Here is a 126,994-nt window from a genome sequence, read left to right as displayed (position 1 = left end):
AGCCGCTTAACTCATATTTTATCTTCTCCAGCTGCAGGAAGTCGAACAGGTCAGCCAACCATGCTGCTACCCCTGGTGGCGATGCCGACCGTCACTCGAGCAAAATTTGTCGCCGTGCAATCAGAGAGGCGAAGGCCACGACATCGGCCTTCCTCCTCTCCATGAACTCCGGCTTCTCTGAAACCCCAAATATCGCCACCAAAGGGGCTGGGTGCAGATTCTCCACTATCCTATTTGTGTGCTCATTGACCACAGATGAGATCCCAGAGGATTTGAGGATTGCCGATGTTGTACTGTTATTTAAGAAAGGTTGCAAGGATAAATTCTTCACAGCTCCAGGGTCCCAGGTTCGATTCCCGGCTGGGTCACTGTCTGTGTGGAGTCTGCACGTCCTCCCCCTGTGTGCGTGGGTTTCCTCCGGGTGCTCCGGTTTCCTCCCACAGTCCAAAGATGTGCGGGTTAGGTGGATTGGCCATGCTAAATTGCCCGTAGTGTCCTAATAAAAGTAAGGTTAAGGGGGGGGTTGATGGGTTACGGGTATAGGGTGGATACGTGGGTTTGAGTAGGGTGATCATGGCTCGGCACAACATTGAGGGCCGAAGGGCCTGTTCTGTGCTGTACTGTTCTATGTTCTATGTTCTATGTTCTAAACATAGGGTAATTATAGGCCAGTGAGCCTGACGTCAGTGATAGTGAAATTGTTGGAAAAGATTCTCAGAGATGGGGGTGGGATTCTCCGAGCCGAAATCGTGCTCGGTGTGGGGGTGGAGAATGGGGTCTCAGATCCGTGGTGCCAGGAAGCGATCGCCGCCAGCCGTGCGCGTGCCGTCGACGCAGCGCCGGTCGGAGACCGTTGAAATCATCCCCCGAGGCGATTCTCCACGATCGACTGGCCGAGTTCCCTTCGAGTTCCGCCAGCATGGTTCCAACCTGGTTCCACCTGGTGGGAGCGCGGTTCCCCGGCTGCGCTGGCCATCCTGGTGGGGGAGGCGGGGGGGATCAGTCTCCGGGGGGCCTCCACGACTGTCAGGCCCGTGATTGGGGGCTACCGATCGGTGGGTGCGCGCAATCCGCGGGGGGGGGAGCTATCTTCTTCCGCTCTGGCCCGCTGTGTGGCTTCACCATGTTGCGCGGGGGCTGGCATGAAAACGGCCGGCGTGCGCATGTGCAGACCAGCGGCCGGTCGATGCACGCATGCGTGGGTCCGCGGCCGGAAGTGCAGGTCCCCGTATTGGCAGCTAGAGCTGCGCTGCGCACGCCAGGGCCCTGCTATCCTTCTTAACACCGGAGAATTACTCCGGACTTTTTGAAAAATGTCTGGAGTGATTTACGCCCGCTTTCCGGCGTGCGTGGGGACACAGCCCCATTTTTGGAGAATCCGAGCCAGGAGCTATGCACATTTGGAAGTGAATGGTCTTTGTGGTGATATGAATCACTGTAAATACACAAGGGGTTAATGTAAATACACGTGGACTAGATAGACACTAGAGGGAGCACCAGAGACATGACACACAGACATTCAACCAATAGGTCAGTAAGATAGGACATGACCAATGGGCATTCACGACACACACAGAGGTGACACTACCACAGGGGGACATTACACCAACCCATATAAAAGGACACAACACACATGATCGTCTTCTTTCCAGTGGAGACACTCAGTGTGTACACAGGGTTGATTTGAAACACATCACACCCACCACGTGGATTGTAGCAGACTGGTTCGTCAGTCTAGGTAGCTATAGCAGGATTAACGGGAGAGTCGAATCCAAGTCGGAGAATCGTTAACAGTTCAATAAATGTGTTAAAACTATCTCCAAGTCTGAACCTTCCTTTGTCAGAGTGCACATCAAGGAAGCAGCTTATGCTACGTCAAGAGCATAACAAAACAGTCTCATTCATGACAGACAGCATGGTTTTGTACGAGGGAGGTCATGTCTCACTAATTTGATTTAATTTTTTGAGGAGGTGACAAAAATTATTGACAAGGGAAGAGCTGTGGATGTTGTCTACATGGACTTTAGTAAAGCATTTGATAAGGTCCCTCATGGCAAGCTGGTGAAAAAGATTAGATCATATGGGGTCAGGATGGATGGTTCCAGAACTGCTTGGCCAGAGAAGACAGAGGGTAACAGTGGAAGGGGATTTTTCCGATTGGAGGTCTGTAACTAGTGGTGTTCCGCAGGGATTCGTTTTGGGACCTCTGCTCTTTGTAATATATATAAATGACTTGGAAGAAAACGTAGCAGGTCTAATTAGCAAGCTTGCGGATGATATTAAGATTGCAGGAGTTGCGGCTAGTGATGAAGATTGTCAGAAAATACAGCAGGATATAGATAGGCTGCAAAATTGGGCAGAGAAAAGGCAGATAGAATTTTTAAAAAATAAATTTAGAGTACCCAATCAATTTTTTCCAATTAAGGGGCAATTTAGCATGGCCAATCCACCTACCCTGCACATCTTTGGGCTGTGGGGGCGAAACCCACGCAAACACGGGGAGAATGTGCAAACTCCACAGGAACAGTGATCCAGAGCCGGGATCGAACCTGGGACCTCGGTGCTGTGAGGCAACAGGGTTAATCCACTGCACCACCGTGCTGCCCTGGCAGATGGAATTTAACCCGGACAAATGCGAGGTGATGCATTTTGGTAGATCCAATTCAGGTGGGAGCTATAAAATAAATGGCAGAACCATTAGGTGCATAGAGACACAGAGAGATCTGAGTGTGCAGATCCACAGACCCTTAAAAGTGGCAGCACAGGTGGAAATGGTGGTAAAGAAAGCATATTGCATGCTTGCCTTCGTAGGGTGGGGTATCGAGTATAAAAGCTTGAAAGTTATGTTCCAGTTACATAGAACGCTGGTAAGGCCACATTTGGAATACTGTGTCCAATTCTGGTCACCGCACTACCAGAAGGACGTGGAGGCTTTGGAGAGAGTACAGAAAAGGTTTACCAGGATGTTGCCTAGTATGGAGGGTGTTAGCGATGAGGAGAGATTAAATAAACTGGGATTGTTCTCCCTGGAGAGACGGAGGCTGAGGGCAACCTGATAGAAGTTTATAAAATGATTAGGGGTATAGATAGGGTGAACAGTTGGAGGCTTTATCCCAGGGCAGAAATGACAATTACAAGAGGGCACAAGTTCAAGGTGAGGGGGGAAAGGTTCAGTGGAGATGTGCGGGGGAAGTTTTTTACACAGAGGGTGGTGGTGGCCTGGAATGCACTGCTAACTGAGGTGGTTGAGGCAGATACGTTAGCGACCTTTAAGACTTATCTGGATAAGCACATGAACAGACGGGGTATAGAAGGATACAGGCGGTTGGTCTAGTTAGGATATGTGATTGGGGCAGGCTTGAAGGGCCTGTTCCTGTGCTGTATTGTTCTTTGTTGTTCTTTGAGATGCCACAATCTGGATCTTTCCCTCAATGGGCAGGATCCAGATTCACATATTTAAGTGTGCCGTTAAGTTCATTTAAATATGTTTGCGCCAGAGTGTTCCAAGCCCCGGATTGACGGTCGCGCCTTGGAAACCTCACCGTGGTGCCGTTTAGCGCTGGTCCTCACAAACATGGACCAGGTGCAATGGCACCTGGAAGGTCTCCCAAGAGATCGGAGGCCCCTGTGTGGTCGGGTTCTGGGCAGGGTGGTACCCTGGCACTCCCAATGCAACCCGGGCACCTTGGCATGGCTTCCAGACAACCTGGCTGTGCCACATGGGCACCCTCAAAGTGCCACCCTGACTGCAGAGTTCCGTTTAATAGTGGGGTGGTTCTCGGTGCTGCAGGCGCTGAGAAACACCCCGCTCGGCTAAACGCACCCAAAATAGGACTTTGTTTTTTCACATTAAATCGCACCCTAGGTCACAGCTTAGCCTTCGACTAAAACCTTATATAAATACACACTGTTGTTGATGTGGTTCTTGCCCTCAAAGCCAAGGAAAACCAAGTGAGAGAACACTATCATAGAGTCATAGAGTTTTGCAGCACAGAAAGAGGCCCTTCGGCCCATCGTATCAATCGTGATCACTCCTATAGAAGAAACGCAAATGAAGTGAATTCATATACTCCAATAACTAGAGTAGGAAAAGAGGGGTTCCCCTGTTTATGACTTCACCTTTTCCTGCATTTCAGATGTGACTCTGTCATATTTTGTTTGATAGCCGGCAGTATGAATTGACGTGCGATGTTTTACGTTGTTGCTACCTTGACATTATGGAGTTGGGTTTTGCTGCTCTTACTGCTAGAAGTGAAGTGAAGTAGGCCGGGAGACTATATCGACATCTCTCTCCCAGTTTTATCTCAACTGCAGGTCCGATGTCCAAAATCCCACACCCTTGGGGCTGAGTCCGTGTAGGATTTTGGATTTCCCATCGGACCAGACTAGAGCAAGCAGCTGATAAAGAGAGGCATTTTTTACTTTCACTTTTCTCAACTGACCTGAGGTCATTCCAATTTCTTCATTCCCAAGGGATTTAATCCCCACAATCTGCAGGGTGCCAAAAGACTACTGTTAATGGTTACACTGATTTATGGATAACCACATACTGTATTTGTCAAAGAGTTTGCAATTATTCACTCTGTCTCTCCAAGCACAATGTTCTGTGGGCTGAGATGAAAATGTCTGGATTTTGGACAATTCTGGATTTCAGAGAGCTGGATTTGGGGTACTGTATCTGCAATTCCATTAACTGATGCTCCGTATTTCCAAGGTAGAGGGATTGCTTTGCGACAATGCATAACTAGAAGATTACCTCTTTTTTCCCTCATCCCTCCACTGTTTTACTGAACATTCCCTCCAGAGCCTATTTAGCTCATTCCACATATTTTAAACCACAATCCCTTCTGGAACAGAATCTTTTGGATGACTCTATTACATCTCACGGGAAGCTGGCAAATGAACACCTAAGCTGTATGCTTTTAGTAGACCAGCAGTTAGGAATGAAAGGATTTTGTTCCATGTTGTTTAAAGAAGAATTTTGCACTGAACGGGGATCAGCATCTGCTAAACGAGGTTCTTGGTCAATTTGGCATGAGGTAGTTTGGCACAGCAATCTGAATATAATTCTACTAATTAGACTAACTGGGTATCTATTGCTCTGCAGGGCATCTCTGACATATCTTAAAATGTAATTGGCTGCTCGAGTTCTTTAGCAGTTTACATGTTTTGACACCCCAGTGAGCACTGGTTATGCAGCACAGCCGTATAATCAGTCCTAAAACCCTAATTGCCTGCTTCATGTAACCGCAGTTACTTTACGGATAACCCCAAGAGGCCAATCTCTGCCAAACATGTTATCAGCCAGTGAGGCTAACTTAACTACAAGGACATCAACAGTGTGCTGCCTGCAAAACTCGATGGGAGGATGTTTTCCCGGGGACTCTGATGTAGAAGTGAGAGATTCGTTAATTAACTCACCAGAGTATTAGTGAGTGATGTGGGGCCTACACTCTGCTAGCTTGGCAAATGCATTTTGCTGTCTATTTTCAGACCCATTATATCGAACCGATTAGAGCAAGTGACTGTTCATTTCATTATCTATGTCTCCAGTCTTTTAATGGTTAACTGGAATGACACGCTGAATTCATTTCACCTCAAATACATTGGGCAATAATGTAAAACAGTTAGAAATGCAAATGGTGATAGTCAGAAAGGATTGGGGGGTGAGGTGTTACGTCTGCAAGCATTGCCGGTGTTGAAGCCAATATTTAATGTCACAGAGTGAAATATCTGTCTTACTCACTCTGAAAACTGGATCTAAAACTGACACCTAATTAAATGAACTTGCATCTCCACTTTCTTTTGGCAGGTTAGCTCAGTGGGCAGCTCTCTTTCCTCCTGAGTCAGAGGGTTCTGGGCCCAAGACCCACACTGGAGGCTCGAGCACCAAGATTCCAGTGCAGCACCCAGGGAATGTTGCGTTGTCAGAAGTGCCGCCTTTCAGATGAGACATTAAAATCGAGGCCTTTAATTGTCTTCTCAAATGGTCCAAAATAAAACCCATGGCACTATCTTGGAGAAGAGCAGGGAAGTTATTCCCTGTGTTCTGGATAAACTTTATCCCACGATTAACATGGCTAAACAGATCATCTGGGCATTATCATGTTGCAACTTGAGTGAACTTGCTGTGCGCAGATTGGCTGCCACATTTCCTACATTACAACAGTGACTCCTCTTTAAAGTTTTGGGATCTCTGAGGTGAAGTTGCCATATAAATGCTGCCTGTATCAGAGATGGTGGAGTGGTTACATGTGTTTGGGAAGGGTCAAAATGTCCATTCCCTTGGATGTGAGGAACAGGACAAAGCATCAATATAAGATGATTGTGGTTTAAAATATGTGGAATGAGCTAAATAGGCTCTGGAGGGAATGTTCAGTAAAACAGTGGGGGATAGAAATAAAAAGAGGTAATCTTCTCGTTATGCATTGTCGCAAAAGAATCCCTGTATCTTGGAAATATGGGAGCATCAAGTAATGGAGGTGAACAACAGACTGTCCTATGGAAATACTTTATCTCTCTCTCTATCATCTTTGTTTCCCTTATTGTCTTGAAAACATTGATCAAATCACCAATCTTCTAAATTCCAGGGACAAGAACCCCGAGTAACTTAACCCTTGGAGTCCAGGTTTTATTCTAATAAATTTAGGTTGTACACCCTCCCTAAGGCTCACAGTCCAGAAATGCTCACAGTAAATTCAGGTGTAGTTTAACCAGGGCTTTGTATTTCTGAAGCACGACTTCAACCTCTTTTTGTATCCCAGTTTTCTGGATGTCAAGGCCAGCATTCCATTAGGCATTTTGATTATTTTCTGCACCTGTTTGTGGCATTTTAACGATCTGTTTACATTGACGCCTCAGTCACTTTGGGCTTCCAGTGTTCCTCTCTGTCAATGACATTTTAATGAGCTATGACCCTAGCCCATCTCCTTTTCTAGCTTTTTAACACTTAGAAAGTATTCCATGCTAGCCTTTTTAGATCCAGAGTGGATAACCTCACATTACTTTAATGGCGATTTACTGAGTTTGGCCTCTTTGTTACCCCAGACTAAAGTTGCCAACTGTGATTCAATGTATTCCTGGAGGAGGTTTCATCATTTGACTTGCCCCCACTCTCCAGCACACCCATCCTTGCGACATGCAGCCTTTCTCCGCCAATCGGAAGGCAAAGAAACTCATTACCCAATTGGATTGACTGTCAGCAAAACAACATTTTCGCTCCCTGCCCACCCCGCCCACCCTCTCCCCAACCATTTTCAATCTTTTGTACATTTGGTAACGAGGTAATCTGTACAAAGAAAATATTCAAAATACTATTTGTTTTAATGTCCTGGTGGTTTTTCCCCAGGGTCCCACACAGCAGTGTCCTGGAGATTGATCTTCAATTACTGGAGACTCCAGGCCATCCTGGAGGGTTGACAACTCTACTCCAGACTCACAGCACTGGGGTTAACTGAACTGCTCTTTGAAATGGCCTGGCAAGTCACTGAGTAGCATTCAAGAAGGCAGCTACCTTCCCAAGTGCAAACTAGGGATGGGCAATAAATGCTGGCTCGTATATACTAACTGTTAACTGCGGCTTGGGGAAAAACAATAGAGAAGCTGTGTAGACAGTCTCAGAACCAATTAAAAATAGAGTAAAAGACATACAGAAATGGTACTGGATTTACTGGGATTTACACAGGGTAAATGGAAGGAGGCAAAGATGCCAGTTCAGAAGGTAGTAAAGTGAGGCGCATGAAACGGTCAGAGTGTAGGAAAACAAAGATCCAACAAAAAGTAATAAGTGCAAAGTAAAAATGACAAACCAGCTCATAAATCAAATGTCAGCAGCGCAATGCAAAGGAAAAGTAATGAAGGATGCTCAGGGAATTGAAGAGAATCTGAAAGGTAAATTGGAAGATTAAACTCACAAATGTCTTTTATCGAATGTTAAACAGCAGGTTAGTGTCAAAAGGAATGAGCAGGACCTGAGAGGACTTGCACTGGGCATTTTAATTGCTTGTTCCACTGGCAGTGGGGACGGGTGTCGATGCAGGGGAGGGAGAGGGGGGGGGGAAAGGAAGCTAAAACTGCAACCCCAACCCACCCCCCACCCCTCCCACCGAAACCTCCGAGTTCCTGAAGAGAAAAGCACTTTATTCCGAAGCCTGGCACAAACATTTTTTTCTGTGCTGTAACATTTCTAGATTATCTTTCACCTTGAGGAACATTAAAAAAAATACAAGCTTGCATATCATCTAATATATTGAATAACAAAAACACATACATGCGGCAAAACATGATGGGATTCGCACTCAGGAGGCCTCTGTGGCACCTGATTTGTTGGAACGAGCATGTTTGTCTGGCAGGTTGGCACTTGATGGCACATGTACTGTGAGTGAAGGTGCAGGGTGAGCCAGAATCTAGTGTGGCACTTTTCCAGGACTGGGTACAAAAGGAGCTGCACACACCAACTCCAGAATTTTGCAGTCCGGTTTGTCTTTTTCGAAAAGTTACATTTTGTCAGCCAGTCAGAAAACAGACGTTTGCCTAAAAGAACAGAGGTGTGGCAATGCTCCTACTAACTCACCTTGCCTTTGGTTCCAATGTGTGTTTTGTGGTAGTATTACTAGAGGTACTACGGTACCTGGGAGTGTGAGCTCTTTGGTGGAGAAGGCTGGCTGCCCATTGGCCCAAGTGTTGCTTTCTCATTGGTCAAGATTAAGGTAGCTCCGCCCACGAGGCGGAGTATAAGAACCCGTGTTTCCCAGCAGCCATTGTTCTTTCTGTACTCAAGCTGCTGGGCACACTTCTTGTAGATTAAAGCCTTTGATTCGGACTACTCCTTCGTTTCTGTGATTATTGATCGCGCATCAAGTTTGTAGAATGATACAGCACAAAAGGAGGCCATTCAAACCCTTGTTTAGAGCTATCCAATTAGTCCCATTCCATTCCCCTTTCTACATAACTACCTTGCCCTTCGAATATTTCTCTCCAATTCTGAAAGTTATGATTGAACCTGCTTCCAGCACACTTTCAATCAGTACATTCCAGATCACAACAACTCACTGTGTAAAAACATGGGGTTGGTTTCTCCGTTCTGGAGATTAAGTGTTGACGCTGTCGTAAAAACGGTGGACTTTCATGCCAGAAAAACCGGCGTGAAAGGGCCACATATTCCTAGCCCTGCAGGGGGCTAGCAGTGAACCATTGTAAAGGCATGGACAAGTTGGGCTGAAGGGCCTGTTTCCATGCTGTAAGCCTCTATGTCTCTATATGGGCCCCCGCACTTCCGGGTCACAGGCCGCGCATGTGCACGGCAGCGTCCTCCAGCGGCCGCGCCATGCACCATGGCGGACTCAGACCGCGGGGCTGGACCTTAAACATAGTGCCCCCGATCAGCCGCACGCCCAACCAGGACCGCCCACCCAAAATTATCCTGGTCCCGTATAAGGCCTCCCCTGCCATCTGATCAGCCCACCCCTGACCAGGTCAGCCGCGGACTGAGTTCGCAGCCGCCACGCTAGTATCCTGACCATGTTAGATCCACACCGTCGGGACTTTGGCCGGTCGGGTGGTGGAGAATGGTAGAGCAGGCCTCCAGCAATGGACTCGGCAAGGGGTTATGCAGCGCGGCGTGCACGTTTCGGTGCTCGGAGAATCGGGGAACCGGCGCCAGTCCTGATTCCATTCGGGGAAATGGATTCTCTGCCCCGGCACGGCACCAGCCGCGATTTCGGCGTCAGGGTGTGGAAAATCCAGCCCATGTTACATCATCTTGCCTCTGGTCTTTCCCCAATCACTTTCAACCTGTTTCCTCTGGTGACCGACCCTGCTGCCACTGGGAAGCGGTTTCTCCTTATTTATCCGATCAAAATCTTTCACAAATTAGAATCTAGCAAATTTGCTCTTAATAGTCTCTCCTACAGACAGAGCAACCCTAGATTCTTCAGTCTGTCTGAGTAACTATTTTGTTTTTAGTATAGAGCACAATTATGGCCAGGGTTTTACAGCCCCTCCCTCTCGCCCGCTGGGATATTACGGTCCCACTGAACTGAATGAAGATTTAAATGGGTCGTCACATCCACTGGGGGAGAGACACATCGTGGCCAGGCCGTAATCTCCTGGCCTGTGTCCTTTAATTCACTTGTTTCAAGCTACATTGTTCTAAGTTCTATGTTCGATCTTTCAAATCATGCGGATTCTGTCACTTTAAGAGTTTTGTTAACATTTACTGTAGTCTGGTAACCTTATCAGCAAAGTGCTGGATTCTGAACTAAGAATTTTAATCATACTCATAATTGATGATATTCATATAATTACTGACATTCACATTAATATCTCCCTTAAAGGGCAAAAAGCTTAATCCGACTTGCTCTAGATGAAAGAGTTTATTTTTTACTGTCTTCTATATAAACAACTGCATCCATATGTTTAAACTAACATTGATCTAAATAGGTTTGCCTCAGTAATAATGAAGGAACAATGATATAGTTTCAAGTCAGGATGGTGAGTGACCTGGATGGTAGTGGTCCCATGCATTTGCTGTCTAAAGGTGTCCTCTCGCAGTAACGTAGCAAAAGTGTGTGCCATCTACAAGATGCACTGCAGCAATTCATTTAGGCTCCTTCAACAGCACCTCCCGAACACATGACCTCTCCCACCTGGAAGGTCAAGGCCAGCAAACTCATGGGAACACCATCACACAGGTCACTCACTATCCTGACCTGGAAATGTATTGACGTTCCTTCACTGCCGCTGGGTCAAAATTAGGGAGCTCTCTCCCTCTAAAAGCACTGTGGGTGCACCAACACCACGTGGACAGCAACGCTTCAAAGTAGTGACTCACCATTACCTGTTCAATTCCAACCTTGTGTGACTGTGTTGAGTTTGCGTGTTCTCCCAGTGTCTGCGTGGGTTTCCTTCCGGTGTCCAGTTTTCTGCCAAAGATGTGCGGGTTAGGAGGATTGACCACGCTAAATTGCCCCTCAGTCTCCAAAAATGTGCAGGTTAAGTAGGGTTGTGGGGATAGGGTGGGGGAGTGGGCCTAGGTAGGATGCTCTTTTAAAGGGTTGGTGCAGACTCAATGGCTTCCTTCTGCACTGTAGGGTGAAACGCTGGCCTAGTTAGCTTCACTCACATCCCATGAATGACTATATAAACCATGATGTGGAGATGCCGGCGTTGGACTGGGCTGAGCACAGTAAGAAGTCTTACAACGCCAGGTTAAAGTCCAACAGGTTTGTTTCAAACACTAGCTTTCGGGGCACTGCTCCTTCCTCAGGTGAATGAAGAGGTATATTCCAGAAACATAAATATAGACAAAGTCAAAGATGCAAGATGATACTTAGAATGCGAGCATTTGCAGATAGTTAAGTCTTTACAGATCCAGAGAGAGGGATAATCACAGGTTAAAGAGGTGTGAATTGTCTCAAGCCAGGACAGTTGATAGGATTTTGCAAGCCCAGGTCAGATGGTGGGGGGTGAATGTAATGTGACATGAATCCAAGGTCCCGGTTGAGGCCGTACTCATGTGTGTGGAACTTGGCTATAAGTTTCTGCTCGGCGATTCTGCGTTGTCGCGCGTCCTGAAGGCTGCCTGGGAGAATGCTTACCCGAAGATCAGAGGCTGAATGCCCTTGACTGCTGAAGTGTTCCCTGACTGGAAGGGAACATTCCTGCCTGGCGATTGTTGTGCGATGTCCGTTCATCCGTTGTCGCAGCGTCTGCATGGTCTCGCCAATGGACCACGCTTCGGGACATCCTTTTCTGAAGCGTATGAGGTAGACAACATTGGCCGAGTCGCACGAGTATGTACCACGTACCTGGTGGTGGTGTTTGTAATGATATGCAGACATGTAATCAATGGGTCATCAGAACAAGACACAACCAATGGGTAATCAGAACACCCAGCGGTGGCATCACCACAAGAGGGTACCACACGACCACTATAAAAGGACAAGGCACGCAGGCCTTGGGCCCCTTCCACTGGCAGAAACCTAGAGAGCAAGACGTGTGCAGTTAGCAGCACCGCCACACCATTGCATGTGGTCTAGAGCAAGTTCATATAGTTAGTAGCGTGAACTGTGTTACTAGAGTCAGATTAGTAGAGTGTAGAACTCATTTAGGAGCTTTGTTAATCGCTCAATAAATACGTTCAACTTACCTCGAGGTCTGGAGTATTCTTCAACAACATCTACACCAAGTAGCGGCTTATATACTCAAAGTAACGTAACAACGCAGTGTTCTCTCATGTAATGGTGGTATCCATGTCGATGGTCTGGCCCATCTTTCAGAGATTGCCATGGCAGGGCTGTGTGGTGTCGTGGTCGCTGTTCTGAAGGCTGGGTAGTTTGCTGCAAACAATGGTTTGTTTGAGGTTGCGCAGTTGTTTGAATGCAAATAGTGGGGGTGTGGGGATGACCTTGGCAAGATGTTCATCTTCATCGATGACGTGTTGAAGACTGCGAAGAAGATGTTGTAGTTTCTCCGCTCCGGGGAAGTACTGAACAATGAAGGTTGTGTCCCGTGTTTGTCTTCTGAGGAAGTCGGTGCAGTTTTTTGCTGTGGCGCATTCGAACTGTTGATTGCTGAGTCGAGCACCATATCCCATTCGTACGAGGGCATCTTTCAGCGTCTTCAGATGTCTGTTACGCTCCTCCTCATCTGAGCAGATCCGGTGTCTCTGGAGGGCTTGCCCATAGGGGATGGCTTCTTTAATGTGTTTCGGGTAGAAGCTGGAGAAGTGGAGCATAGTGAGGTTAACTGTGGGCTTACGGTAAAGCAAAGTGCTGAGGTGAAATGAAAATGAAATGAAAATGAAAATGAAAACCGTCCTTGATGGAGATGAGTGTGTCCAAGAATGCAACCGATTTTGGAGAGTAGTCCATGGTGAGTCTGATGGTGGGATGGAACTTACTAATGTCATCGTGCAGTTGTTTCAGTGATTCTTCGCCATGGGTCCAAAGGAAAAAATGTCATCAATGTATCTGGTGTATAACGTCGGTTGAAGATCCTGTGCGGTGAGGAGGTCTTGTTCAAACTTGTACATGAAGATGTTGGCATATTGAGGTGCGAATTTGGTCCCCATGGCTGTTCTGTGTGTCTGGATAAAGAACTTGTTGTCGAAGGTGAAGACGTTGTGATCCAGAATGAAGCGGATGAGTTGCAGAATTGCGTCTGGAGGTTGGCAGTTGTCGGTGTTTGAGTACTGAGGCTGTTGCAGCAATGCCGTCGTCATGGGGATGCTGGTGTAGAGTGCTGAGGCGTCCATTGTGACGAGGAATGTTCCTTGTTCAACTGGTCCAGTGGTGCTGAGTTTCTGTTAGACGTCCGTCGTATCGCGACAGAAGCTGGGCGTTCCTTGTATGATGGGTTTCAAGATGCCCTCGATATAGCCAGAGAGGTTCCCACACAGGATCCTATTGCCTGATACAATAGGATGGCCTGGTGTGTTGGCCTTGTGTATTTTCGGGAGGCAGCAGAGACCTCCAACGCGGGGAGTACATGGGATGAGAGCAAGTAGGGTGCTCTGAAGGGCTGGATCCAAGGTCTTGATCAGTCTGTTCAGTTGGCGGGTGTGTTCCTTGATCGGATCTGCGGGTAACTGTCTGTAGTGTTCCTGGTTGTTGAGTTGTCGGTATACTTCTTTGCAGTAGTCTGTTCTGTTCAGTATGACAGTGGCCCCTCCTTTGTCTGCTGGTTTGATGACGATGTTGCGGTTGGTCCTGAGAGCGCGGATGGAGTTGCGTTGTGCTTGGGTGACGTTTGGCGCTGTCTTGTGAATGCGACTGATGCATCTGGCATTGACACGCCTCCTGACGGCTTGAGCATACATGTCGAGTCTAGGGCAGCGGGCTTCCGGAGGGATCCAATTTGACTCTTTCCTCTTTGGTTGCTGTTCTGGTTCATTGGTTGTCTCATTGGGTTCGCTGTCGGCCTCTTGGGGTCTGTGGAAGAATTCCCAGAGCCTCATCCGCCTGATGAAATCCTTCATGTCTGCCGCGAGACTCTTCATTCACCTGAGGAAGGAGCAGTGCTCCGAAAGCTAGTGATTTGAAACAAACCTGCGGGACTTTAACCTGGTGTTGTACTATATAAAAACAGACAACAGAAACATCAAGGCTGGAAGTGAGGACACCCAGTGTTGGGATTGTGTGATAAACAGGATTTTGCTCTTGTTTGTTAATGAACTGCAAACTACTGCAAATGCCGCTATTGTGGTCAAACCTCAAGTGACCTACCTTGAAACCCAGTATTGGTTTCAGTAACTACAAAGAAGGAGTGTCAACATTGGGGTCGATTCTTCCAAACAGTTTCTAAATGTGGTAATGAGTGGGAACCGCCGCGAGCTTCCTGGCGCTCAGCCCAGTGAGGCCGTCACGAAAATACAGCGTTAATTGGTCCACTTAAGGAGGCCCCACGGGTTTCACGCTGCAAATGAAGGCTTGCCAGCTGATTCGCCGGGACCACGCTCGCCAGCCCCCGCTAAGGGAGAGCAGCACCTAAATTGTTCCTGCGCAGCCAATCCCACTCAGTTCACAGCCATAGTGCCGAGAGGAGCGGCCCCACAATTTGGGGATGCAGACCTGGGGAGGCTTCTAGAGGTGGCTGAGGCCAGGAGGCATGTCCTGTTCCTCTGAGGGTCCCGGAAGGTGAGCCACAAGGCAGCCACTACTACCTGGAAGGAAGTGTCAGTGGCTGTAAGCTCGGGCAGTGTGACCAGGAGGACTGACACGCTGTGTTGCAAGAAGGTCAACGTGTTACACCTGGCCGCACAGATGCATTGGCACAGGAACCCCACCCCCCCATGAACCTGCACCTGGCACTGCCCAGCACCATGCCCTGCCCTAGCTTGCCCATAGAACATAGAACATAGAACAGTACAGCAGAGAACAGGCCCTTCGGCCCTCGATGTTGTGCCGAGCAATGATCACCCCACTCAAACCCACGTATCCACCCTATACCCGTAACCCAACAACCCCCCCCCCCTTAACCTTACTTTTTAGGACACTATGGGCAATTTAGCATGGCCAATCCACCTAACCCGCACATCTTTGGACTGTGGGAGGAAACCGGAGCACCCGGAGGAAACCCACGCACACACGGGGAGGACGTGCAGACTCCACACAGACAGTGACCCAGCCGGGAATCAAACCTGGGACCCTGGAGCTGTGAAGCATTTATGCTAACCACCATGGTACCATGCTGCCCCTTCCCCCAAGCCTTCCCCGAAACCTCCCGCAGGACCTTCAGCCAACTGCGCCAGCCCACCTGGGGTCACCCCCCCCCCCCCCCCACCCCGCCTCCCAGGAGAACACCTCAGAGGAGAGCTCCGAGGATGCCACCATAGATGCATCACAGCTGTCACCCTCCACCAGCGCAGAGACCCGCGCCTCGGTGGCAATGTTAGTGGACAGACTTCTGGGGCACATTCTGATGAGCGCGACACAGTTGCTGATGTACATCAGGTGGCGGCAGGAACCACCAGATGTGGCAGCAGTCGGAGGTCTGCTGGATCCCACGAACCAGCTGGGTCCCAGCCTGATGCTGAGCCTCTGGTGCAGGGTTACCCGGAGCTGAGGCAGACATTAGGGAGAGGCCGTGACCTTCAGAGGGGGATGTCAGTGACCCTCCAGCAGGTCCATACCCGATTGGAGGAATTACAGAGACCAAGGGCGCAGGAGATGTCGCCTGCAATGTGTGGCACCGAGGCCAACACTCTTAGGGTGGCGACGGCAGCGGAAAGCCTGGTGCATAACGTTGGCAGCATGAGTGGAGGTGTCCAAGGCGTGGTGCAGTTAGTGACGGCCATGGCTGAGGGCCTTGGTAGCTTCTGCGACTGGCTGGAGGATGTGACTCATACTAGGCTGACCTTGATGAGGTTCTGCAGGACATGTCCCAGCCTCAGATGGGAATAGCCGAGCTACTGCAGAGCACGTCCCAGTCACTGAGGAGCATCGGTGAGGGCTTCAACATCATTGTGCAGACACTGGGGAGCCGCCAGGGCTGGCAGAGCAGATCCAGCTTCCCCACCAACCTGAAGTGAACCCAGAGTGCCAACCTGGACCCAGCCCATAGAGAGGTAATGGTGGCCACCAGCTCCACCGGGTTCCACCCCTCTGATGAAGCTGCATCTCGGAGGCAGCACCCAGGTCAGAGCAGCACGCCTGTGCATGTGCCGTCGCAGGCCCCAGAGCTCCCAGAGGACCCCCGCCAGGGACATTAACGGCCAAGGGATGTGGTAAGCAGCAGGCTGTCTCCACCTCTGATGTGCATCCTGGGAAACACCTAGATGCAGCAGTATAGTAAGGAAGGCTAAGTATGTCCAGGATCACTGAGGGCACTGGGGGAAGGGGGAGAGTGGGGGTAGGAAGGGGGGGAGTGTGCATTGGAGGGGTTAGGGGCTGGGGGGGGGGGGGGGTGAGGGATTGGTGGGGAGAGTGGGGCAGTGTTGGACACTTGTGTGAAACATTAAAAATGCTTCACCACAACCAGTATGACGCCTCTGTACCTTTCTTCTGCCGTGTGGGCTGACCTCTGACCCTTTGCCCCACCCCCCCAGGCATTGGAGTCCCACTGCACCCCCAACCCCTTCCCCGGGTCACATCACGTACAGGTGATGGGTGTGAGTGACCACTCAGCAGACAGGCAGGTGTCAGACTATGGCATAGATTGAGGAGCACCAGCGATCAGCTCTCTGCGGGTTATCATCACCCACCTGCCCTCGACCGTGACCTGCTGACAGTGCCGACGCTGTCCCAGCACCCTGAGGTGATGTGACACATACCCTGGGTTGGTGAGAAATGAGGGGATGTGGGGAAGCTAGCGATGATGGACTAGGCCTTGCCCTAAGTGAATCGGATGAGTATGAGGGCCTTGCTGCCCCTCCGAGCTTGCCGGACCCTCACAGCTGCAGCCTGCCCTGCAGCCTCCGCTGGTCCTCCAGTTGCACCACAGGATCGTCCTCCAGCCCCTGCTGGTGTGGCACCTCCAGGTCATCCTCCTGCTCCTCGGTGGCTACATGTTGCTCATCCTCTACCTCCAGCATGCCGTCCCGCTGCTGTGTCAGGTTGTGGCGGACACAGCAGACCATCACAAATCAGGTGACCCTCCCGGGGGTATACTGCGGGGCACCACCGGAGTGGTTGAGGCATTGGACAGCATTTACAGCAGGCCGATGGACCGCTCAATGTCAGTGCAGGTGGCCACATGCACCTTCTTGTATCAAGTCTCCGCATTGGTCTCCGGCCTCCATATTGGCATCATTAGCCAAGTCCTATGTGGATAATCATTATCCCCCAAGAGCCAACAAGCCATCCTGGGGTGGTCCTTGAAGAGGCCAGGGATGATTTTTTAAAAAATGTAGGGTACCCCTTCCTGTTGATGTGGGGCACTCCCAGATGGCCAGGTGTGCACAAGGCAACATGTGTGCAGTCTATCAGCCACGGGCCTGGGGCATCCTGGCAATGGCAGAGAATCTGCTGCACGGGCATCTTGTTGGGCTTGGTCCGTGTCAAAGTTCACATAATTTTCTGCTCAGTCAAACAGGGCATCAGTGACCTGCCGGGTGCACCCCTGGGCTGTGAGATACTGCATGGGACCCCCCTCTGACCCTGGAATGATCCCGAGGCATAAAGGTTCAGCGCTGCAGTGACCTTGACCTTGGAGGGTGTCATCCTCCACGTGGTGTCAAGTCCGTGAGGACATGCACAGGTGCTGCACTGTCTCCTTGTTGAGGTGGAGCTTCCTGCGGCACGTGCTGTCCACCATCTGCTTCAAAGATCAGCGACACGTATACACCCTGGACCTTCGCGAGACTCCCCCTTTGGGTTACTCCCTGGCCTGATGGGCGGTCGGGCCCTCAGGGTGTGGGGCAGGGCCCTGCACATGAGCTGCCCCCTCGAGCCTCTGTTGATGCTGCTGCCGCCGCTGTCTCCGTGTCTGGCCGTCCAGCCTGTCAGCAGCACCAGGAGGGCAAGTTCCGCGGGGTCCAAAGTATCGTTCATATCGTTCAATATTTGTAAGGAATTGGGAAGAATGTAAGACTGACAGCCATCTGTATCTTCCACCCGGGGACCCACCATTTCCCTATTGCCCCCCCCCGCCCTCCCCAACACATGACACGCCCTGCTCACCCAGCCGAATGGGTGCTCCCGCTCACAGGACCCCAGACCCTGTACCCCTGACACCCGCACATAACGTTACCTGGATAGGCCGTGGACATGTCCCCGGGGCTGGAGCTCATCCCCCGGCTGTTCGGATGTTAGCTGCTGCATCCATGGTGGTGTCGCCTCCCGCAGTGTTCAGGCACAGTTTCCAGGCATCACGGTCTGATTGGGATGCGAGGCATTCCCACATACTACATGGCCCACCCACCCACGGGAATCCACTTGGATTGTGTGAAGTGTTCATTGAACAAGTTTCCAATTCCCAATTCGCAATAACCTTCGGCCACCACCAGAGGCCTCCGCGATCATTGGGGATTATGGGATGGTCGTCGGGGCACGTAGGCAGAGACCAGGGCTGCCCCTGGAATGGGTACAAACGATCCAGGGTTGGCACAGCGGAGCTGCACACGGTTGCCTCTCCCAGCAGAGCACCCCCCTCCCCAGCTCCGAGAGTGGACACCTACGCCACCTCCCCCCCCCCCCCACCCCCGGCCCCACGCCCCACAATTGCCCCGGAGCAGCAAGCCCAGTGCCCCTGGGCTCATTGGCTGTGAGCGAAGATGGCTACTCACCTCCTCAGCTCCCCGCAGCAGCTCTTCCTCCAGGTTCACGTTTTTAAAAAGGAGCACTAATTGGTGCCAACGTGAGCACTTGCTGGGGTGGCAGCTGGCCCACGTGTGGCCATTGGACATGGGATGGCTCCTGTTAATTGTATGGAAATAGGGTTTAAGTGGTAATGATTGGTTTCTCGCCAGGCTACGGAGGATCCCGATTTCACCTACAGGAGCGGGCCGTGGATCACGGCAGTTTGGCGCCCAGCATGGTTCTTGTTTTTGGCCTCTCCCGCTATTCATACGCCCTCGTCTCGCTTTTGCTCGAGCGCAACGAGGCCACTGAATCGTGCCCACTGACAATTCCACTTTAAGGGAATAAACTACTGATCCATGTGAAGCAGCTAGCTGCTGGATGGGTGGCACGGTGGCACAGTGGTTAGCACTGCTGCTTCACAGCACCAGGAACCCAGGCTCGATTTCGATCTTGGGTGACTATCTGTGTGGAGTTTTCACGTTCTCCCCATGTCTGCGTGGGTTTCCTCCGGGTACTCCGGTTTTCTCCCAGAGTCCAAAGATGTGCAGGTTAGGTGGATTGGTCATGTGTCCAAAGGTTAGATGGGGATAGGGCAGGGGAGTGGTCCTCAGTGGGGTTCTCTTTCAGAGGGTCGGTGCAGACTCGATGGCTCGAATTGGCTTCCTTCTGCACTATGGAAATTCTATGGATATATCTGGAGTGTTGCAAGAAGCCCACTGAAAAAGACTGTTAATTCTTCCGCAAATAAGCCTGCCTTTAAGACAAATGTCAACCTATTGATCTGATCAGGATCTATACATACCAGTATTTGAAGAAACGACCATGAACCTGTTAAATATTAAACACTTTACAATTGGAGAGGGGACAGGTATCGGCACCTGACATTTAGTTTAATAGCAGGTTAGAGCTGGAGAGCAGGTGATTACTGCTGGCAGGTGGAAATGCTCAGTTGTGAAAGCAAGATGTGAGTCAGAGTTCTTTAGCCTGTTCCATGATTAGATTTTAAAGGCTCCTTGCATGGGGAGCTCACATTGTGACTCAATGGGGATTGGTGTCTAACATCAGAAATTGAATAAGTGAATCCTGCTGGCTGCTATAGCTTGACCAGGGCATCAATCACGTTTAAATGACAAAGGGAGTTCTGGGCTGAAAGAAAACACGACAAAGACCCTCTCCGTCACATCGAATCCTGAGCATTATTCACCAACAATCGGATCGTATTTCCATTTCTCGACACGTGCCATTTCATTTTCTTTCAATACTTCTGCCTCGGTTATTTTTGGGGTAGGTTGATGTTAATCTGTGTTTACTGATGTTGGTGCTCGGGAGCGAATATTTTCCTGTCTTTGTGAACCCGGTGACAATTGTTCCCAGGTTAAGTTCAGAATAGGAAGATCTCAAGTGGAAATTCCTCCTCGCTGCCCTGACACAGAAGCACCCGACACCACTCTGTTAAGATTCTCTGTTTCGAACAACCTGAATTTGGGGCAAACGTATTTATTCTGCGTTATCTGAATTGGCCTGAGGTTGATGGTGGGGACGGGTGTGCGTGCGGGGTCGGGGTAAGTATTTGCTCCTATCTCATGGTCGTACCAAGAACCAATCCAATGGGCAGGATTCTCCGGTCCCCCAGCTGCGTGTTCCTCGGAGGTACGCCGTTCGCTGGCGGCGGGATTGGCCCTTCCTGCCGATTGTCAATGCGATTTCCCATTGAAGCCACCTCCCGCCGCTGGGAAACACACGGGTGAGGGTGCGCCGCTAGCGGGAAAAGAGAATCCCAAGGGGGGGCAGCAGGGTAGCATGGTGGTTAGCATAAATGCTTCACAGCTCCACGGTCCCAGGTTCAATTCCCAGCTGGGTCACTGTCTGTGTGGAGTCTGCACGTCCTCCCCCTGTGTGCGTGGGTTTCCTCCGGGTGCTCCGGTTTCCTCCCACAGTCCAAAGATGTGCGGGTTAGGTGGATTGGCCATGCTAAATTGCCCGTAGTGTCCTAATAAAAGTAAGGTTAAGGGGGGGGTTGTTGGGTTACGGGTATAGGGTGGATACGTGGGTTTGAGTAGGGTGATCATGGCTCGGCACAACATTGAGGGCCGAAGGGCCTGTTCTGTGCTGTACTGTTCTATGTTCTATGTTCTAAGGACCGGAGAATTCCGGCCCAAATATCCTGTCCCCCAGTTCTCGCTGTCAGTGGTTCTCACCTTGCGTTGCATGGTAAGACTGGACAATGCCTCGACATTACCTCGTGACCACTGAATGAAAGACTCTAATTAAATGGTGCTGGGAAGTTTCATAGTTAATGAAGACCTTTCTGAAGCACAGCCGCTGTTGTAGTGCAGGAGACACCTGCAAGAAAGCTATGCCCTTTTCATTTTGAAAACATGATTTTCACTTTCGACTGATAGAAAACTTTGCAGTTTGAAATGAGGCAGAACAAACTTGTTACAAATACAAGGCCACCTTCCAAGGTGAAGTGAAAAACAAACCAACCACCTTCAGGGGAATGCGAAGAGAGAGGCATTTCCTATAATTCAGAAATCCATCGAAACCCGTTACTGTCTAAGGAAGAGAAAGATTAAAATGCAAAGTGCTGCATATTGAAACAATGGGGTTGCTGCGGACAGACCCTCCTAAAATCTTTCAGAACTACACAATGGGTGAAGTATAACAAACTAGGCTACAGCCACAGGCGGGAGCCAGTTCATCCCTTCTCACCTGGTTATTACACACTGTAGCCAATTGCTTCATTAATTCATAGGATAGTACAGCAAAGAAAGAGGCCATTTGGCCCATTGAATCTGTGCTAGTACTTTTGAAAAGTAATCCAATTTCTCCAATTCCCCACCAATCTTTCCCCATATTACTGCAACTATTTCATAGAATTTACAGTGCAGAAGGAGGCCATTCGGCCCATCGAGTCTGCACAGGCTCTTGGAAAGAGCACCCTACCCAAGCCCATACCTCCACCCTATCCCCATAACCCAGTAACCCCACCTAACACTAAGGGCAATTTGGACCCTAAGGGCAATTTATCACAGCCAATCCACCTAACCTGCACATCTTTGGACTGTGGGAGGAAACCGGAGCACCCAGAGGAAACCCACGCACACACGGGGAGAACGTGCAGACTCCACACAGACAGTGACCCAAGCCGGGTTTCGAACCTGGGACCCTGGAGCTGTGAAGCATTTGTGCTATCCACAATGCTACCTTGCTGCCCCTTCAATTTCTTCAAGAATTAATCTAATTTCCTTTACACCAATAGGGTGGTGTAAACAGATTCAATAATTACTATTGAATCTGTATACACTATCCTATTGGTGTAAGCACACATTGCATTAGAAAAAATGGGTTTTCCTCATGTTGCCCCCTTTTTTTGGTCAATCATGTTAAATCTGAGCCCTCTCATTATTGGCCCTTCAGTCTCTGGAAACAGTTTCTCTTTATTTCCATCATTTGGAATACCTCTTTTAAAATCTTCTCTTTGCCTTTCTCTGCTCTGAGGTGAACAACAGTGACTGACCTTCAGCAAGTGCTTCCTTGACTGTAAGGTGCGTTGGAACATGCCTGAGGTTGTGAAAGGCGCTACAGAAATGAAGGTTTTGCATTTTGTTTCTTTCATATTACAGAGCTGTTTTGTTCGAATTTTTCTGCTATTTTATGCAAATGAAAAGTGCCCAATCAAGTGCTCAACAAATTTGCAAATATACAGTCGCAAGGTATTATGAATGACATTCATTGTACAGTGAAACATAGGATCATAGGAATTGCAGACATAGAATAGAACATAGAATTCCTACAGTGCAGAAGGAGGTCATTCAGCCCATCGAGTCTACACCGACAGTCTGAAAGCACCCTACCTAGGCCCACTCCCCCACTCTATCCCTATAACCTCACCTAACCTTAACATCTTTGGAGACTAAGGGGCAATTTAGCATGGCCAGTCCACCTGCACACCTTTGGACTGTGGGAGGTGCAGCCTCGATGGGCCAAATTGTCTCCTTCTGCACTGTAAGAATTCTATTCTAAGATGCTGTTCATGACCGACCTCCTTAACCACGCTTTCAGCCAGACGCTATAATACCATTTTGCTTTATTAAATTACTCTGAGGCACCCTGGGACATTTTACTATGCTGAAAGGCGTCAAATAAATGCAAGTTGCTGTACCTTTGGTGTGAAAAAACGGACGTCACCCCTGAATAGTCAAGCTCGTACATTAAGGTTACGTTCCTCTAGTTCCACATTCTTGAGCAAAGAAAATAGTTTCATACCATCTCTACTCTATCAATCTCTTTAATCATTTTAAACACAAGGACAAAATGCATAAAAGATGGAACGCTTTATGTTAATAGTTATCCTGTAATGAATCTAAGAACATGGATTTCAGACAGCGTAATGCAGGATGTCTTACTCGGAGAGCCAGCGACACACAGTGACTGAATCTGTTCAACTGGATTTTTATTCCATGGTGCCCGTGAACTAGACAAACAAATATTAGTTGCTTCAAAGGTTACCATCATCTTCTTTCTCTTTGCCCGTCTTGCTCCATCACTGCTTCTCAGGTCAAAAAATTAAAGCATTTGAAAATAGCTAAGAAAGGTTAAGGAAAGGTTCCACACTCCATATTCCAGTTAATTCTGAGATCATTCGGAAATTCAGCGAAATAACTAGTTTTTAATTCAAGCAACCGGCGGCTGGAGTTCTCGTGGCCTTGGGATACTCTATTCCCATTGGCAGCGCACCCCCGCTCATGGGTTTCCCGGAAGCGTGGGATGGATTCCATAGAAAATCCCACTGACAAGTGGCGGGAGTGTAGAATCCCATCGCCAGCGAATGGCACCCTGCCGAGAAATATAGGGGATCCCAGCCCACAGTCTTGTGTTGTTTCACTGACCGAGTCATACTGAGCCTAGAACAATATCGCTTGGGAAGGAGGCTCTTCAGAGTATCAAATCTCTGCTAGCTCTTTGCAGGAGCTGTTAAATTAGCCGCGCTCTGCCATTTCTTTCCTCATAGCTGTGTAAACCTTTACCCCTTCAAATATTTCCCAAGGTCTCTTCCACCACCCTTGCAGGCAGCACATTCCAGATTACAACAACCTAAGGCATACTGGAACTAGCTGTGGAAACAGAAAAAAGCCTACCTTAGTCCACCACTCAGTGAGGGAAGAGAACTGGAATAGTGTGCGTGCTCTGATTTCTCCACAGAACATTTACTAATCCTTAGAATTGGAGTTATGGGTTAGGGTTTTTTTTATTTTACTCACCCGACATTGTAAACTAAGCGCATATTCCCCAGAATTCAGAATGAGATGTCATCTCATTGACATGTATAAATTCTTAATTGTATGATTCTAGGAGGATATTTCCCTTGGGTGGAGACAGAATGATAGAGGTTCAGTTTCAGAGTAAAGGGGTGGCCATTGAGGACTGGACTGAGGCGATTTTGTGAGGGTCACCAAGAATCCAGCACGATTCTGTTTGTAGAATCAAACAGAAAGTAACTTTATTGACAAGAATATATACACAGGACCAGCAGTTCACTCCTGGGGCAGGATTCTCCGACCCCCCCGCCACTGACGCTCCGGTGCATGCGCGGACTTCCGCCGGCCGGCGAAGTCCCTTCAGCCCCGGCTGGCGCCAAAGGCCTTTCCCGCCGGCCGGTGGGGCGCCAACCACTCCAGCGTGGGCCTAGCACCTCAAGGTTAGGGCTTGGCCCCTGAAGGTGCGGAGAAATCCGCATCTTTGGAGCGGCCCGATGTCAGAGAGGTTCACGCCACTCCATCCCGCCGGGAACCCCCGCCCCGCCGGGTAGGGGAGAATCCCGGCCCTGGTTCCCTCTCTAGCTGGTACCACATTGGCCAGCTCTATTTTTACAGCTGCAAAGCTTACGATTGCCCCTCCTCCCCCCTCCCTCATTGGGAAAGCTCATATTCCCCAAGTGTCATGGGGTGACCGATTTTCCCAGCCAATAGGATCCGGGTAGTGTCATAATATACACCAGTATATCATGGTGCAGACACACACTGATGGATACACACAGGGACCAATCAACATGTACACACACCGCAGCCAATCACCAGTTAGAATACACACACTATAAAGGCAGAGGGCACCACGGTTCCCGCTCATTCTGGGTGCTGCCTCTCAGTGTAACAAGAACTCATCCAGCCCAGCACAGACTTACACCACGTGCTGAGAGAATCAACTGGTTCGGACATGGCTTAGGTCTCTAGTTTAAGTTAGCATCATTTAGACCCACAGTCATCGTGTGTTAGTTAGTTAGAAATTAGTTAATAAAATTGAGTTGAACCTTCATCAGTGTTGGAAGTGTCTGTTCATCTCTCAAGTCTACACTAGCCAACACTTCAGGTAGTTTATAACTGGAGACTTTTCTTCACTCCGAGGGTCGTGAATCTTTGGTTTTCTCTTTTCTCTGCCCCAGTGACCTGTCAATGCTTGGTTGGTGGGCATATTCAAGATTAAAGTAGATTAATTTTTGGATATAAGGGATAAGTGTGGTAAAGTGTGAGGCTGAGGCAAAAGATCAGCTATGATATTACTGAATGGCGATGCAGACTGGATGGATCAAGTGCGGGTAGTCCTGGATGCCGCTGGCACTGCCGTGGAAGAATTTGGAGATTTTTGCAGTACTCGGGGGGCCTTGAGTTTAGCAGAATGACAGGAAAATTATTGAGGATTCTAGTAGCATTGATTTGATGGTATGGCATTTGACTCCCCAAAGGCCATGCAAGTGGCAACATTGAGAGAGTAGGTAGCTCCGACGGGCTGGTGCTAGGTTTAGACAGCCTTGGAAAGGGGGCTCTTGGATCTTCCTCTGAGGTCCTTAACTTTGGTAGGTATGTGGAGGAGAAATTGGGGTTTGCCAGAGTTGGCCTCTGGGACTGGAGAGAATTTGGAAAAGAGTCGCTGGAGACAGTGAATTAAATCTTTCCTGATTAATTCCTAGTAATGAGCTAATGTTCTAAGACAGCAAATAAACCCATGACAGCATTAATAAACATAATTTACACTCCAAGGTTTATGGGCTGAACATCTTGTCAACTCTGATCCAGTGTGAGCTCTCCCTCACCAAGAACTCACACGACTCTTTCACTAAACTGTCCAACATCCAGTACTGGGTAAGAAGAAATTTCCTCCAATTAAATATTAAGAAGACTCAAGTCTTGAGGGGCGATTTTTAGGCTGCGTTGCATCCGGGGCAAATCCGCTATGTTGGGAAAATTCCGGGAGATGCCTGAAACAGATTTGTGCTACGTGCCAAACAGGTGTCAATGTTCCTGGGTCCTGATTACCACACCTTTAAATGGATTTTAATATTCAAAATCAGCTTAACGTCGAATCTTCTGGGAACTGCTCTCTCGTCACTGATTCCACCCCTCTTCCTGCCAACTGATTGAGGTGAACAACACTATTTACTATTTTAGTACTATAGGGCAGCACAGTAGCATAGTGGTTAGCACTATGGCTTCACAGCTCCAGGGTCCCAGGTTCGATTCCCGGCTTGGGTCACTGTCTGCATGGAGTCTGCACGTTCTCGCTGTGTCTGCGTGGGTTTCCTCCGGGTGCTCCGGTTTCCTCCCACAAGTCCCGAAAGGTGTGCTGTTAGGTAATTTGGGCATTCTGAATTCTCCCTTGTATACCTGAACAGGCTCCGGAATGTGGCGACTATGACATTTCACAGTAACTTCATTGCAGTGTTAACGTAAGTCTACTTGTGACAAAAGAGATTATAAAAAATGTGTTGACCCTGAGAGAGTTTCCGACCATGTAGCTGCCCTGTCCCTAAATTGGACTATTTCCACCTCTGTAATATCACCTGACTGTCTTTCCATAATCTCATCTGCTGCTAAAGCCCTCATTCATGTCTTTATGCCTCGATAATTGACTGTTCCAACACACTCCTGGTTGGCCTACTAAATTTGAGCTTATCCCAAAATCTGCTGCCTGTGTGTTAACTTGCACCAAGCCCTGTTCACCCATCACATTTCTGACCAAGATTGGCTTCCAGTTATGGAATGGCTTAATTTTAAACTCTGATCCCTATTTTCAAATCCCTCCAAAGCCTCATCTCTCCCCATCTCTGTCATCACCTCCAGCCCACCACTGGTGACCTTGCTTTCAGCTGTCTAGGCCCTAAGTAGTGGAATTCCCTCGCTAAACCGCTCCAACTCTCTCTGTCTATGAGATGCTCCTTAAAAGCAACCACTTGCAACAATCACCTGCAGCAATATCGCTTAGTATCACTTGGTGTCAAAGTTTTTTCAATAACCCTCCTGTGAAGCACCTTGACATGTTTCACTGTGTTAATGGTGCCATTGTTACAAATATATGCAGGGGGACAGGTAGCATTGAGGAAGCCGGGGGTTGCAGAAGGCCTTGGACAGGCTAGAAGAGTGGGCAAAGAGGCAGATGGAATACAATCTGGAAAAATGTGAGGTTTTGCACTTTGGCAGGAACAATTGAGGCATAGATTATTTTCTGAATGGCTTAGGAAATCATAAGCACAAAGGGATTTAGGATTACTAGTTTGAGATTCTCTTCAGGTTAACTTGCAGGTTCAGTTGGCAGTTAATGCAATGGGCAGCATGGTGGTGCAGTGGTTAGCACTGCTGCCTCAAGGCGCTAAGGACCCGGGTTCGATCCCAGCCCCAGGTCACTGTCTGTGTGGAGTTTGCACATTCTCCCCGTGTCTGCGTGGGTTTCACCCCCACAACCTAAAGATGTGCAGGATAGGTGGATTGGCCACGCTAAATTGCCCCTTAATAGGAATTTATTTATTTATTTATTTATAAAATCATTTTTATTAAGACTTTTACAAAATATAAACATCACAACAATATTAACAGAACAACCACGGTAAAAACCCAAGAACAACACCCACCCAACTTCAAAAGCAACTGCAAACAAAAGAAAAACCAAAAGAACATCCAAACAACAAAAGGTAAAGACATAACACCCGCCACATCCCACAAACCCATGAACACAGTTCTCCCTCCCACCGAACCAAACCCCCCCCCCCCCCCCCCCCCCCCCCCCCCCCCCGGGTTGATGCTGCTGCTGGCCTATTTCCCTACTGTTCCGCCAGGAAGTCCAGGAAAGGCTGCCACCCCCTAAAGAACCCTTGTACTGATCCCCTCAGGGCAAATTTCATCTTCTCCAATTAAAAAAAAAAAATTTAGATTACCCAATTATTTTTTCCAATTAAGGGGCAATTTAGCGTGGCCAATCCACCTACTCTGCACATTTTTGGGTTGTGGGGGTGAAACCCACACAGACACGGGGAGAATATGCAAACTCCACACGGACAGTGACCCAGAGCTGGGATCGAACCTGGGACCTCAGGGCCGTGAGGCGGTTGTGCTAACCACTAGGCCACCGTGCTGCCCTTATCTTCTCCAATTTAATGAACCCCGCCATCTCATTGATCCAGGCCTCCACATCCTTCCATTTGAGCAAGATCCTCCGCCGGGCTACTAGGGACGTAAAGGCCAGAACACCGGCCTCTATCGCCTCCTGCACTCCCGGCTCCACTGCAACCCCAAAAATTGCGAGTCCCCAGCCTGGCTTGACCCTGGATCTCACCACCCTCGACACCGTCCTTGCTACCCCCTTCCAAAACTCCCCCAGCGCTGGGCACGCCCAAAACATATGGGCGTGGTTCGCTGGGCTCCCCGAGCACATAGCACACCTGTCTTCGCCCCCGAAAAACCTACTCAACCTCGTCCCAGTCATGTGGGCCCAATGCAGCACCTTGAACTGTATGAGGCTAATCCTCGCACAGGAAGAGGGGGATTTCACTCTCTCCAGGGCATCCGCCCACGTCCCCTCCTCAATCTCCTCACCCAGCTCCTCTTCCCATTTCCCCTTCAGTTCCTCCACCGAGGCCTCGTCTACCTCCTGCAGTACCCGCTATGTGTCCGAAATCCTCCCTCCTCCAACCCACACCCCCGAGAGCACCCTGTCCCGCACCCCACGTGGGGGCAGCAAGGGAAACCCCTCCACCTGGCAAACACCCTAACCTGCATGTACCTAAACATGTTCCCTCGGGGGAGCCCAAACTTCCCCTCTAACTCCCCCAAGCTCGCGAACCTCCCCTCCACAAACAGGTCCCTCAACCTCCTAACCCCTACCCTGTGCCAGCCCAGAAATCCGCCATCAATGCTCCCTGGGACCAACCGATGGTTCCCCCGTATCGGGGCCTCCATCGAGCCCCCCAGGAATTTATTTTTTAATGATTAAATTCTCTGCTTGCAGCCTGTACAGGTCTTCTCTGTAGATTCATTCATTCAGGTTCTCTGTAGTTTCAAGAATGCAGTACTCACAACATTTCTGGAGAGTGATAGGAAGTGATTGCACAGCCTGTAATGTTTTTCCTGTAAGTTCAGGAATACAGCATTTACAGCAGCATTTGTGGGAGAGGGATTGAGCACTCTGCCTTTGTGCTGCCAGAATTAAAACAAACTCTTTCGGACTCTGAAAAGCATTCTATTGGGATGGGAGCCAATCACCACCTATTGCTGGACAAAGTACAGCCTTTTGGGCCAATTCATTGGCCACCAGCCAATCAATCAAAGCAAGTCCCAACTCCATCTCTCTCTCACTGGTGCCAACTAGTCTGCAGCTTCTGTTTAAACCAGCATAGACAAGCAAAGTAATCTTTCCTGTAACTTCTGGAGTCTTCTGCTTGCCTTAAATACACATGTCCATTAATCATCAAAAATGTGACTGCAAAAATAAAAGAAAGGGGAAATAAGGGAATAAACAGAAAGGACCCTTGCACTATATAAATACTAGTTATTGTTGGGCAGTGCATTGCATCTGACCCCAATGAGGCAAACCACAATGATTTTTTAAAGTTAAATTCCTCAAGCACACTCCACAACACAGCTCGCCCACCTTCCCCTGTGAGTGGCCATGTGTACGGGAGTGAACTGAAGGATCCCAAGGTAATTGCAACACTGAGTGATGGCAACTTGGAGATCTTCTGACTGTTGCTTAAAATCTGAATGTCCTTGCTGGTCCTAAGGGCAAACTATTCACCTGTTTTGGAAGTGGGTGGTGATCGCTGGCAACCCTGGTAACCCTTAGGGGGGCAGGAATCAACAACTAATGTTCACGACAACTGTTGTGCAACAGTAAAATCACTGGACGAGTTGGTCTGAGCTCCTATTTGGGATTTGTAGGGTGTGGGGTGGTGGTGGTCCCAGGGCGGGAGTGGCTGATCCCAGGGGTTGGTGCAGGGGGGGTAGAGGGGGGTGGGGGGGGGGGGGGGGTTGCAGTGCTTCAAGAGTGGAGGCCTTAGGGGTCAGAAGATGGCGGAGCCGACTCAATAGTTCCTGTGTTCTTGAGCTCAAACACTGGTTACCCACTTTCTGCCACCACTTACAAGATTTTCTGTTGGAACAGAAAACTCCTTGGCACAGCTCCCACTCATGCCAGGCCCGATATAGTCAGTAAATATTCAAGACTTAATTCCTAATGCTACCAGCTGTAGTCTGGAGGTACTTTACAAGAATTCTGTATGTGCCCCCTGCTTTACCCCTCCCAGCCTTCTGAACTGATGTTCCCTATACAAACCACTTTCTGCCATGCAAGTGACATTTATCAAGATTTTATTGTTGCCATTAATCACTGTTTGCTCCACAGTGTGTAGATAAATAAAAGGTTCATAATGGGAATTATGCATTTTTCACATGGAGCTGGTGTCAGCCTTGGGTCAGTGCGCAATAAACTTGCTGAGTCATAAGGCTATGAGTACAACCCCACTCCAAAGACTTGAGCAGATAACTAGGCAGAAACGTCAGTGCAGTGCCAAGGGAGGTACCATCTTTTGCAATGAACATTACACTGACATTCTGTCTGCTTAGGAGTAAATGTGAAACACTCCATGGCCATCACTCGAAGTAAAGCAAGGTAGCTCTTCCAATAAGCTGGCTACCATTTACTCTCAACCAACACCTCTTAAATAAGGATCATATTATTTGATCGTCCATCTCATCATTGTTTATGGGATCTTGCTGTGTAATACACCCCTCCCCCAACGCCATTAGCTCCAACAGCTATGCCATATCCAATTGGTGTTGCTGTGATTTTCTCACAAGACTGGAAACGACAATAAGAGACAGATCATTACAATGATCCAGGGAGAATTTAAATATTGTTTTTTTTATAAATTTCAAGGGCCCATTTCATTTTTTGTTCCAATTAAGGGGCAATTTAGCGTTGCTAATCCACCTGCCCTACACATCTTTGGGTTGTGGGGGCGAAATCCACGCAACACGGGGCGAATGTGCAAACTCTGCACGGACAGTGACCCAGAGCCGGGATCGAACCTGGGACCCCGGTGCCGTGAGGCAGCAGTGCTGACCAGTGCGCCACCGTGCTGCCCTAGAATTTGAATATTATCGAAATCTCTGAAGTTGCTTTGGATAATGTTGCTGGATCTGAAAGAAAGAGAGAGACTTGCATTTATAAAGCACTTTTCACAACTCCGGAAGCCTCAAAACGCTTTGCAGCCAATGAAGTACTTTTTGAAATGCAGCCACTGTTGTCTTGCAAGAACTGCAGCAACAAATTTGCACACAGCTAGGTCCCATGAAACAGCAACAGGATAATGCCAGGTAAATCTGTTTTTTTTAATGTTGATTGAGGGATAAATACTGTGCAGGACACGGAGGGATAACTCCCCTCCCCTTCATTAAATTAGTGCTGTGGGATCTTTTACACCTGGTTGGGCAGGCAGACAGGGGCCTCGGTTGAACATCTCAGCTGAAAACCCCACCTCCAACAGTACAGTACACCCTCAGTACTGCACTGGAGGGTCAGCCTAGATTGCGGTGCTCTAACCCCAGAACCTTGTGACTCAGAGGCCAACTTGCTATCACCGAGCTACCAAAAACAAAAAATAAAATCACCTGAGATAGGTGAGATAGGGATGGCATGGTAACATAGTAGTTAGCACTGTTGCTTCACAGCTCCAGGGTCTCAAGTTCGATTCTCGGCTTGGGTCACTGTCTGTGTGGAGTTTGCACGTTCTCCCCGTGTCTGCGTGGGTTTCCTCCAGGTGCTCCGGTTTCCTCCCAGTCCAAACATGTGCAGGTTAGGTGGATTGGCACGATAAATTGCCCTCTGTGTCCAAAAAGATTAGGTTGGGCTATGGGGATAGGGTGGAGGTGTGGACTTAAGTGGTGTGTTCTTTCAAAGGACTGGTGCAGACTCGATGGGCCGAATGGCCTCCTTCTGCACTGTAAATTTTATGATTCTATGAGGTTCTGATAGGACTGGATGAGCCAAGAAGGAGGTAGTGTAGTTTTGTTTGTAAAAGATAAGATAATCAAAGTAGAGGAGAGCAAAATTGATCAATAACAGGAAGCTGAATTTATTATTTTTTTTAATGGAATGTGGGCTTCGCTGGCTAGGCCAGCATTTATTGCACATCCCTTTAAAAAAAAAGTTATAGTACCCATTTCTTTTTTTTTCAATAAGGGGCAATTTAACATAGCCAATTCCCCTACCCTGCACATCTTTTTGGGTTGTGGGGGTGAGACTCAGGCAGAGAATGTGGAAACTCCATACGGAATGTGACCCGGGGCCAGGATCGAACCCGGGTCCTTGGTGCTGCGAGGCAGCAGTGCTAACCACAGCGTCACTGTGCTGCCCCTTATTGCACATCCCTAAATGCCCTTGAGAAGGTGGTGGCGGTTAGCCATTAAATCGCTACAGTCCATGTGGTGTTGATACACTAAAGCGCTGCTTGGAAAATTTCGTTGCAATTCTATTATGGAATTGGAACAAGACTGATTCTTGGAAACAGTTAGGAGCCCCTGAGGCAAATTGACAAAGACTAGAAATTTCATGATCAATTTCTACGGGTAACAAAACAGATATTGTCATCATGGGTCTTTTAACTATCCAATCACCCTTGGTCTCTTAGTAGGCAGTCAGCTCCGTAAGGGGAAGAAATCTGGTTTGTTAATCAGTGATTGCTACAATGAGAATACCAGCGAAGACTATTTAACATAGTTACCAATTAGTTGTGGCCCTTGGACAATATCTGATCTTAATTTGGGGAACAGTTTGGGCGAGGACGATATTTGTAGTTTTGATTTCATTCAGTGAGGTAAATTAACCCTGTTGATAATTTAATGTTAATATTCTGTTTCAGAAGGACTAATTTTCCACAAATGAAGAAAGATTTGGCAGTAGTACATTGGGATAAGCTGTTATATAAAATATCTACAAGCAGCAGAATCAAATAGAGTTCATTTAGTGCGATGTTGATAGATATGAAAATCTTGTATGTCATTAGGATAAAGAGGAAGGTTCATGTAGCCCAGGGGGTTTCATACGCTGATCTGTAGGGAAATTAGAATTTAAAATTTCATCAGCTGATAATTTCATTAGCAGCATCACGAGGACTTAAAAACAGCTGATGATAATGAAAAATTCTAAAAAGGCAGCAGAGAAAAAGATCATCACTGTTTCTAGTAGAGATTGGAAGACTTATCATTGATGTTGAGAAATCAGAAAACACCATTGGTCCTTGGAGGGGGGTTAACAGAGCAGGTTAGGTCTGAAGGTCAGATAAGGATGATGAGCTAAATACATGTTTTGCATGGGGCTTCACATCGGAAGATGACATTGAGGTTCCAGCAGTACCTGAAACGGACAGCTAGAGTTGCTTTAACGACAAGTGACTGCAGAAATGGGTCTCAACTAAGACGCAGGTGTTTAATGGTGAATACGAGAGAACCTCATTCTACTTCCCCTGAAGTGCTTAATGAAATGAGGGATATGTAAGATTTCAGCTCACTTCAATCGATTGGATGGAGGTTTATGCAATCCTATTAGGCTCCTCAATTTGACATGTACTGTGGGAAAGCAATACTGTATAATCTTGAACCTATTTGCCTTCTACACAGTCATCTTGCACAGTTAACAATTATTACTCCCCATTCCCAACTTCTCTTGTTCTGCTACCCTTACCTCTGCATGGTATTGATGTCCCTGGAGTTTTGCAAAGCCCACCTTATAGGATCTGTCACACACTGACCCATTCACTTATCTAAATAATTCCGAAAACATGCTGATTTGATGTGAATCATTCGCACTTGGTGAACTTTTTGTGTCTTCTCTGGATGCTGTTATCCAAATTGTTACATTAGTGAAGCTGATGGAATTCAGCTCAAGACCTGCCACTTACATCCACTCCCATCGATGAGAGCCATCTGCTTCCATTTTATTATTCATTGGATGTGGACATCGCTGGCTGGGCCAGCATTTATTGCCCATCCTTTCGCTTGGCCATTTCAGAGGGCAACCCTAACCTTAATGAGGGCCAAACCAGGTAAGGATGGCAGATTTCCTTCCCTAAAGGGAGGACATTAGTGAATGTGGCGACGAGGGGCTTTTCACAGTAACTTCATTGACGCCTACTTGTGACAATAAGCGATTGTTAATATTAGTTGGGTTTTTACCAAAATTGTTAAGAAACTTATAATTCCAAATTTGTATTGAATTTAAATTCAAACCGGGGACTCCAGAACATTACCCTGGGTGTTTGGATTGCCAGTCCAGCAATATCATTGCGCCACCTGCATTTCAGTCAATTACAGAGCCGCCATCTAATCAGTCTTATAATCCAACAATCGTCTTCAATAGCTTTCTATATGGCACTTCATTGAAGGTATTTTGGAACTCAAGGAATAGACAGCCAACAAGACTATGCTCGCCCATCATTTGCAATGCTTGCTTGAAGAATTGGGAAACGTGAGGCTAGTTCTATGTTTCTTGAAACATGTGCATTCCAGACAACTACAAATGATTAGAAATCACGAAGAAAGCAACCTGGGGCTAAGAGTTGATTCTCATTAAACATGACTATAGACAAATGGGCTGAGTAGACAGAGTTTTCGGGCTAAGACTTGCCTCCTCATTAAACTTTCTAGAGTTGACAGCAACTGAAGAACACCCATCTCACTCGTCGCCAATTAATTTCTCAATGGGGTCCTTCAGTGGGCGTCAGGAGCCTAAATGACATATTTTAAGGGCTGCAATGCCCGTTTTAAGCAATTGCCCAGAAGCCACCCAACTGCCAGCCTATTTTGGTTTGTAATTAATAATAAAACAAAAAATAATACGCAGTAAAAATAAAATCACTTCTTAAAAGTCTTTGCTCGGCACCAAAGAACCAGCTTTATTTTTCTGTCAAGTTTTAATATACCATACACATTCATTTGTCAAACATCATTCAAATTGCTTTGTTAAAGCACAATGACGTCAAGCTTGAGGTACTTGATCTTCTTCACAAAAACTGCAGTCACCAAGCACAATTTATGAAACTAAATAATCAGTGCCAGATACGAACTTTAGGAAACAGTATTGATTATAGATATGTATCGATTCCAAAACATACAGTGCCAGACTGATGTACAACTAAAGTCTGTTACTTCACCATTTCCACAGGAGTAAGTTACAACGTAGTAACTGTGTTTTTCAATTTTTTTTAATCTCTGAAATTAAGCGAATTACTACAATAACATTCCATTTTAATCAACTTGTCTTTAAATTAAAAAAAATATCTTTCCACTTCAGCTGTTAGGTCTGCAGATACTTCAATCTGGCGCAAACAGCATAGGTCTAGCCAGCTGCTTGTTCAAGTAAACTTTGTTCCAGTTTGCAAATCAAGCTAAAATGCAGAGCTGCAATAATCAGCAAATCTGAGAGAAAGACACTCCCACACGCAACTTGTATAATTTACTGCGAAGCTTCAAAGCAACTATTACAAGGAGCTGTTGTGCAAAGTTGGCAGTTTAACTGTGTAATTGGAAAAGTCCATTTCAGATTTGGTCTTTTGAACTGAAACTTCCTGGAACATGGAGTGATTCAGATAAGATATTAAATTTAAAAATAAATCTGGGAAAAATGACAAAGCCAGGTTCAGAAACTATGATGGCATGTAATTATTACTCCCGGAATTGCCAATGTTCCTATTTAAAATATAACACCTAGATTCGTGCCAGGATGATGGTTATGTAATTTCCCTGCCATTCACACCTGGAGACTAGATTGTTGTTAAATTACCAGGATTATTTGTATTGTGTAACTATACTCCACGATGCATTTTGCTGGAGAAATCACCCTGCTATGATTGAGAAATGTTGCTGTAGTTTTGGTCATGGGCTCTACTTGCTGCAATTCGTAGATACCCATTTTAAATAGATTTGCTGGAAGCTCAACGGTGCTCCAGCTCATTAGCTAAGGCAGTGGTGCTAGTACACACTGCAGTTAAACTGGTCATTCAGTCCCATTGCTCTCATGGTATAATGAAGGGCACGATTCAACCAAAATATTTCTAAATGTCATTTTGGGCGTGTTGCCAGCATTTTGGGTGACTTAGTCATTTCTTTGAGCCTTGGACAGTTTCTCCCTGGTCAAGCCCACACTTAAGAAATGTTTTCAACGTTGGGGAACTGAGCTCGCCGGCTCCTCAGAGATCGGGTCGCCGTTTTGAAAGGGTGCCCCAATCTCTAAGTGAGGTTGAGAGTCCCCACACACCCCACCTATGGGCGATGTCACCCCCCCACACACATGGGCATTAACCCACATACCCACCACATCCCCACAAATGAGGACACCCCGCTATGGAGTCACTGAGTGCCTCCCCCTCCTTTTCAGGCATTCCCAGCCCCTTTTTGCCCCCCCCCCCTTTTCAGGACCCCGCACCCATCACCCCCTAACCTTTGAGGCCCCCTTAATACCCTCTCCTCATATCCCCTTTCTTGAGCTTGGCCCTCCCTCAGGCCCAAACCCTTGGCAGTGCCACCTTGGCACCCTGGTACTGCTACCCAAACACCCTGACAGTGCCCCCATCAGCCTGGCAGTGCCACCTAGCCAGCGCCAGGGTAGCCAAGCCATGGTGTCAGGCTGGCATTCCCAAGGTGCCAGAGGGAGAGCTGGGGGCCACCCTGCTGTGTCCACTCATGGGTCTCCAAAGACCTGGGGAACCCCCCAGGTGCTATTACACCAGGCTCACATTTGTGTGGACCAGTACTAGAAGGCTTGGTCCATATTTGCTGGCGAGGCTGTTATTTCCCGGGCCCCGGGAGAATCCGGTGCAGACATATTTAAATGAGCCTCATGGTTCGTATGAATCTTGTGAGAGGCCCCCGTGAGACTCAATGGCCTCATTGCAGCACCAAGTCGGGTGTGGAGAGGCCAGTGAATTGCACCCGAAGGCTGCATTTAAATCAAATGGTTCATTCGCCATTGTGATTGTAGAAGTTCAAAGTCTTTTTTTAATCACTGTTCCACCCTATTTTTAGCTAGGTTCTGACTCCAAAGTAAGACATTTTTCAGCAGCTGCACCAATAAAAAGTACCCAGTATTTCAGTTCACAAACCAATAAACCAGCTGCCAGGAATACCCCACTCTCTGCTGTTTCTCTGTCCAGGAGAGATTGGAATTTGTTGCTTTATAATGCACAAGTATGATAAGTGCTTTGTTCAAGAGGGATTTGATAATGGATACTAAACATTAGGTTATGGGAGTGGAGTCTCTTATTGACCTCATCCATTCCAATCTTTCATACAATGAGTTGTCATGATCCGGAACGCAATGCCCACCAGAGGGTATTGAACAGGCTCGATAGTAACTGTTGAAAGAGAATTGGATAAATATGACTTGAAGTAGAAAACATTTGCAAGGCAGTGGGGAAAGACAGGGGCGCGGGATTGATTGGGAAGCTCTTTTCAAAGAACCGGCACTGCCACAATAGGCCAAAAAGCCTCCTTCTGTGCTGTTTCATTCCAATGTTGATTCCACCATCTTTAGCGTAAGAAGATTACATCCATACATTTGTGTTTTAATCATGAGTGGATGGTCAACATTTTCTGGATGAAACAGGTTGCTCCAAAAGGTACAGTTTAAGTTTTAAGATGGGTTCACAATGACCCTTATGAATACCCTCAGGAACGTCCATCGCAATCTCTCAGAATCCGACAGCTTATCACATCATGTCCATTAGACTGCCAAATGGATATTTTTATCTGGTCGTCACTCAGTCTTCATTAATGGCGGCAAACATTTCAAATTTAAACTTCCTGGGTCAAAAAACAGACATCAGTACTGGAAATGTGTCTGATACCCTGTTGAAATTCTCCCCACAAGCTGACATTGAAGTGAGAGAAACGTAAAAAGCAAAAGGGGATGTATAATAGACTGGAGAGAAGGTTGAGAGGAGATTCGATTGAGGCTTTCAAATTATGAACGTTCTGGGCCGAGTAGATTGGGAGAAACTGTTCCCATTGGTGGAAGGATGGGGAACTAGAGGGCATAGATTTAAGGTAAGCGGCGAATAAAACAATGGAGACACGCGGAGAAACGTTTTCACGCAGCAAGTGCTTCGGCTCTGGAGTGTGGTGGAGGCTGGTTCAATTGAGGTGTTCAAGAGGAATTGGATCATTATTTGACAATGTGCAGGGTTACGGGGAAAAGGCAGGACAATGGCTCTAGGTGCATTACTCACTCGGACAGCCAATGCAGACATGATGGGCCGAATGGCCTCCTTCTGTGCTGTATAAAATCTGTGATTCAGCCCATAATCCTGTGCTGACTTTTCAAAAGAACAGTCATGCTTAGTCCCACTTTTATTCATAACGAAACCATCAAGACCTTGGGCGGGATTCTCCCGTACCCAGCGTGGCGGGGGGTCCCGGCGGGACGGAGTGGTGTGAACCACTCCGGCGTCGGCCTGCCCGAAAAGTGCGGAATCCTCCGCACCTTCAGGGGCTAGGCTGGTGCTGGAGTGGTTTGCGCCCCGCCGGCTGGCGTGGAAGCCCTTTGGCGCCACGCCAGCCGGGGCCGAAGGGTCTCCGCCGGCCAGCGCGGGTCCGCGCATGCGCGGGACGGTCAGCGGCTGCTGACGTCATCCCCGCGCATGCGCGGGGGGGGGGGTCACTTACGCGTTTGCCATCGCGGAGGTCTGATCCACGCCAACGGGACTGGCAAAAAACCAGTGGGACTTCGGCCCATCGCGGGCTGGAGAATTCGGTCAGCCCCAGGGACTGTATTGGATTTGTTTATTGTCACGTGTACCGAGGTACAGTGAAAAGTATTTTCCTGCGAGCAACTCAACAGATCATAAAGTACATGGGAAGAAAAGGGAATAAAAGAAAATACATAATAGGGCAACACAAGATATACAATGTAACTACATAAGCACTGGCATTGGGTGAAGCATACAGGGTGTAGTGTTAATGAGGTCAGTTCATAAGAGGGTCATTTAGGAGTCTGGTGACAGCCCTTTGAGTCGCGCCAGTCCCCGCCATTCTCCAAGGCGGGCGGCGCGGCCCACGCCTCGCTGACTTTTGGAGGGCCGGAGAATTCGGAGGACAGCGGGGACGGGATTCACGCCGACCCCCGGCGGTTCTCCGACCCGGCAGGGGGCCGGAAAATCCCGCATCTTGTCTCACTCCCTGTTTAAAATTCTCCATGGAATCAACATCCACCATAGTTACAGGCGTAATGTTCCACATCCCTACAACTCAGAGTGAAAAACATTCTCCTCATTGCTGTCCTGGATGGCTCATCAATGATTTCCAATCTATGATCTCGGGTCAATGATCCACTCACCAGCAGGAATAGGTTTTTTTCTCGATCTTCTAAATTAAAACCTCTCGTCTTCCTGTAAAGCTCTCTGAGGTCATCTAACCTTCTCTGTCCCAAGGAGAATAGCCCGAACTTTCCCAACCTCTCCATGTAACAGAAGTCTCTCATTCCTGGTAACATCCTGGTAAACCTCCTCTTCACCCTTTCTAAGGCCTTTAACCTCTCCGCAAGTGTCATACCGAGTTGATAAGTTCCAAATATTCTCCTTCATTTTAGCGTATTTTTCTAGAAAAGTATGAACACATTTTGAGTAACTGGATGTGAAATTAATTTCCAGGCAATTGGGATGAAGCAGCTTACTGTTGACAACAAGGAAAAGGAAGAGGCCATTCAGCCCCTTGAACCTATTCTGTCATTGTTAGGTCATGGCTGATCTGCATCTCAACTCCATCAACTTGCCTTAGTACTGTAATACTTAATATCCTTGCCTAAAAAAAAACTATCAATCTCAGTTTTTAAATTGCCAGTTGACTTTCAGCCTCAACATTTTTGGGGGAGAGAGTTCCAGATTTCCACTCATGTGTGAAGAGGTACTTCCTGACTATCATTCCTGAATGCTCTCACTCTAATGAAAATGTTATAATAATAATGACCACTTGTTCTGGACATTCCCTCCCAAGCAGGGAGAACATTATTTATCTACCGTATTTATCTACATTATTAATCTATTTTCAGATTATTTGTCTTAAACATTCTTTCAGCCATCTTAAGTGGGTAGCAGGATGATCTGAATGACCCCAAGGAGTGGCCTCCCCTCCCCTTTTGTGACCCTCAGATACAGCTGGCCCGGATGGCAGTACCCGGGCTCTGGGTGGAGCGATGATCAATGGTGGATCCTATGGAGGTGAAGGTGGAGGAGTCACAACCTCAGGATATAATGGTTGGCTGGTGCCAGGCGGGAGGATCCTCTGGGATGAAGAGGGTTTGCGTTTCCTTTAAACACATGAGAGAGGCAACTAGAAATCACCCGAGTCAAATATGGTCGGTACCAACAATTCTCATCAAGGCAACTGTGTGAATGGGGTTGGCACACCTTGTTCAGTATGGGCATCATGGGTTAAAGAGTGGCTCAACCAGAACTCCAGCAATGAGATCGAGCTCCAGCAATGAGGTCATCTGCTGTTGCTATGACTGGAAAGTTTGGATATCTATGACTGCCGGTGCCACTATGGCACTCAGAGGAGAACAAATAATCTTAAACACTTCAATTAGATCACCCCTCAACCTAGCAGTATTCCTCTACTATTCAGGATGGTACCACATGCCAAGACAATGCCCAAGTTGGGCAGGTTTTTACCGCTAAAAGGGAGCCACTCACATACAGGTGGAACTGGCATGAGTTAACTTGCTTGCATTGGACTTGCCTTCTCTCTTTGAGAACCAATTGAACTGATGGGCCTCTTCCTATCTCTTCCCTTTGTGCGGCTATATGTTGCCATGCGAACAGAGATGTCTTGCAAGTGGGTAGAAAATAACAAGAAAAGAAAATCAGGAACCTTGAGAACTCTTAATTATCAGACTGTAAAGGCGGCAGTCAAACCAGCTCCTATTTACAAGGTTCATTTGATTTGTGAGCAGAACTCTTTTGGGCAGATGATTACAGCCTTCTGCAGTTCATCAGCCCTCTACTCGTTACTGCTGTCTTTTTACCCTCCCACACAATTTCATAACCTACGACGAGCAAATTCTGATTAGCTGAGCTTCTGGAGAGAAAATGCATTTACTGTCACCCAAAACATGCTCCATGAAAATTGATTTCAGTTTGTTCTTAACAGCACTTGGAAAAAAAATAATATGCCAAGGGGTCAACTACATTCAGACAAAAGTTACCCGCCAACCCAGAGGTAGATTGTGTGGTATTGTTTCCTTGTTTTTGTTTTACTTTGGCAGGTGTAAAGGTGGACAAAAACAACAGCGAGAAAGACGACATGCTGTGCTCCCTCACAGCTACAACAAAATACATAGTGCCTCGGCTCAAGATCACAGGGAGAACAGAGAGGCTTCTGCCAGGATTTTGGTACTCCTGGCTTCAGGGAACTGTGCTAAAACACAGCAAGTCGGATATGGCTGCTCCTGATGCCCGACAGGAGAGAATCCGAATGTTTTTAGGAGGGGAATAAAAGATGTGTATTTCTATCGCTCCTTTCGCAGCCTTTGAATCCTCCGTGCATTGAAACAGGAGGAGGCCATTCAGCCCCTCAAGTCTGTTCTGCCATTCAATGGTTGATCTGTGCCATTGAATCATAGAATCCTTACAGCTCAGAAGGCTGCCATTCTGCCCATTGGGTCTGCACCAACCCTCTGAAAGAGCACTCTTCCTAGGCCCACTGCCCCATCCTATCCCCATAACCCCAACCAAACTCTACATCCCTATACACTAAGAGGTGACTTAACATGGCCCAACCACCTACCCACACATCTCTGACTGTGGGAGGAAACCGGAGCACCCGGTGGAAACCCACACAGACACAGGGGAGAAACTTCAAACTCCACGCAGACAATAAGGCCAGGCTCGAGCCTGGGTCCCTGGTGCTGTGAGGCAGCAGTGCTAATCACTGTGCCACCCCGCAGCTCACCTTTGCACTTTATCCCTTAATAACTTTAGTGAACAAAAATCTATCTCAGATTTAAAATTAACATTTGACCTTGCAGCAATTGCTGTTAGCAGAGACATCTATTACCCATTGTGCGAAGAAATGTTCTTCATTTCACTCCTGAAAGGTCTGGTTCTAATTTCTAGACAATATTCCCGAGTCCTACACTGCCTTACCAGTAGAAATCATTTCTCCCTGTTGTATTATTTCCCCTTACTTTGTGCAAATCCCCTCTCAACCGTCTAAATTTCAGGGAATAAAAACCCTAGTTTGTATAACCTCGCCGCGTAATTTAACCATTTAGGTCCAGATATCATTCCAGTAAACCTACATTGCACTCCATCCAAGATCAGTATATCCTTCCCGAGGTAAAATCATAGACTTCCTACAGTGGAGAAGGAGGTCATTTGGACCATCTGAAAGAGCACCCCACCTAGGCCCATTCGCCCGCCCCATCCCACAACCTCACACTAAGGGAAAATGTAGAATGGCCAATCCACCTAACCTGCACATCTTTGGACTGTTGGGAGGAAACCGGAGCACCCGGAGGAAACCCACGCAGACACGGGGACAAAGTATAAACTCCACATAGACAGTCACCCAAGGCTGGAATTGAACCCGGGTCCCTGGTGATGTGAGGCAGCAGTGCTCAACACTGTGCTGCCCAGATGTGGAGCCCAGAACTGCTCACAGTATACTCCCGGTGTGGTGTAGTCAAATAAGAATTTGTACACATTTAGTCCCAACGTAGTTTGCAATCAACAAAGTACTTACAAATTGCAGCCACTGTGGTAATGTAAGAAACGCGGCAGCCCCATTTTGTGCACAGGAACCTTCCACAACCAACAATGTCAAAATGACCCAGAGAAAGAGCTTCTTTAGTGATGTTGAGCAAAGGGTGAACGTTTGGCCAGGACATCAGGGATAACTCCCCTGCTCTTCTTTGAAATGGAGAACAAAGATTTTTTAAAAACATTTCTACAGGAGAGGGCAGGTGACGTCTCATGTGAAAGATGTCACCTCTGACAGAGCAGTGCTCCTCAATGCGCCAGAGATTCAGCTGAGATTTTGTGCATCAAATCTCTGAATCCACACCTTTGGACACAGAGGCAGGAGTGTGACCGACTGGGCCATGACTGGGCAGCAAGAAAGAGTGCAATTATGCCCCCTCTCGTTAGAGGTACTAGCTTTTGTACCCGTTCACTCACACAGTCAGTGATCATCCTTCCTGGTGTATGCACACATTTATGCATATTTTTAAAAGCTGGTTTGAGTTTCATCTATCTGTGTTACAATACACCACCCGTGACTGAGCTGAAATTGTTTCCCAAGATATTTCTGCTGGTGAACACGTCTGAAGCAAGGCCGTGTTCGATTCAGCTTAACCTGGCAAATACAAACAGGGGGTTGCGGAGAAACCTATGGCTGTACCGTCTGCAATAGTTCACAGGTGCTGACGGGTGGGAAAGCTAGATCAGAAAGTGAGGGGGAGAGAATTAACACAGTGATTCTGATTGAACTACCCTGACAGCTTGGCAATTCATGACCTATTAAGTCCCTTATTAAGGGGGCTTAATTTCCTTTGGTGGGGAATTAATTAATGTGTTGAGATTAGTAACTTTATTAACAAGCCTGCAACTGAATTTTACATAGCAGAGGATATTAAACCTCTGTTTGGTAAAAAGAGCTGGCAGTCAGCATGGGAACTGCATTTGGCTGTAGATCCGTGAGAATGAAACTGTGGATGATGAGACGAGTTAATTTATAATGAAGGGCTTCGTTTTGCTGTTTTTTGAAATGTGCCGTAGTCAAACCAGACAGAATGTAGGACAGACTGTGGATGGGGGGATTTCCAAAACGTTACTGTTATTCAGGCATAGAATATTAGCTCTGGAAGTTGCCCTCCTTGTACCCCTGTGCCATTGGTACTGTCTGAGGAACACTGGAACTGAAAGGTGACTTTCCCGCACTGTACTTCAGTCATCCCCTCCTGCCCAAAATAGCTCAGCTCGTTTCCATCCAGCACCACACTGGCAGTGTAGAAGGTATCCGGTTCAATCTGCACAGGGTGTTCGAACCACACGGGGAAAGTGTGGCTGGAGCCATCCGAGAAAAACTTGCTGAAGTTCTGGCCCAGGAGGACGCCTTGCCGCTTCAGCTCGAGCGTGGCGCTATACTCAGCTGAGCCGCAGCTGGAGCCGTACAGGCCGAAGCCAGCAATGAAGACCCGCTTGTCCACGGCGAACTGGATGCTGTCGCACCGGCCTCGGTAGCGCCACTGGTTGCTACGGTAGGCGCAAGACTGGAAGCGGTGACAGCGCTGCGGGGCCAGACCTTTCCGGGGCTTGCACACAAACTCCAAGTCTGGCTTCTTGGCCGCTGTGTACCAGAGGAAGATGTCGTTGGTCTCGTTGAGAGTCAGAACACCAGACTGCGCGGCGCCATTGGCAAAATCGTCCAGTGTCATGGCTGGGATACGGATCAGGTAGAGCGCCTTGCCCAGAACCTTGCGCTTATTCTCAATGTTGATGGACAGATCTCGCCTCTGGCATTCCACCTCTGCCCAGTTTAGCACAGCCTCAAACAGAATGATTTCCTTGGCATTGAGGGTCTCCCTATTCAGGATGCTCTGCAGTGTCTGGTAATCGATGTCGCAGAAGCCCTCAGACTTCAAAGCCAGCTCAGCTTGGGCGTCAATCACTTCCCAGCACCGTTGGGTCAGGTCCGGTTCCTCAAAGAGGCAGCTCTGGGACAGCAACACGCAGGCATTCTTTGCACTCAAGCTGGTCTCCAGGAAGTTAACACAAGCTCGGGCTAGGTGAGGAACGATATACTTCTTTGCAGCGTAGAGGGTGGCTAAGACTGTATCTGCAGCCAAATCTATCTCGTCACAGTAGATGTACCTGCAAAGAGAACCAGGACGTTAGCAATCAGGAGATGAAGCAAAATGACCAAATATAATGGACCTGATTCTGGGATTAAACTTGCCCATAAAAAGGAACCAATTCCAACCTGTCCAAGTGAGGCTTAAGAAATCTCTCCCAACTAGAGGGGTTTATATTTGCCGTGTTATTCCTAATGATAATGTAATGCTAAATAGCTTGATATCATTTTCTTAGTTGCTATAACAATTTAAATAAATCAATATCTTTGAGAGGAGCAGTGATGGATTTATTTGTGGATTAAAGCCTCCTCTTGTTAAAAACATCAAGTATATGAGTAGGCCATTCTGCCTCTCGAGACTGTCCAATCATTGAATTGGGCCATGGTTGATTGGGATCTCAACTTCATTTACCCTCCTACTCCGGGATGGACCTGACTTTGTTTTGCACTGAGTTGCCAGCCTATGCAGGCATAGGCCATTTGGCCCCTCAAGTCTGCTCCGCCATTTGATAAGATCATGGCTGATGTCATAATATACACCAGTATATCATGGTGCAGCCACATACTGATGGACATATACTGGGACCAATCAACATGCACAAACACCGCAGCCAATCACCAGTTAGAATACACACACTATAAAGGCAGAGGGCACCACGGTTCCCGCTCATTCTGGGTGCTGCCTCTCAGTAGAACAAGAGCTCATCAAGTTTAGCACAGACTCACGGCACGTGCTGAGAGATTCAACTGGTTCGGACAGGCTTAGGTCTCTAGTTAAACTAACATTGTTTAAACCCACAGTTCTCGTATGCCGATTAGTTCATAGTTAGTTAATAAAATAGAGTTGAACCTTCCTCAGTGTTGGTGGTATATGTTAACCTCGCAAGTCTACATTATCCAACACGTCAGCTGATTTGACTGTGGCCACAACTCCACTTTCCTGCCAACCAGCTATCCTCTTTGACTCCCTTATCAGTCAACAATCTATGTAACTCAGCCTTGAATATATTCAATGAGGTACCCCACTACTCTCTGGGGAAGAGAATTCCACAGACTAATGACCCTCTGAGAGAAAATGAATTTGCATCTCTGTCTTTAACGGGAGACCCCTAATTTTTAAACAATGTACCCTAGTTCTAGTCTCTCCCTCGAGGGGAAATATTCTCTCAGCCTCTAACCTGTCAAGTCCCCTCAGGATCTTATACGTTTCAATAAGATCACCTCTCATTCTTCTAAACTCAAATGGATATGGACCCAATCTGACCAATGTTTCCTGATACAATAAGCCTTCATCCGAGGAATCAGTAGAGTGAACCTTCTCTAAACTACTTCTAATTCAATTATATCCTTTCTCAAGGGGACCAATACTGCCCACAATACTCCAGATGTGGTCTTACCAACACCCTATAGAAATGTAGCAAAACTTCCCTACTTTTATATTCCATTGTGACATTCCATTTGCCTTCCTGATCACTTGCTGTACCTGAATACTATCTTTTGTCATTCATGTACCACGACACCCAGATCCCTGGACAAAGAGTTTTGCAATAATTCCTCCACAAGTACCATACTCCCTTTCTATTCTTCCAGACAAAGTGAGCAAGTTCACATTTTCACACATTATATTGCATCGGCTAATCTTTTGTCCTCTTATTTAAATCCTTCTCTTTACAATTTACTCTCCTACTTATCTTTGTGTCATCAGCAAATTTAGCAACCACAAATTAAGACCTTCATCCAGGTCATTGATATAGACTGTAATTAGTTGAGGCCTCATCTCTGATCCCAATGGCACTCCATTGATTACAGTTTGCCAAACTAAAAATTACCCATTAATGGCTTGACGCACACCTCCCTCAAATTTTATTTCCAGTCAATCTACTCCTCTATGTTTCAGTGTCACAGTAAAAACAGTGAAAAGCTTATGAAAATAATCAATGAGGGAAGAAATCCCTCTGTTTATTACCTCCATTCAAGCCTCTATCTCATATGCGTTGACACAAGGAGATGATCCCAAGCATGAATAAAAGTGGGTGTCTCAAGGATTCTTGAGAGAAAAGTCAATTTCTTTTGTTAGTCCCTTCTTCCGAGAAACTTTAAAACCATTAACAACAACTGATTAAAAACTCTACAATGTGCATCTGTACCTGGGCATTCAGAAAGAAGAAATTAGTCTGTGTGTGTATGGTCATTTATCCATTGTTGCAGTTGAGTACTTACCTGCTCTGCAACATAAGGGGAACAAACTCCAAAACACCTGAAGCTTAGAAATGTGGCCACCTTTTGCAGAGTCTAAAATCAAACTTGCTTATCAGGAAGAAAACGGTTCAAGGGCAGCTCTCTTGCCTCGCAGTCAGATGGTTGTGGCTCAAGCCCCACTTTAAGACCTTTTTTCTTTTTGATTACATCAATGTGAAGCACCTCCAATGGTTTTTCTATTTTGAAGATGCTATATAAACGCTAGTTGTAGCTGAGCTGTCAGTCGTGGCTCAGTGAGGAGCACTCACATCCCTCCAGCTGCGAGGTTGTGGGTTCAAGACTCACTCCAAAGACTTGAGCAGAGGATTCCAGGCTGACACACCGAGTGCAGTACTGAGGGATCTCTATCTCCACTGGGCCTTTAGTCTCTGGTTATCAGTAAAGATCCCATGACGCCATTTTGAAGAGGAGCAGGGCAGTTTTCCCCATTTCCCTGGACAATACTTATCCCTCACTTAACATTATTTGAAAAACAATTCTGGTCATTGTCACAATGCTATGCACAAATCGGTTGCTGCGTTTCCTACATTACAGCAGTTCAAGAGTACTTCATTATTGGAAAAGCACTTTGGGAGACCCTGCAATCATGAAAGGCAGGATAAAAATGTAACTCTTTTCTTTTAATGACACATTTAGTTCATTCAGTCTCAGGATTTGGCATCGCCGGTAAGGCTGGTATTTTTTTGTCCATCCCGAGTTTCCCCAAGGAGTTGGCGGCAGGCCACGTTCTGAGAGAAGAACGATTCCACTGAGTCGCTGGCTATAGGCAACTTCAGGGAGTAGGAAAGAGTCAAACACATGGTTCTGAACAGGTCGCATGTAGGTCAGATCAGGTACGGACAGATTTCCTTTCCTAAAGGCCTTTAGCAACAATCCAACAACTTCATGGTCACTTCGACCGATTGTAGCTTTTTTACTTTCAAACTTTCTGATCATCGATAGGATCTAAGTATTTACCAGTATTAATGTAATGCACACGCTTATATTATGCATAGCGTGTATTAGGTGACCCGTTTCTGCTCAGTGTTTCCGAATCAAAATGGTGGTGTTTCAAACATTTACATCAGACAGATTCAAAATCGACAGCCAATTGGATTTGCGTTCAATAATAATTTACCAGAGAGAAAGTTTCCTGTTTTGCCAAAAATGTGCAGGTTAGGTGGATTGGCCATGCTAAATTGCCCTTAGTGTTCAAAAAGGCTGGGTGGGGTTATGGGGATAGGTTAGAGGTGTTGGCTTAAGTGGGTGCTCTTTCCAAGGGCCGGTGCAGACTTGATGGGCCGAATGGCCTCCTTCTGCATTCTAAATTCTATGATTTTATGAGTACCTGGAAAACTCTAACCTTGAATCAATCTCTTTCCAGAATGCAGAACAGGCCTTTGTTTCAATCCCTGTTATTGGTCAAAGTGTAAGCAGATTGGAAATCATACTGAGACTAATTGTGATAGGTCCACATGTGACTCCAGTCCGACGCCAATATAGCTGACTCTTAATTGACCTCCAAACTAGTCGAGCAACCCACTGAGCAGAATCATTCTTCTATTAAAAGATGGCCCGTCACCACCTCCTCGGGAGCTAGGTTGGACCTATCTAACCATTGGTGAATATAGTTGAGGCTGAGAGAGAGAGGTGTTTGGGGTGTGATTTAACATAAAATAAACAAATTTCCATTTTGAGTGCCAATAGGGGAGGTGTTTCTCAGAGCCCGCAATGCCAAGAACAACCCCACTATTAAACGGGACTTTGTTTTTTTGGGGGGCCTCTGCGGGGAATGCCTCCCGAGGCTGCATTTACCTCACTTCCTGCACTCACGAGCTCAGCTCTTCAGAAAAGGAAGAGATCGAGGCGGCATTTTTAAATGCCACAGCCTCTGACCCCACAAGCCCCAGCTTACTGATTAGGGGGTCCTTGAGTCGTCCCCCCTCACCCCACCTCTTAAGGGTAGGGCACCCCAGGCCCAATACCCAGTATGGGCAACCTGGCATCTGCGCACTACCAACTTGGCACCTTGGTGAGCTGACAGTGCCAAAGTGCCCGGGTGGCATTGAGGGTGCCAAGGTACAACCCTGCCTCCGTTTGCCGAGGAGACCTCCCCCCTTCCCCCCAAGTGCCGTTACGCCTGGTCCTTGTTTGTGGAAACCAGTTTTTATTTTATTTTTCAAAAAATATACTTTATTCATAAAATCTCTAATAAACATTACAGAACATTTCTAATTGTTATGACTGTACATTTCCCCCAAAGTTACATATTCACTTGATTTTCTTGCATTCAATTGGGATGACATTCCACACATTTCCCTGTTTACATTACAATTCTTTCTTAAATATTTACATCGTCGTGTTTCTTTCAATACTTTTATACATTGAAGTGTTAAAGACCCTGACCGAGGGATTTTACACAGTTACCAGCCCCTTGGTGTACATTTGCTGGAAGACCTTGCACAGTGGCCTTTTCCCATTGCGCCTTGGTGGCAGCAGCCCCAAGCTTGAGTGCGGTCCCTCAGCATGTAGTCCTGGACCTTGGAATGTGCCAGTCTGCAACACTCGGTCGAGGACAATTCTTTGCACTGGAAGATCAGCAAGTTTCGGGCAGACCAAAGAGCGTCTTTCACCGAGCTGATGACCTTCCAGCAGCAGTTGATATTTGTCTCGGTGTGTGTCCCTGGAAACAGTCCGTAGAGCACAGAATCCTGTGTCACAGCTGCTCGGGATAAACCTTGACAAATACCACTGCATCCCTCTCCAGACCTTATTTGCAAAGGCACATTCCACAAGGAGGTGGGCGACCATCTCATCTCCCCCGCACCCACTCCGAGGGCAGCGTGCAGCGGCGCTGAGACTTGGGGTGTACATGAAGGATCTGACGGAGATGGCCCTTCTCACCATCAGCCAAGCTAGGTCTTGGTGCTTGTTTGACAGTTCTGATGATGAGGCGTTCTGCCAGATGACTCTGGCAGTCTGCTCAGGGAACCATCCAACATCCTCCACAGTCTCCTTTTCCCTGAGGGCCTCGAGGACATTACGTGCAGACCACTGTTTCATTGCCTTGTGGCCAAAGGTGTTTTCCTGAAAAAAAATTTCCACGAGGGACAGGTGATACGGCATGGTCCAACTATTCGGAATGTTCCGCAGCAATGAGGCCAGGCCCATCCTTCATAACACTGGGGACAGGTAGAACCTCAGTATGTAGTGACACTTGGTGTTTGCATACCGGGGGTCCACGCACAGCTTGATGCAGTTGCACACAAAGGTGGCCATCAGGATGAGGGAGACGTTGGGTACGTTTCTCCCTCCCTTATCCAGAGATTTGTACATGGTGTAACTTCAGACCCGGTCCATCTTGGATCTCCAGATGAACTTAAAGATGGCTCGGGTGACTGCTGCGGCGTAGGCTCGGGTAATGGGTCAGACCTGCACCATGTACAACACCGAGAGTACTTCACACCTGATGACCAGGGTTTTGCACACAATGGAGAGGTTGGTCCCACATGTCCAGTTTTTGTCTTACCTTGGCTATGCGCTCCCCCCAGTTTTTGGTGCACGCCCCAGCCGCTCCGAACCATATCCCCAGGACCTTCAGATAATCTGACCTAACAGTGAACGGGGCAAAGGACCAGTCGGCCCAGTGACTAAAGAACGTGGCCTTGCTCTTGCCGCGGTTTACCTTGGCTCCCGAGGCCAGTTCAAACTGGTTGCAGGCGATCAAGAGCCTGCATACCCACATAGGATCTGAGCAGAAGACAGCGATGTCATCCATGTACAGGGAGGCCTTGACTTGAGCGCCTCCGCTGCCTGGGATCGTCACTTCTCTTATACCCGGATCTTTCCTGATGGACTCGGCAAAAGGGTCTATGCAGCACACAAACAGGACAGCGGAGAGGGGGCAGCCCTGCCTGACTCCAGATTTGATCTGGAAATGTTCTGATTCCCACCCGTTGATTGAGACTGCGCTATAGATGTCTGTGTAGAGCAGTTGGATCCAATTGCGAATTCCCCCCCCAAACCCCATTTTGAAGAGCACATCCATCAAGTCGGTGTGCGATATTCTGTCAAAAGCCTTCTCCTGGTCAAGGCTGATGAGGCAGGTGTCCACCCTCCTGTCCTGCACGTAGGCAATCGTATCCCTGAGTAACCAGTGCTAAGCGGCACCATGGTGAGGTCTCCCAGGTGCAGGCGTTTGAAACTGGGCCTTGGGATATTCCGATGCAGACACATTAAAGTGAAGCTTAAAGTTCACTTAAATATGCAAATCTGGATCCTGCCCAATGAGGGTGAGATCCAAATCACGACGCCTCCCGAGAACTCGTTAGAAGCCTCTCTTAAGATTTAAAGGTGAGACTCGGTGATGCGACGAGGCCGTACGGTGCACCCTTGGTCTCTCAGGGAATCAAGAGATATGAGAAGCGGCAGGAAAATGGAACTGAAGCCCAAGATCAGTCATGATTGTATTGAATGGTGGAACAGGCTCGATGGGCCGAATGGTCTACTCCTGCTTCTATTTCTTGCGTTCTTGCAAATGGTCCTACAGCTCTCAAATAATTAGCTACTGTACCAATAGAGATCAAGTAGTGGAAGAATTTTCTCCTAAAAACAAACATATGTGAAAATTTCCACCATCGGCCTGCATGTTGGTTTGCCAGCACTATCGCGTTCCTGAACCATTTTCCCGCTGTGGGAGAGAAGGGTCGGAAGAGGGCTTTGAAGAATAGCGGAGGCCATTCATGACGTATTTGAGGAGTTGTTCATTGCGGGGGGGGAACTAAATACACCTGTTAACTGTGTTTTGTTGAAATGTGACGTTGTTATTGTTTATGTTTGGAATAAAATATTTTTTAAAAACCCATCAGGTTCACTGATGTTCCATTGGGGAAGGAAATCTTCCATCCTTACGTGGTCTGGCCTACGTGTGACTCGAGATCCACAGCAAAGTGGTTGATTTTTAAATGCCCTCTGAAATGGCCTAGCATTTAGGGATAGGCCTTAAAAAACAATCATTGGTGTCTCTCTGTCACTTCATTATTCCAGTTTTATACTGTGAAACTGCTAGTTAAATGGAACTTGAGAGAAACTATGTACAACCATTTGCTTCTCCTGATTAAGAATGGGGAGTGTTCTGACCAACACCCAGCATTCATATTCACTCCAACTGATGTTTACAAATTGTACAAGCTGCAGCAATGCTTCTCCGTTACGCTAACCTTCTTCAGAATAGAACAAATGTGGAAGGTTTTGTTTGGAGAGGAAACTGTATGCTGCAATATAGTCAAGGTCACGGAGGATGTATTTTCAGCATGCTCAAAGCTGAGTTGATGCGTGAATTAGGGAGCAACACTTTAAATGTGTCGCTGTCATTGTGAATAGCGGTTGAAAAATAAAATACACACACGCACACTCACACACCCTGCATTGACACCCAGTTCCTTAAAGTAAATAGTTGCTGCTAGCAACATTCATGGACTCAGCTTCATTTTGCACAGAGTAAATGCTTGCATAGGAAATTCATGCCTGAATTTCAATCCCTTGTAGAAATGATCTCATTGCAAGGGAAAACAATAGGCATTCTGCAATGGTAAATGCAATCCAGTTATCAGCAAAATAATTTTACATCCGAACAAATATTGACAGCATATCTCACAGGGGTGACCAACTGTCCCATATTTTAAGTGACTTCCACTTATTTTGACTGTCTCTTAAGGAACATCTTTTATCCTGTGTTTCTAGGACAGCCGGTGGGAAACTGATCCTGGGGGTCTCCAGGGTGTATATGAGTGATTCGAATGGTACAGCAACTGAGTGAGTCAGCCAGCAGAGAGATGATAATGTCATGACTCAACAATAAGTTGTAGGCGTTACTTGATTTTAGCCCTCCCCGCCACATCACTACGGACTCAAGGCACCCCGCTCTCCATCCACTCTTGAAACGCTTCCCTCCCCACTCTCGCACTTACCAATATCCTGCAAACCCCCCCCCCCCCCCCCCCATGGTCAAAATGTCCCTTATTTGATCTCGTAAGAGGTGGCCACCCTGTAACTCGCGGCCAAACTTTCTTGGAGATTTTAATAGGATTACTGCCGGTATCTGGTCACAGCAACACAACGGAAGCTACACTTGATCATCACCAACACACACATCACTTGTTTAAAAAGAAAACCATCTGTATTGCTGAAGGTGGCTTAGCATAATTAATGAAATAGAGACTGATACTTACTTCAGCATGGCAAGGAAGGCACCAGGTTCAACATCAGGGATTCGAATTTCATCCTGATCTTCTGCCAGCTCCCCATAAAACATTGCGTGGAATACTGAGCTCCCAACGGCCAAAACATACTACAGGGGTGGAGGAAGGAAGACCAGATACAGTTGGTAAGGCTATAAGCAGAACACCAGCAAGAACAGGATGAGGCCATTTATCTCGAGCATGTTCCCCATTTAGTGAGATCATGGCTGATCCATGACCAATCTTTATATACCCACCTTTTCCCCATGTCCCTTGTTACCTTTGGACAGCAACATTTTTATCATCCTCAAATTTGAAATGACCAATTGATCCAGCATCACTTGATGTTTTGGAAGGAAGGTAGAAACTTATACCACCCTTTCTATAAAGAAGTGTTCTCAATTTTGCTCCTGAAAGGCCTGGCTCTAATATTTTGACTATGACCCTTAGTCCCAGATTCCCCAGTCAGCGGAAATAGTTTTGTTCTGATCCCCCTTAATAACTTGAATCTTTTTTTCCAATTAAGGGGCAATTTAGCGTGGCCAATCCAACTATCCGGCACATCTTTGGGTTGTGGAGTTGAGACCCACGCCGACACGGGGAGAATGTGCAAACTCCACACTGACAGTGTCCCAGGGCCAGGATAATAACTTGAAATTTTTGATCAAATCACCCCGTAACCTTCTAAATTCCAGATAATACTATCCTAGTTTGGTAATCTCGCCTCATGATTTAACCTTTGGAGCCCAGATACCATTCTGGTAAATCGACATTGCACTCCCTCCAAGACCAATGTGTCCTTTCTAAGGTGTGGTGCCCAGTATTAGTATCTAATGGGTTCTATTAATGGATGCCAAATGCCTAGTAGTGTAAGGAAATAAGGTTAAGAGATGTTGGGTGTTGATTAGTTCATTATACTCAGATGTGTATATAAAGGGTCAGTCGGCACCGAGGGAGATTTTGTTAGGGTGAAGGAGTAAGCTCCGCCATGAACAGTTTCTACCAAAAACATCCTGGACTCAGTGTCTTCACAACCTGGCTTGGAGGCCTTTTGCGTATCTGAAGCATGACTTCAACCCCTATGTATTCTAGTTACCCAGGTGTAAAGGCCAACATTCATAGAACAGTACAGCACAGAACAGGCCCTTCGGCCCTCGATGTTGTGCCGAGTAATGATCACCCTACTCAAACCCACGTATCCACCCTATACCCGTAACCCAACAACCCCCCTCCCCCCCTTAACCTTACTTTTTAGGACACTACGGGCAATTTAGCATGGCCAATCCACCTAACCAGCACATCTTTGGACTGTGGGAGGAAACCGGAGCACCCAGAGGAAACCCACGCACACACGGGGAGGACGTGCAGACTACGCACAGACAGTGACCCAGCCGGGAATCAAACCTGGGACCCTAGAGCTGTGAAGCATTCATGCTAACCACCATGCTACCGTGCTGCCCAAAGCCTTCCATGAGCCTTTTTGATTATTATCTGTACCTAATCATGTCATTTTAATGATCTGTGTACCTGGGCCCCTCAGTCTCTTTGGACTGCGATTGTTTCTAGCGTTTCAACATTTGAAAACACTCCGTTTGGTCCTTTTTAGTCCAAAGTGGATGAGTTCATATTTGGCTAATTTAAAATCCATGCGCCACAGTTTTATCCTTCACCTGGTTGATCTAAGAAATTTAATGATCATACAAGCAATCACTCACTAATTTGGAAAAGGCATTGTTCGTATGCACAACAAATAAAAACAAATTCAGCAGGAAAGCTGTTGCGTGAGGATCTCTAAGGTGTAAAGATAAACAGGCCTATCGCAGTATTCCTGAAAATGTACAAAGATTCAACATTGAACCTAGGCAGCAGACCATGTTGAGTATGACCCATATTCTGAAGTGGAATGAGTCCTGTTCATAATGCAATTGCTATGGAAGTGTGAAACTGATGGCATTAATATGAAAGGTAGGTCAGTGGGTAGAATTAGCACATATATGCTATTAAAATGATTGAACAGATAATTCTCCCTCCACCAGCCCCAGCAAGTAAAAGGGAAAAAAATCTATTTTTGCAGCAATTAAATCACTTATGGCATAAACAAACCACTTAAATGGGAGGGAGAGAGTGTTGGCATTTCTGATAACAAGCTGAATTTTCCACATGAAGAAAATGGACCCATTTATTTCTTAAATGTTACCTTTAAATAGGAAATACATTGTGGTGTGGACTAACATCAAATGCTTTGTGTGACAATCCACTAAAGCAAGAGTGAATGTGTGGGACATTGAGCTCATGTATCTAATTGAACTAATGTCAGAGACAAAGATTCTAGTCTTTACTTCAACGTTGGTGGGTAAGATGGAGAATGGAACATCAGGGCACTTATTGTAGAAAAGGTCAGCACCAAACATTTCCAGCCCAGCCTTAAAATAAAAGCTAACCTTTACAGTAAGTGCATATTCACCCCACACTCCATGACTTCCAAATGTTGGTGCTTAAATGTTGACCACCACCGTGCCACCTTAAGTGGCATATGCAAATTTAAAAAACATTTCCACTCAGATAACCTGCTGAAAAACACATTGTTGTACCATCAATTCTCACTTTGTTTCAATATCCTATTTCAAACATCTTTGACATAACATTTGCAGCATTTTGTGCAATGAATTCTGATAGGAACAAGAGGAAGCTATTTAGCTCATTGTTCTGCCATGGATGGCAGTGGAACAGTGGTATTGCTATTGGACTAGTAATCCAAAGACCCAGGGTAATGGTCTGTGGGCCCAGGTTTGAATCCCACCACAGCAGATGGTGAAATCTGAATTCAATTAAAAGTCTAAATGATGACCATGAAACTATTGTTGATTCTCGTAAAAACACATCTAGTTCATTAATGTCCTTTAGCCACGGAAATCTGCCACACTTCAGCAATCTGGTTGACTCTTAAAATTCCCTCAGGGATGGGCAATAAAGGGTGGCGCAGTGGATTAGCCCTGTTGCCTCACGGCGCTGAGGTCCCAGGTTCGATCCCGGCTCTGGGTCACTGTCTGTGTGGAGTTTGCACATTCTCCCCGTGTTTGCCTGGGTTTCGCCCCCACAACCCAAAGATGTGCAGGGTAGGTGGATTGGCCATGCTAAATTACCCCCTAATTGGAAAATATGAATTGGGTACTCTAAATTTATTTTTAAAAAGGGATGGGCAATAAATGCTGGCCCAGTCAGCGATACCCACTTCCCATGAATGAATAAATGAAAAATAAATGTGGCCCAACTAATTTACCCATTTTCACCCTATAATCCTGTAATACCTTTAGTTAAAATCATTAAATTGGATTTAAAATTAACATTTTATCTAGCATCATTAGCTGTTTGTGGAAGAAAGTTCCAAACTTCTATCAGCCTTTGTAGCGGGCAGGATTCTCTAATCCCGCGGCAGAGTGTCTACGCCATCGTAAACGCCGTTGCGGTTTACAATGGCGTGAAGGGTCCGCTGCCAGGACTAATACTGGCCTCTACAGGGGACCAGCACGGCACTGGAGCGGTTGACGCTGTTCCAGCTGCCGATTTTGATGCGAACTGTACGCCGCGGGATCCGTGCATGCGCAGTGACACCGGCGCCAACATGCGCATGCATGGTGGCCTCCTTCAACGCGCCAGCCCCAACGCAACATGGCGCAGGGCTACAGGGGCCGGCGCGTAGGAAAGGAGGCCCCCAGCCAGAGAGGCCGGCCCGCCGATTGGTGGGCCCCGAACACGGGCCAGGCCTCATTAGAGGCCCCCACCCCCAGCGTCGTACTCCCCCCCCCCCGCGGTCGTACCCCCCCACGACCACAGGCCGCCACCAGACCCTTCAATGCCGAGGTCCCGCCGGCTCAGAGCAGATTAGAACGGCGCCGGCGGGACTCGTTTTTTTTTCACGGCTGTTCAGCCCATCCGGGCCAGAGAATTGCAGGGGGGCCGCATAGAGCGGCCTGCGTTTGGCGCTGCGCCAACCACGCCAGCGTCAATGGCGCCGATTCTCTGCTCTACAGAGAATCGCGTTCCGGTGTTGGGGCGGTGTGGCCCGGTCATGGGAATTCTCTGGCCTGGAACAGGGCTGGGAGAATCCCACCCAGTGTTTCTTCACCTTACTCCCAAAGGTTTGGATCTAATGCTTAGACTCTGCCCCCTCATCCTAATTACCCAATTCACTGAACTAGTTTCTCTCAATCCACCCTAACTGTTCCCTTTAACGTTTTGAAAACTTTGATTGAGTCACCCCTTAACTTCCTAAATTCCTGACAACACAACCATAGATAGTGTAAAAAATTAAATTACTGCGGCAATGTCACCTCATAATTTAACCCTTGGTGTCCAGGTATCATTCTGGTAAATCTACGCTTCACTCACCCAAAAGCCAATATATCGTTCTTCAGATGTGGTCTCCAGAACTGCTCACAACACTCCAGTCCAAAGATGTTCATGTTAGGTGGACTGGTCATGCTAAAATTGCGCTGTGGTGTCCAAAGATATGCTGGTTAGGTGTGGTTATGATGATAGGGGCAGGGGAGTGGGCCTCGGTCATGTGTTCTTTTGAAGGGTCGGTGCAAATCCGATGGGCCAAATGGACTCCTTCTGCAGTGTAGGGATTCTATAGTTCAGCTATGATCTAACCAGGTTTTGTATTGATGAAGTATGACTTCACGCCCCTTTGTATTTTAGTTATCTACACAGAAGGGCCAACATTCTATTAGCCTTTCTGATTGGCTATAAAATGAAAGCAATGATTTTTATAAAGCACATCTATAGTATAATGGAGAACTGATTGATAGTTGGGCAAGGCAAGAAATTGCTTTTTTGAGATTGCAAGTTATTGATGCACTCTGACGCTTGTTGAATAATCATTTAGCGGCAGCATGGTGGCGCAGAGGGTTAGCCCTGCAGCCTCACAGCGCCAAGGTCCCAGGTTCAATCCCGGCTCTGGGTCACTGTCTGTGTGGAGTTTGCACGTTCTCCCCGTGTTTGCATGGGTTTCGCCCTAACAACCCAAAGATGTGCAGGTTAGGTGGACAGGCCATGCTAAATTGCCCCTTAATTGGAAAAAATGAATCGGGTACTCTAAGTTTATAAACAATAATAATCATTTAGCTCCCATTACAACCGTTGCTTACCTTGTGTCCAGGAAGTCGCTGGGTCCCTCCTTGTGGTCCCACCATAAAGTGAACGTCTGCCATCAAATCATTATTAAACATCACAGCATTTCTAGGGGAGAGGAAACATCACATGTGCATTCGATCAGAAAAAGTGATATTAATATAGAAAATTTCCAGTATAGAAGGAGACTATTCAGCCCATCTTGGCTGTACTGACCATAAAATGAGCAATCCAGCTTCATCTCACTCTATTGCTCTTGAAGTGTTGGGACCCACAGGGCGACAAATGCATATCCAAGTGGCTTGAAATGTGAAGAGAGTTTCTGCCTCTTTAAATCAGTGCGTTCCAGACCTTCACCACTCTTTGGGTGAAAGATTTCTCCTGAACTCCCCTCCAATCCTTCTCTCAATTTCTGTAAATCTTTGCCTCAGGATTATTCACATCTCTGCTAAGGGAAACAGCTCCTTCCTATCCACTCGGTCCAGACCCCTCATAATTTTTTCCACCTCAGTTAAATCTCCCCTCGGCCTCATAAATCCAGCCTATCCAATCTTCCCTCATTGATAAAATTCTCCATGTCAACATTTAATCTTATTTAATCTAAATTGCCTGATGAAGCCATTCCCCGGCCCTGCAGCCCCCCCTTTACTCACAACCATGAGTGTTCACAATCCCCTCTCCAGGAGGTTGTTTAACAGGAACTCCCGCTCCTGACTTTAATAATGAGGCTTTGTTTATGTTACCTCAAATCATAGGAGCTTACAGCACAGTGGAGGGGGGCGGGCATGCGACCTATTGTGTTTGCACTGGCCCTTTGGAAATACAGTTGTGTTTAGTCCCTGCCCGTAATCCTCATCCTGAAGAAGCTGTCCAAACCCTTTTTAAATTATTAATGGAATCAGCTCCGGCCACCTTTTCAGATAGAGTGCTCCAGGTCTTGACAGCACTCTGAATGTGAACAAACTGCTCAACACCCTTCCCTATGGGGGATGCACTGCCTGAGAGTATGCCCGAGGAAGGTTCAATTGAAGCATTCAAAAGGGGAATTAGATTGTTATGTGGAAAGGATGAATGTGGAGGAGCAGGCTGGAGAATGCTATGAGGTGTATTGTCCATTCAGAGGGCCAGTGCATAAACACGGTGGGCCGAATGGCCTCCCCTGTGCTGTATTGACTCTCTGATTCTTTCAATCTTTACCAATGATTTAAATTCTATAATCTCTGGTTATTGATCCACTTGCCAAGCGTGTTTGACATCTATTTTATCAAAACCCCTTATGCATCCCCATCTCGTAGTTTTTCAATTTTACTGGAGTGATTTTAATTTAAAAGCAAGGCACATTTATTTTTGACACCGAATTAAACCAGTTTCTGGTGATTCATCCCTGCACATTTTCTACCATCTCTGGCTTCAGTTGCTCTATCTTAATGCCGTTAAGGATATATCACACATTAACAAATGCAACAACAGCTATACATTCACTTTTAACAATTTGCTGTTAAATAACAGCTCCCTGTCAGTGCATCCATGACAAATGCTGTTAATTGTTCCATTCTCACTCCCCTCCCCACAATCCCCATTCTACCCTCCCTGTCTCCGACCCTACCTCACCACTCCCCCTTTCCCACCCCAACACCCACCCTTCTCATGTCCCTCACCCCCCCCCCCCCCACACCACCTTCCCTGTCTGCCACCCCCACCTGCCCACTAACCTCCCCTCCCCCACCCCACTAACCCCACCACCTTAACATCTCCCTCCCCCAGCCGAAGAGGCTCAAAGGTAAGTCACACAAAAAAAGCCCAAACAAACACCCATTTCAGACATAACACCTCTCAATGTGAAAGCGACCACAAAACACTTCAGCTGCCTGCGTCTCAGTGCCAATTGCTCTGGGGGGGGGGGGGGTTCAGCAATCGGTGGAACAATAAACAAGACAGCAGTGAGGGAGCTCACAGATTTCAACACAGCCCCATTCACAAGACCTGGCTGTTAAAAGTTTCCACATTGTCCCCGATTTAAAACCACCTTACAAATCTCAGTGTGACTGTAAAAATGACACAAGTTGTATGAGTTAGCAGTTGGGAGGGGGGGGGGGGGGTTGCTACAAGGACAGCTTCATGGGGAATGGGATGCTCCCCCCCTTACCTCTCTCTGATGGTGGGGTACAGTCCCTGCCAGTTGCCGGATTGGATGGTGTTGTTGTTGTTGAGGTTCTGCTGATAGCTGTGGGCACTGGTGCTGGGGCCAGGCGCTTTCTTGCTGCTGTAGATCTCCGCGGCCATCCTCTTCTTCAAGGTGAGGATCTCGCAGCAGACGGGCAGCCGGCTGGCTTTGGACGTCTTCTTCGATTTCTTCACCGCCGCTGGAAGCATGAGGAAGAAAGTCAGGCACTTCATATTCCTGCCCTTGGCATCAACCATGGGTACATCTGGCTCGGCAGCCTCGCAGGCTTGAGGTGCTGGGCTGGGTGGGTGAGGGGGGAGAACAGGAGCAGGCTGGAGCAGTCAGCAATGAGAAGGTTAAATATAACGAGGGGATTCAAATTCTCCCCCGAAGATTGAAAACCTCTCCCGCCATCCACCCTTCCCCAACACACACTTCATTTTCAAGTGTGGCACCAAGTCAGCAATCGCGTTCTTAGCTTTAACTGCAACATCCTCGCCTAGTGGACGGCGAGTTGGGAATGACTGGGAACTGATTTCTGTCGCAGATCCGATTAGAAATAAGCAAATTCCCTCTGTTGCATGCACTTGGCTGAGTTTTTTGCTGCTAGTGTGGTAGCTCCTGTTCCCTTAGAGCGGTTGTCAGATGCTGCAAGTTGCTGCCTCTCTCTCCACCTTCCTCTCTCTTTTAAACATAAATAAACAGTCCTCCTCCTGCAGACCCAGCCAACAACTGGGAGCCCCGGCTGCGACCGGGCAAAAAAAAACTATACTGACACCTACTGTAAATACTCGGAGTCAGTGCACGGCTCCCTCCCAGCTAGCTCTGAATCACCAGCATAGCCCTGCCTCCAAACCTTCCTCTGACCCCTCCTCCCTGACTGGGAACTTGGTCAGGTTTCCCCCTCCCCAGACCTAACCCTGGAATTTGACACAGGAGATTGCACGAGTGCAGTCAATTATCCCGTCACAGTTACAACAACAAAACTTCCAACCGATTTTCCCCCTTAGCGGGCATGGAGATGGAAAGGCTGCTTGCTGGACGATTTTCCCAGACCGTAAACCGTTATCCCTGACACAGGATTTGGGGGAATCCGGGATTGCGCCAGGTCTGATCGGGAAAGCCCACAATCGTGGTGGATGCGCTCATTAAGAAGCGGAGCCTTTTGCTATCAGCTGAGTTGTGTGTGCATCGGCACACGGGTTCCTGGCCATCAGGGAGATGAGTGTTTGTGTGTGTCATCTCCTCCCCTATCTCAATCACCCCAGCAGACAGGAGAATATAAGATAAAAACAGAAAATGCTGGATAAACTCAGCAGGTCTAGCAGTACCTGCGGAGAGACACACGAGTTTCTACAGAACAGGAGAATATAAGAAACGGGAGCTGAATTTGGCCATTTGGCCCCTCAAAGTCCTGCTCTCCCATTTAATAAGATCGTGGCTATCAACATCCAATTTACCTTGCACGTTTCCAAATAACTAACTTCCCACCCTTAAGGATAGATTAAAACAAAAAAAAATTTAGTGTACCCAATTATTTTTTTCCAATTAAGGGGCAATTTTAGCATGGCCAATCCACCTAGCCTGCACATCTTTGGGTTGTTGGGGCGAAACTCACGCAAACACGGGGAGAATGTGCAAACTCCACCTGGACAGTGACCTAGAGCCAGGATTGAACCTGAGACCTCAGCGTCGTGGGGCCAAAGGGCTAACCCACTGCGCCACCATGCTGCCCTAAGGATGGATATTTGAAGGAAACAAGAACATTGTCATTTTCAGGCAAAATGATAATGTGTTTGAAATTCAACATCAGCAAAACATAATTTCAGTCTATTTCAAATCAAATGCCAAATTTCCACTGGGACCTTGGAAGTGTCATTGTGGCTGGTGGGTTAAATATTATGTTCAGTCGGTAGCCCCCTCACATTGCTGAAGCCTTTTTGTGACCTTTTGCGGGTAAATGCTGGTGTGGTGATAATCTCTGTGGACGAGTACTCCAGGGGACCAGGCTAGCGCTCTGGTGGAATTTAAATATAATCAATAAATCAGGAATTATAAATCTAGGGTGCGATTTAACTATATGGAAACAAAGTCCCATAGCGAGCGCGTTTAGCCACGTGTTTCCCGGAGCTCGCAGCGCCGAGAAACACACTATCGAATGTTAGATAGGGGGCCTCAGCGTCATTACTACATTTTTTATTTTTAAAAAAAATTTAGAGTACCCAATTAATTTTTTCCAATTAAGGGGCAATTTAGCGTGGCCAATCCACCTACTCTGCATATCTTTTGGGTTGTGGGGGCGAAACCCACGCAAACACGGGGAGAATGTGCAAAATCCACACAGACAGTGACCCAGAGCCGGGATCGAACCTGGGACCTCGGCGCCGTGAGGCAACAGGGCTAACCCACTGCGCCACCGTGCTGCCCCATTACTACATTTTTAAGTGCTGTCCTGATCTCTGGAGCCCCCAATGTAATATGCAGAGGTGATCCTGCCCACATTAGATCTCGCCAGGTGTCACGAGCTGGGTAGATCCAGGGATGCAGGGGTCTCCCGGCTTCTAACAGCCATGTTGTGCACTGCTCGATCGTGTCCCTCGTCTCATAATGGTGACCATGACAACTATCATCGAGGGTCGTAAAAACTCATCTGGTTCACAAATGCCCCTTTTGGGAGGGAAATCTGATATCCTAACCTGGTTAGGACTACATGTGACTGCAGACCCACAACAATGTGGTTGACTCTTAAACTACCCTGAGAAATGCCCTCGCAAACCACTCAGTTCAAGGACAATTAGGCCACATCCCATAAAAGAATGAAGAATAAAAAAGATGTATCCAAACCTTTCCCTGCTCATCATGCAATGAAGGAGATGGAAAGATGAGTACACAGTATTGGTTCGTCTATTCTTTATTAAACTTGTATTAATAAAACTTGTCTTTTCAATTATCTGACAAAAGCAATATCACAGGGTAGGTTTAAGAACAGCATGGATGTGTGAGATCATTTTATCCATGCCAAATGATGATTACATTTCAGCCTTCCTATAAAATAGCACTGCTATCGGTTCATTTGCATGAGGGCATAGTTCAGGTCTGATGTAGCTGAATTCGATATTGAGCCCAGGAGGCTATAAGATGCTGTACCTCAAGTGGAACACTCCAGCTGGCTGAGGGTAGAAAGGCAAGTGTTCAAGTAAGGTGACAAATTCGAATAACAAGCAACAGGAAGGTCGCTGAGTGAGCATCGGCATTCCGCTAAGTGGTCACCCAGCTGTGATGAGTCTCCCCAGTGTGGAGGAGACCGCATTGTGAGCAGTGAATATAGTAGATTAATCTACAAGGGAATGGTTGCTTCACCTGGATGCAGTGTCCAGGACCTTGGACAGTGAGGAGGTAAAGAGCCAGGCGTTACACATCCTGGCTATTGCATGGGAAGGGCGGTAGCATGGTGGTTAGCATAAATGCTTCACAGCTCCAGGGTCCCAGGTTCGATTCCCGACTGGGTCACTGTCTGTGTGGAGTCTGCACGTCCTCCCCGTGTGTGCGTGGGTTTTCTCCGGGTGCTCCCGGCGAAAACCAGGAGAAAACAAAGATGTGCGGGTTAGGTGGATTGGCCATGCTAAATTGCCCGTAGTGTCCTAAAAAGTAAGGTTAAGGGGGGTGGTTGTTGGGTTACGGGTATAGGATGGATACATGGGTTTGAGTAGGGTGATCATTGCTCGGCACAACGTTGAGGGCCGAAGGGCCTGTTCTGTGCTGTACTGTTCTATGTCTAAGGAGCTGTGGGAACAAAGGACAAAGAAAATTACAGCACAGGAACAGGCCCTTTTGCCCTCCAAGCCTGCGCCGATCCAGATCCTTTATCTAAACCTGTCTCCTATTTTCCAAGGTCTCCTTCCCTCTGTTCCCGCCCGTTGATAGAGGTGCTGTGGAGGAAACAGTTCCCTCAGAATGTTGACAGGGGAGGGGAAGATGTGTTTGGTGGTAGTGTCATGCCAGAGGGAGTGGTGGAGGATGATCCTTTAAATGTGGAGGCTGGTGGGTGGAAGGCGAAGGCAAGGGTGACCCCTATTACCGTCCTGGGAGGGTGGGGTAGGTGTGAGAACAGAAGCATCGGAAATGGATCAGACATGTTTGAGAGTTCAGTCAGCCACTGGGGGCAGAATCCTTGGTTGGGAAAAAGGGAAGATCTGTTGGAAACGCCATTGGGGAGGGTAGCATCATCAGAACAGATGTGAGGGAGTCAGAGAAACTGTGAGAATGGGATGGAATCCTTCCAGGGAGCTGTGTGAGGAAGTGTATGTGGGGGAAAGCAGACTTGGAATAAATATTAGTAGACAGCCTATCTCCAGAAATAGAGGCAGCCAAGTTAAGGAAGGGGCGGACAATGTCGGTAAGGAACCATGTGAAGGGTAAAGAAGGATTGATATTGGAAGCAAAACTGATCATTTTTTTTCCAGTTGTGGGTGGGAGCAGGAAGCAGCATTGATCCAATCACCAACATACCAGAATAAGAGTTGGGGGAGGGGGCTTGAGTAGGCCAGAAACAAGAAATATTCCACATACCTCACAAAAAGACAGCCATAACTATGGGACAAGCAGGTACCTATAGCAACACCTCTTATTTTCTTTATCGCCCTTTCTAAAAGAACACTAATAAACAGAATACTTGGTCAGAATGCGTCCGGGTTGACGAAATTGCAAAGGGCTTTGTTACTTCTAACTCCTGCTCACAGCGAACAACGCGCAAGATCCAGAAATGCAGCATGCCACGCTTGTTGAAGTCTTGGGACTAGTGAACCGTCTAACTAGCATTTTGTCCAGTCGCTTGCAACTTTAAAATATTAAAAGAATAATTCCTATCCATTATATAAACAGAATATTGGTGACGGCACAGCATTCAAGTTGTTGCAGTTATGATTCATGAGTCTCAGAATTCATTCTTGCTTCTCGAATGAAACAGATGTGCCCAACTGTTCCCCACCTTGTAACTGCCCAGTAGGTGGTGATCCGTTGCATTTTACAACCAAACATGCACAAACTGTAACGTCTACTTAAAATGGTGCAGTGGCCCCAGCATTAAAGCTCCCAGAATAGATTTCCTTCAACACGCGTTATTAAGAAAAACAAGCAATCACAGCAGAAAATTTCGCTATCCATTACAATCCCGATTCCCTCATCTATTTACTGCAGTTGGAACTCAATTATTTATGTTTACTGTACAGTCAAGACATTCAGTCATTTCAGCCCTAACCCGGTGATCCAGATGTTTTGAATGCCACACAAACTGCCTGCCTAATTTTCCCAACTATGCAAATTCCGCCCCCCCCCCCCCCCCAGTCAAACTCATGTCTCCCATCACCACGGGACTCTACAACATGTTGCTGCACACAAGTCTATTTTTTCTGAAATGTGTTTTATTGCACGCAGCACAATTTGCAGCAGCGGAGAGAAAAAATGCGGCGCACGACAGATGTGCAAAAAAATGCACGGAGCTGGTTATTAGTTAATCCGATTCGCACTTGCCACGACACTGTATTGTGCCCACTGCATCTTGAAGTAATGACCTTACTGCAACACAATAGGAACTTGTGACAGCAATTAGCGCGGGAGGAGCATTTGACTTTCACATGTCAGTCTGCCCTACGTAGCAGTCACTGCAACTGGAATACCATGCGGAAAAGGTTAGGTCTCCAAGCACAATGATGGGCTGATACAAGTATAATCTATCATTGGTAGGGAAAGGGGGAGAGTTAGGAGTTTGGGGCTGCTCTATTTTAGAGTAAGGGAGAGGCAGGGTGGGTGTTTCTGAATAATTCCGCCACAGCAGCTCCCAATTACAGAAGAGGACACAAGAGGGCACAGATTGAAGGTAATTGGCGAAAGAAACAATGGAGACAGGAGGAGAAACTATTTCCACGTGGCGAGCGGTTAGGACCTGGAATGCGCTGCCCCGTGAGCATGGTGGCGGCAGGTTCGATGGAGGCTTTCGAAAGGGAATTGGAACTATTATCTGAAAAGGAAGAATGTGCAAAGCTACGGGTTGAAGGCAGCACAGTGGCACTAGATAAATTGCACCTACGGAGACAGCACAGATAAAGAGAGGCTGAATGGCCTCCTTCTGTGAAGACAGAGTAAACCAGGCAGCGACAGCAGGGGGTGTAAACACAGGTTAGAAAATAAATAATCGGATCAATGGCTCCATAGAAAGTCTAGGAACCTTGGTGTTCATCGAGTAAAGACATCTTAATGATAGGGGAAACAGTTATTTTCAAAGTGCTGAACAGGGAACTCAAGCAACTGAGAGAGTATAATCTATCTAGAGATAAACCTACAAATGACAAACGGTAAACAGTGACCTCTAGTAGTAACATCTGTGACAAAAGGCAACATTGATCAATGATATCCCTGTTAAACAGTGAAATTAACCAATAATATCTGTGATAAACAGTGAAATTTACCAATAGATTAGAGTTCATGTCATTTTGATAACAGCCTACAATTCCACAGACCATCTCATCAACAGATGCAGCGACTCGGGTGTGTACTGTGATTTCAAATACACTGCATGGAAGCATTCCAGAAAGAGCTGCTGGACAATCCCAAAACGTATAGTATCGAACAGCTACTCAAAAATGGATGCAAATCTGAAACAATCCTCGCAAGTTTGACAAAGTTTATGGGTGTCAAGTAGAACCCCAATTGTTGACCCATTCACTGGAACACCACACCTAACAAGACATGTGGAAGGTTTGGCCTTCCGGATGCACCAAGGAAATGTCGCCAATCCTTTGGAAAACATGGATTACAACACACCAGTCGAAGTGTTTTCCAAGTTTCCAAATATTTGTCCTGAGAGAGTTGGTAACTATTTGTTATTGGCCAGGATGCACCACTGGCGGCAACAGATTACCTGTGTGAATTCTAAAAGACATGTAACCACAGGTGTAGAACGCCTTGGCAAAAGTTACTACTGTGAAACTTTCAGTGCACAATGGTTCACTAATTATGGGCAGGATCCACTGTCCTTGAATGTCTCAGTACAATCAATCCTTGTGGGTGCTACAGACTTTCTACTTTGTGGAAACTAAAGGCCCAGCGATTGTAGGTCTATTTGCATGTCATGACCTCACACTGGTAAAAATCAATGGAATCAGTCAAAAATCAGAAGCAGACCAAGCTCAGAAACTGCTCCTAGCACCTCAATACACGACACAACATCAAAATATCCAGAATGTTGACAAATTGGCAGTTTCAAATGAGCTGCAACATTACATTTGCAGGAGAATGCAAGTTCGTCAATTGATCTCCAAGTAAGTGCAGCACCCACATACAAAACAAATTGAAAGTTAAGCTAGACAAAATGGAGAAAAAAATCAGATTAGTGCAGCTTAATCACGTTCCATAAAGAATGATGAATCATTGCGGGTATGCCTTGATCCACAATATTTAAATGCAGCTTTGAAATATTGCCAAGACAAAATACCCACATTAGGAATTACATCTGAGATTTGCAGATGCAAAGGTTTTCTTAAACCTTGATGCCAAGCATGGTAACTGGTCAGCACATTTCAAAGCGAAGTCCAAAGAGCTTACCGCATTTTCTATCCCGTTCGGATGTTTTCTATGACTTTGTTCCTTTGGGAATATTAATTAGGATCTCTTTTAAGCTCACATGGACTACATTAATGCACTGTGCCAGGATGTATATGTATCTTAGAACAGTATGTTCTGGAGCCAGAGAGCAGGCTATGCTAGATCTGATATTATGCAATGAGATGGAAGTAACTAATGATCTAATCAGGAAGGCAGGTCGTAACAAACATAACATAATAGATTTTAAGTTCAGTCAGATGGAGCGAGTCAGAGGCTTAGGTTTTTAAACTTAAATAAGTGCAATTACGAGGGCATGAAACCTGAGCTGGTTAACGTGATTTGCAAATTAGGTTAAGGGGTAGGTCAATAGAGATGAAAACATTTTTAAGTATAAATCTAGAGTACCCAATTACTTTTTTTTCCAATTAAGGGGCAATTTAGCATGGCCAATCCACCTAACCTGCACATCTTTGGGTTGTGGGGGCGAAACCCACGCAAACACAGGGAGAATGTGCAAACTCCACACGGACAGTGACCTAGGGCTGGGATTCGAACACGGTCCTCAGCGCTGTAGCCCTAGCGCTAACTATGGTGCCACGTGCCTCCCCCTGCCCCACCCAGTGGCAAACCTTTAAGTGGGTATTTTAGAATACATAGAATAGATACATTCCAACGAATGGGATAAATTACAGTAATCAGAGTAGTGTACTGAGTAAATTGGGCTGCATGGTAATACAGTGGTTAGCACTTTTGCTGCACAGCGCCAGGGTCCCAGGTTTGATTCCCTCTTGGGTCACTGTCTGTGCGGAGTCTGCACGTTCTCTCCGTGTCTGCGTAGGTTTCCTCCGGGTGTTCAGGTTTCCTCCCACAACTCCTGAAAGACGTGCTTGTTAGGTGAATTGGACATTCTGAATTCTCCCTCAGTGTACCTGAACCGGTGCGTGTGGCGACTAGGGGATTTTCACAGTAACTTCATTGCAGTGTTAATGTAAGCCTACTTGTGACAATAATAACGATTATTATTGTTGGATTATTATTGTTCCAAAACTCCCTAGATTCAGGGAATGCCCCATTAGTTTGAAATATATTAAATGTAAGGGAAAAAGGAAGGGAGACAGAAAGCAGGAAACTAAAGCCCAGTTAACTTAACATCTGTCATGGGGAAATTGTTAAAGCTGTGATTAAAGAAGTTATAGCAGTGCACTTAGATAAGTTCAAAGTAATCAGTCAGAGTGAACATGGTTTTGTAAAAGGGAAATAATTTTAATCAACTTATTGGAGTTCTTTGAGGAAGTAACCTGTGTTGTGGATAAAGGGGAACCAGTAGATGTACTGTATTTAGAGATTTCCAGAAGGCATTTGATAAAGCGCCACATCAAAGGTTATTGCGGAAAATAAAAGCTCAGGATGTAGAGGGTAACATATTGACATGGAGAGAAGATTGGCTTGCTAATCGGAAGCAGCGAGTAGGCATAGATGGGCATTTTTCAGGTTGGCAAGATGTAACGAGTAGTGTGCCACAAGGATCAGTGGACACCTCAGCTGTTTACAATTCATATAAATGTCTTGGATGAAGGGATTGAAGGGATGGTTACCAAATTTTGTTGACACAAAGGTAGGTGGGAAAGTAAGATATGAAGAGACCATAAGGAGGCTACAAAAAGATATAGATAAGTTAACTGAGTGGGAAAAGGTCTGGCAAATTGATCCTAATGTGGGAAAATATGAAATTTTTGCAGGAAGAATAAAAAAGCATCTTATCTAAATGGTGAGAGACTGCATAACACTTAAGATGCAGAGGGGTCCGTGTGTCTTAGTGCATGAATCAGATAAAGATAGCATACTACACAGCAAGTAATTAGGAAAGCTAATAGAATGTTATTGCGTATTGTGAGGGGGATTGAATACAAAAGTATGGAAATTGTGCTTCAGTGGTACAGGGCACCAGTGATACCACATCTGGAATACTGTGCATAGTTCTGGTCACCTTATTTAAGGAAGGATGTAAATGCGTTGGAAGCAGTTCAGAGAAGGTTTAACAGACTAAAACCTGGAATAGGCAGGTTGTCTTATTGGGGAAGATTGGAGAGGAAAGATTGGGGCCTCACGGTAGCATAGTGGTTAGCATCAATGCTTCACAGCTCCAGGGTCCCAGGTTCGATTCCCGGCTGGGTCACTGTCTGTGTGGAGTCTGCACGTCCTCCCCGTGTGTGCGTGGGTTTCCTCCGGGTGCTCCAGTTTCCTCCCACAGTCCAAAGATGTGCGGGTTAGGTGGATTGGCCATGCTAAATTGCCCGTAGTGTAAGGTTAATGGGGGGGGATTGTTGGTATACGGGTTATGTGGGTTTAAGTAGGGTGATCATTGCTCGGCACAACACCGAGGGCCGAAGGGCCTGTTCTGTGCTGTACTGTTCTATGTTCTAGGTTAGACTTGTATCCGCTGGAGTTTAGAAGGCTAAGAGGTGACTTTATTGAAACATACAAGATCCTGAGGGGTATTGACAGGGTGGACACGGAGAGGATGATTCCTCTTGTGGGAAGAATGTAGAACTAGGGGGGTGGGGGGCTCACTGTTTAAAAATAAGGGGTTATTCATTTAAAACTTAGATGAGGCGAAATGTTTTCTCTCAGAGTGTCATGAGTCTTTGGAATTCTCTTCCTGAAAAGGTTGAGGAAGCAGAATATTTGAATATTTTCAGGCAGAGGTGGATATTGTAGCCACCGAAGCTGGCCACTTCCCGACATAAAATGGAGAATTGAAATGCATGCAGGGAAAATTGGACAATGTCAGAAAGACAAGCAGGCTGCAGAATCTCTCTGTGTATTCTGCCTGCAAGGAAACCAGACAGCATTGAAACTAACAAGTTTGCATGCTAATTGAGCGATTCCCGGGCACAATGGACACAAATTGCTTCACAGCTCCAGGGTCCCAGGTTCGATTCCGGCTTGGGTCACTGTCTGTGCGGAATCTGCACATCCTCCCCGTGTGTGCGTGGGTTTCCTCCGGGTGCTCCGGTTTCCTCCCACAGTCCAAAGATGTGCAGGTTAGGTAGATTGGCCATGATAAATTGCCCTTAGTGTCCAAAATTGCCCTTAGTGTTGGGTGGGGTTACTGGGTTATGGGGATAGGGTGGACGTGTTGACCTTGGGTAGGGTGCTCTTTCCAAGAGCCGGTGCAGACTCGATGGGCCAAATGGCCTCCTTCTGCACTGTAAACTCTATGATAACAATTAGCTGCAATCGAAACATTCTATGGCAGGTCAGACTTCCCGGCGCCAACGGAGTCTGAAACAAAAGGACACAAACCAGTTAGGAAGAACCGCCCCATGATCGAGGGACAGCCTCAGTATTGGGGGATTAGTATCAATCGATTGGGATGCGACCCAATCGATTGCCAGTGAGTTAGGGGGCCGCCGAAAAGGGCGCGAAGCCCCTGGGACCTATAAAAGTACGGTCCCAAGACAAATTCGATCTCTTAGCCGGCCCTCCCAGCAGAACACCTTTGCAGCAGCTCTCTAAGAACTTGAACGTGAGAAGGAGAGGCCTGGCCAATTGCTACACTGACAAGTAAGTGTCATACAACGCACGCTACGAGAGTAGGCACTCCTGACCCCTTTAGTCCACACCAACTGGAAGCCTGCGGATCCAGTACAGAGCAAGAGGCCATTGTTCCCTGATCCGGCAGTTCCCTTATTCCAGATAAGTATTGGCCTAGTAGTGGTAGGAATAGTTTAGTCTTAGTATTATATGCATGAGTAGTAAATAACTGTGTAATAATAAACGTGTCTTGTTCGAACTTACTAACTGGTGTATTGAGTCATTGATCTGAACTTGAACTTCGTGGTGGTACCATAAAGATACCAGGCGACTCTAGAGCTAAGGAATAAAACAGAGCCAATTGAGTGTAAAGCACACTCACCCAGAACGAGCAACAATATATCCTTGGGTAAGCAAGGAAATGATAGGTTATCAGAAGTAGGCAAATTGCAGATTTGAGGTTACTATCAGATCAACCACTATCTTATTAAATGGCAGAACAGGCTTGAGGGGCTGAATGGCCTACTCCTACTCCTTGTTCGGCTGTTCGATTTGCAAATGGGATAGCTGTTGTGGGAATAAAAAAGAACAATCTGCACTTATTGATGCAAGTGGCATGTAATGAAGCACTGGTGTTCAACAGTAGAAATGTGACAATGACGTGCAACAGATCAATTTGTTTACTTCTATTTATTCCAGTGCTGACATCTGTCCTGATCCAAGTAAAATAGAGGCAATTAAAGACATGCGAACTTCCTAAGATTAGGATCATCTTTTTAATTTCTTGACTCCATACGTTCCCAATATTCCTCAAAAGTCTTCATCACCAAGGGAATTGTTGAGAAAGGAGCAAAGATTATCATTACCTCCTCTAAGCACTGAAACAGTCGGTATCAGAAGCATCAACATTCCAGTTTTATAATCCCAGTGAGACAACTACCCTGGAGATAGATGCCTCACAGAAATGTCTGGGAGCATCTGCTTCAAAATCTCTGTCCATAATGCAGTCCCAACTACTGCAACAGTGTTCGGAATGATACTTTTCCATACCTATCTCGTTGACAAAAGATTTGTGGGAGAGCCTGACCACAAGCCACCAGAGATAATTTTATGAAAACCAATGAGCAGTGCACCGCCAAGATTGCAACGTCTCTTGATAAAGGTTCAAGGTTATGGCAAGATGTTCTCCATACTGATTTGATACATTCTGCTCTGCACATCACAAATACAGTTACAAAAAAACCCAAAAGATTCAACAGTACAAAAACTGGGAAACCATCTGAAAGATGCCCTGTTTCAATTCAGCGTATCCACGAACACATGTAACCATTTTGGCCTGATTGGGACAAGCTGGACATCTCCCAGGGAGTCACTTTTGCAACCTGATATTCTTCAACAACTTCAACATTCACACATGGGGGGCAGAGATCAGATGAGAAGACTTTCAAGAGAGACAGTCTATTGGCTAGGTATGACCAAAGACACTGAAGTTTCCGTCAAGAAGTGTGAGGGATGGCCAGGAGGCCCAAGGCAGATGAGCCCCCGAGGGCGGTGCTGGTGCGGTTCCACCGATTCAGTGACCGGGAGTGTGTGCTGCGCTGGGCCAAGAAAGAGAGGAGCAGTAAATGGGAGAATTCGGTAGTGAGGATCTACCAGGACTGGAGTGCGGAAGTGGCTAAGCGGCGGGCCAGGTTCAACCGGACGAAGGCGGTGCTTCATGCTAAGCAGGTCAGGTTTGGAATGCTGCAGCCTGCGCGCCTGTGGGTGACATACAAGGACCGGCACCATTACTTCGAGTTCCCGGAGGAGGCGTGGGCCTTTGTACAGGCGGAGAAGCTGGACTTGAACTAGGGCCTGGGAACATACTTTGGCCGGCGTTGTTTCCGCTGTGGCTGTTTTGTTCCAACTGTTTCAACTTTTTCAACTTCGAAATGTGTGTTATGTATGCTGGTTTTCTTTTTGCTCTGTTTACGGGTGGGTTTGTCTGTTGGGTATGGTTGTGGGGTAGGTGGGGAGTGTTGGGGGTTTGTGTTCTATATGTTCTCTTCTGTACGGGGCTGGGGATTGAGGGGAAACTGGATTTTGGGGAACTGCGTCAGAAGGATGGGGTGTGGCATTGTGAAAGCGCGGGCTTTCCTCTGGTTTCCCGCGCTGCGGGGCAGGGGGGTGGAGCTTGCGATGGGGGAAGGGCCTCTACGGGTCTTTTTTCCCGCGCTGCAATAATGCCAAGGAGGTGTGGCAAGAGGGGGATGACCCCAAGCCGGGAGGGGATAGGTTTTGGCGGGAGCTGCCGGGGTCAGCAGAAGTCAGCTGACTCACGGAAGTACCATGGAGGGTGCGTCGCGGCTAGGAGGGGTCCTAGCCTGGGGGGGGAGGGGGGTGGGGGGGGATACCGGGTTGCTGCTGGAACGACTAGGAAGGAGCCGATGAGGGGCGGGGGGGAAGAGGAGAGGCGCTATCGCCATGGGGAACAGGTCGAGCGGGGTATGCTGGCCTGGGGCGAACATCTGCCAAGCTATGGCTAGTCGGCAGGGGAGGGGGGCGGGTTGCCCTCTGATCCGGCTGATTACCTGGAACGTGAGGGGGCTGAACGGGCCGGTTAAGAGAACCAGGGTGGTCTCCCATCTAAGGGGGTTGAAGGCGGACGTGGCTATGCTCCAGGAGACCCACCTGAAGGTGGCGGACCAGGTCCGTCTGAGGAAGGGGTGGGTGGGGCAGGTTTATCATTCAGGATTGGACGCAAAGAACCGGGGGGTGGCGATTCTAGTGGGGAAGAGGGTGGCGTTTGAGGCGGCTGAGGTGGTGTCGGACAAGGAGGGCAGATATATCATGGTGAGGGGTAGGCTGCAGGGAGAGAAGGTGGTGCTGGTGAACGTATATGCCCCGAATTGGGATGATGCTGGCTTCATGAGGCGCTTGTTGGGCCGCGTCCCAGACCTGGAGGCAGGGGGCCTGATCATGGGGGGAGATTTTAACACAGTGCTGGATCCCATACTGGACCGGTCAAGTTCAAGGACGGGTAGGAGACCGGCGGCGGCCAAAGTGCTGAGGGGGTACATGGACCAGATGGGAGGGGTGGATCCCTGGAGGTTTGGGAGACCGAGAGCGCGGGAGTATTCCTTTTTCTCTCACGTCCATAGGGTTTATTCCCGGATAGACTTTTTTGTCCTGAGCAGGGGGTTGATCCCGAGGGTGCAGGATACCGAGTACTCGGCCATAGCGATTTCGGACCATGCCCCGCACTGGATTGATCTGGAGATGGGGGAGGCGCGGGACCAGCGCCCACTCTGGCGCCTGGATGTAGGGATGCTGGCGGAGGAGGAGGTGTGTAAGAGGGTTCGGAGAAGCATTGAGGGGTATCTGGTTACCAATGATACGGGGGAGGTCCAGGTGGGGATGGTCTGGGAGGCTCTGAAAGCAGTGATCCGGGGGGAGCTGATCTCCATCCGGGCCCACAGGGAAAGGAGGGAGAGGAAGGAGAGGGAGAGACTGGTGGGAGAGCTTCTGGAGGTGGACAGGAGATATGCGGAGGCACCGGAGGAAGGGTTGCTGGGAGAACGGCGCAGGTTGCAGGCCAATTTTGACTTGTTGACCACCAGAAAGGCGGAGACACAGTGGAGGAGGGCGCAGGGTGCGGTATATGAGTATGGAGAGAAGGCGAGCAGGATGTTGGCGCATCAGCTCCGTAGGCGAGATGCGGCTAGGGAAATTGGGGGAGTGAAGGATGGGGGTGGAAATGTAGTGCAGAAGGGGACAGAAGTAAATGGGGTCTTTAGGGACTTTTACGAGGGATTGTACCGGTCGGAACCTCCGAGGGGGAGAGAGGGGATGGAGAGCTTCATGAACAGGCTATGTTTCCCAAGGGTTCAAGAGAGGCTGGTTGAGGGGCTGGGGGCGCCGATAGAGTTGGAGGAGCTAGTCAGGGGGATCGGGCAAATGCAGTCAGGTAAGGCCCCGGGGCCGGACGGGTTCCCGGCAGAATTTTACAAAAAATATGCGGATCTGGTGGGTCCCCTGCTGGTGCGAACTTTCAATGAGGCGTGGGAGGGGGGGGCTTTGCCCCCGACGATGTCGCGGGCACTGATCTCTTTGATCCTAAAACGGGATAAGGACCCCTTGCAGTGCGGATCATATAGGCCTATTTCACTCCTTAACGTAGACGCTAAGTTGCTGGCGAAGATCCTGGCTACCAGGATAGAGGATTGTGTGCCAGAGGTAATTCATGAAGATCAGACAGGGTTTGTCAAGGGGCGGCAGCTCAACACGAATGTGCGGAGACTGCTCAATGTTATTATGATGCCGGCAGTGGAGGGGGAGGCGGAGATAGTGGTGGCGCTGGATGCAGAGAAGGCATTTGATAGAGTTGAGTGGGGGTGCCTATGGGAGGTGCTGGAGAGGTTTGGATTTGGGGAGGGATTCATCAAATGGGTGAGGCTGCTTTACGCGGCGCCGATGGCGAGTGTAGTCACAAATGGAAGGAGATCGGAGTATTTTAGGCTTTATCGTGGGACCAGGCAGGGGTGTCCCCTGTCCCCCCTGCTCTTTGCACTGGCGATTGAACCACTGGCCATGGCGTTGAGGGAGTCAGGGAAGTGGAGGGGCCTGGTGCGGGGGGGGGAGGAGCACCGGGTATCGCTGTATGCAGACGACCTGCTGTTATATGTGGCGGACCCAGAGGGGGGAATGCCGGGGGTGATGGAACTGTTAGCGGAATTTGGGGGCTTCTCGGGCTATAAGCTGAACTTAGGAAAGAGCGAGGTATTTGTAGTGCACCCGGGAGATCAGGAGGAGGGAATTGGGAGGCTCCCCTTCAGGAGGGCAGTGAAGAGTTTCAGGTACCTGGGGGTGCAGGTGGCCAGGAGTTGGGGGGCTCTTCATAAGCTTAACTTCACCAGACTAGTGGAACAGATGGAGGAGGAATTTAAAAGGTGGGACATGGTGCCGCTATCGCTGGCGGGCAGAGTGCAACCCGTCAAAATGACGGTTCTCCCGAGGTTCTTGTTCCTCTTCCAGTGCTTGCCCATCTTTATCCCTAGGGCCTTTCTTAAAAGGGTGACCAGCAGCATCATGGGATTTGTTTGGGCGCATGGCACCCCGAGGGTGAAGAGGGTCTTCTTGGAGCGGAGTAGGGATGGGGGGGGGCTGGCGTTGCCCAACCTCTCGGGGTATTACTGGGCGGCCAACGTGTCGATGGTGCGTAAGTGGGTGATGGAGGGGGAGGGGGCAGCATGGAAACGGATGGAGAGAGCGTCCTGTGGGGATACAAGCCTGGGGGCCCTGGTAACGGCGCCGTGGCCGCTCCCTCCCACGAGATATACCACGAGTCCGGTGGTGGCGGCTACCCTCAAGATTTGGGGGCAGTGGAGGCGACATAGGGGAGAAGTGGGGGGCTCGATGGAGGCTCCGTTAAGGGGGAACCATAGGTTCGTCCCGGGGAACATGGATGGGGGATTTCGGGGATGGTATAGAGCGGGCATTAGACAGCTGAAGGACCTGTTTATCAACGGAAGGTTTGCGAGCCTGGGGGAGTTGGAAGAGAAATTTGGGCTCCCGCCGGGAAACATGTTTAGATATCTGCAGGTAAAGGCATTTGCTAGACGGCAGGTGGAGGGATTCCCTGCGCTCCCCGCGAAGGGGGTGAGTGACAGGGTGCTCTCGGGGGTCTGGGTCGGGGAGGGGAAGATATCCGATATCTACAAGCTTATGCAGGAGAAGGAAGAGGCGTCAGTAGAGGAGCTGAAAACGAAGTGGGAGGGGGAACTGGGGGAACAGATCGAAGACGGGACATGGGCTGATGCCCTGGAGAGGGTAAATTCTTCCTCCTCGTGTGCGCGGCTTAGTCTCATCCAATTCAAGGTGCTGCATAGGGCCCACATGACTGGGACGAGGATGAATAGGTTCTTTGGGGGTGAAGATAGGTGTGCCAGGTGCTCGGGGAGTCCAGCGAACCATGCTCATATGTTCTGGGCATGCCCGGCATTGGAGGAGTTCTGGAAGGGGGTGGCGAGGACGGTGTCAAGGGTGGTGGGATCCAGGGTCAAGCCAGGATGGGGACTCGCGATCTTTGGGGTTGGGGTAGAGCCGGGAGTGCAGGAGGCGAAAGAGGCCGGTGTGCTGGCCTTTGCGTCCCTAGTAGCCCGGCGAAGGATTTTGCTACAGTGGAAGGACGCGAGGCCCCCAAGCGTGGAGACCTGGATCAATGACATGGCGGGATTTATTAAGCTTGAGAAGGTTAAATTCGCCCTGAGAGGATCGGTGCAAGGGTTCTTTAAACGGTGGCAACCTTTCCTCGACTTTCTGGCTCAACGATAGGGTACTGGGACAGTAGCAGCAGCAACCCGGGGGGGGGGGGGGGGGGGGGGGGCGTTGATTAGGTTAGCTTATTTTATTTAAATTTGATTTATCTAATTTTAATTTATAGTTAATTTCTCTTGTTTGGGGGGGGGTGGGGGAATGTGATACATGTGATGTTACGGTATGGGGGGAATTGTGGGTGTTATGGGGCTGTTAGTTGCATATTACTGCTTTTTGCTATACTTTTTGTTATATTTTCTGCAAAAAATTCCAATAAAAAAATTAAAAAAAAAAAAAAAAAAGAAGTGTGAGGCATATGGAAAGTTAGCACAAAACCCCATTGATTCAACTGACCTTCCTACCCAATCTTGGTCCAAAATCATATCTGACCTCTTTCATGTCCATGGCACTGACTTCATTGTCATTAGCAACTACTTTACCAAGCACCCCATTATTCAACAATTGCACAAAATGTGAAGCACAACTGTCATGCTCACCAAGTTCTGTTTTCAGTTTATTATGATGTGGAGATGCCGGCGTTGGACTGGGGTAAGCACAGTAAGAAGTCTTACAACACCAGGTTAAAGTCCAACACGTTTGTTTCAAACACTAGCTTTCGGAGCACTGCTCCTTCCTCAGGTGAATGAGGAAGGAGCAGTGCTCCACCTGAGGAAGGAGTCACTGTCTGTGCGGAGTCTGCACGTTCTCCCCGTGGCTGCGTGGGTTTTCTCCAGGTGCTCCGGTTTCTTCCCACAGTCCAAAGACATGCAGGTTAGGTGGATTGGCCATGATAAATTGCCCTCAGTGCCAAAAAAGGTTAGGAGGGGTTATTGGGTTACAGTATCCCGATAGGGTGGAAGTGAGGGCTTAAGTGGGTCAGTGCAGACGCGATGGGCCGAATGGTCCCCTTCTGCACTGTATGTTCTATGCCTATCTAATGACAATCCCACTGATCACTGAAAGCAATTAAAGAAACCATTACAAGATTTGGGCATACCAGCAAATCATCTTTACATCTTTAGAACTCAGATTCATCAGTTCATCAGTATCACTTATGTAATGGTAACTAAATGCAAACATGAATAAAAAATTGTTACACTTCTTTGGGAGGTGGGAATGTATATTTAAAAGGGAAGATGTTATAATATGCCTTTAAGGGATATCATTACACCATCATTAAAAGGCAAATGTGTCATGTGATCTAGTCTTAGTTTGACTTTTTCTTTGAGCAGAACACACACACATTACTCTGATGCCGTCAAGCTTTATATCTATGTATAGCTGTTCTCAGGTGAATAGGCTTAATAAATGAACCCATAACCTGTTTACCCAATCCCTTATGAGCGATTGGTGCCTTGTAAATAAACACAAGGTATTATAATCATTAGAATAACACAACAGGGACAAGCAGGTAGGCCCCTCCTGATGGCCTATTGGAGTTGAGTAATGTTCTTTCCCAGCCCACAGCCCCCTCTTTGGGACACAGAGCCTCCAGCTCCAATGGGCGCATGGACAGCCAAAGGGAGGCCCCATGAAGCAGCCTCTCTATGTGGCTGGGGGCCCATCAAAATAGCCCTTGACAGAGCCTTTTTCAGATTGCTAACCCAGTGATGGAACTGCATCAATACTCGCGGTTTAGAGGCACAGGCAACCTTCAAACTTATACAACATGAGGTGTAGGAAATCAGAGGAAGAAAATGGACTGGGAGACAGTTGAATAAGTACATTTAAAAATTGTACCACTTGACATTTCATGAGAACCTGACCACTCGATTATTCTACTTGATGGCTCTTTGATAAGTCAGTGATTGAGTGACTTATTACGGTGCTGATAGATCTTAAAATGATTAAGTGTAACATTCTTGATAATGTGAAACAATAATTCACAAAACAATGTCCATACATTTAGAGAGAAGGAGAAAGTGGGGACATAAAATGTGTAAGTAAGTTATGTAGAACCTTCATAAAATATTGGTTTGGCCTCAATTGGAGTATTGGATGGAAATGTCCGTGACAAGGGTCTTGCCTTTGCCTTTGCCTCCCCCCCGCCCGCCCCCGCCCTGGCTGGAGAGCCCGAGAGCTCTGCGCATCTCTTTTCAGGAAGGTCCAGTGCATTAAGTGCTGATCAGGCACATAACAGGGCAGCAGCAGGCCATCCCCAAGAGCGGAAGTCCCAGCCAATGAGATGGGCCAGCCAATCAGAAACTGGCAGTTCTTTGTTGCTCGGCTACACCACCGGGGACAGGTTGGCTGCCGCCAGTAATGCACCCACCTGAGGCCCAGGATCGCTACGGGACCTAGACCACAAATTTGTGATGACGGGAGGGGGGTGATGGGGAAGAGACCAGGGTAGTAGCAAGGCAAGGAAATAGTGACTCTCAGCAGGTTGCCCCCTTCCTGGTGTTGGGTCCTTTGATGAGGAAATGTGTGTCTTTGAATGAGCAATGCTTCTGGACGCCCACAAGTGACGCTCCTGCACGTCCAAAGTGTTTATTTTCAGGCTTCCTGCATGGTGAATCCCTCACCCGCAGCAGAGGGATGAGGCATTAATTGCTCACTTAAGGGCCTCAATTAGTGATGAGTCATGGGCCCTCTCAACATGGATTCAATCAGGCGCAGAGGCAGAAAGGCAGCATGGAATCGCCGGATTTAAACCCCCCCCCCCCAAAGAACCCCCATCACCAAACATTAAATTCTGCCCATTGTGTCCAGTGCACCTTATAGAGGACTAAAAGCTTTGTAGAGGGTGTAGAAAAGATTTACGAAAATTATGTCAACGATAAGGAACTTCAGATACGTGGATAGATGGGAGAAGCCAAGATTGCTTCGTTCGATGAGAAGGTCGGGAGGAGATTTGATAGTTGAATTAAAAATCATGAGTGATCTCGACAGAGTAGAGAAAAAGAAACTGCTCACATTGGCAGGAAGGTCAAGAACCCGAGGACACTAATTTAAGGTGAATGGGCAAAAGACATAATGGCGTCTTTTAGCATTTGGAATGGTTGCCTCAGAGTGTGGTGGAGGCAGATTCATTTCTCGCTTTCACGCCTTAAGGCAAATAAATGCAGGGCAACAGGGAATGGGTGAAGGGTGAGGGAGTGGGACTAGCTAAATTGCTCTGCAGTGAGCCAGTATGGGCTCGAAGGGCCAAGTGACCTCCCCTGTGCTGTAACCATTCCATAACCATTCCACAATTCCATTCCTGGACGATTACCTCACTACGTAATGCTGATGGATGGCACCTTAGCACAGAGGTTAGCACTGTTGCTTCACCGTGCCAAGGTCCCAGCTACGATTCCCACTTGGGTCACTATCCGTGTGGAGTCTGCACGTTCTCCCTGTGTCTGCGTGGGTTTCCTCCAGGTGCTCCAGTTTCCTCCCACAAGTCCCGAAAGAGGGGATTGTTTGGTGAATTGGACATTCTGAATTCTCCCTCAGTGTATCTGGACAGGCGCCGTCATGTGGCGACTAGGGGACTTTCACAGTAACTTCATTGCAGTGTTAATGTAAGCCCACTTGTGACACTAATAAAAATTATTATTATCTCCTGGGTTATACAACCCTGTGCAAATACACAACCACTTTTTGTCCACGAAATCGCAATAATAGACATGGATTCAAAAAAAGTAATAATTTTGCCACTATATGTGAATGCAAGTAAGAAAGACTCTTAAACATTAAATATACATATAGTTACTTCCTGAAAGTGAAAGTCTCCATAGTTCCAGAGGAGCATAGACTGCTCTCCCGTTTGAGAGAGAGCGGACTGGTGGCAATTTAACCTGGGCGTCACCACACCGCAGGTGAGGGAGGGTGGGGCCTTCATGGATAACCTCAACTGGTATGGGAATTGAACCTGTGCTGTTGGCATCGCTCCACATCATGAACCAGTCATCCAGTCAACTGACCTCCTTCCCTATAGCACTGTGGGTGTAGCACGGGGGTTCAAGAGGGCGCTACCATCTTAACAAAGGCAGTTAGAGATGAGCAAGACATGCCGGTGTAGCCAGCAGCGCCCACATTCCATGAAACAATTTTTTTTAAAAAATCATATTTTTTACATTGTGGTACAGTGGGTGGAGGCGGTCTCATGTAAGGACACAAGTTTGGGGGCATTGTTAACCGCACCTCTGCCGTTCTCGCCGGCTCGGTACTCCACAAGCCCGGTAGCAGTGGCAGCCCTGAAGGAGTGGGGACAGTGGAGGCAGCACATGAGGTTAGGGGCGGGGGGGAGGGTCGGTGAGGGCACCTATATGTGATATCTAGTGGTTGGTTCCGGAGGGGGGGGGGGGGGGGGGGGGGGCTGGATGGGGGTTTCGGAGATGGCAGCGGGCAGGGATTGAGAGATTGGGGGATCTCTTTATTGATGAGGCTTTCCCAAGCCTGGAAGAGCTGGAGGAGGAGTTTGAATTGCCGGGGGGGGGGGGGGGAATGGGTTCCGGTATCTACAGGTGAGGGATTTTGTGTGGAGGCACGTTTCGACCTTCCCGTACCTGCCGCCCCAGGGGCTACAGGATAAGGTGGTGTCGCGAACAGGAGTAAGAGAGGGGGAGGTCTCAGAGATCTATAAGGAGCTGATAGGGAAGGGAAGAAGAGCTGGTTGGGGAGTTGGATGCCGGGTTATGGAAGGAGGCCCTGAGGAGAGTTAATGCATCCTCGTCACGCACCAGGCTCAACCTGATACAATTTAAGGTGACTGTGGCCTGGATGAGCAGGTTCTTTGAGGGGGTGGAGGATAGGTGTGGGCGCTGTGCAGGGGGTCCTGCTATCTATGTCCATATGTTTTGGGCGTGCCTGAGGCTGAGGGATTTCTGGCAGCGGTTTTCTGACGTCGTTTCAGAGGTCTTACAAGTGAGGGTGGTTTCGAGTCCAGAGGTGGCGATCTTCGGTGTGTCGGAACCCAGGGCGTGGGAGAGGCCGATATCCTGGCCTTTGGATCCCTGGTGGCTAGGATGGAGGGACTCGGAGCCCCCGAAGTCGGGGGTGTAGGTTAATGACATGGCGGGGTTTCTCAGACTCTAAAAAATTAAATTTGCCTTGAGAGTTCGTAGCAGGGATATGCTCGGAGGTGGCAGCCGTTCATCGACTTCTTTGAGAAAAATGAAGCTGTCAGCTGGGGGTAGGAGGGGGGAAAGGGGGAGGCATGAGAGAGACGAGAATAGGCCGGCAGCAGCAGCAACCGGGGGGGGGGGGGGGGTTTGGTTCGGTGGGAGGGAGAACTGTGTACATGGGTTTGTGGGATGTGGCGGGTGTTATCTCTTTCCCTTTTGTTGTTTGGGTGTTTTTTTGTTTTTTCTTTTGTTTGCAGTTGCTTTTGAAGTTGGGTGGGTGTTCTTGGGTTTCTACCACGGTTGTTTTGTTAATATTGTTGTGTTGTTTATATTTTGTGAAAATCTTAATAAAAATTATTTTTTGACAAAAAGGATAGAACCAATGGAGGGCTGGTTGGGGAAGGTGGCATTGCTTATGTAAATCATGTTGTCTGGGGTTTGTGCCCGGGGGATTTGTTGGTTATATTATTGCGTTTTTGTTGAAATTTGATGTTTAAAATTGTTACTATTATAAATGCCTCAATAGGGCAGCAGGGTAGCATGGTGGTTAGCATAAATGCTTCACAGCTCCAGGGTCCCAGGTTCGATTCCCGGCTGGGTCACTGTCTGTGTGGAGTCTGCACGTCCTCCCCCTGTGTGCGTGGGTTTCCTCCGGGTGCTCCGGTTTCCTCCCACAGTCCAAAGATGTGCGGGTTAGGTGGATTGGCCATGCTAAATTGCCCGTAGTGTCCTAATAAAAGTAAGGTTAAGGGGGGGTTGTTGGGTTACGGGTATAGGGTGGATACGTGGGTTTGAGTAGGGTGATCATGGCTCGGCACAACATTGAGGGCCGAAGGGCCTGTTCTGTGCTGTACTGTTCTATGTTCTATGTTCTAAAATATTTTCTAAAAAAAAGACACATTGTGGTACGAGCCAGGGGAAACTTAATGGAGGCAATTAATTTCTGGACAGTTTTATCTAACTTCTCCTATTTTCCAACTTTAACCCTATATCTTTCTTGTCTCAAAAGCGTTTTCAGCAACTTTCAATCGCCTAGTAACCTGCATTTGATGTATGTGAGGGGCTTTCAGAAAGAATCTAGGAGGCTTCTATACAATTCTAAGAAATAGGAGCAGGAGGCTATTCGGCCCATCGAGCCTGCTCTGCCATTCGGTCAGATCATGGCTTTCTTCCCTATGCCTTGTGACCCGTAACTCCCATGTCTGTTTAACTCAGCCACAAACACATCCTATTATTTTTATTGATGTTTTTAATTTAGGGTACACAATTAATTTTTTCCAATTAAGGGGCAATTCAGCAAGGCCAATCCACCTACTCTGCACATCTTTGGGTTGTGGGGGCGAAACCCACGCAAACACGGGGAGAATGTGCAAACTCCACACGGGCAGTGACCCAGAGCCGGGATCGAACTGGGGACCTCGGCGCCGTGAGTCAGCAGTGCTACCCACTGCGCCACTACGCTGCCCCAATACATTTTATTATATTATATTTTCTTAACGCAGCCTTTCATTCAGAATGTTCTTCAAGGGGAAAGTCTCAAAAAGAGTTGTTGAATGCAAATTATGATATTTGTTTCAGCCCAATAGATAATAGTTTAGTAGTACATTGAATAATGCTGAAAAGACAGACATGTTGCTAAAACCTTTCACCTTGTGCTCATAAGGACAATTGTTCAAGTGTAATTAATTAAATAATTACAAATCACCTAATGCAACCTACTCAATCTTTCTATTCTACACCCAATGGTGGTGAGGTAAACAAAATTCTGTTGTCGGAAAATATCCAAATATCAAAGGACTTCTAGTCCCTCCCCCGTCCCTTCGGCTCCCTGGGGAAATTGGGAGAACTATTTTAATCTTCTTGCAATAGTTCAGTGGCAAATCTAATGGAAATGACTGCTGGAATAGGATTAAAATGTTGTCCCAATTGCTTGTCTTGCACTTTTGCTAAGGATAAACCACATTCACTGCTCGGCATCTTACGGCGAGAATGTAAAGAAAGGGACACTTGGATAGCACAGCATTCTGTTTGCACCTAACATTCCCACCTCTGTGTGAATGTGCTGACGTTTGCAGTGCCGGAGGGAGACTATTAATATCGGTTTCACAGATGTGACAACCTCTTGGGGAGATCTGACAAAGGGTGTGTTGACAAGCTCGGAAATTTAAATAAAAAAGACATCCCAAGATGTTTCATTCGTAGGAGGGCTGATGTCGGAAATCTGCAAAGGTCAGGATAAACGACCATTGATTAGATGCAGATAGACACACTTGACTAGATTCTTCAGAGAAAGAAAAGCTAATTCACATCAAATTATTATTTTCTGTGTGAAGATGGTTGGGCAGTCTTTATGAATGACACAAGTTCGTTAATATCTTCTAAAATTATAATCGAAAAGTGGGTAGGCTGCTGGCTTAAAGAGGAATATCTTTGGCTGAAAACATTGTTTTATACCCCATTCTGATCAAATGTATAAATGTAACTATCTATGCATTTTGGAAAGAACCTGAGACATATATAGTTTAAAGAAATATTTCCATATTTCTTTGAGTCAAATTGAAAGATTACTTCAGGATATGGGCCCACAATGGATGAAGATATAATTTGGGTTCACGCCTTGGGTCAGCTAATTGGTAGGGCTCTCACTTCTGAGTCATATGGTTCCTGGTTCAAATTTCATTCCAGGACTTGAATACAAAAATCATGGCTGACAGAGCAGTACTGAGGGAGCGCTTCACTTTTGCAGGTGCCATCTTTCAAGATGAGATGTTGACTGAGGCCCCAACTGCCCTCCGAGGTGGGTGTTCAAAATATCCTGTGGAACCATGTTGACGAAGGGCAGTGGAGTTATCCTTAGTGTCCTAGCCGATATCTATTCCTCAATCAACATCACACATAGAGAAAAAAGAGATTATATGGCCATTACCGTCTTGCTGTCTGTGGGAGCTGGCTATGCATAAATTGGCTGTCTTGTTTTCTACTTCAAAAAATACTTGATTGGCTGTAAAGTGTTTGGAGACATCAAGTGCTCATGAAAAGTGCTATATGCATGCTGGTCTTCAAAGGAACCTACCCCTTCATTATTTTCCAAAATAAAGCCCTAGCTAAAAATAAAATGGAAACATTTCTGAATTTCAAGACCAGGTAACTGACATCCTAACTTCTCTGTGTTATTTTACACTTCCCCATCACCTCCTGGTGATGTAATCTTCCCCATCACCTCCTGGTGTTTGTTTTCAGTTTTACTACCAACTGTTCTGGCTTGAGACAATTCACACCTCTTTAACCTGAGGTTACCTGAGGTTACCCCTATCTCTGGATTTGTAAAGATTCAGTTACCTGCAAATGCTTGCATTCTAAGCATTGTCTGGCATCTTTGAATTTGTCTATATATATATATATATATATATAGGGGCTGTTTAGCACAGGGCTAAATTGCTGGCTTTGAAAGCAGACCAAGCAGGCCAGCAGCACGGTTCGATTCCTGTAACAGCCTCCCTGAACAGGTGCCGGAATGTGGCGACTAGGGGCTTTTCACAGTAACTTCATTTGAAGCGATTTTCATTTCATTTTTCATATATGTTTCTGGAACATACCTCTTCATTCAACTAAGGAAGGAGCAGTGCTCCGAAAGCTAGTGTTTGAAACAAACATGTTGGACTTTAACCTGGTGTTGTAAGACCTCTTACTGTGCTCACCCCAGTCCAACGCCAGCATCTCCACATCTTTGTTTTCAGTGGGACGGGTTTCTACTCGCTGAATGTCCCGTTCGCCCAATGTCCTACTCGCCCATTGTCCCGCCCGTTCAATGTCTATCGAAAAGCAGTCTGGAAATTAGAAGAAATTCCTTCACCCGGAGAGTGGTTAACATGCGGATCCCACTCTCACAGGAGGCAGGAGTGGTAAATTTGGATAGATGCCTCAAAAGGAAACTAGACGGATAGGTGAGAAAAGGGAATAGAAAGATATACTGAAAGGCTGAGGTGAGGTAAAAGGGCTGGAAATAGAGTCATGTGGAGGATAATCACCCAGCATAGAGTTGTTGGGCCGAATGGCCAGTTCTTTGCACTATGTTTTACAGGACATATGGTCTGGTTGAGGATGTAATCTTTCTAAATGTCACCACCTCCAGATAGTTTTGGTTTCACAGATGGACTTGTGTCCCTAGAGTTTAGTTAAGTCGTATGTCAAGGCCCAGATGGTGTAAAATCTATAACCCAAAACATGTTTACTTTGCAGGTGAAGTATTCCAGAGCTCTTCATCGAGACAGTGTGGGAGCCAGCACACAATGCAAATGCCATCGGTTCTTTCTGTTTTCCCTAAAAAATTACATTATAATCCTTGCTGAAAGACTTGGATTCAACTGTGAATGAAAAATAATCATGGGAATTGGCTGTCACCCATTTAACTGCAAGCTATGAACGGAACAAGCAGCCTAAAATACTTGTCTAATTAAAAGGCAAGGTTTTATCTTTGCAGCCTTGCACAACCTGAGAAGATAGAAGAAATATCTTGCGTGTTTCACAGATTTGTCACTGAGGGACAAATGAGTCCAAAAAGAAGGTTTTTTAAAAAAACATTCTAGTTTTCACTTACAGTTTTTTAAAAACAGCAGCTTCAAATAATTAAATGCGGTGGATGATGAAACCCTGAAATTAAACAAAAATACAGAAAACGATGGAAATATTCATGGACATATTCAGCAGGTAAGGCATCATCGGTGAAGCGAGAAATAGTTAATGGGCTGAATATCCCAGTGGACTGGGGGACTCCAATGTCAACTGCATATGGGGGTCCCAAGCCCACCCATGTTTGTCGGCACGCCTACCAGCACACCCTCCAGGAGCAGCCTCCTAATTGGCTGGCAGCTTCCAATTGGAGGGTCTATAGCGGTGTCAGGCTTGGGAGTGATTGGCGCTGCCTTGAGGGTTATGCTGCCTCAGCTCCAATCAAAGATCCACAAAGACCATTGGGATGTTGGGGTGGGGGTGGTGCTTCCCTCCACAATTATTCACGAATGGGGCTGTGGCATTTCATAACCACATCATTGAGGAATGGAGCTTCTGGCTGCGATAGTGTTGTCAACTGTGATTAAATATATTCCTGGAAGTTTCATGCACCCACACTTCCAGCAACTAGTCAGCCAACATATCCAACCTTGTGATGCATGGCATTCCCGCGCCAATCGGAAAACAAAACAGATCATTACCCAATTGGATGATATTTGACTGTCAGCCAAACAGCCCCTCCCCCTCCATTATCAATATTTATCTCCAGAATCACACACAGCAGTGTGCTGGAGATGGATGTTCAATTCGTGGAGACTCCAGACAGGTTAGCAACCCTAAACTGCGAGAAACCCCTGGTCTTCCACCAGAGAACTGGTCAACTCTACAAATGACAGGGGAAAATCAAACATCAGGAAAATCCTGACACAAAATGGACCCCGAAGCGGGACCTCGATTGGCACCATTGGTTGCCCACCTCTGCAGACCAGGGGACTGATTTGGTTCCCTGTACCTATCAACACCACCAACACCCTACACAGCCCCCTGCCCCCCCTGCTCTCACACCGGGGAACTGCATCCAATCTCGGCTCTAGAGGGGCCAGGAAAATTCAACCCAATGTTTCAGGTCAATGATCTTGTATCCGAACTGGAAAAAGATTGGGATGTGTAACCAGTTTAAATTGCAGAGACAGGAAAAGAGGAGGGGAGTGAGAAGGAAAGACCTAAAGAGAAGATCTGCAGTAGGAGGGAGGGTGGGACCAATGACCTGAGAAAAAGATGATGGGGCAAAGCAAGGGACAAATAAAGAAACAAAAGGTGGCCTAGACGAGGTCTGAATGGCAGCAGCAAAACATTACCAGCATCTGTGGTCTCTTAAAAAATGGGAGCAGCGGTTCTAATTGGAAATCAAAGCATAAAGTGTTGGAAATACTGAGCAGAGCAGGCAACATCTGTGGAGAGAGAAACAGAGTTAACGTTTCAAGTTGATGTTTGTCAGAACTGGAAGAAGTTGGAGATTTAAATTAATACAATAAATTTGTCATTCCTTCACTCGAGATTAGCATTTTTGCTCAGAGAAGGGGTGGGGAGGCAGGTTGGGGGATGGGAGTAGAAACCGGGGCACTGGATGTGTTTGGCAATTTGCCCATTACCCTCTTACAATATTACCCCCCCCCCAGCCAGATTCCAACTTCAGTTATAGGCTTGGATTCTTCGTTCCACATTATTTAAAAACCAGACCTACATCCACATGGTTCTCTTTTGTTTTTTTGTGTGGAGCCTCAGGGTACAGTCGTGAAGAGGTTATTTATTTTAGCCAGATAAGGCTTGAGCAGCTGAATGACTAAATCCTATCCAACATGTCCAAGGGGCTGAATGGCCCTACCTGTTCCTATCCAACAGGCTTGAGGGGTTGAATGGTCTCCACCTGTTCATGTCCAACAGGCTGAAAGGGCTAGTCACAAGTCACAACCTCGCCATTCTATGTGACCCTGAGCCGAGCTACCGAGCTCCATTTTCTCTCCATCACCAAGTCCGGCTCCTTCCACCTCTGGAACTTTGCCCATCTCTGCCCCTGTCTCAGCTCATCAACTGGTGAAGCCCTCATCCTTGCCTTTGTCATCTCTAGACTTGACTATTCTAATGGTCTCCCGGCCGGCCCCCCAAACTAGAAGTCATCCGATTCTCTGCTGCCCCTATCCCCATCTCATGATAAAGTTAACATTTCTTGGATTTGAGTGTGAAAGGATTGTGCTGTTTGCGTTGGCGCAAATACAACAATAAGCATTTCAGGATGAAATCAGTAACAAGTTTACAATAAAAGGTCAGATTCTCTGTTCTGTGCTGTGCTCAATCCACAAGATTTAGTTTCAGACTGTTTCGGGGCTTGCTTATATAGAGGTTGGCTTTGTGATGAGAACAGGCAGCACGATAGCATAGTGGTTAGCACAAATGTTTCACAGATCCAGGGTCCCAGGTTCGAAACCCGGCTTGGGTCACTGTCTGTGTGGAGTTCTCCCCGTGTGTGCGTGGGTTTCCTCCGGGTGCTCCGGTTTCCTCCCACAGTCCAAAGATGTGCAGGTTAGGTGAATTGGCCAGGCTAAATTGCCCTCAGGGTCCAAATTGCCCTCAGTGTTCGGTGGGGTTACTGGGTTATGGGGATAGGGTGGAGGTATGGGCTTGGGTAGGGTGCTCATTCCAAGAGCCGGTGCAGACTCGATGGGCCGAATGGCCTCCTTCTGCACTGTAAATTCTATGAAATCTATCCGTAAATTCTTTGAAACAGGTAAACAGGAACAACAAGCTGCATTTATAAAACACCTTTTCAGAAGGGTTGTCAAAAATAAAACTTGGGACTGAGCCACATGAAGGAAATATGGGCCGGGATTCTCCTTTCCGGGGACTAAGTCCCCACACCGGCAGGGAAACCGATGGCAACGGGCCCGCAAGGTGAGGAATTCTCACCTGTCTCAAGGGCTAGGTGGACGCCGGAGGGGTTGGCACCGCACCAGCCGGAGCCAAAGGGACTGCACGAGTTTGCGCATGCGCCAAAGGGCCAGCATGATCTCGCGCATACGTGGAACCGCCGGGATGTTTTGGCGCATGCGCGGGGGATTCTCTTCTCCGCGCCGGCCATGGCGGAGCCCTATAGGGGCCGGCGTGGAAGGAAGGAGTGCTCCACTCCACAGGCCCGCCGGCAGATCGGTGGGCCCCGATTGGGGGCCAGGCCACCGTGGTTGCCCCCCCGGGGTCGGATCCCCCTGCGCCCCCCCCCCCTCACCCCCCGAGGACCGCCCCAGGCGACTTACCTGCCAGGTCCCGCCGTGTGGGACCATGCGTGACCCATGCCGACGTGACTAGACAAAAACGGACGGCTGCTCAGCTCATCGGGGCCCAGAGAATTGCCGGGGGGGCCGCTGCCAACAGCTGGCGTGGCGTGACCCCCCTCTTGAAAAACAGCGCCAGAGAATACAGCAGCCGGCATCGGAGCAGGACTCGCGCCACCCTCCCGGGGATTCTCCGACCCAGCGGGAGGTTGGAGAACCCACCATGAAGTCAGCTGATTAAAAGCTTGTCAGGAGATAGGAGAGAGAGAGGTCGAGAGGGGGAGGTTGAATGGGAAGAGACGAACAGGGTTGGGGAGGGAATTTCACAGTTAAAGCATTGGAAACAATTCCGAATGCAAACAATTCATGACAACTAAACTGGATTAAAATTCCATGCAGACCGGAGGTGATTGAAACTAAATTAGACAAAAAGCAAACAGCAGTTAAAAGGAGTACCTGCACTCGGAACCGCTGGTTCATAACCTGAAGATGTCAATTGATGAACAGGATAAAAAAACACACGTAACAGTTACTTGGTCGTAAGCTAAATGCCATGTGCCACAGAAGCAAGCGGGATTATTCATCGGAAAGGAATGCATCAGGAAGTCAAAGCTTTGGAAGTGAGCCGGTGTCAGGTTTGGACAGGTCAGGGAAGTCCCGACACCCAGTATCAGAGTTGGATGCTGTGTGCAGGTGTGCCAGAGTTCATCAGTCAAAGGTGAAACCAAAAGATAGGTTTCACAGTTACAGAGTTAAGTGATTCCTTTTATTTTTTTAAATAAACTTACAGTACCCAATTATTTTTCCTTCCAATTAAGGGGGAATTTAGCACGGCCAATCCACCTACCCTTGACATCTTTGTTTTAAAAATTTTTTATTAGAACTTTTCCACTTTTAACAATTCAACAATTAGACATATAAAACACACAATATTTAGAGAATGAGATGGTTCTTATCTACAATTTACATGCTTCCCTTTCATCACCCCTCCCCTGCTTCCCCTTCTCCCCATATTGTTAATGGCGCTCCTACTTCCGCCATGGGTGTTGTAGTCTTTCCTTCATTTTGTAATTGTTGCTGTTGCCCCGATGCCTTTGTTGGAGGGGCTACCCTGCACATCTTTGAGTTGTGGGGGTGAAATCCGCGCAAACATAGAAAGAATGTGCATACTCCACACAGTGACCCAGGGCTGGGATCGAACCCAATGCTCAGTGCCGTGAGGCAGCAGTGCTAACCACTGCACCACCGTGTCGCCCGTGATTTCTATTACAATGCTAAATCAAAGGACATTATTCAGAGAGCAAGGGGTTACCAAAACTGATTCCTTATCGCATACAGTAGCCATCCAATTGAATTGAGAAAGCTCCAATTCAACCGACTTAGCCCCATGAGGACATTGATGGCTGTGAGATCTCTAATTGACGAACTGTCCGAAATTTTTAGTTGGGTCAGGCCCTGTGGGTCCATTCAGGGCCTGGCTCTAGGTTACACCATGTTATGTGGGCTAGCTAAAAGGTTGGAGGGGCTCCCGAGGTGGGGGGACGGAACGGGCAACCTCGCCCGTGATCCTGATGACTACCCGGTAGCAATTTAACATTGGCAGCAGTCCCCAAAGCTGAGGAGTCTGGAGTTGGGAGTCATGGTGAGGGTGGACAGGAGAACGCATGCGATGGATCGAGAGGAGCCCCCCCATAGGGTGATCCTGCTTTTGCATGGCACCAACAAAGGCAGCTAAAGCTGCTGAGCTTCCCGCATGGCTCAGCTGTTACACTCTCTGAGTCAGAACGCTGTGGGTTCACGTCCCACTCCAACACCCAAGAACAAAAGTGCGACTGACATTCCAGTCCGGTACGGAGGGAATGCTGCACTGTTGGAGGTGCTGCCTTGCAGATGATTCTTTAAAGCAAGGTTTTTTCAAAGTGCAGGTCATGATCTGCGGGTGGGTGTCAAGAGGGTCATTGGATCGATTGGTCGAGGCATACTCGTGGTGGTCCCAAGCGTGGGGGAAGCGGGGCATTTTTATTGAGAATGACGGTTGCTGCCATCTTTTAAATGAGAAGGAAATGAGGCAGTGTTCAGTCCTCCGGCCGTCAGCGGCAGCAGTGAGCACATACACATGACATCAAGCGCCCTGTACGTACATACGTTTGCCGCCAAATCATGGAGGAGTGCTTCTTCCATTTTCTCGCTGCTAGAAAGCAAGGCAAGAAGTCTGTGAAAGTGGCATGTTGCGTAGTGGTTAGCACTGGGACTGCAGCGCTGAGGACCTGGGTTTGAATCCTGACCCTGGGTCACTGTCCATGTGGAGTTTGCATGTTCTCCCCATGTCTGTGTAGGTTTCACCCCTTCACCCCCCACAACCCAAAGATGTGCAGGGTAGGTGGATTGGCCACGCTAAATTGCCCCTTAATTGGAGAAAAAAAAATTATTGGGTACTCTAAATTTAAAAAAAAAGAGGTCTGTGAAGATGGATCATTTTGTCACAAGAAAGAAACAAACAGAGACACAAATAGGCAGAGTATATACTAGCCAGAATCCTATATCTGAATCTGCTGGAGAGAGCTGTTCAGGGGAATCTAGGAATCCAGGGCAGGATAGAGCAGTGCTAGTGCTAGTTCTATACAGAGCTCCAGGGTCTCTGGTTAACAGCCTCCAAGGAAGAAAATCGCAACTTGGCAATAAAGCAATATAAAAATGATTTCTTGAGGTATGGTTTTGTTAATTGTGCCAATGCAAATAAGGAGGCATTTCCCATGTGTGTTAAATACAGGGAAGTACTGGCAAATGAGAGAAGTTCCAGATTTGAAAGTGAAGTGGTGGGTGAAAAATTCAATTTCAGATTGTGACCCCAGAGTCAGTTATTATCTTACTGCTGACTCCAAATGAAAAGACTATGCTGCTGTACTTGACCTGTGACAGCACATTAAAACATACCAGACGTCCATGAGGCTGTCAGCATTCTGGAGCAGCATCTCCCAGGAGTCTCCAGTGCTGAGTAAAACAAGCATTTTGTTGCTATTGCCCTTCACGATCACCTACATGTGCGAGGTTGGATCTTCCATTCTCACAAAGATGAAGGTGGCACAAAGGAACTGGCTGAACTCTGCATCCACTTTGTGCACTGCCCTCTCCTCCTGTGAACTGGATTGGAGAGAGATCAAGCAGGCTCCCCTTTAGCCGGAAGAAAAAAACAGAAACAAACAGGGAAATAGGAATATTAGTCCGAACTGGTCTTGTATACCTTATAATGGAACGCCAGTGAAAACTAGGAAATAGGAATACTGGTCTGAACTGTTTTTTCCTCTTTTTAATTCTTTGGATTCATACTAGCAGCACAATGGTTAACACTATAGCTTCACAGCGCCACGGACCCTGGTTCAACTCCCGGCTTGGATCACTGTCTGTGTGGAGTCTGCATGTTCTCCCCGTGTCTGTGTGGGTTTCCTCCGGGTGCTCCGGTTTCCTCCCGCAAGTCCCAAAAAACCGTGCTGTTAGGTGAATTGGACATTCTGAATTCTCCCTCTGTGTACCCGGACAGGTGCCATAGTGTGGCGACTGGGGGTTTTCACATTGCAGTGTTAATGTAAGCTTAATTGTGACACTAATAAAGATTATTTTTATTATATGAAATGATTTTGGAATATTTCCTTTAATAATCTCTCCTTTAATTTAGTGTTAAAGGTTGGCCACCTATCAGGTTGAATGAACTGGGATTCAATGGAAACCCATCTTTGCGTTCATGAGACAGCCTCTGATATGGTAAAAACTCACAACAAGTACCTGGTATAATCACATTCACTTCCTCATTGTTATATATTTGGTTAACAGTAAAAGTAATGCTCTTACCGTGATTGAGAACTTTCACTCAAACTAATACCTAGTTTTGTGGTGACGCAAGTTTTTAAACAAGAAAATATTTTTGTTCCCCTTGACCATATTGGATTTAATTTGCCATAAAATTATAAAGTATTGCATCTTTCATCAGCTCAGGATGTATCCAAGGCACTTTGCAATGAAGTAATTTTGAACCTGTGATCGGTGTTAGGAAAATACCCCTCTATAGAAGGAATTAACAAAAGTTCACCAGACTGATTCCTGGGATGGCAGGATTTACCTATGAGGAGGTGGGATTGAGGAGGCTGGGCCTACATTCTCTTTAGAGGAACGAAGCCTACAAAATTCTCACAGGGCTTAAAAGGGTAGAGACAGGAAGGATATTTTCCCTGGCTGGGGAGCTCTAGAACCAGTGGGTTCAGGCTCAGAATATGGGGCAGGCCATTTCGGAATTGGCTGAGCAACAATTTCTTCCCTCAGAGAGTGGTAAATCTTTGAAATTCTCTAGCCCACAAGGCTATGGAGGCTCAGCCGTAGAGTATGTTCAACACAGAGATCAATAGATTTCTGCATATTAAAGCTTTCAATGGATAAAGGGAAAGTGTGGGAAATGGTGTTGAGGTAGAAGATTGGCCATGATCCAGTTGAATGGCGGAGCAGCTCGAGGGGCCGAACGGCGTACTCCTGCTCTTATTTCCTATGTTTCTAAAATTAATCGAAGGGAATTACATTGTTGGAATGCCAACCAGGTACTAACTGGCTCCACCACACTACCCTGGTGAAATCATACCACATCCATGGGAATGGATGACACTGTCCAGAAAAGTAGAATTAGGGATTGCTTCACTGGTGAGGAATTCTTCAGGGGAGAGAAATCATCCAGCAGTTCTGACGTGCCTTTATACAGAAACAGCAATCTGCAGAAATGTTGTTCCGCCTTCAGTTTTTTGGGGGACAGCCACTCAACAAAAAGCAGTTGGTAAGGAGACAAAATACAGATGGTGGAAGCTTGTTGATTCACAAATGTGACCTCCATGGCGATGAAGGAATGGAGATATATGACACATCAGGAGTGTGGCTTCAAGGGGAACTCACTGGTATTCCCATGCATCTGCTGACCTGTACGTCTAGCGCCGCGGGTTTGGAAGGCGCTATCGAAGGAGCCTTGGGGAGTTACGGCAGTGCAGTAGACGGTACACGCTGTGCATAGATGTATGTTTGAGATTTGTTTAGATCTATGTGAGTGAGAGGGGGAAGCTGATAAACAGATCAGCGTGCAGCAAGGTGCCCAGCAGCAGAGGCACGGAGGGTATCTAAAGAACAAAGAACAAAGAAAAATTACAGCACAGGAACAGGTCCTTTGGCCCTCCAAGCCTGCACCGATCCAGATCCTCTATCTAAAACTGTCACCTATTTTCTAAATGAACAAATAAAGAATCTGTGCTCTGATCTTGGGGCTTCTGCCTTTGTTCAGTAAAGAGCCTACAACAAAGTTGCTTAGCAGATAACTGTGTCCCTTTATCGAGTTTTGGAACAGTATACAAATTGAAGGGTTCTCATCCTAGTCTTCAAATCCTTCCAAGTCCTCGCCCCACCCAATATCCATATTCTTCTCCAGTCTCACAACCCTGTAGGTTTCTCCAAATCCCAGTCTTTTGAACATCCCCACTCCTAATCGTCCCGCGTTTTGGTGGCCGTGCCTTCAGATGCCAAGTCGCCACCTTTGGAATTCTCTCCCCAAAATCATTCTCCCTCTCTTTTCCTTTCGCTCTTTGACCAAGCTTTTGGTCATCTGTCCTAATATCTACTTATGTGGCTCAAACACAATCTTAATATGAAAAATTAGAAAATCTTCCAGTTGTTTCGGTCTGTCCAACTTAGGAGGGGATAAGGTGGTTTGGAAATTGATTGTGAATAGAATTTAGTAACTAAACATGTACAATTGTTGTTTTAATACATATATATTTGTTTGTGATATACATAAATAATCTGGAGAAAGGTATAGGCGGTCTCATTAGCAAGTTTGCAGGTGACACTAAGATTGGTGGAGTAGCAGATAGTGAAGGGGACTGTCAGAGAATACAGCAGAATATAGATAGATTGGAGAGTTGGGCGGAGAAATGGCAGATGGAGTTCAATCCAGGAAAATGTGAGGTGATGCATTTTGGAAGATCCAATTCAAGTGTGAACTATACGGTAAATGAAAAAGCCCTGGGGAAAATTGATGTACAGAGAGAGGCGCCGGAATGTGGCGACTAGGGACTTTTCACAGTAACTTCATTTGAAGCCTACTCGTGACAATAAGCGATTTTCATTCATTCATTTCATTTCATTGCACCCTGAAGGTGGCTGCGCAGGTCGATAGAGTGGTCAAGAAGGCATACGGCATGCTATCCTTCATTGGGAGGGGTATTGAGTACAAGAGTTGGCAGGTCATGTTACAGTTGTATAAGACTTTAGTTCGGCCACATTCGGAATACTGCGTACAGTTCTGGTCGCCACATTACCAAAAGGGTGTGGATGCTTTGGAGAAGGTGCAGAGGAGGTTCACCAGGATGTTGCCTGGTATGGAGGGCACTGGCTATGAAGAGAGGTTGAGTAGATTAGGATTATTTTCATTAGAAAGACAGAGGTTGAAGGGGGACCTCATTGAGGTCCACAAAATCATCAGCGGTATAGACAGGATGGATAGCAAGAAGCTTTTTCCCAGAGTGGGGGACTCAATTACATGGGGTCACGAGTTCAAGGTGAGAGGGAAAAAGTTTAAGGGAGATATGCGTGGAAAGTTCTTTACGCAGAGGGGGGTGGTTGCATGGAACGCATTGCTGGTGGAGGTGGTAGAGGTGGGCACGATACCGTCATTTAAGATGTATCTAGACAGATACATGAATGGGCAGGGAGCAGAGGGATACAGATCCTTAGAAAATAGGTGACAGTTTTACATAGAGGATCTGAATTGGCCCAGGCTTGGAGGGCCAAAGGGCCTGTTCCTGTGCTGTAATTTTTCTTTGTTCTTTGTATAACATACAATTCTTATTTTAATCCATAGAATGCGATTTAACAAGAAAAAATAGAGTCCTGTTTTAGGCGTGAAAGCGAGGTGTTTCGAACAATCCCACTATCAAACGGAACTGTCCTTTTCGGCCTCGCTGAGGAACACCCCACAGAGGCCGCACTTGCCATTTTTAAATGCTGCCCGATGTCTCAACCCCCACTGTGGCCTCTGGACAACTGTCCCCCACACTAAACTTACATGTTCTGAGATCCTTGAGCCCCACCCCCTCACCGTGCCCAATTCCTGTCACGGTCATCCTGGCACCTGGGCATCTTGGCACTGCCAGCCTGGCACCCTGTAGGTGCCCTGCCACCCTGGTGGTGCCACCCAGGCATCCTGGTAGTGTCACACAGGCATCCTTCCCAGAGCCTGACCACGGGGGCCTCCGATGGCCAACGAGCCCTGCCCCAAGGTGCTTTTACGCCGAGTCATCATTTGTGTGGAGCAATGCAAAACGGTGCCATGGCGAGGTCTCCAAGGCGGGGTGGGGGGGGGGGGGGGGGGGGGGGGGGTTCGTTCCCGGGCCTTGGGTGAATCCGGCGTAGACATATATAAGTGAGCTTAACTGCTGACTTATATATGTAAATCTGGATCTCGCCCAGTGAGGTTGGGTCCAGATTGTGAACTCTTGTGAAGCATTCATTTTAAAAATAAATTTAATGTACCCAATTCATTTTTTCCAATTAAGAGGCAATTTAGTGTGGCCAATCCACCTAACCTGCACATCTTTGGGTTGTGGGTGCGAAACCCATGCAACACTGGGAGAATGTACAAACTCCACACGGACAGTGACCTAGAGCCGGGATCAAACCTGGGACCTCGGCACCGTTAGGCAACAGGGCTAACCCACTGCGCCACCGTGCTGCCCCTCGTGAGGCATTCTGAGCATTGCAAATCACGCAAAACACCTCCATTGAGATTTAATGGCCTCAGCATGTCACCGGGTCGGGCATGGCGAGGCTGTTCGATCGCACCCTGAACTCTCAACAGAGTTTTTCCTAAATATCCTCCTTAAACTTCTTCGCTCTCTTCAGAATGCTTCTGCAACCCTCCCATTTTGACCAAGGTTTTGGTCATCTGTCCTGATATCTCATGTGATGCACCTAGAAGGTGCTATATAAATGCACATTATTGTTGTTATATAGGCAGTATCAAGTGCCATCGGTTGTATTCACTGCTGTGACTGTTCTCCTGTTTTGGAACAAAGCAGGTTATGAACTGAACTCAAACATTGTCTTGCCTGAGGCATGTCTATTTTTCTCAACAATAATGGATTTCGCTGGCACATTGTAGAGTGGATGGCAGAGAACTGCACACAGTCCCTAAGTGTCTTGGGTCTGGTGCACAGATGCATTGGAAAAGCACAAACCCAACAGGACATGTTTGGGCCTTGGCATTTTGGCTTCAGCCATCTGTTTCTGTTCCCCCATGTATTATAGAAAGCCTGCAGCAAAACAATTTCCTGAAAGAGTAATGCTGTCACAGCACAGCGAGTAGATTGGGTTTGTAATTAGCACAGGCTTTAGCACGTGTAAACCCGAGTGTAATTCTCGGAAATATCAAACTGACTTTCCAGATTTTAACGGATATTTTACAACACTTTATAAAATAAACTGCGATACAAAAATGAGTTTGGGTTTTTCAAAATCGTTTTTATAAACTAAAGAAGACTGAGTTAGGAGCTCAAGCCCATTTCTACCCTCTACCTTACGACTGGCACCAAAGAAACCACCTCAAAGGTAGAAGCTTTACAAAAAAATAATCTCTTTTGGCACATTTATGGAGTAAATCGTAGAATAAGGAAAATGGCTGTTTATTTGCAACAAGAGGTTGTCCCAGAGGTTAAACACATTGTAGAAGCTTAAAAAAACAGTGATGCAGGATTCTAGATCGTATCAGTCCACAGCACTTTGAGAGGTTGTAAACTGTAATTCTGCTGATGCCCTGGTCACAATAGAGGAGTCGAAGTGAAGACTTCCTGACACAATCCTGAACTCCTCTTGGGTGACGACAGGTGAGAAGGCACCACTCAGGATGCACAGGGTAGCTCCACAATTCCAGGGCAAAACTACAACGATTAGGTAATTTCCCAGTTTACCACGCCTGGTAACTGCGCTGCCGTTAAGTGACTGGGATTGATTTTACGCACAGAAAATAAATTACTCCCCTCCACTGACCTTATTTTGCTGGAGAAATCACCCTGTCTTTATCAAGAACTGAGGCTGCAGTTTCGGTTATGTGTTCCGCTTAGCGGGCGGCATGGCGGCGCAGTGGTTAGCACTGCTGCCTCACGGCGGCGAGGACCCGAGTTCGATCCCGATCCAGGGTCACTGTCCGTGTGGAGTTTGTACATTATCGGTGTGTCTGCGTGGGTTTTACCCCCACAACCCAGAGATGTGCAGTGTAGGTAGATTGGACACGTATAATTGCCCCATAATTGGTAAAGAAAAATGGGTACTCTGAATTTATATTAAAAAAACGGGTTCTGCTTAGCTCTTTATAAATAACCAGCAGGGACTCAATGGGCCAAATAGCCGACTGCCGTACCATAAAGACTCAATTCCTTTAAGTAGACTCTGTAAACAGAAATGGGTGCTGCTAATAGGTGCCGCCTGGCATCAATGGACACTAAAACATTTGTAAAGGGCTGGTTTGCACACCCCTCCTCTCCTCCCACATGGGACAGGAAATCAGCACCACCAGGCAGGCTATTGGCCTTATGGCAAAGTTACTTTGCAAATATGATATTATGTTACTTGTTACCACTGCAACAGATTTTGCACATGAATAGAATCAACAGTTTCAAAAGTGAACTGGGTGTCTTGTGGATAGAACACTGGAACCTTGATTCCAGTACGGACTGTATATACTGACAGTTCCCTGAATAAGTTTGAGTTCTCAGCAAGTCCAAAGTGCCAATACTTTGGGCGCGATTCTCCGCACTCACGACGGGGCGGAGAATAGCGGGCGGCGTAGATTTTTACGGCCACGCTGGTCCGACACCCTCCCGCTATTCTCCCCCCCCCCCCCCCCCCGGCCCACGCCCGCCTCCCGAAATGAATCGCTGCCCGCCGTTTTTTTTACGGCGAGCAGCGATTCACCCCTGGCTGATGGGCTGATTTCCAAGGCCTTTACGCCCGTTTTTATGAACGTAAAACACACCTGGTCTGACCGTTCGTAAAAACGGCCGTAAAGTCCCGATCTGGGGAACCATGGCACCGATTGGCACGGCAGTACCACGGCCGTGCCAAGGGTGCCATGGGCCCGCGATCGGTGGGCACCGATCGCGGGCAACGGGTACTTACCCCGTGCACTCTTTCTCCCTCCGCCGCCCCGCTGTATCCATTCGCGGGGCGGCTGAGGGGCATACCGGCGTATGCGCGGCTGACGTCATCTGACGCGTCAGCCGTCGCTAACTCTGGCTAGCGGGCTTAACAAAATTCGTTAAGCCCGCGATGCCGGAGTTCACGGCCGCGCGATGCTAGCCCCGACCGGGGAGCTAAATCGGTTCCCGGTCGGGGGGGGCGGAGGCTGGCGTCAAACCCGCCCGTTTTTGACGCCAGCTTCCCGAGTCTTCGTGACTCGGGAGAATCGCGCCCTTTGGCCCTGGAATTTGTGCATTTTAAAGCTGGAATGGTGGCTGGAATGCTCCGTAGAGAGAGCGGTTGGAACATCGACATGCTGCCCCTCAGCTATATCATCTGACAACACAATGTCAGATTCCACATGGATGTTCATGACCAGTTTTACCTCACCACCACCTCCCTGCAGTATCTCTAAATTATCAGACTGTTTGCCTGACATCCAGTATTGGATGCACATAGATTTCCTCTGAGTATTAGAAAGATCAACCATTTTCTTCTGTTCCCAACACAAAGAGCAGTTCCCACCGCTGATTCGATCCCTCTCCCTGTAAGTGTCGGAGATTGAACCAGACTGTACACAAACTCGGTCTCAAGATGCAGAGGTGAGATTCTGCCCTCACATCCGCACTATCATCTCTGTAATGCCCCTGACTGCTCCTGTCTCAACTCATCTGCCACTGAAACTATCACTAATGGCCGGAATTCTACGTCCGTTTGCGGCAGTGGGATTCTCCCGTCCCGCTGCAGTGAATAACGTTTTGGCTGAGTGCCAAATCCTCTGTTCGCACTGGCAGCGATGGCGAGGCGAACTCGGATTGGAGAATCCTGACCAATGTCTATGTTACCTCGAGATTTGGCCAATATTCCCCTGGCTAGCCTCCCACTTCCCACCTTGCGCAAGCCTGAGGTCATCCAAAACTCTGCTGTCCATGTCCTTACTCACATCAAGTCCCATTCACCCATTACTCTGTGTTCATTGACCGAATTTGGCTTCGGTTGTAAACCTCTCATCCTGCTTTTCAAATCCCTCCCCGTCTCTAATTTCCTTCAGCCCTACAATTTGCACTCCTCACATTCTGGTTCTTGAGCATCCCAATTTTAACCGCTCCATCATTGATGGCTGCAGCTTCAGATGCCCTGGAATTCCCTCCATAACCACCCCAACGTCCTCCTTTAAGATGCTCCTTAAACCCTACCTCTTTGACCAAACTTATAGTCATCAGGCGGGTTTCTCCATCCCGCCGCACCAGATTTGTGGTTCAGCACGCCGTAGGGATTCTCCGTTTCGCCGGCTGGTCAATGGGGTTTCCCATTGTGGGGCAGCCCCACGCTGTTGGGAAACACCCGGCTGCTGGCAAAACGGAGAATCCCAATGGTGGAGAATTCAGCCCACTATTCCTAATATCCCCGTAAGTGACTGGGAGACATGTTTAGTTTGATAAAGCTCCTATGAAAAGCCTTGTGACATTTTCTCACCTTAGGCAAGTTGTTGTGGAAGCACAATGTTGGCTCACAGTAACTTTTGCCCTGGATCTAAAGTCATGTTTTAACCAGCAGGAGATGCTGGATGCAAAAAAAATGGGAAACGTGCCTCACATTCCAACGCAAATTATTTTTGACTTCAGTAAGTACATACCGGAGATTCAGAGTTAGCCGAGAAAACCAAGTAAGAGAGTAACTGAGTACCAAATCTTTCAGCATTACAGATAACACCAAAACCAGAAACGAGAGTTGAAGAGAAATCCGCCTTTGTTTCCAGGTCACATAACCTATATGTATTAAGAGAACACTCTACATCAGGGGTGGGCAAACTTTTCCGTGCAAGGGCCGCATTCAGAAATTCACAATTCACAAAGGGCCGCATAGTATATTAAGTAAAATAATTACTTCACCCGGTTATGATTGTGGGCGCCTCATATAGAACATAGAACAGTACAGCACAGAACAGGCCCTTCGGCCCTCGACGTTGTGCCAAGCAATGATCACCCTACTCAAGTCAACGTATCCACCCTATACCAGTAAGTAACCCAACAGCCCCCCCCACCCATTAACCTTTAAAAAAAAATTTATAAAAAAAAAAAAAAAAATTTTTTTAAAGAAATTTTTTTTTTTTTTTTTTTAATGACTTGGTGGGCCGCAGAAATACCTTTGGCGGGCCGCATGCGGCCCGCGGGCCGTAGTTTGCCCACCCCTGCTCTACATCGTGAAAATTGTATTTGTGTCTGGAGGGGAATCAACTGAGCTAATTCCCCTGCTTACTATATACGCGAAGAAAAGCAACTGTTGGTAAAGGCTGAAGATGCAGCCAGATGTGCTGTGGTAATTGAAATAAGTAAGAGGTCTAGTGATGGGAAATAATTAGTGTTATGCAGCAAAATGACCACATTCCTGCTCTACTCCCTGTGTGTTGGTCTGCCCCAACCCCACTCACAACTCCATATCACCGTTGGCTATTTAATTCACTCAACTCACTGGCTGCTCTCACTGAACTGCAGTCGCTCTCCCACAGGCTGGAGAATTTGAGGGTCCAGTGGCCTTCGAGAAGGGATTGCATTCACAAAAAAACCTTTGTGAAAAGAACATCTGTACACGATTAAATGGAAATGCATTCCAACAATGCGGTGGTGGTGGGCATCTTGCCAAGTTTACGACAGATTTGGCAAGAAATAATCTCTAGCTGATTGCAGGGAAATCCTGGGCTCTGCGTACATGGCTACTTTGCTGACGTCTGCACGTTTAGTAACATTACATATGGAGCGCGATATTTTTGCCCACGATATAAAATGAGAAACTGCGAGAGAATTAATTACAGGGCGAGAATACAATCATAGGGCTGGGATGGCATCGTAAACAGGAGGAACGAATCTGGACACGGTAGATTAAATCATTGAAAGCCCATGATTAGATTACTTTAAAGTTCACTCGCATATTGGATCTTGCAAGACAATAGGATAATGCAGCATTATTTACTTTGATCAATCTATTGACGCAAAAATGCATTTTCAATCTCGACTGTGCTCTACTAATTATAAGCTTCTTAATCGGTATTGATTTGTCAATTTTCCTTACATTCTATTCTTGTTGAATGTTCTGATGAGTGCAAGCTGAAAAGCTTTGACAAAAAAGTCTGCTTTTCAGCAATAAACTGGTTTGTTAGAATTTTCCAATTGAGTTGGAGCTTAGGAACCGGAGGAGCAAATTCAGCCCCTAGAGTCTGTTCCACTGCCATTCAGTCAGATCCTAGTTGATCGGTGACCCAACTCCATATAACTTTGCTTCACATTCCTTAATGACTACGATAGGGGGCAGCACGGTAGCATTGTGGCTAGCACAATCGCTTCATAGCTCCAGGGTCCCAGGTTTGATTCTGGCTTGGGTCACTGTCTGTGTGGAGTCTGCACATCCTCCCTGTGTGTGCGTGGGTTTTCTCCTGGTGCTCCGGTTTCCTCCCACAGTCCAAAGATGTGCAGGTTAGGTGGATTGGCCATGATAAATTGCCCTTAGTGTTCAAAATTGCCCTTAGTGTTGGGTGGGGTTACTGGGTTATGGGGATAGGGTGGAGGTGTTAACCTTGGGTAGGGTGCTCTTTCCAGGAGCCGGTGCTGACTCGATGGGCCGAATGGCCTCCTTCTGTACTGTAAATTCTATGATTAACAAAAATCCATCAATCGCAGCTTTAAAATTACCAACTAACCTAGCATCAACTTCCATTGCAGAAGAGAGTGCCACCCTTTTGTGTCAGTGTTTCTTTTATTATTTTTCAATTTAGATACCTCAGCATCTTCTCCAAAAGATCAACAGAATCTGAGGAAATTTTAGTTTGGACAATTTCAGTGCAATTCTTATAAAAAATGTAATTATACTCAATTTGCAACCAATTGTCGAAATTCAATCAAGATCATTAGAATACAAAAAAACAGAAAATACAGCAGGTCTGACAGTATCTGTGGAGAGAGAAGGGAGCTAACGTTTCAAGCCTGGATGACTCTTTGTCCAAGCTGAATACCTTGAATACCACTAGAATATCTTGCTGATAAGCAGTGAGCAGTCACATTTGTAACATGGGTCACTCCGATAGAAATCAGTGCTAAAGCTACAGTTCTCAATGTAAAGGGCACAGGGTTAAAATATCAGGATCAGCCAGTTATTGCCCATCCTTATTTGCCCTTGAGAAGGTGATGGTGATTCGCCTTCTTGAACCGCTGCAGTCCATGTGGTGAGGTACACCCACAGAGCTGTCAGGGAGGGAGTTCCAGGGTTTTGACCCAATGGCAATGAAGGAACCACAATATCATTTGAAATCGGGATGGTGTGTGGCTTGGAGGGAAATTTCCAATTGTGGTGTTACCATGCATCTGCTGTCCTTACCCTTCTAGGTGGTAGAGGTCGCTAGTTTGGAAGGTGCTGTCAAAGGAACATTGGTGAGATGCTCAGTGCATCATGTAGATGGTACACACTGTTGCCACTGTGCATTGGTGGTGGAGGAAGTGAGTTTTTATGATGGTGGTGAGGATGTGAAGCAAGGGTTAATAGCTAGAACGAGCCAAAATGAATAGGATACATTAGTGGAAAATCACCAGTAGAGGAGTTTGTTATTGAAGCCACTGAAGGAGGATGAACTTGTTGAGATAAGGGAGTTGATATCTGAATTTGTGAGCCGACTCATGACTGTAAGCCGAATAGCCTTGAGAAACAAGGAAGATGGCCGGATGACGGAATATGAAATGTGGGAGCCGCTTGCAACTATGGCTACACACCTGCTGTTTAAGCTAAGACTGCTATATACTCATGTGCCGATAGATAACCTCAAAGTCTGTAAAATCATGTATCGAAACTATGGCAATAACAAGTTAATCATGTATTGGATCTATGGCAAAAACAAGTTTATGTTTTGTAATGGGGGCAAGATCAAGTGAATGTAAGGGACAGCCCCCTAATAATACATATTAAAAAAGGATGTTTTGAGCAATACTTTGGCACTCTCCGAGGTGGTTCTCCGGAATACCTAGAGAGCAGCCTCGATCGTAATAAAGAATATTCTGAAGTACGGACGTGTTCGAGACCGTTTCTTCCGGACTGAGAGACAAGTGAATTAGAGACGCATTCACAGTGGATGGCGTGCTGGTCAAGCGAGCTGTTTGCGTGGGTTTCGCCCTCACAATCCAAAAGATGTTTAGGCTAGGTGGATTGACCACGCTAAGAACATAGAACATAGAACAGTACAGCACAGAACAGGCCCTTCGGCCCTCAATGTTGTGCCGAGCCATGATCACTCTACTCAAACCCACGTATCCACCCTATACCCGTAACCCAACAACCCCCCCTTAACCTTACTTTTTGTAAGACACTACGGGCAATTTAGCATGGCCAATCCACCTAACCCGCACATCTTTGGACTGTGGGAGGAAACCGGAGCACCCGGAGGAAACCCACACACACAGGGGGAGGACGTGCAGACTCCACACAGACAGTGACCCAGCCTGGAATCAAACCTGGGACCCTGGAGCTGTGAAGCATTTATGCTAACCACCATGCTACCCTGCTGCCCTTGTCCCTTAATTGGAAAAAATGAATTGGATACTCTAAATGTATTTTTAAAAAGATATATCGATAATATCCACAGGCACTCCCTTATTTTCTTAGTGATTTGCTCAAAAAATTTAACTAAATTAGCGACTCATGATTTTTCCTCAACATTCTGATTCTCTTTGATTAGCTCATATTTGTTCAAGTACTCAATCATTCTATTCCTATGACAGATACTTCTGGTTCCCCACAACTGATGCTAAGTCTGTATTTATCTGGAGTTTCTCTGTCCTGCTCATCTTAAATAATGCCGCACCATCAACAAATTTCAAATTGAACTTCTGTTTTTAAAATTAATTTAGAGAATCCAATCATTTTTTTCCAGTTCAGGGGTAACTTAGCATGGCCAATCAGCCTACACTGCACATCTTTGGGTTGTGAGTGTGCGGCCCACGCAGACACAGGGAGAATGTGCAAACTCCACACGGACAGTGATCCGGGGCCGGGATCAAACCCGGGTCGTCAGCACCGTGAGGCAGCAGTGCTAACGAACCACTGTGCCGCCATCAAATTGAATTTCTATTGATACGTACAAGTCCTTTGAGAAATGTTATCTGATTTTCGGAAAACACGAGTATAGTTTGATACAACTCATTATCCAAGGTCAATGTATCGTATCAGGGTTAGTGAGCAGGACCCTAGTGTCCTGACTTACAACTTCGGAGCGAGTTCAGATGCGGGGCATTCCCTGCAGGACACAAGGTCCCTGCCAGCGGAGGTGGTTTGGTCAACCCTGGGGTATCCCCCTCAGGACAACAGTGGAAGTCCTTGGCAAGCTAGGGCTGGCGCCTGAGCCCAGACTAAAGGAGGTACCAGAAACCTTGTGGAAAGAGATATATATATATATATGTGGAAAATAGAGAAAGAAGCAAGGAGCCGGAGCAGAGGTTTGAGATGATGAGTTGTTGCAGTGAGGAGTCCCAGCTATGAATATGGAAGACCAAGGCCTCTGACAGTAGCTAGGGTGCCGGCTAGTTGAAGCAGATTGGGAGAACAGTTGCTGAAGACCTAGGCGGACAGCCTGAACTGCACCCCGGAGTTCGAGAGACCATGAGATGTTAGTGGTCCCCTTCATGCCTGGGAGAGAAGGTAATCTGGATCACACAGTGTCAGGAAATTAGCAGGCATAGCTTCCCCAACTGAACTCAGCTACCCAGCTAATTAGAGATCAGGAGTGGAGTTCTCAATGGTATCCGGGGATGAATAGAACAAAGAACAATACAGCACAAGAACAGGCCCTTCGGCCCTCCAAGCCAGTACCGGTCGTGATACCAACCTTTGCCAAAACCCTCAGCACTTCCTTGTGCCGTATCCCTCTATACCCATCCTATCCATATGTTTGTGAAGATGCCTTTTGAACACTGTTAATGTATCTGCTTCCACAACCTCCCCTGGCAATGCGTTCCAGGCACTCACCACCCTCTGCGTAAAAAACCCGCCTCCTCTAAACTTTGCCCCACGGACCTTAAAGCTATGCCCCCTGGTGACTGCCCCCTCCACACTGGGAAAGAGTGCCTGTCCATCCACTCTATCCATGCCCCTCATAATCTTGAAGACCTCTATCAGGGTACCCCTCAACCTCCGTTTTTCTAATGAAAACAGTCCGAGTCTATTCAGCCTCTCCACAAAGTTAACACCCTCCAGACCAGGTAACAACCTGGTAAACCTCCTCTGCACCCTCTCCAAAGCCTCCACATCCTTCTGGTAGTGTGGCGACCAGAATTGTGCGCAATTTTCCAAGTGCGGCCGTACCAAGGTTCTATACAACTGTAGCATGACTTGCCAGTTTTTATACTCGATGCCCCATCCAATGAAGGCAAGCATTCCGTATGCTTTCTTCTTTTTTTTAAATAAAGTTTGATTACCCAATTATTTTTTCCAATTAAGGGGCAATTTAGCGTGGCCAATCCACCTATTCTGCACATTTTTGGGTTGTGGGGGCGAAACCCACGCAGACACAGGGAGAATGTGCAAACTGCACACGGACAGTGACCCAGAGCCGGGATCGAACCTGGGACCTCAGGACCGTGAGGCAGCTGTGCTAACCACTAGGCCACCGTGCTGCCCTTCCGTATGCTTTCTTGACTACCTTGTCCACTTATGTTGCCACCTTCAAAGATCTGTAGACTTGCATGCCCAGATCTCTCTGATTTTTTATATTCCTAAGAGTTTTGCCATTTACAGTATATTTCCCCTCTATGTTAGACCTACCAAAATGCATTACCTCACATTTGTCCGGATTAAACTCTATATGCTATTTCTCTGCCCAAGTCTCCAACCTATCTATGTCCTGCTTTATCCTCTGACAGTCCTCAACACTATCTGCCACTCCACCAACATTGGTGTCATCCATGAACGGATCTGGCACATTGGCCGTTAATATCCATCGTAAATAGTTTGTTCATTAAACTAAGTTTTCCATGAACGTGTATGAAGGTTTGATGCCTGTGGAATTAAGAAGCCCTGGTTTACAATCTCAGTGTAGTTTGTGCTTGAATCTCATCTGACATTTCATACCCTACCCCTACCCCTCAATCAGTATTAGAACTGCAAAGTGGTAGCAAACCATGGACCAGCAGAATCTTTAGCTTGTGTAATGAACTCCAATTGGCTTTATTGGTTGGCCAATTGGAGTATGAGCTCCCTCAATGATAGCTCATTGAGGGGGTCCATATAATCACCTGTGTAGGCTTTGTGAGCAGTCTTAAGTTGACTGGACTGCTAGCAGCACTGTTTGTAGCTGCTCCTGTAATATTGTTATTGTAAATAAATATTGGTGTAGTGACGGAACTCCTGCCTCCCGTGGATTACTACAGTGGCGACGAGGTAAACTACGAATTTTGCGGAGACCAGCTGCTGCAATCGGAGGGTAAGCCTTGCCATTTTAAAAATGCCTTTTTTGGGAGGTTAGAGGCATTTGACCTGGCTATTGAGGACTGGTCCCAGTATGTGGAGAGAATGTGTTACTTCTTCCGGGCAAATTATATACTGACGGACGAAAGGAGATGGCTTATCCTGCTGTCGGCGTGCGGACCCTCCGCTTTCGCCATTATACGTAGTCTGACTTATCCCGATGCGCCGGACACGAAAACTTTCCAAGAAATAACGGAATTGGTGAAAGAGCACTACGACCCAAAACCACCCCTCATTTTGCGTAGGTACAGATACACAGCGAAGCGGGAAGACAGGGAGTCAGTCGCAAATTTCTTGACCCGCCCGAGAAGGCTGGCGGAAAAATGTGAGTTCGGCCCGACGCTAAATGAAATGCTTCGGGACCGGTTAGTGTGTGGTATAAACGACCTCACAATACAGAAACGCCTGTTGGCGGAAACGGAGCTAGACTGCAGGCAGGCGTTACAGCTCGCACTGTCCCTAGAAAAGGCAGCAAGTGGGGCGCAGGAACTACAGGGTACGCCAATGGAGGTGGATACCTGTGAGAGGGACTACCACAACGGGTCCTGCTACCAGATAGCCGCTCTCAGGAAAACCCTGAGGAATAGAGGGAAAAAGGAAAACCCCAGAACTGCCCCCAAGTCTGCTAGGACTAACTGGAGACAGAGGGAAGTACCGGCTGAGGCTCCCCCAACAGGGAAGGACCGTTTCTGGCACCAGACAGAGTGGGGTAACAACGACAGAAACCCTAGAAGGAGGTGGCAAAAGAGGAATAGCAGGTGGGGACGCAGGGAAGTACACAACCTAGATGCCCCATCCTCCTCCGAAGGGGAACAATTATATAATATTACAACGAAGAAAGCAGAACCCATTAGGATTACCCCACGGGTGAACGGGCGGCCGACAATAATGGAAATAGACACGGGTGCGGCCGTATCAGTAATGGGAGTGGCAGCATTTAGAAAAATCAAAGATGGACTCCAGCCACTAACCCTAACAAAAACATCGACAAAACTTAAAACCTACACGGGGGAACCCCTGGAAGTTCTAGGCACGACTCATGTACCTGTGGAATATAAGAAGCAATTGCTCAGATTACCGTTGACGATAGTAGAGGGTTCCGGACCGAGAATAATTGGACGGAACTGGCTGAAAGACCTAAAATTAGATTGGATGAAAATTTTCCAGAGTGGAAGCGGGCAGTTGAGTGGAATACTCCAAAAATACCCGGAGGTCTTCCAGGAAGGTTTGGGGGAAATCATAGGCGCCAAAGCAACTTTGCACGTGGACCCAGAAGCCCTTCCGAAATTTTGTAAGGCCAGGCCGGTACCTTTTGCATTAAGGAAGAAAGTAGATGACGAAATAGAAAGGTTACAGCGCGACGGTATTATCAGACCAATACAGTTCTCTAAATGGGCAGCGCCGGTGGTACCAATTTTGAAGCCAGATGGCTCAATACGTCTCTGTGGAGATTTCAAACAGACAGTAAACAAATACGCACTGCTGGACAAATACCCAATCCCGAAAATAGACGACCTATATGCCAAATTGGCAGGTGGGCTTTTGTTTACGAACCTAGACATGAGCCACGCCTACCTGCAGTTAAAACTGTACAAGGGCTCCCAGAAGTTCGCTACGATCAACACCCTGAAGGGCCTTTTTCGTTATACTAGGCTACCTTTTGGAGTGTCATCAGCCTGCGCTATATTCCAGCGTACGATGGAAAATATTCTGCAGGGACTACCGCAGGTGGCAATTTATTATACAGGGAACACTTAAGGAAACTGGAGGAAGTGCTCAGGCGTTTCGCAAAGGCAGGCGTACGGCTAAAAAGGGAAAAATGTGTTTTTCTGGCCCCACAAGTGACGTACCTGGGATATAAAGTAGACGAGTCAGGCTTACATCCATTAGAAGACAGAGTAAGGGCAATAAAAGAAGCCCCAGCTCCCACCACGGTCCAGGAGTTACGATCATTTCTAGGGTTGGTAACCTATTATGGAAAATGTATTGAAAATAGGGCGTCCATCCTGGAACCCCTCCACCAGCTACTAAAAAAGGGGCAAGAATGGAAATGGTCCGCCCGCCAAAACCGAGCATTTAGGGACATTAAGGAACAGCTGTCATCCGAAAATGTCCTAGAGCATTATGACCCAAGGAAGGAGTTGGTGGTCACTTGTGATGCATCCCCCTACGGGGTAGGAGCCGTCTTAGCCCATAGAGGAAGGAATGGGGAAGAACGGCCAATAGCCTATGCTTCGAGGACCTTGGCGATAGCTGAGAGGAAGTACGCCCAAATCGAGAAGGAAGGACTGGCGGTGATATTCGCAGTAAAAAGAATTTCACCAGTATCTGTACGGGCGGAAATTCACCATAGTGACGGACCATAAGCCGTTATTAGGGTTATTAAAAGAAGACAAGTCAATACCCCTGATTGCATCAGCTAGAATCCAACGCTGGGCATTGCTACTGGCGGCGTATTGATACGTTCTGGAGCACAGACCAGGAACGCGAGTAGCACATGCAGATGCTTTGAGGAGACTTCCCCTCCCGGACACTCCGCCGCTAATACCAAAAGTAGAGGAGACAGTAATGACTCTAACTTTTTTGGACACCCTACCAGTAGACACACAACATATTCGGTTGTGGACGCAAAAAGACCCAGTTTTAGCCAAGATGAAGCATTTACTGCTAACAGGGGAACTGGAAAGACCAGTGGAGCCCCAGATGCACCCATACTGGAGCAGAAGGGACCAAATAACCGTAGAAGACGGTATCCTATTATGGGGAGCCCGGGTAATCGTCCCAGCTCAGGGCCGTCAGGCAATCTTAACCGAGTTACATCACAGACACCCAGGGGTGTCTAAAATGAAGATGCTAGCTCGAAGCTACGTTTGGTGGACAGGTTTGGACACAGACATAGCAGCCTTGGTACGTCGGTGCCAGGAGTGCCAACAGGGGCAAAGAGTGCCACCAGCTGCGCCATTGCACCCGTGGGAATGGACAGGCAGACCGTGGACCCACCTGCATATTGACCACGCTGGCCCTTTCATGGGCTCAATGTTTTTGGTGATAGTGGACGCCCACTCCAAATGGACGTCCACCGGGTAAACACGGCAAGCACAGCATCGACAATTGAAAAGCTCAGGGCCTCGTTTGCAACACATGGACTTCCGGAGGTATTGGTGTCGGACAACGGAACGGCATTCACAAGTGGGGAATTTGGAAAATTCCTGAAGGAAAACGGAGGCCGTCACATCAAAACGGCCCCTTACCATCCCGCGACCAACGGCCTGGCAGAGAGAGCGGTCCAGACACTTAAAGCGGGACTCAAGAAGCAGCCGGCAGCGTCAATAGACACAAAGCTCTCCCGCCGGCTGTTTGATTGCAGGACCACACCGCATTCCACAACGGGCATACCGCCAGCTGAACTTTTAATGGGAAGGCGACTGCGAACGAGGCTGAGTCTCCTTTTCCCAAATTTAACGGGGAAAGTGGAGAAACAACAGGAGGCCCAACGCAGGGGGCATGATAATAGTCGGCAGCAGAGACATTTCCAGATGGGGCCACCGGTTTGGTTCAAGAATTATGGGAATGGACCAATGTGGGTCAAAGGCACGGTAGAGTCCCAAACAGGGCCCATATCCTATGAGGTTGCAATAGGAGGTAAGGTGCTGAAGAAACACCTAGACCAAATAAGGGCAGCGGAACCACACCTGGAGGCAGGTGCAGCGGGACCGCCTCAAGTTGGGATAGCCCAGACGGAAAGGATACCCACACCCCAGCCCAGGGCAATTTCTCCAGACCCCGTCATCCAGTCATCAGAGTCGGAGATGGACACACTCGACGAGGTCGCCGCGACACCTCTCCCCGAGGAGGAGAAACAACTTCCAAGGAGATCGTGAAAGAAAAGACGGGCACCTATAAGGTACACCCCGCCCACTTCGGAGAACGACCCGGCGGACGACACAGAGGTGACAGACCCAGACATGAGGAGCAGGAAGAAGCTCAGAGGAATACCAGCTGGCAGGAATTCCTCGGACCTTGGGGGGGGGGGGGGGTGGAATGAACTCCAATTGGCTTTATTGGTTGGCCAATTGGAGTATGAGCTCCCTCAATGATAGCTCATTGAGGGGGCCCATATAATCACCTGTGTAGGCTTTGTGAGCCAGTCTTAAGTTGACTGGACTGCTGGCAGCACTGTTTGTAGCTGCTCCTGTAATATCGTTATTGTAAATAAATATTGGTGTGGTGACGGAACTCCTGCCTCCCGTGGATTACTACAGCATGCATACATCCTAATTTTATCTGTACTATTAGAATTCAAGTCTGTATTTAAAATGAGATCTTATAGCAGTACACCTCACTGCACTCCCAACATTTGGTGAACAAAGGACTGGAATATGACGGCCCGATTATGAGGTGCAAAATGTACTTGCCAATTGGCTCCTGATCCTTTGTCTCACACAAGAATTGCTGCATGGTACTTGTTTGCAACAGAACTAAAAACAGGAAGTCCCTAAAATAGCAGGATGCACATTGCCAGGCACCTTAAAGGGGCCCCGTATTGTGGCTACAGTGTCCAACACAAACACTTCTCCAGCTCCAAAGTCTGTTTATTTAAAAAAAAAACTGCACAATGGATTCAACAGAACAACTTGCCCTTATTTTGAATTGACAACAAAAGGGCAAACTGGGGCGGGCTCGAATGATGTAAAGTAACTGCTGCAAGTTGGTAGTATTTTAGTTTGAGTATTAGGTGATTCTTCTACTTCAATTAGGTTCTGTCTGTTGCCAAGTGTTGAGATTACATGGCAAAGCTTGACTGGCTAGTAAGGATTATTACGAGGAGAGTTTATTTGTTACTGTTTAATTTCCCCTGGAAAACATTGCTGTGAGGTTTCTCCCTCTGTTACGACCCCCTAAGGGGTTGGAACCTACATTGTATCACATTCCCCCCTCAACCACCCCAACCCCTCCTTCATACCCACCCCCACCATTATGAACACACATGTGGCTAACAATGCCCTCTCTGTGACTCCTCAGGAAAAGTTCGCCCACAACTGTTGGGAGAGGTCCCAGACTGGCGGTGGCGCGCCGACACACAAATCCTCCCCAGCTTCAAGGAGCATGCCCTGGAGGTGACTGGGGTGGCCAAGGACAGAGCGGTCACCAACGCGGAGGCTGGCGGACGCTGCAGAGGTGAGAAACCATCAGGCTATACCCAGAGGACCTGTCAAACGTGAGTTTTTATTGTCTTACTGACTGACCCATCCCTCCCACTGGCCACATGTCCATTCTCCTGCAGGTCCTCCAGCCGACAGCGCCGGCCCATCCTAGGGGGCCCCCTCTCCAGCCTCCCAGGAGACCATGTCAGAGGAGAGCTCCTCATTCTTCAGAACTCCAATGAGTACAGGCCCAACCTGCTCATCCTTTCCTCATAAAACAAGCCCCTTCAACTCAGGGATTATCCAGTGAACCTTCTCTGAACTGCTTCCAATGCAAGTATATCCTTCCTTAAGTAAGGAGACCAAAACTATCCACAGTACTCTAGGTATAGGACCTGCTTTATAGTTCAAGTATATATATCTTGTTTTTATTCACCTTGGGAGGTGATAACAAGCTCAACATTTATTGCCCATTCTTAATTGGCCTTCAGAAGGTGGTGGTGCTGAGCCATCTTCTTGAACCGCTGCAATCCATGTGATGTAGGCACACCCACAGTGCTGTCAGGGAGGGAGTTCCAGGATTTCGACCAAGCAACAGTGAAGGAGTGGTCAAAATTGTTCCAAGTCAGGATCTATCTTACGCTCCTCTCTGATTGCCCCTTATTACTGTCTAACTACTGAGCAACAAACATGTCTGGTGCTGAGTAGCCCAGCTACAGATTATCTTAATTTTTGTAAACTTGTGCCTTCAATAAACTGCTGTATCATTTTCCAGTACAGTGACTACCAAGTGCAGTGGTATACTGGATTGGAAATATTTTATTCAAACTCAACAGTGGCTGTTTATCAATTTAGCCATAATTTTAATGATGTCTGAAAGTTAAATACTGCAGGCTGATGAAAGGCTCCGTGACATTCCCATCTAAATTAGTCCAAGTCAAACCAAACTGCCCGCCAATCAGCACCATTTTCTCCTGTCACATAAATTGTTGTGCTGCACTGAAATTTGGTATTCTTGTGTTTGTCCGAACAGTGCAGGGTGAAAAGCTTCAACATGTGTCTCTTTTCAGCAATATGCATTTGCAAATGTGGCTGCAACATAGTAGGAGTTGTAAACAACCTACATAATGATTTAAAAATCATGGTATTGAACTAAGATGCTGCAATTTCTTAATTCACTTTAGGTTTGCAAACTACCGCTTTTGAATAAACTCCACTGCGCCCCAACTTTTTCAGTCCAACTCGAACCACCCAGTTAATGATTCTCCACCCTCCCACTTCCCCTTCCTCCATTGAGCCAAATTTATCAGAACCCCTGATGTTGCTCAGAAAGAGTGGAACTGGTGGAAAACAAGGTCCCATTGTGTCCCCCTGCCTCTGCTTATCTTCCAACCGACAGCTCTTTCTCCTGTGATTTCAACCAGGCGCCACAGAGAGTGATGGAACTGCAGGCAGTACCATTAACTGAACACAACAGGGTGTTCCAGGAATTAACTCTGCTCAGGACTGTTGGGAAACACCCAGAGCGGAGCAAAAACAGAAAAGGGAAGGGAAATGGAACAGGAAACTTTGGGAAACCCGAAGATGTGAGCTCTTGCGGGTCGATTTTTGAACAAAGCCGGATAAAGTTGCAACACCAGCACCTCGCCTGTAAAACTTTGTTCCAAACAAAAACTGCACCGTCAAATTTCAAACAAAGGTACAACGAAGGATAATTACCAGAGCGTAAATTTCACCGCCCCCTGACTTGCCCCCCGCCCCCCAAAAACTACTGCTGTGTACTACTGCTGTGGATGTGATCCTGAACCCCCAGGACGGAGGCCTCCACCCCCTCCCCCTTCTGCCCCACCAGCCGCTGCTACCCCCTCCCCTCTTTTGTTGTGTATCACTGACCTTGCTCCGATGTCGAGCGGTGGGATCAGGACCCCTCAATGCTTTCTCCCCCCACACACCAGGAATTAACCCCCAGGAACAGAGGGGGGTGGGGCGTCAGTGATCGAAATGTCCAGTCGCAACTCTCAGCATCCTGAAGCTGGATTAAAAAGCCGGGAAGAGCTTTTCAAGTGGGGGGGGGGGGGAAGAGAGAGAGACACCTCCCAGAGAGATTCAGGGCAGGAACACCTCTTGCAAGCGACCAGAAGGGACGTGGTAGCTTCTATTGTGTGGAGACGGGGCATCTGCAGCCCCCATCACCGGCCCCCACCGCTCTTTCTGAATTGGTTACCAGAGTGCAGAGAGCTGAATCATGTCCCTCGCTCAAATCGCCAGTCGAATATGTGAAACATGCAGAGAGTGCATGTGTGTGTCAGCATTGCAGTACTCCTGCATGCCTTTCACTCACTGCGTTTGCCCCAGTCTCACTCAACGCACAGCCACCGGGCCAAAACACTCACACAAACAAGATGGAACTTATGAAATTGAAATAATTAAACAAGAACATGACACCCCGAGTTTGCGCTGGGTTTCCCGCCCAGCGCAGTCTGACTGAATTTGGCCGCTCCAGCGCAACAGATCGCGGGGTTTTAAACTGAGGTTACGCTCGCCTCAAGTCAAATCTCCCGGACCGTTTTGAGGAAGAAAAAACTTTTTGTTCAAAGCCGGACCTGCCCCAATCGAAAAAGGGAGCACAATCTGCGTAGGTTCATTCATCCCCTTATTTCGTTGCAATGAGGGGATCAGGGGTTATGAGAAGGCAGGAAAAAAAATATCAGCCATGATTGAATGGCAGAGCAGACTCGATGGGCCGAGTGGCCTAATTCTGCTCCCATGTCTTATTGTCTGATGGTTGTAAAGGCATCATTGAAGATATTTTCAAGGATTGTGGGCGGGGTTCTCCATTAGCTGACGTGGAAATCGATTGGGCAGAAAATAGGTTCTGACGCCAAAATCACGGTGGGTACCGATTTGACTCCAAATCGCAATTGTCCGTCACCTCGACAGTGGCGTCATTGTGTACTGGAACGCACGTACAGTAAACACCGTTTGTATATCATTAGGGGGCCTGACCCGGTATTCTCCGGAGAGTCTGTGATTCTCCGCCTCCGATAGGGTAGTCCCTGATGGCGCGATTCACTTGCACTTTTAAGAATCGAGAGAGAGGGGGTACGGAGAGTGTCCAACATCGCCATAGTTTGCTGACAGTTGTGCCGCTCGCTGGGGGGGGCTTCTGCCAGGGTCGGGGGAAGTAGCGGGCGAGCGGGGGTGACCAGGAGGTGGGCTGTGGGGTCGGGGGGACGGTCACAGAACACAATTGCTGCAGCCGGCAAGGCAGCCATGCAGCTACACTCGCCGCTAACAGCCCACTGTGAATTTCGGGCCACGGGTCGTATGTGTGACCCCCCCAGGCCAACCCCCCTCCCCCCCCTCCAAGGTGCCCCCTAGCACCAGCCAACCCAGCAGTTATACAGGTGTGCTCCAGCACGACCAATGCTATCTCATTGGCTGGGATGAGTGTGTGTGTGGATTGTTATGTGTATATGCGGCTTGTCAGCCTCCCGAGTGCCAATCACGGACCCAGCGAATCCCGCCCTGTTTTTCATTGGAATTGACTGTGTTCCACGTGGCGCCCGTGTTAGCCTCTTAACAATAACGGAATCGGTCCAGGTGTGGCGGCAGTTTTGCTGTCATGAAAGTCCACAAATTCTGCATTGTCGTCAACACCGTCTCAGAAATGGAGAATCCCGCCCTGTACGCCTGTTACAGAGACAGGAGGGGGTTAATTTAAACAGCCCTGATTTCACCCCCTGCCACCCATCCGTTATCTGAAAGGTGTATTTGATTGCTTTCTTCCCCCTTTTATAAATAGTTCCGTATTTCACCAACGCTCCAGTTTTGGTGTGATCCATCTTAAATTAATAATCCCACAGCAAACTCGAGATAGGATAAACTCAGAGGGTTAGTTTATTTGCACACTCAAAATATGGAAAGGGTGGTTGCTACATGACCCCCTGTGCTATCTTTCAGTAAAAGAGAGATATACATATTTTACAGGGCAAAGACCACAGAGAAAATAATTATTGTTTTACTGGAATCCAGAGGATTTTAGAACCTCGTCAAATTTGGTGAGAGTGAAGGAACGATGATTTCCAAGTCAGGATGGTGAGTGGCTTGGAGGGGAACTTGTAGGTGGTGGTGTTCCCATATGTCTGCTGCTTAAGTGGTAGAGATTGTGGGTTCAGACGATGCTGTTGAGCGGCCTTGGTGAGGTTCTGTACAGCGCGGAAGGAGGCCATTCAGGCCATCGAGTCTGCACTGACCCTCTGAAAGAGCACCCTACCTAGGCCCGCTCCCTGCCCTATCCCTGTCACAGCACCTAACCTGCAGATCTTTGGACACTAAGAGGCAATTTATCATTGCCAATCCACCTAACCTGCCCATCTTTGGACTGTGGGAGGAAACTGGAGCATCCGGTGGAAACCTACAACATGGGGAGAACGTGAGAACAGTCACCCAAGGCCAGAATTGAACCCGGGTCCCTGACGCTGTGAGGCAGTAATGCTAACCACTGTGCCATCGCACCACCCTTGTAGATGGCAGATGAAAAAAATGAAAGGACAGTCGCCATTGTCCCTGAGGAACATAGGCTGCTGTTCCCTTTTGAGAGAGAGCTGACTGGTGGTGATTTAACCTTCATGAATAACCTCAGCCAATACATGAATTGTTGGCGTCACTCCGTATCACAATCCAGCCGTCCAGTCAACTGAGCTAACCGACCCCCATTTGGTACGTACTACTGTCAAGTAGGGCTGCTTTGTCAAGTTTCTTGAGTATTGTTGGAGCTGCACTCATCCAGGCAAATGGGGAGCGTTCCATCACATTACTGGCTTGTGCCTTGTAGATGGTGGACAGTCTTTGGGGAATGAAGAGGTGACTTCCTCACTGCAGAATTCCCAGCCTCTGACCCGCTGTTGTAGCCACAGCATTTATATGGCTAGTCCAGTAACGTTTCTGGTCAATGGTAAGCCCCAGGATGCCGATAGTGTGGGATATAGCAAGGTAATGTCATGGTTATTCTTGATGGAGACGATCATTGCCTGGCACTTGTGTGATGCGAATGTGACTTGCCACGTGAGCCCAAATCTGACCCTAGTCCAGGTCTTGATGCATCTGGACATGGACTGCTTTAGTATTTGAGGAGTTGCAAAAATTGTGCAAACATCAGTGAACATCCTCACTTCTGACCTTATGATGCAGGGAAGGTTATTGCTGAATCAGCTGAAGATGGCTCGACCTGGGATACTGATACAATTTGACCTAATGGGCTGGATAATGCGCTTGCTGCCGGTTGACTTGAAGGTGGAAGTGGTCATGTAAAATCCAACGGGTGCTATACCTGCCACCTACCTGTCCCCATCGCAATTAAATGGGAGATGGGTGAACTGTCAAGCAACCAGCCCTTTCCACATTTGAGCCTATTTAAGCCCATAGAGGGCCACATAATAGGTACTTATGGACCTCATTGCTGCCAATATTTTATCCATGGCTGAGGGACTCCCATGCCATGTGGATAGTCCAACAGCTTTTATTGGGTTGACTGGTGTCAGACAAGGGATGGGAGATCTCCTTTGAGGATCCCTTGGGCCTATGGGAGCACTCCCTCAATGCCACTGTAGTAACTTTGCTCCACCAGTTAGGTACAAAAACCAAGGCTTATTTACACAACAAGCTATTTAGAGAGTAGCGCAGCTTCGGTGCTGCCAATCTGCCTTCTGGATCGAACTGAGAAAAAGCCCGTGCTCTGCTCGGGATCCCGTATGCTAGTTACTGATAGGATGAGCGGGCCACATGGCCCTTCAGAAGATCGTCCCTTAAAGGGGTTGGATACTACATCCCTCCCCTCCATTCCTTACCGTACGGAATGATAGTTAACTTATACAGTTCCCCATAATTTACAACATTAAACATTTTTAATCAGTCCATCAAAAATTCAGTCTCTCTGTTGGCTTCCGCTTCCTCGTAGAGCGGCATAACTCCACTGGGGTGCTTACAACATTAAACATTTTTAATCAGTCCATCAAAAATTCAGTCTCTCTGTTGGCTTCCGTTTCCTCGTAGAGCGGCATAACTCCACTGGGGTGCTTCTGTTGAGGCATTTTCTGTAGAAACCATCACACTAGGCCTCTATTCAACCTCCTCTGTTTCAGCCATTCACAGGCTTTTTGGACATTTCACTACGCGGGCAGCCAACCACACCTCCAGGTGGCAACAGCAAATCAGGCTGTAACACTGACTCCTGGGCCAACTCTCAACAATACAGATGGTCCACATCTGTGGAGCGGGGGGGTGGGGGGAGGGAGTAGTGTGGGGTGGATCTGCCAGCAATGATTAGCGGGGCGGGGGGAGTAGTGTGGGGTGGATCTGTAGTGTGGGGTGGATCTGCCGGCGATGACTAGCAGGGGGGGGAGGGAGTAGTGTGGGGTGGATCTGCCGGCGATGACTAGCGGGGGGGAGGGAGTAGTGTGGGGTGGATCAGCCGGCGATGACTAGCAGGGGGGGAGGGAGTAGTGTGGGGTGGATCAGCCGGCGATGACTAGCGGGGGGGGTGAGTAGTGTGGGGTGGATCAGCCGGCGATGACTAGCGGGGGGGAGGGAGTAGTGTGGGGTGGATCTGCCGGCGATGACTAGCGGGGGGGAGGGAGTAGTGTGGGGTGGATCTGCCGGCGATGACTAACGGGGGGGGGGGGGGGGGAGGGAGTAGTGTGGGATGGATCTGCCGGCGATGACTAGCGGGGGGGGGGGGGGGCGAGTAGTGTGGGGTGGATCTGCCGGCGATGACTAACGGGGGGAGGGAGTAGTGTGGGGTGGATCTGCCGGCGATGGCTAACGGGGGGGGGGGGGGGGGGGGAGGGAGTAGTGTGGGGTGGATCTGCCAGCGATGACTAACGGGGGGAGGGAGTAGTGTGGGATGGATCTGCCGGCGATGACTAGCGGGGGGGGGGAGTAGTGTGGGGTGGATCTGCCAGCGATGATTAGCGGGGGGGGGGGGGGAGTAGTGAGGGGTGGATCTGCAGACGATGATTAGCGGGGGGGGGAGTAGTGTGGGGTGGATCTGCAGACGATGATTAGCGGGGCGGGGGGAGTAGTAAGGGGTGGACCTGCCAGCGATGGCTAGCGAAGGGGGGGGAGTAGTGTGGGGTGGATCTGCCAGCGATGACTGCCAAGGGGGAGAGCCTCGTGGCTTCCAAGATGTGGCCTGAGTGCCCATTCAGCTGCAGCACTGGTTGGAGTGGTCTTTAAAGATAGTGCCCCAATCTGTCTGAAGCCAGTTCCCAGCTCTTGTCCCCGCCAGAATGAGGCCATTCAGCCTATCACATCTCTGTTGACTCTTTGAAGGAGCTGTGTAATTTAGTCCGATATCCAGAGCACTTCACAACTGTGCAAAGTACACGTACAAGGACATTTTCAATTGCTTGTCTAAAGTCCCTATGGAGCTTTTCAATATCTTTCATAATGCGCCGCCTTACATTTTTGACAGGATTCATGGTAATCTTCTATTCAACTTGTGATACTGAAGGTAATTAAAATATGCTGCCTTCACATTGATGCTATCATCGTCATTCATCAAAGGATGTGCAATTAATTCCTCAGATGAAGTCTCTGTTGATTATGCCAACAACCAAAAAGATATTATTATTTGCAACACTGTGATAGAATCAGTCACACTCGTGTCCATTGCAAGAACGAAAGAAGAAACTTTGATTGTAACATTTTCTTCAAACATAAAAGTGAAATGGATTCCTGCTGGATCCCGTTAATTTGAACAATTGATGCACGTTTCAACAAGCAATAGCAATGTAAGGGGGAGGCAATAGTTCTAGCTGGTCTGATGTGAGAATCGTCACTCTTCTTAATGCATTTAAGCATTAAGATAGCAAATAGCAGCACGCACAGCTGATCATTTTAAGGTTGGCCTTGTTTGTTGATGCTGCCAGCCATTCCCTCTCTCAGATAGCTTTCTGGTACTTTTGTAATCCAATTTAAAAGCAATATCATTTTTTTAACACACCATTTTGTTACGGACAGGAGAGAGCCAGGCAAACTGCACCCATTTCCTCTTACCACCTGTGAGCAGAAGGTGTTTTAAATTATTCTTTAAAATATGCGGTGGCATGTTTTTCCATTCCCTCAGTTTTCATGAGCTAATTTATTTATAATCCACAATGAACTCTAGTTAGGATTAACTCAGAGGGTTAGTTTATTTCACTTCAAAAATCCAGGAGGTGAGTGAGTGTTGGCAACTTTCCATTGTACACACAAACATGCGCACACACACATACACGCAGAAATTAAGATTAATTCACGTCATTTCCAGAGTCCAATGAGGAATTATTTCATGTATTTGTTCGAGTTCAGCTGGCTGAAGACTGGAGTGGTGGTATTCACGTTTCAGCTGGTGTTGATACCGTAAAATGAAATAAGTACACAGAGATTGGCTTGATTCTGTAGGTGATGAAATCTTCCAGCAGAGTCAGGCTTAATGGGTAGGATGTTGTTCTGCCTGGAGGATCCTTCAAGAAGACCACCATCATACCTGTGCCAAAGAAGAACCAGGCAACGAGCCTCAATGAATACCACCGGTGGCCTTGACATCGATCATTATGAAGTGCTTCGAGAGGTTGGTCATGAGACACATCAACTCTATACTCCCAGAATGCTTTGATCCACTGCAATTCGCATACCACCAGAACCGGTCCATAGCAGATGCCATCTCCCTGGCCCTACATTCATCCCTGCAACACCTAAATAATAAGGACAATTACGTCAGACTCCTCAATGTCAGAAAAACTAAAGAGCAGGTCATTGACTTCAGGAAGCAAAGTATCGTACACACCCCTGTCTCATAAATGGTGCCAGGGTGAAGATGGTTGACAGCTTCAAATTCCTAGAAATGCACATCACCAACAATCTGTCCTGGTCCACCCACATCGATGGTACGACAAAGAAAGCATAACAGCACCTATACTTGGGCAGCACAGTAGCATAGGGGCATCATGGTGCCAGAGGGACAGCATAGTAGCATAGTGGTTAGCACAGTTGCTTCACAGCTCCAGCGTCCCAGGTTCGATTCCAGGCTTTGGTCATGTGCGGAGTCTGCACGTTCTCCCCGTGTCTGCGTGGGTTTCTGTGCGGAATCTGCACGTTCTCCCCGTGTCTGTGTGGGTTTCCTCCGGGTGCTCCAGTTTCCTCACACAGTCCAAAGATGTGCAGGTTAGGTGGATTGGCCATGCTAAATTGTCTTTAGTGTTCAAAAAGGTTGGGTGGGGTTACAGGGAGGGTGGAGGTGTGGGCTTGGGTAGGGTGCTCTTTCCAAGGGCCGGTGCAGACTCGATGGGCCGAATGGCCTCCTTCTGCACTGTAAATTCTATGATTCTTACCAATTTTTTCAGATGCACCATAGAAAGCATCCTATCAGGCTGCATCTCTGCCTGGTATGGCAACTGCTTGGCCCAAGACCGTGATAAACTACAGAGAGCTGTGAACACAGCCCAGTCCATCATGCAAAACCACCTCTCATCCATTGACTCTGTCTACATGTTCCGCTGCCTTGGGAAAGCGGGCAGCTTAATCAAAGAACGTCCCGCCCGGTTATTCGCTCTTCCAACTTCTTCCAGGAGATACAATAGCCTGAGAACACGCACTAACAAGTTGAAAAACAGCTTTCTCCCCGCTATTATTAGGCTCCTGAATGACCCTCCTATGGACTGACCTGATCTCTTCATACAACTTCTCTACTGAGTAGTACTGCACTGCTATATGTTTCACCCGATGCCTGTGTCTATGTTTACATTGTGTAATTCTGCATGTCCTATGTTTGGAATGATCTGTCTGGAATGTACGCAAAACAATACTTTACACTGTACCTCGGTACACGCGACACTAATCCAATCCAATTCTGCTTCAAGGTGGTTCACCAGTTGGATGTTAAAACAGCAGACTGACTATTTCTCAGTTCTCAAAAGCATATAAGGATTTCAAAATGGTCACTTGAGCCATGTGACTTTACTTCTCTGCAATGACTTTGAAAGGGATGTTTATCCAGTGTCAAGAATTCATTTTTATTTCAGGACTAATCATGTCCCAGGGATTAGTTGAAAGAGTTACCATCTATATTGAGGGCCTGGTGTTGGGGACGCATTATCCAGGCAGACTGACAGACTCCACTAGCAAGGTGAGTTTACCAAATGCAAATTACATCCCTGTAGTTCTTTTTTGAAAAAGGGCCTGGACGGTCCCAGTTGTGATAACAGTCTTCGAGCAACTCTGTAGGCATAACAAAGTTGATGTACTAGTTTCCTGGTCTTTTGTGATTACAGAGGATTTGTACAATGAGATGTGAGATCCCAGAAGCTGAGAAAATAATTATTTTTTTCTTAACTCTGGGGTTAGCCTCCAGACAAAGGGTGAACTCTATTCTCTTGTGACTTGTAACAGCCTTTTATTTGGTTCAGTCGTGTTTTTAGTCCATTTTTTAAACAATTGCATTAAGGGTAAGGGGCCAGGTTTTTCGTTTCTGAGGCTAAATGCGGAGGATCTATGGTGTTTTACGTGGAAAAAAATCGGCGGCGCCGCCTCACTGGTCCTGCGAACGATGAGGGGCTAGCAACCGCGCCGCGTAAAACTCCTGGTCTCCACAAAATAAATGGCCGGGTCCATGGTGGCGCATGCGATGACCCCGCCCGGCCACCCCTCACCATTTCCCCCAGCCCTCGCGGATGCCCCCTCCGGCCAGCAGCACGGCTTCCGTCCGACAGTCCGCAGCCGCCACGGCGGGTTCCCACATGGCTGAGACCATAAGTGAACTGTGCCGTCGGAAACCTGTCCCATCGGGAGCGGAGCATTTGGGGAGGGCCTGCAGGTGATGCGCTGAGGCCGTCCCAACAGTGTGCGGTGTGTGCTGCAATGATGCCATTTCGGAGGGGGCGGAGCATACAGAACCTGTGTCAAACAGGCGCCGCCCCTGAATTCGGCGTCAAAAGGGATTCTCCGCCTGATCGCCGATTATAAAATCGGCGTCGGGGGACGGAGAATTCTGCCCAAGACTTTTGAACATAGTGTTGAATCTCTTTATTTGAAGGGATCTAATGTGGCAATAGGAGGTCTTGTGGCAGAATGGAGAGTGTCCCTGCCTCTGGGCCAGAGTCTTCAAGTTCAAGTCCCACTTCTGGGACACGATAGCATGTAGGTTTTGTTCATAATGTGGCCAAACAGAGTGATCATTAACCTGTAAATCCTTTCAATACTGTAAGGGTCCCTCCTGTCAATTCCCTTATTTCTATTTTATGTTTCCTGTTATCACTTTTGATCCACGGATGCTTAATGGGCATGCATCTTTCAGTAAAGCAGCAGAGAGAAGGAGGAATTCAGGAAGTGCAACATAGGAATATGATGCTGCTTGTTTTGGACAGCAAAACACAGAATGTTTGGCACCCAAGTGATGGTGTGGGACTTGGTTTGATTGATTGGCTGGTGCCCAATTAATTGGTCAAAAGGCTGTATTCTGCCCAGTAACAGGTGGTGAATGGGTCCTGTCTGTGTGGGGTGGTTTCCAGAGACCGAAGGAAAGCAGAATTTGACTCTTGGAAGCACAGGGACAAGGACCTGCTCCCTCTCCCTCTTTTCTCTCCCTCTCCTGAAAGGCTGAGAGTTAATGCATTCCTGAACCTACAAAGAACCCAAATGAATGAACCTATAGAGAATGAATAATAGAGAAACCATTACATGTTGCAACAGAGACCTGGATCTGAAAGTTTACTTTGAAGGAAGGTCTGCTTAAAGACAACCATCTGAAACAAATGCCCTTTTTCCTTTACATATTATTTTCATCCCTCTCCTCATCTCTGTGTTTGTCTGTTTTGTGTCTATGTGTAGAGGGTGGGGGCAAGTTAAAGTGGGAGATTAGGAATTGTAATTGCTGCATATTTCACTATAGTTGTGTATTTCATTACAGCAATTGTGTTTAAATTTACAAACCTGGTGACTGTAATTATTGGGCAGCCGAGGGCCAAAGAATTGGGTATTTTTCTAATAATTATTTGTTAATTCAATTGTGTTTAGACTCTGGGTCAAGTGGGGCTGGAATTGACCGTGCACTAGCCCAGGGTG

At 47.5% G+C, this 126,994-nt stretch overlaps 1 protein-coding gene across 2 annotated transcripts; it reads right to left on the bottom strand.

Moving 5' to 3' along the window:
- Window positions 1-39,638: 39,638 nt before the first annotated feature.
- LOC119971358 (BTB/POZ domain-containing protein 3) lies at window positions 39,639-117,098 on the bottom strand. Of its 2 annotated transcripts, XM_038806798.1 has the most exons (5): window positions 116,786-117,098; window positions 60,662-60,878; window positions 58,533-58,623; window positions 53,374-53,492; window positions 39,639-44,925 (listed from the first exon to the last, which is right to left on the bottom strand). In XM_038806798.1, exons 2-5 carry the CDS (start codon window positions 60,796-60,798, stop codon window positions 43,893-43,895), a joined length of 1,380 nt encoding a protein of 459 aa, XP_038662726.1. In that variant the 5' UTR covers window positions 60,799-60,878; window positions 116,786-117,098; the 3' UTR covers window positions 39,639-43,892. The 2 variants fall into 2 exon arrangements, with proteins under 2 accessions (XP_038662726.1, XP_038662720.1); XM_038806792.1 differs by lacking the exon at window positions 116,786-117,098 and having other exon boundaries at window positions 60,662-61,511.
- Window positions 117,099-126,994: the final 9,896 nt, after the last annotated feature.

The sequence above is a fragment of the Scyliorhinus canicula genome, chromosome 1, assembly GCF_902713615.1.
Source record: "Scyliorhinus canicula chromosome 1, sScyCan1.1, whole genome shotgun sequence".
NCBI lineage: Eukaryota > Metazoa > Chordata > Chondrichthyes > Carcharhiniformes > Scyliorhinidae > Scyliorhinus > Scyliorhinus canicula.
The sequence above is the reverse complement of the archived record's forward strand: the minus strand, read 5'-3'. Positions and strand labels throughout refer to the sequence as shown.

Bases quoted from the DNA above. Each gene is read 5' to 3' on its own strand.
- LOC119971358 (XM_038806792.1), bottom strand. From the start codon at position 60,936: ATGGTTGATGCCAAGGGCAGGAATATGAAGTGCCTGACTTTCTTCCTC. The intron at 53,493-58,532 runs GTAAGCAACGGT...CCACCCCTGTAG, and splicing joins AGCGACTTCCTGGACACAAG to TATGTTTTGGCCGTTGGGAG. The intron at 44,926-53,373 runs GTAAGTATCAGT...TTCTCTTTGCAG, and splicing joins GCCTTCCTTGCCATGCTGAA to GTACATCTACTGTGACGAGA.